General features: G+C 41.0%; 1 protein-coding gene across 4 annotated transcripts; it reads right to left on the bottom strand.

Annotated features, from left to right (window-relative positions):
- Positions 1-32,348: 32,348 nt before the first annotated feature.
- On the bottom strand, positions 32,349-109,401 carry ZNF608 (zinc finger protein 608). 4 transcript variants are annotated; one of them, XM_040415964.1, is made up of 12 exons: positions 109,308-109,357; positions 108,815-108,995; positions 107,011-107,270; positions 105,499-106,562; positions 80,018-80,273; positions 48,053-48,140; positions 40,202-42,635; positions 38,620-39,028; positions 37,648-37,823; positions 36,765-36,918; positions 35,897-35,978; positions 32,349-33,411 (listed from the first exon to the last, which is right to left on the bottom strand). In XM_040415964.1, exons 4-12 carry the CDS (start codon positions 106,351-106,353, stop codon positions 33,405-33,407), a joined length of 4,461 nt encoding a protein of 1,486 aa, XP_040271898.1. In that variant the 5' UTR covers positions 106,354-106,562; positions 107,011-107,270; positions 108,815-108,995; positions 109,308-109,357; the 3' UTR covers positions 32,349-33,404. The 4 variants fall into 4 exon arrangements, with proteins under 4 accessions (XP_040271898.1, XP_040271899.1, XP_040271901.1 ...); XM_040415965.1 differs by lacking the exon at positions 108,815-108,995 and having other exon boundaries at positions 109,308-109,401; XM_040415967.1 differs by lacking the exons at positions 35,897-35,978; positions 108,815-108,995; positions 109,308-109,357 and having other exon boundaries at positions 107,011-107,603.
- Between the last annotated feature and the right edge of the window lie 34,778 nt (positions 109,402-144,179).

The raw sequence follows: 144,179 nt of genomic DNA on the forward strand, positions 1-144,179 counted from the left end.
CTGGTGGACACAGACAGCTTCAAACAGCTGATGGCCATGGCTGTCCCGCAGTATGTGGTTCCCAGCCGCCACTACTTCTCCAAGACAGCCTTGCCTTCCCTGCACATGCAAGTGTCCGATAAAATCAAGTGTGCACTGCGCAACGCCATTTGTGGCAAGGTCCACCTAACCACAGATACGTGGACCAGTAAGCACGGCCAGGGACGCTATATCTCACTAACTGCACACTGGATGAATGTAGTGGCGGCTGGGCCCCCGGCGGACAGTTCCTTGGCGCACGTCCTTCCGCCCCCTAGGATCGCAGGGCATCATTCTCTGCCTCCTGTAGCCTCCTCCTCCTACTCGGCTTCCTCCTCCACTGCTTCCACCAGCTCATCCGGTCAGCCACACACCTTCACCACCAACTTCAGCACAGCCCGGGGTAAACGTCAGCAGGCCATTCTGAAACTCATATGTTTGGGGGACAGGCCCCACACCGCACAGGAGTTGTGGCGGGGTATTGAACAACAGACCGACGAGTGGTTTCTGCCGGTGGGCCTCAAGCCAGGCCTGGTGGTATGCGATAATGGGCGAAATCTCGTGGCAGCTCTGGGACTAGCCGGTTTGACGCACATCCCTTGCCTGGCGCATGTGCTGAACTTGGTGGTGCAGAGGTTCATTCACCACTACCCCAACATGTCAGAGCTGCTGCATAAAGTGCGGGCCGTCTGTGCGCGCTTCCGCCGTTCACATCCTGCCGCTGCTCGCCTGTCTGCGCTACAGCGGAACTTCGGCCTTCCCGCTCACCGCCTCATATGCGACGTGCCCACCCGGTGGAACTCCACCTTGCACATGCTGGAGAGACTGTGCGAGCAGCAGCAGGCCATAGTGGAGTTTCAGCTGCAGCACGCTCGCGTCAGTCGTACTGCCGAACAGCACCACTTCACCACCAATGATTGGGCCTCCATGCGAGACCTGTGTGCCCTGCTGCGCTGTTTCGAGTACTCCACCAACATGGCCAGTGGCGATGACACTGTTATCAGCGTTACAATACCACTTCTATGTCTCCTTGAGAAAACACTTAGGGCAATGATGTTAGAGGAGGTGGCCCAGGTGGAGGAGGAGGAGGAGGATGAGGGCTCGTTTCTAACACTTTCGGGCCAGTCTGTTCGAAGTGGCTCAGAGGGAGGTTTGTTTAAGCAGCAGAGGACAGGTTCACAAGTCGCCAGCCAAGGCACTGTACTGGAGGACGAGGAGGAGGAGGAGGTGGAGGGGGACGAGGATGACGCAAGTTCACAGCGGGGTGGCAGCCCAGGCCCATCACTGGTGCGTGGCTGGGGGGATACGGTGGACGATGACGATACGCCTCCCACAGAGGACAGCTTGTCCTTACCCATGGGTAGCCTGGCCCACATGAGCGAATATATGCTCCAATGCCTGCGCAACGACAGCAGAGTTGCCCACGTTTTAACGTGTGCAGACTACTGGGTGGCCACCCTGCTGGATCCCCGGTATAAAGACAATGTGCCCACTTTAATTCCTGAACTGGAGCGCGACCGTAAGATGCGCGAGTACAAGCGCACGCTGATAGAGGCGCTCTTGAGAGCATTCCCACATGTCACAGGGGAACAGGTGGAAGGTGAAGGCAGAGGAGTGGCAAGAGGTCGCCAACGCAGCTGTGTCACGGCCAGCTCATCTGAGGGCAGGGTTAGCATGGCAGAAATTTGGAAAAGTTTTGTCTCCACGCCACAGCTATCTGCACCGACACCTGATACGGAACGTGTTAGCAGGAGGCAGCATTTCACTAACATGGTTGAACAGTATGTCTGCACACCCCTCCACATCCTAACGGATGGTTCGGCCCCATTCAACTACTGGGTTTCGAAATTGTCCACGTGGCCAGAGTTAGCATGTTATGCCTTGGAGGTGCTTTCCTGCCCGGCGGCCAGCGTTTTATCTGAACGCGTATTCAGCACGGCAGGGGGCGTCATTACTGACAAGCGCAGCCGCCTGTCCACAGCCAACGTGGACAAGCTGACCTTCATAAAGATGAACCAGGCATGGATCCCACAGGATCTGTCCCTCCCTTGTGCAGAGTAGTCCTTATTAACTGCCTAAAACATGTCTTGTTGTGCTACGGGCCACTTCTTTATTTGATACAAATTTTATGAAACCCACAGTTGAATGAAACTCTTCTCTGTCTGGGCGCCGGGGCCTAACCAGATGAAAGTGGCCGGTTAAACTAACGGGTGACATGAAGCCATAACCTCTGCCATGCTACCTCTGTCTTCTGTCTGGGTGCTGAGGCCTAAGTCAAATAAAGCGGTCTTCTGCTGTGCTGGGGGATATGAAGCTAATCTCTGACCTCTCTCCTCTGTCTGGGTCCAAAGGCCTAAATCACTGAAAGAGGCCTTCTCCTGTGGTGTGTGATATGATGCCAGAATATGTGCTGTGGGGCCTCTCTCCTCTTCCTGGGTGCAGGGGTCAAATAAACTAAATTGTGGCCTACTCCTGTGGTGGTTGATATGATGCCTGATTCTCTGATGTGGAACCTCTCTCCTCTGTTTGGGTGAAGGGGTCAAAGTAACTAAATGGTGGCTTCTCCTGTGGTTGCTGATATGATGCCAGAATATGTGCTGTGGTGCCTCTCTCCTCTTCCTGGGTGCAGGGGTCAAAGTAACTAAATGGTGGCTTCTCCTGTGGTGGCTGATATGATGCCAGAATATGTGCTGTGGGGCCTCTCTCCTCTTCCTGGGTGCAGGGGTCAAAGTAACTCAATGGTGGCTTCTCCTGTGGTGGCTGATATGATGCCAGAATATGTGCTGTGGTGCCTCTCTCCTCTGTCTGGGTCCAAAGGCCTAAATCACTGAAAGAGGCCTTCTCCTGTGGTGTGTGATATGATGCCTGATTCTCTGCTGTGAAACCTCTCTCCTCCATCTGGGTGTAGGGGTCAAAGTCTTTCAAAGTCGCCTTCTCCTGTGCTGATTGATATAAAGCTGATGGTTGTGCCATCTGACATGGTTGCCAGGGTCTGATTCAATGGGGGCCTACTCCTGTGGTGGGTGATCTAAATGCCTGATTCTCTGCTGTGAAACCTCTCTCCTCCGTCTGGGTGTAGGGGTCAAAGTCTTTCAAAGTCGCCTTCTCCTGTGCTGATTGATATGAAGCTGATGGTTGTGCAATCTGACATGGTTGCCGGGGTCCCATTAAATTGGGGCCTACTCCTGTGGTGGGTGATCTAAATGCCTGATTCTCTGCTTTGAAACCTCTCTCCTCCGTCCGGGTGTAGGGGTCAAAGTCTGTCAAAGTCGCCTTCTCCTGTGCTGATTGATATAAAGCTTATGCTTGTGCCATCTGACATGGTTGCCGGGGTCTGATTCAATGGTGGCCTACTCCTGTGGTGGGTGATCTAAATGCCTGATTCTCTGCTGTGTAACCTCTCTCCTCCGTCTGGGTGTAGGGGTCAAAGTAACTAAATGGTGGCCTACTCCTGTGGTGGGTGATATGATGCCTGGTTCTCTGCCGTGGGACCTCTCTCCTTTGTCTGGGTGCTGTGGTCAAAATAATAGTAAGTGACCTTCTCCATTGGTGGGTGACTTGAAGCCTGATTCTGTGCTATGGGACCTCACTCCAATTAATATTGTTTAATTTTTATTTATTTTATGTTAACTCATCATTTCCCTATCTACATTTGTTTGCAGGGGATTTAACTACATTTTGCTGCCTTTTGCAGCCCTCTAGCCCTTTCCGGGTGTGTTTTACAGCCTTTTTAGTGCCCAAAAGTTCGGGTCCCCATTGACTTCTATGGGGTTCGGGTTCGGGATGAAGTTCGGGTCGAGTTCGGATCCCGAACCCGAACATTTTTCGAAAGTTCGGCCGAACTCGTCGAACCCGAACATCCAGGTGTTCGCTCAACTCTAATGATAATCCCTTGCCCCTCCTCTTAGAAAGTAGGGAAGGACGGATAGCGGCGCTAATGGGGAAAGTTTATTATGGTGCATAGAGAGTGCTGCTGTTCTCCTACATTAGGAGAGCATAGTGCGCGTAAGGTCACTAAGGTGGGGAGACTTGCCCTTATCTGGAGTAGCAACCCACAAGAGGTGAGCCTCGTTTTTACCTAAAAGTCCACGCTCTATGTCTACATACAATTTGTTATTAGAGAGATCAGCTAAGGCAGTCCATCTTTCTAATTATATGGCATGGTGGTATGCCTTAAGATCATTGAGGGAAAGGCCACCTCTTGCTTTTTTCCGAATAAGGAGAGGGTAGGAGAGGCGTGATTTTTTGTTAGACCACAGGAAATTGCTAAAGAGAGAGCGGAAATCCAAGAACAATTTGTCAGTAATATGTATGGGAAGGCTTCTCAACATATATAACATCTGGGGAAGGGCATATGTCGTGAGCAAATTCTTCCTTTCTAACCAGGATAGGTAAGGAATTTTAATGGATTTCAGAAAGTTTTTGATTTTGGTGAAGAGAGGGGGGTAGTTCAAATGATAAAACTGCGAGGGATCTGGGGGAACCTGAATCCCCAGGAACTTAATGGCGTTGTTCGGCCATCAAAAGGGGGAAAAGGGGACTAAGAGCTTTGTTCTACTTTTCGCTATCGAGACATTGAGTATCTCAGATTTTTCTAAATTTACTTTGAAATTGGAGACCTTACCATATTCCTCTAATAGCTGCATGACTTCAGGTAGTGCTTCTTCTGGATTTGTGATTAATAATAAGAAGTCATCAGCGAAGGCCGGTAAGGAATCAGTGGAATGTCCAACCGTCAATCCTCGTATACTGTCAGAGGCCCTGATCTTATTAAGGAATTTATCCAATGCCAAAACAAACAATGTTGGGGAGAGGGGGCATCCCTGCCGCGTCCCATTTGAAATGTTGAAAGGAGCAGAAAGGTAACCATTTGTCATGACCCTAGCAGAGGGGCTCCCATATAAAGAGAAGATTGCGGAGACGAACGCGGAAGGGAAGCCAAAGTGCAAAAGAAAATTTTTTATAAAAGCCCAGTTCACCCGTCAAAGGCCTTCTCCGCGTCCTTCCCCACAAGCATCAAGGGAATATTTCTCATGCTGGCATAGTGGATGGCATGAAACACTCTGCTAACATTATGTCTACTCTCTCTGCCCCTCACAAATCCTACATGTTCCTCTTGAATAAGTTGAGGGAGGTATTTAGCTATCTGCTGGCTAAGAATCTTTGCCCATAATTTCACGTCGGCGTTCAAGAGGGATATGGGTCGATAGCTGCTACATTTAATTGGATCCATTTCCTATTTTGGAAGGACTACTATAAGTGCCATCAGAGATTGTGGTCTGAGGGGGGCGCCTAACAACAGTGAGTTACATAGGCTGGTAAGCTGGGGGAGTATCGTCTTCTGAAATTTTTTTATAGTATGAAATGCGAAGTCCGTCAGGCCCTGGGCTCTTACCAGAAGGGGTGTTAGAAAGGCATTCCCGCACCTCCTCCTCTGATATGGGAGTTAATAAATCGGATTTCTTTGAGACCGAGAGTCAAGGGACAGATACCGTCGCCAGAAAGAAGTCAATTTTCTGTTGGAGATCTGAGGGGCTGTCCGTCTGTACATTATAAAGAGATGAGTAAAAGGAGGCTAATTCTTCGGCTATTGCTGGAGTTGTCGTGAGGGAGTCGCCCTTATCAGATTGGATACGTGCGATATGGGCTTTTATCCTCTGCCCCTTTATCAAGCGAGTGAGTACTTTTGAACCCCTATTACCATGAACATATGCCTGAAATTTTGCCATTTTAAACATTTTCGCTGTCCTAATGTTTAATGAGGTCTGTGAGTTGGGTGCGCAATTTAACTATGTCATCATATGCCGATTTAGTAGGCGCTCTTTTATGGAGGTTTTCTAAAGTGGAAAGTTGGGCTATTAAGGAATCTATCGCCTTCGTCCTTTGTTTGCGAACCCACGTACCTAAGGTAATAAGTTCACCTCTAATATAGGCCTTGTGAGCCTCCCACATGGGCATGCTTGTTTGTGAGTTGCTATTCAATTCAGTTTATTCTCGAGTTGACATCTATGTAGGTCGTTTTCCAGGAGGGTCTCATTTAGTCTCCAGGTCCAGGACCTGGGGGGGTTCCTTAAGAATGTAATCTCACTGAAATTGGTGCGTGATCTGAAATGGTGATTAGGCCAATGCTCGCAGGCTCCACTCTCTCCAGTAGGTAATTGGAGACAAACAGGTAGTCTAGCCATTGGTAGGTACCATTTACGGCAGAGTAAAAAGTGAAATCTTTCCCTTTTGGATTTAGTACCCTCCTTACATCAGAAACTTGATGCGTGGCCACAGCACTTCTCAACCTTCTGATCTGGGGGGCTGAATGTCTGGGAAGGGTAGAGGTGGAGTCTAACAGGTGGTCCAACACCAAATTAAAGTTGCCACCAAGAATTAGCATTCCTTCTCTAAAAGAGTGAAGGTTTTGTAAGGTCTCTACTAGCCAATTGATTTGGTTGACATTGGGTGCATAAATGTTGGCCAGGGTAACCTTGTTTTCATAGAGAGCCCCCTTTATGAACACAAAGCATCCACTAGGGTCAACGGATTGAGTGAATTTGGAAAGGTAGATTGGTTTTAATCCCAATGGAGAACCCCTTAGAAGCTGACGAGTGAGTGCTGTGAACCCAGGTCGTGAAATTTTAGTAAAAAGCACAGGGACCCTATTATGTCTAAAGTGGGACTCTTGCAAGAAGAGGATGTCCACTTTCTCTCTCCGCAGCATTTGAAGAACCCGACTCCTTTTTTGCGGCACATTCAGACCATTGACATTGATAGACAGTATACTTAAAGGATCCATACCCATTTAGATAGGGAGCTACATAGTAGTAACTGTCCCTGTAGGCAAAAGAAGGGGGAGTTACACACATTCCTCCAGGAGAAACTATTAACAAGATGAACATGTGCACCCAACTAAGGGAAGGGATATTTGATACATAGCAAATTGCCAACAGTGGGGGAGGGAGAGGCAAGTTGTTCCATTATGAGTGGTAAGATGGGAAATGGGGGGGGGGGGGTAGAAAATATGTGGGTTCCACCAAGCCACTATAAATCCCCCAAGCAGCACTCATGTGCGCATGGTATAACAGCCCTAAGGTCTCTAAGGCAAATCTAGGCTGACAAAGGGCTGATAAAGTGCTATGGTTACTTGAAGTTAGTGCAAGGAAAACACCATTAAACTATATCTTAACATCACATAGTAGTAATCCATAAGCATAACAGTAGATGAACATTTTAAGTCTTATACCATATCAAGGATAAGGAAAAGAAAAAAAAAGGGGGGAGATTTTTAATTCAGCTTAGGCTATTGAGGAGTGTGGGGGAGGGGGAAAGAGGTAGGAGGGGGGAAGAGGTAGAAGGGAGGGAGAGGGGGGGAAAAGAATGGGATTTGGTACAAGACACTAATAACGTGGGCAAAATGTATAACAAAGTAAAAACTAGGAGTTCAGCCAGAGACCGAACCTATCAACAACATAGTGAACGACAGGTCAATAATAGTAATCTAACATTTTGTAGACCTGAGCCAGAGAACAAAGAGCAGGTCCTCTGGAAGACATATAGCTACCAATTATTAGCGGAGCAAGTCTTTTCAAGCAGGTTTCTTTTCACCCTCTCGGCCTTTGGCTTCTGGAGACTTGAATCGCTTGACCAGGTGCCATTTGTCCTTTGCAGGTAGTGATGGCAACTTGTGGTCTTCTGGCAAAGGAAGCCAAGAGGGTAAGTCCAGCAGGGCGATATTCAAAAGGTACCATAAGGCTTTCAGGTCACCCGGATGGCGAATGGCGACTTGCTTGCCGTCAATGGACACATGTAATCCAAACGGGTATAGCCAGCGAAATGGGTGTCTTTTGGACCGCAGATATTCAGAGGGCCTTGCGCTTCACCAGGGTGCTTGCAGAGAGGTCTTGGAACAGTTGTATCTTGCTGTTCTCAAACATTATTTCTTCTTTACCCCTTGCCGAGGACAAAATGGCCGCCATATCGCAGTAGTCCAATAGGCCGCAAATGAATTTCGTGGCGGGGCGTTCGATTCCGGTGTGGGGCGCAGGGCCCTGTGCACCCTCTCCACAATAATTGCGCTAGCTCTCTCCGCACACACAATGGAGGCAAATATTTGCTGGACCGTGTGCAGGATCGCGTCCGGCAGGACGGACTCTGGAACCCCGCGGATGTGCACATTTTTCCTCCTACTCCGGTTCTCTTGATCTTCCAGGTGAAGTTACGTAGCGTTGATATGGTCCCGGAGTTCCTTTACATGCGGTTGTAAGGCATAGCTATGGTGTACTATCGCGACCTGCGAATCTTCAAGGGCCGCAACCCTGTGGCCAGTCTGTTTTATGTCCACTTTGATAGCGCTAAGTTCTTGCATCACCGGCTCAAGTGCAGCAGACAGCGAGTCTCTGATAAAGGACCTAGTAATGGGAGATGAGTCATGCTTGTTATGAGTTTCAGACGGAGCACAAGAGCTTTCCCCACCAGAGTCCTCTGAACCGGTTTGAGCTATAGCAGCGGTCGGCGCCATCTTGGATCTGGCGCCAAGCGGAGACATCTTATTTTTCAGGAATTTATCCAGCTCCGATTGTCTCCCAAGCTTACGAGGGGTATCTTGGTGGTCTCTGGGCTTATCTTTTGTAGTCTTGCCCATTTGGAGACAGGTAAGTAACCTCTCAGCCGCTGAATATAAGTGCTGCTTTCAGGAGCTCAGCAATCAGGCGTTCATCTCCCGCATGGCTAGCTCCGCCCCCTCAATTTTTCTGTTCTTATGACGGACCAGGTGAACGGAAAAATAAACAGTGATGGCAATATGGCCAAACAGGGAGACTAGTAGTGAGGTGAGGGTGGCAACAGCATAAAGAGTTACAATGGTGGCCCTGGAAAAGAGTGGGGAGGGTGGCAAAATCATGAAGAGTCACAATAGTGACCTCGTAACAGAGTAGTGAAGGTGGCAACAGCATGAAGAGTCACAATAGTGGCCCCGGAACAGACAGAGGGGGGGGGGGGGGGTTCAACACCAGTGGCAGATCACAATAGGGGCATATGGCAGTAGAGGAAGCAGACATGTGGCATCAGATGGGTGACAGCATCAGAACAGTGGCAGGAGCATGTGGGCATAAGTAACGGGCGATTTGTCACAATGTTCTTGTAACGAGCCCCTCCTCGCTCTATTCTGCTCTCACGGCACTCCCTGATGTGACCACAATATCTGCTGGCTCCGCCAATGATGATCCGGCCTCAAACGACCGCTCGTGTCGTTTTAATTCTCACAGAACTAACACCAGTCAGGCTGTATGTGAGTTCAAACTGACAAATTCTTTATTGAATGCATCACATATAATTATAATGTCAGTTGGAACACCTCTTTCAATTGGTAAATTGTAAAACCCCCTCTGACTAGCTATGCAAATGAGCTAAGCAGAGATTAGTTCAAGAGCTTGGCTGGGAGGCAGATGGGTGTGGCCATTGTCACAGAGAGAGTCAAACCATGACATTACCCCCCCCTCCTGGGAAACAATCCAACAGCCACAGTGGGACCCTCACGGGTCAACTCGAGGATGTTGGAAAAGTAGTCTTAATATTCCAGGTCCGTTTGCCGTGACAATCCATCCGCATTCCTGTTTTGAGGCCCTGGCCGATATTGTATGGTGCATATCCAACTTCACGGGGTAACAACTTGCGGCTGAGATATGCCACCGGGTGTCACTATAGTAACATAGAAACATAGAAACATAGAATGTGTCGGCAGATAAGAACCATTTGGCCCATCTAGTCTGCCCAATATACTGAATACTATGGATAGCCCCCGGCCCTATCTTATATGAAGGATGGCCTTATGCCTATCCCATGCATGCTTAAACCCCTTCACTGTATTTGCAGCTACCACTTCTGCAGGAAGGCTATTCCATGCATCCACTACTCTCTCAGTAAAGTAATACTTCCTTATATTACTTTTAAACCTTTGCCCCTCTAATTTAAAACTGTGTCCTCTTGTGGTAGTTTTTCTTCTTTTAAATATGCTCTCTTCCTTTACCGAGTTGATTCCCTTTATGTATTTAAAAGTTTCTATCATATCCCCTCTGTCTCTTCTTTCTTCCAAGCTATACATATTAAGGTCCTTTAACCTTTCCTGGTAAGTTTTATCCTGCAATCCATGTACTAGTTTAGTAGCTCTTCTCTGAACTCTCTCTAGAGTATCTATATCCTTCTGGAGATATGGCCTCCAGTACTACTCCAAGTGAGGTCTCACCAGTGTTCTGTACAGCGGCATAAGCACTTCACTCTTTCTACTGCTTATACCTCTCCCTATACATCCAAGCATTCTGCTGGCATTTCGTGCTGCTCTATTACATTGTCTTCCCACCTTTAAGTCTTCTGAAATAATTACTCCTAAATCCCTTTCCTCAGATACTGAGGTCAGGACTGTGTCAAATATTCTATATTCTGCCCTTGGGTTTTTACGCCCCAGGTGCATTATTTTGCACTTATCCACATTAAATTTCAGTTGCCAGAGTTCTGACCATTCTTCTAGTTTTCCTAAATCCTTTTCCATTTGGCGTTTCCCTCCAGGAACATCAACCCTGTTACCTATCTTTGTGTCATCAGCAAAAAGACAAACCTTACCAGCGAGGCCTTTTGCAATATCACTTATGAAGATATTAAACAAAATCGGTCCCAGTACAGATCCCTGTGGAACCCCACTGGTAACTTGACCTTGTTTTGAATGTTCTCCATTGACTACCACCCTCTGTTGTCTGTCACTTAGCCACTGCCTAATCCACTCAACAATATGGGAGTCCATGCTCAATGACTGCAGTTTATTGATAAGTCTTCTATGTGGGACAGTGTCAAAAGCCTTACTAAAATCTAGATATGCGATGTCTACTGCACCTCCACCGTCTATTATTTTATTCACCCAGTCAAAAAAATCTATAAGATTTGTTTGACATGATCTCCCTGAAGTAAACCCATGTTGTTTTTCATCTTGCAATCCATGGGATTTTAGATGTTCCACAATCCTATCCTTTAATAGGGTTTCCATTAATTTGCCTACTATTGATGTCAGACTCACTGGTCTATAGTTGCTCGATTCCTCCCTACTACCTTTCTTGTGAATGGGCACGACATTAGCCAATTTCCAATCTTCCGGGACGACTCCTGTTACTAATGATTGGTACAAACTTTCTGTAGTACCCGGCTGTCCCTAAAAATGCAAGTACCTGGGCCTTGGTTCTGGGAACCGGCCAGTTTAGGATGGCCTCGATTTTTGCAGGCTCCGGCCTCTGCTTCCCACATCCCACTCTATGTCCCAAATATTGTACCTCAGACATCCCGATATTACACTTGTCTGGCTTCAGGGTCAGGCCTGCAACTCTGATTCTGTCTAGCACTATGCTCAGGTGTCTGAGATGCTCCTCCCATGTCTGGCTATAGATTGCGATGTCATCAAGATATGCGCATGCAAAATCCTGCAGACCACCGAGGAGTTGATCTATCATTCGTTGGAAGGTAGCCGGAGCATTTTTCATCCCGAATGGCATTACCCAGAACTGGTAAAGGCCAAACGGGGTGATGAAGGCCGACTTTGGAATGACGGCCGCCTCCAGGGGAATCTGCCAGTAACCCTTACACAGGTCAATATTCGTCAGATAATGTCCCTGAGCTATTTTGTCCAACAATTCGTCCACTCGGGGCATGGGGTAGGCATCTGTCACAGTACAGTCATTCAGTCGCCTATAGTCCACACAAAATCGGGTCGTGCCATCCCGTTTTGGGACTAATACTACAGGGGAAGCCCGGGGGCTTGCTGATGGTTCGATCACCCCTAACTTAAGCATCTCCCTAATCTCTGCTCTCATCCCTTCTTGCACAGCTCCAGGAATCCTATAGGCTGATTGTCTCAGGGGCTTCTGCCCGAGGGTCTCCATCTTGTGCACTGCCAAGTGAGTGTATCCAGGGAGTGTTGAGAACATCTCTTTCCGGTCCTGGAGTATTTCCCTGACCTGTTCTTGTTCCTGGGGTCCTAACCCATCTCCTAACTGAACATCTTCCACCCCCCCAGAATGATTGCTGATTGCAGGAAGCTCCAGCATCGGCAGGTATTCAGAGTCCCCGGTGGCAGGAGCGCATATGGCGGCTACTGCCTCAGCCCTCTCGTGATAGGCCTTCATCATATTGATGTGGAATGTCCTCTTAATTCTTGTGTCTGCACAGCTGGCGACCACGTAGGTGTTAATACAGAATGCTAAGTAAATTAGGGATGGAGGGGTTAAAAAAATAAAAATTAAAAATTAAACTCACCTCATCCACTTGTTCACGCTGCCTGGCTCGTCTTCTTTCTTTTTCTTTGATGACATGGAAGGAAAAGGACCTTTGGTGACGTCACTGTGCTCATCACATGGTCCATCATTATGGTGATGGACCATGTGATGGACTATGTGACAGACCATTTGATGACGCAGGTGAGTTTAATTATTATTATTATTTTTAACCCCTCCATCCCTAATTTACTTGTTTCCCATGTTATAAGGGAAAATAATAAAATCTACACAACACCTAACCCAAACCCGAACTTCTGTGAAGAAGTCAGGGTTCGGGCCTAGGTACCAAACATGCCGATTTTTCTCACGCGCATGCAAAACGCATTAAAACACTTTACACTTGCGCGAAAAAATGGTGCATTTTCCCGCAACGCACCCGCATCCTATCCGGCCCTCACACGCGACGCCCTTGTGAAAGAGGCCAAAGGGTTGTGTCTGACGAACCCACTGACTCTTGGCTGGGGGTGTCTGATGTAAGTTGCGACGAAGTCTAAAATCGAGTCAACCATTCAAGAACCGCTTGGTTGCTGGCCTCGACACGACCGCTAGCTGACACTGGGAGCTCAGGTCTCGCGAAGTGACCCTTGCTGCTATGGCCCCTTACTCTGCTGCGACCTCTGCCTGCACAAGAAACATTTAGGCCTCTGCCACTCCCCTGTGCAGGGACTGGCACGTCTCTGCCTGACATACTGTTAGCTCAAATAACCAAATGTTAGATCAAATATTATTTATTTCGCTACTGATACACAGCAAACAGGGCTTTAGAATATATCACTACATTGCTAAAAGGCAAATAGGCCCAAATGTTTTCAGATTTTTACACAAAAGGCTTTTCAACAGATACGTGCAATGATGAAAGGCGAATATTTTTGTATTTCGTCAATAATATATTTGTGTAATTCCCCGGAGTGCCATTACTACTTCTTTTGGCACCTTGCTACCATTTCCATGTGCTAATTTATATCACCTAATGTATTTCCTATAATGTGCATATTTATTCCTGAAACTGTTATGTTCAAGTGTAATAACCTGGTCCACCATCAGATGGCAGCAACAACATTAGCAGTATTAGCTTTCCTGGAGAGGAATCTTCTGTTTCCTTCCAGCCCTCTGTAGCTAGGGGGAGGAGTTTAGTTAGTTAGTGAGTAGTTTTAGTCCACCCTCCTTAGGGAGAGGTTGTGTGCTGGCTAGAAGAGTAATGCCTGCTCTTTTAGGCCCAGAGGCCCTGCCTCTGAAGTCTACATGGTTGCTTGTCCCTTCCTGGGCTTGCATTGCCTCCTTCCAAGCTGAGCCGAAGCTTGAGGTACTCTAAAGCCAGGACAAGAAGTTCCTAGGATTATAAGTAAGAGACAGAATACAGACTAGCAGCTAACTTAAGTTCCAGCAGAAGAGGAAGAGTTTCCTATTTATCCAGCCAAGTATGCAGAGCTGAGATTATTGCAGAGAAGTATTTGCCTGCCAAAGTTAAGCCAATACCTGCTGATGACCAAGAAAGATATAATTTGGAAGCTGTTTGAATTACCAATTTATGCCAAGTAAAAGCAACTGTTCAACGTTACTACAAAGTCTGGACTCTGGACATTTATGCTGCTTGTTCATCATCCAAGTTCAACTACCCCTTTTGCACTGCTTCGGACCACATCACGTCTGGGATTCATGGATATCCAGGTAGAAACACCGAAACAGGTTTACAAAACATCTACAGAGACTGTAGGCCACCAGGCACGATTCTGGCAATCCTACCTCTGGGTACCAACATTACCATCTACAAAGGGAGCCTTGAGCTTCCACTGCTTAACCGTAGCTGGCGTCACGTTTACTTGCTCTATAAAGGGACATATTTTGTAGAAACCTCCTAAGGGGCAAGGGATACCCCAGACTGGCCCTTTAGTGGGACGTTACATCAATGTGGCATCACGAACAGGATTCTGACCAAACCATACTGTGTGTCGCATACTCTAAAGAACAGTATCAGAACTGTAACCAATTGTGTTCCAACTTTATTTACCTGTTGGATTTACAAATCTGCAGTTGAAAGTGAATTTAATGACTTTGTTAAGGAACGACTGGCGCAAAATGCTGTGTGTCGGCACCCAAAGAGTTAACAATATAACAAAACAATAACAAACACAGGTGCACTCTGCAGAATCACTAAATCCTCAAACTGATTTTAAAATTGAGAGATTAGTCAACATGTCCTACGGTGTAGAACATGTCTAAGCCCGGACACCACGACAAGGTTTCTCAAGTAGCCCGGGACCCTACACTCTCCTACCTGAGCCATATGGGCGATACCAGGAGCCAGTGGGCAAATTACAGGAGCATAAGGCCGACTCACAAACAACTCACCAGTTACCTCCAGCATGTGGCCATGCTTGCAATGGGAGGAGGGAGGGACATATCAGCAAGTCTTGAGTGGGACTCACAGACTCCTCCCTCCTCCCATTGCAAGCATGGCCACATGCTGGAGGTAACTGGTGAGTTGTTTGTGAGTCGGCCTTATGCTCCTGTAATTTGCCCACTGGCTCCTGGTATCGCCCATACGGCTCAGGTAGGAGAGTGTAGGGTCCCGGGCTACTTGAGAAACCTTGTCGTGGTGTCCGGGCTTAGACATGTTCTACACCGTAGGACATGTTGACTAATCTCTCAATTTTAAAATCAGTTTGAGGATTTAGTGATTCTGCAGAGTGCACCTGTGTTTGTTATTGTTTTGTTATATTGTTATATTAATTATTACATCCGCACTTGTTACCTTGTGTAGGATGTCTATTGTGGTACTTGTGGTTTCGCCGCGGGCATCCTCCATTGTATGCATTTTGCTGGGGATTGCCATTAGCAACGGGCCACAAGTGCAGGATTTGCTCCCCTGTATATATGCACAACTGCATGTGGGTTTGAAGCACCTCCTGCTAATGCCAACCTGTCTTCTTAGTTTGTATATATAGATTTCTGGAGGTGTATAAACTCCTATTTAAATGTGCCTGTTTTCCATCTACAGGCCACATTTAGGTGCACCTGTGAGGCCTGGGACATATCAGCAAGTCTTGAGTGGGACTCACAGACTCCTCCCTCCTCCCATTGCAAGCATGGCCACATGCTGGAGGTAACTGGTGAGTTGTTTGTGAGTCGGCCTTATGCTCCTGTAATTTGCCCACTGGCTCCTGGTATCGCCCATACGGCTCAGGTAGGAGAGTGTAGGGTCCCGGGCTACTTGAGAAACCTTGTCGTGGTGTCCGGGCTTAGACATGTTCTACACCGTAGGACATGTTGACTAATCTCTCAATTTTAAAATCAGTTTGAGGATTTAGTGATTCTGCAGAGTGCACCTGTGTTTGTAATTGTTTTGTTATATTGTTATATTAATTATTACATCCGCACTTGTTACCTTGTGTAGGATGTCTATTGTGGTACTTGTGGTTCGCCGCGGGCATCCTCCATTGTATGCATTTTGCTGGGGATTGCCATTAGCAACGGGCCACAAGTGCAGGATTTGCTCCCCTGTATATATGCACAACTGCATGTGGGTTTGAAGCACCTCCTGCTAATGCCAACCTGTCTTCTTAGTTTGTATATATAGATTTCTGGAGGTGTATAAACTCCTATTTAAATGTGCCTGTTTTCCATCTACAGGCCACATTTAGGTGCACCTGTGAGGCCTGGGACATATCAGCAAGTCTTGAGTGGGACTCACAGACTCCTCCCTCCTCCCATTGCAAGCATGGCCACATGCTGGAGGTAACTGGTGAGTTGTTTGTGAGTCGGCCTTATGCTCCTGTAATTTGCCCACTGGCTCCTGGTATCGCCCATACGGCTCAGGTAGGAGAGTGTAGGGTCCCGGGCTACTTGAGAAACCTTGTCGTGGTGTCCGGGCTTAGACATGTTCTACACCGTAGGACATGTTGACTAATCTCTCAATTTTAAAATCAGTTTGAGGATTTAGTGATTCTGCAGAGTGCACCTGTGTTTGTTATTGTTTTGTTATATTGTTATATTAATTATTACATCCGCACTTGTTACCTTGTGTAGGATGTCTATTGTGGTACTTGTGGTTCGCCGCGGGCATCCTCCATTGTATGCATTTTGCTGGGGATTGCCATTAGCAACGGGCCACAAGTGCAGGATTTGCTCCCCTGTATATACAGTGGGGGAAATAATTATTTGACCCCTCACTGATTTTGTAAGTTTGTCCAATGACAAAGAAATGAAAAGTCTCAGAACAGTATCATTTCAATGGTAGGTTTATTGTAACAGTGGCAGATAGCACATCAAAAGGAAAATCGAAAAAAAAACTTTAAATAAAAGATAGCAACTGATTTGCATTTCATTGAGTGAAATAAGTATTTGAACCCCTACCAACCATTAAGAGTTCTGGCTCCCACAGAGTGGTTAGACACTTCTACTCAATTAGTCACCCTCATTAAGGACACCTGTCTTAACTAGTCACCTGTATAAAAGACACCTGTCCACAGAATCAATCAATCAAGCAGACTCCAAACTCTCCAACATGGGAAAGACCAAAGAGCTGTCCAAGGATGTCAGAGACAAAATTGTAGACCTGCACAAGGCTGGAATGGGCTACAAAACCATTAGCAAGAAGCTGGGAGAGAAGGTGACAACTGTTGGTGCGATTGTTCGAAAATGGAAGGAGCACAAAATGACCATCAATCGACCTCGCTCTGGGGCTCCACGCAAGATCTCACCTCGTGGGGTGTCAATGGTTCTGAGAAAGGTGAAAAAGCATCCTAGAACTACACGGGAGGAGTTAGTTAATGACCTCAAATTAGCAGGGACCACAGTCACCAAGAAAACCATTGGAAACACATTACACCGCAATGGATTAAAATCCTGCAGGGCTCGCAAGGTCCCCCTGCTCAGGAAGGCACATGTGCAGGCCCGTCTGAAGTTTGCCAATGAACACCTGAATGATTCAGAGAGTGACTGGGAGAAGGTGCTGTGGTCTGATGAGACCAAAATAGAGCTCTTTGGCATTAACTCAACTCGCTGTGTTTGGAGGAAGAAAAATGCTGCCTATGACCCCCAAAACACCGTCCCCACCGTCAAGCATGGGGGTGGAAACATTTTGCTTTGGGGGTGTTTTTCTGCTAAGGGCACAGGACAACTTATTCGCATAAACGGGAAAATGGACGGAGCCATGTATCGTGAAATCCTGAGCGACAACCTCCTTCCCTCTGCCAGGAAACTGAAAATGGGTCGTGGATGGGTGTTCCAGCACGACAATGACCCAAAACATACAGCAAAGGCAACAAAGGAGTGGCTCAAGAAGAAGCACATTAAGGTCATGGAGTGGCCTAGTCAGTCTCCGGACCTTAATCCAATCGAAAACCTATGGAGGGAGCTCAAGCTCAGAGTTGCACAGAGACAGCCTCGAAACCTTAGGGATTTAGAGATGATCTGCAAAGAGGAGTGGACCAACATTCCTCCTAAAATGTGCGCAAACTTGGTCATCAATTACAAGAAACGTTTGACCTCTGTGCTTGCAAACAAGGGTTTTTCCACCAAGTATTAAGTCTTTTTTTGTTAGAAGGTTCAAATACTTATTTCACTCAATGAAATGCAAATCAGTTGCTATCTTTTATTTAAAGTTATTTTTTCGATTTTCCTTTTGATGTGCTATCTGCCACTGTTACAATAAACCTACCATTGAAATGATACTGTTCTGAGACTTTTCATTTCTTTGTCATTGGACAAACTTACAAAATCAGTGAGGGGTCAAATAATTATTTCCCCCACTGTATGCACAACTGCATGTGGGTTTGAAGCACCTCCTGCTAATGCCAACCTGTCTTCTTAGTTTGTATATATAGATTTCTGGAGGTGTATAAACTCCTATTTAAATGTGCCTGTTTTCCATCTACAGGCCACATTTAGGTGCACCTGTGAGGCCTGGGACATATCAGCAAGTCTTGAGTGGGACTCACAGACTCCTCCCTCCTCCCATTGCAAGCATGGCCACATGCTGGAGGTAACTGGTGAGTTGTTTGTGAGTCGGCCTTATGCTCCTGTAATTTGCCCACTGGCTCCTGGTATCGCCCATACGGCTCAGGTAGGAGAGTGTAGGGTCCCGGGCTACTTGAGAAACCTTGTCGTGGTGTCCGGGCTTAGACATGTTCTACACCGTAGGACATGTTGACTAATCTCTCAATTTTAAAATCAGTTTGAGGATTTAGTGATTCTGCAGAGTGCACCTGTGTTTGTTATTGTTTTGTTATATTGTTATATTAATTATTACATCCGCACTTGTTACCTTGTGTAGGATGTCTATTGTGGTACTTGTGGTTCGCCGCGGGCATCCTCCATTGTATGCATTTTGCTGGGGATTGCCATTAGCAACGGGCCACAAGTGCAGGATTTGCTCCCCTGTATATATGCACAACTGCATGTGGGTTTGAAGCACCTCCTGCTAATGCCAACCTGTCTTCTTAGTTTGTACCCAAAGAGTTAAATCACCATTTTTACAGTCTATGGCACAGTATCTTCTTCATGCCCAGAGGCGTGAAACTGAAGGAACGCCCCTTGCTGAAGCACGAAAACCTAGCCCAGCCTACAGCGAGCCAGACTGTTGTGTGATGAGGGGGAAGGGAGGCTTCACCCCTGAAGCCCCTCTTTCGCTTCGTGTCTGTACTCGCACCAGCAAAGACAAAATGTTGCGTCATCGCCAACCAGACTGGGGAGGCATGTTGTGGAGTGAAAGCTACCTTGATGCTGAACCTGAGCCCGAGGAAGTCTACCTGTCTCAGGTACAGCGACCCTCAAAGAGGTGCGGCGAGCATTCCCCGCGCCGCCTGGCGCGGCTGGAGTTACCACTCCGTCGTTCAGCAAGGGTGAGGACTGTGACAGGCTTAACCCGGTGGTGCCCCGAAGTGGTACGCCCTATGCAACCTCCACATGGGATTACCAGAAGGCTGTGGAGGACTGTGTCGTTGACCTGCTTGAACGCCCCAACCGAATGACCCCATTGTTCTCCATGGAACGCGGCTCTGGATTCGTCCGGGACGATGGGACTGGAATGGAGTACTTTGTAAATCGCCATTCAGTGAAGCGCCCACACCTGCCTCAGGCCTACCTATTGCGTACCTATTGTATGCATTCTTTTACAGGTGCCACAATATGTTTTATTATGCACTGTAGGAAGGCGCAAGGGTTCGTCATTGACGGAAGGTATGTGTCACCAAGATTCCTGGCCTCGGTGAGGTAAGAGACGGTAATTTCATGTGTCAGCTAGTGCTGGCTGACATGGTTTTTCTATTTAGTATGGCTGTAAAGCCGATCCGGGCCAGCTCTTACTAGGAGAAGCCAAAGTGCAGGGTGGGTGGCCTCTCCCCACGTTCCAGGCTGGGCTTGGTTTGGACTATAAAACACAGGCAGCACTGTAAGGTGGTAGGAATTTACTCCTCTCTAACAGTGAAGCTCTGTCAGTCTCTGTGTTGGGACCTGGGAGTTTTGGCCTGGGTAAAGGCCTGCTACCTTGTTGGCGTAATAGCAGGTGGTTTCTGCTACGTCCAAGGACTTCTGCATTGCTGCATGGTGTGAACAAACACCAGACTCAAGGTAACTGTTTTCCTTGAAACTGACTTTTTTTTTGCTTATCCTTATGTGTGAATAAACACCAAACTGTTTAAGTTAAAGACATTGTCTTTGCCTCTGTACTGCGTCCACAAGCCTGTCTACCAGAGCAAATCCCCACAGCACTTATTGTACAATTTATGCCTCTTACCATCTTTAGCCACATGGTTAGAACCTTACTTTGTTGCTCACAATGGACTGCCTTCTGAGTGCGTCTGGTATGTTCCATGCACGTCCTATATCTATTATTGTTCACTGATGTTCGCCTCTGAGTACAATTTGAACTAATGGTTCTAAACCAAGTGGCATTGTGCTAAGTTACGCTAGTACATGTAGAACTAATGGTTACAGACCAAGTGGTTATGTTCCAAGCAAAATTAACACCATGAAGTGTGATCAGCTGCTGTTATCTCTGGAGTTGTAGGAGAAAATGTTCCTCCTCCTAAAGTACAGAATTTTTGGAGTGTTTTAGGTTTAACCAATCCTCCATGTCCTAAGGCCTAGTGCACCAGGCTTAGTAAAAATAATATTTGCTACATGTGCTAATCATCAAGGTGACATAGCGTAAAGCATAATTAGACCGTGTTGCCAGAAGGGACCCTGGATAATGCCACCCTTCTATCTGCGGACTTTTTCATTGCATAGTGGTGGGTCGATGGAGTGAAGTCAGCCCTGTGCTTTCTTTGGTATTTGTGGCCAGAATGTTCCAAAGTTAGTCTGTAATGATCGCTTAGTGCACACCTATTTTGGTTCTCTGGTTATATCTGAGAGGGAAACTGTTGTAGAACACCCTACTTATTCGGGCAGAGAGACCTGTTGTAGCTGCTACTAAACTTTATGTCCTTTATGCAGCATGTTAGTATTGATATCCTTAGAGCATATCTATATTTACCTCTACCCGGAGCACAAGTCGAGGGCGACTTGCCTTTAAGTAAGGGGGAATGTAATGACCCAGGGTGCCATTACTACTTCCTTCGGCACCTTGCTACCATTTCCATGTGCTAATTTATATAACCTAATGTATTTCCTATAACGTGCATATTTATTCCCGAAACTGTTATGTTCAAGTGTAATAACCTGGTCCACCAGCAGTTGGTGGCAACAATATTGGCAGTATAAGCTTCCCTGGAGAGGAATGTTTTGTTTCCTTCCAGCCGTCTGTAGCTAGAGGGAGGAATTTAGTTAGTGAGTAGTTCTAGTCTACCCTCCTTAGGAAGATGTTGTGTGCTGGCTAGCAGAGAGATGCCTGCTCTTTTAGGCCCAGAGGCCCTGCCTCTGAGGTCTACATGGTTGCTTGTCCCCTCCTGGGCTTGCATTGCCTCCTTACAAGCTGAGCCGAAGCTTGAGGTACTCTAAAGCCAGGACAAGAAGTTCCTAGGATTATAAGTAAGAAGCATCCAAGTTCAACTACCCCTTTTGCACTGCTTTGGACCACATAACGTCTGGGATCCACGGATATCCAGGTAGGAACACCGCAACACATGTACAAAACATCTACAGAGACTGTAGGCCACCCTGCACCACTCTGGAAATCCCATCTCTGGGTACCATTGCCATCTACAAAGGGAGCCTTGAGCTTCCGCTGCTTAACCGCAGCTGGCATCACGTTTACTTGCTCTATAAGGGGCAAGGGATACCCCAGACGTGGTTCTAGACTGTGTGTGATCCCCCCTATACATACAGGGGTTTGAATTAGGCCTTTGAAATACAGCCATTTGAAATACAGCCAGTTTGTGCAAAGATATATTTACTTTAGGCCTACACTGATTCCGGGCGTGTGTTTTCCCCCCTATACATACAGCGGTTTGAATTAGGCATTTGAAATACAGCCATTTGAAATACAGCCTCTTTGTGCAAAGATATATTTACTGCAGGCCTACACTGATTCAGGGCGTGTGTGATCCCCCCTATACATACAGGGGTTTAAACTAGGCATTTGAAATACAGCCTTTTTGTGCAAAGATATATTTACTTCAGGCCTACACTGGTTCAGAGCGTGTGTGATCCCTCCTATACATACAGGGGTTTGAATTATGCATTTGAAATACAGCCATTTGAAATATAGCCTTTTTGTGCAAAGATATATTTACTGCAGGCCTAAAGAGGTTCAGGCCCTCTGAGATACTACCTCTACATACAGGGGTTTGAATTAGGCATTTGAAATACAGCCATATTGGGTAAAAAAATCTTTTATTGAGGCCTAGTCTGGTTCAGGCCGTGTGAGATACACCCTTTACATACTGTCGTTCTATTCTACTATTAATTAAACACCCATTTAGGGCAAGATCCTAAATTTAAAAAATATGAGGAGAGCGTCAAATAAGGGAAGTGGCCCAGGTCGTGGTGCTGCTGGTGGAGCTCCTGTTGCAGGGAGAGGATGTGGTCGATCTGTGCCAGCTACACGCACAAGTGAAACCCCTTCCTCAGGTGCGAGTAGGCGACAAAACCTGCATCGGTATTTGGTCGGGCCTAATGCTGCTCTACGAATGGTGAGGCCGGAACAAGTACAGGCGATAGTAGATTGGGTTGCTGACAGTGGATCCAGTTCCTTCACATTGTCTCCCACTCAGTCTCATGCTGAAAGACCACAGTTAGCACCTGCAGCCGATGTCCATCAGTCTTTCACCTCACCCCCTTGCAAATCAGCCAAGCAGTCTGAGCCCCAAGTCATGCAGCAGTCTCTTCTGCTTTTTGATGACTCTGTAAGCAGGGTTTCCCAGGGCCATCCACCTAGCCCTGCCCCAGAAGTGGAAGAGATTGAGTGCACCGATGCCCTACCACTTATTTTTCAAGATGAGTACATGGGAGGAACATCGCAGCATGTCTCGGATGATGACAAAACACAGGTGCCAACTGCTGGGGCTTTCAAAAGTGTGCAGACCGACAAGGAAGGCAGGGGTGAAGACTGGGTGGAAGATGATGTGGAGGACGATGAGGTCCTCGACCCCACAAGGAAACAAGGTCATGCGAGTGACCGATGGAGTTCGGAGGAAGAGGCGGTGGTCGCACAGAGCCACCAGCACAGCAGAAGAGGGAGCAGGGTGCAAATGCGGAGCGGCCATCCCCTAGACAGTACGCCTCCTACTGCCCACCGCAGCAAGGGACCAAGCACACCAAAGCCAGCTCCAAGGAGTTCCCTGGCATGGCAGTTAGTTAGACAATGTGCTGAGGACAAGACACGAGTGGTTTGCACGCTGTGCAATCAGAGTCTGAAGCGAGGCATAAACGTTCTCAACCTGAGCACAACCTGCATGACCAGGCATTTAAGTGCAAAGCACGAGCTGCAGTGGAGTAGACACCTCAAAAACTAAGAAAGGTCTGTGGCTCCTCCTGCTTCCTCTTCTGCTGCAGTCGCGGCCTCTTCATCCACCTCTGGAGTGACAGTGCCACCTGGCACCCCGCAAACAGAGGATCTGCCAGCAACACCAACACCTGGGTCACCAAGCATCTCCACAATGTCCCACAGAAGCGTTCAGCTCTCCATATCCCAAACTCTGGAGAGGAAGAGGAAGTCCTTTAAAACTATCCGTCTCCACCAGACGGAATGACAGCATTTCAAAGGCAAGTAATTTAGAAATGCTGGCATTCAGGGCTAGGGATCGCGCGATCCCTAGCCCTGAATGCCAGCATTTCTAAATTACTTGCCTTTGAAATGCTGTCATTCCGTCTGGTGGAGACGGATAGTTTTAAAGGCCTTGTGGCGGTGGGTGTCCCACAGTACGTCGTGCCCAGCTGCCACTACTTTTCAAGGCGAGCCATCCCTTCCCTTCACAACCAAGTAGGGGACAAAATCAGGTGTGCACTGCACAACGCCATCTGTGGCAAGGTGCACCTGACTACGGATACGTGGACCAGTAAGCACGGTCAGCGCCGTTATATCTCCATAACAGCACACTGGGTAAATGCAGTGGCGGCTGGATCTGAGGCGGATAGCAGTTTGGCGCATGTCCTTCCACCACCGAGGATTGCAGGGCGCTTCAGTTTGCTTCCTGTTGCTTCCTCCTCCTACTCTGCTTCCTCATCCTCTACCAGCTCCTCATCCGGTCAGCGTAACACCTTCACCACCAACTTTAGCACAGCCAGGGGTAAACGACAGCAGGCAGTTTTAAAACTTATCTGTTTGGGGGACAAACCACAGACCGCGCAGGAGCTGTGGACGGGCCTTGAACAACAGACCGATGAGTGTTTTGTGCCAGTCAGCCTCAAGCCCGGCCTGGTGGTGTGCGATAATGGGCGAAATCTCATAGCAGCTCTGGGACTAGCCGGTTTGACGCTCATCCCTTGCCTCTGTTCTATTGCTGGGTGACATGAACCCCCCTTTTGCCGTGAATGAACCACTGCTGTGCCTGACGACAGGGGCCAAAATCACTCAAAATCCTCTGTTCTATTGCTGGGTGACATGAACCCCCTTTTGCCGTGAATGAACCCCTGCTGTGTCTGTGTGACATGGGTCTCGTTCTCTCAAAATCCTCTGTTCTATTGCTGGGTGACAAGAACCCACTTTTGCCGTGAATGAACCCCTGCTGTGCGTGGGTGACAGGGGCCTAAATCTCTAAAAATCCTCTGTTCAATTGCTGGGTGACATGACCCACCTTTTGCCGTGAATGAAGCCCTGTTGTGTCTGGGTGACATGGGTCTCGTTCTCTCAAAATCCTCTGTTCTATTGCTGGGTGACAAGAACCCACTTTTGCCGTGAATGAACCCCTGCTGTGCCTGGGTGACAGGGGCCTAAATCTCTCAAAATCCTCTGTTCTATTGCTGGGTGACATGAACCCCCTTTTGCCGTGAATGAACCCCTGCTGTGCCTGGGTGACATGGGCCTAAATCTCTCAAAATCCTCTGTTCTATTGCTGGGTGACATCATGAACCCCCTTTTGCTGTGAATGAACCCCTGCTGTGCCTGGGTGACAGGGGCCTAAATCTCTCAAAATCCTCTGTTCTATTGCTGGGTGACATGAACCCCTTTTTGCAGTGAATGAACCCCTGCTGTGCCTGGGTGACATGGGCCTAAATATCTCAAAATCCTCTGTTCTATTGCTGGGTGACATGAACCCCCTTTTGCCATGCAAGATGAGCACTGGACTGCGTTGTCAATTGTGCAACACATACTAAATGGGGATTACAACAGTAAAAAAGTAAAACAGTAAATATGATTTAGAATTAGATCCTGTCTGCTGTAGTTGAAGGACTACCTAGAATTAAGCCAACAACACACAAGGAAATTATATCCAACCTTAGTTTCCAACTCCTCTTTTTAACTAAACTTATTAAGAAGCCCACTTAGTAGAGCAAGCCTCAGGAAGAGCTGATACATATTATTTTTCTAATCTATTTTATTATCCATGTTTATGTCTGTATATATATTTGGCTTAAGGAAAGGCTCATGTATGAGCCAAAACGTCGCTTTGTGCCACTTTATGGGTGGATAAAGTTTCTTCACTGACTATTTGGAAAGTCTACAGGAGTGCAGTCCAATTTTCCTTTTTATATTTTTTCTTGGATGGTGCTGCTGGTGTTTTTTTCTTATATATATATATATATATATATATATATATATATATATATATATATAGTAGAGATGTGCAAATTTCAAAAACAATTTGATTTGGACAATTCGCCAAATTTTCCAAAAAAATTCGCTCCGATCCAAAAATATGCATGACAAATCGTAAAAAAAACTGCTATTTCTGGGCTGCAGAGAGCCTTTGTAGGGGTGTAGAACACTATGCAGTAACACGCATAGTAAGTGTGCTGAGGTAGTGAAACAATACTGTCAGTCAGTTTGACATGCAGATGACAGGCGTCGCTATTAGAATCACTGCACACTTCACTTATTTGGGCAGTCACGGGACCTAAACTGACTAAATAATTCAAGTATTAACTCAAACTTACAGGTACATGTTAGCGTCAAGAAGAAGCGCACTCCTTTTACACCGTCGTCAGCTGATTCCACATAGATTTCTACAGAATCTGTTCTATTAAACGCTTATACAAGTAGAGCCCCCCCAACAGAGTGGAGAGGGTGTCAGCAGTAAGTTTGTGTTGAAGTCACTGATTATTTTGCCCTTCCTCTGATCCGTCAGAACAATAACCCACAAAATATTGATCCTGTCTGGGGAACATACACCTTCACTCGGTCAGCATTTGCTCAATAATCCATGAGTATTGCTAATGCCAAAAAACAGGAGTGGATCTAAAACAGAGATGACACGTGAAGGTAATATTTGCATATCTTCTGTGTTTTGTACCCACTCCTGCTTTTGGCTACCAAATCATAAGACAATTCTAATGCGACCATACAGGCCTCACAGCTGCTACACAGACAGGATCCATTGTGCATCTAATTTTTCCTTCCTACTGACCGATCAGAAGAAAGGTCAAATAAATGGTGATTTTAAGACGGCCAAACAAGGACAATAGCGACCCCGTCCGAGTGGGGAGGGTGGTAACAGCATGAGAAGTCCACAGAGTGGCCCTATGACATAGTGGTGAGGTGGAAGCAGCATGAGGAGACCACCAAGTGGCACAATGACAGGGTCTGGAGGTGGCGGCAGCATCAGGAGGCCACAGAGTGGCACGGTGACATAGTGTGGAGATGGCAGCATCAGGAGGCCACAGAGTGGCGAGGTGACATAGTGTGGAGATTGCAGCAATAGCAGCATGAAACCACAGAGTGGCAAGGTGACATAGTGTGGAGATGGCAGCAGCATGATACCATAAAGTGGCAAGGTGATATAGTGTGGACATAGCAGCATCAGGAGGCCACAAAGTGGCACGGTGACATAGTCTGGAGATGGCAGCAACAGTAGCAGCAGCAGCATGATACCACAGAGTGGCAAGGTGACATAGTGTGGACATGGCAGCAACAGCAGTAGCAGCAGCATGATACCACAGAGTGGCACAGTGACATAGTGTGGAGATGGATGATCTAATCTGATGCATCAGGCATTGGTGGGTGGAAATCCTGTCTGATCCACGCCCGATTCATTTTGACAAAAGTAAGTCTTTACACATTTTGGGTGGACAGGCAAGTTCTTCTTGGGGTAACTATGGCCCCTGCCGCACTAAATACCCGCTCTGATGCCACACTACTGGCCTGGCAGGACAGATTTTCCAGGGCAAACTCGGCCAGTTGCCGCCACAAATCCAGTTTGGCTGCCCAGTAGTCCAGCGGATCTTCTATGACGGCTGGCAGGGTGCTGTCAAAGTATGCCACCGCCTGCTGGTTCAGGTCCTGCTCCTGGTCTTCCTGCTGCTTCTGGTGAGTAGTTTCTTCACTATGCGGGTGAAGAAAGCTGCTCATTAGCAACTCTAGACCTAGGCTGCTGGTGCTCCTGTCACTTGCGACGAAGTCTAAGATCCAGTCAACCAATCAAGAACCTCTGGGTTGCTGGTCAAGACACGACCGCTAGCTGACATGTGTAGACATGAGGCCTCGGGAAAAAAAAACTGCTGCCACGTCCCCTTACTCTGCTGTGACCTGTTCCTGCGCCAAAATCCTCTGACACTCTCCTGTGCAGGGCCTGGCACTTCTCTGTCTGATATACTTTTAGCTGAACAAAATAAATTAAATTAAAACAACCCTAAAAGCGCCAAATATATTTTTCTTTTTATACATAGATAGGCAACTAAAGGATTTGAAATTGGCAACAAAACAATTTCAGAGTAAATAACAGCAAAAGTGAACTGCGTATATATTTCTAGTATTGGATTGAAATAGGCCACTAAACGATTTCTAAGTAAATAACAGAAAAAGTGAACTGCAATTTTTTTTCTCTTTTCCTCTAGAAATATGACAATAAACGCTTTTTGCGCAAATAACACCAAATGTGAACTGGGTCAATTTTTCTTGTATTGTAGTGAAATATGACAAGAAACGCTTTCAGCGCAAATAACACCAAATTTGAACTGCGTCTTCTTTTCTCGTATTGTTGTGAAATATGACAAGAAACGCTTTCAGCGCAAATAACACCAAATTTGAACTGCGTCTATTTTTCTCGTATTGTTGTGAAATATGACAATAAACGCTTTTAGGGCAAATAACAGCAAATATGAACTTACCGTATTTTTCGCCCCATAAGACACAAATCCTTCCCTGAGGCTGATGTCAGCACAGGGAAGGAACACTATGCCGGCACTGCTCATGCACGAGCTCGCGCATCGCGAGATTTCGGCGATCTGACTTCGTGAGCAAGGAGGAGATTCCTGGTTACAGGCGGTGCTGGGCTCCTTCACAGGGGGGCGTGGCTTGGCTAAAGAACGGTTAGTACAGCCCCTTTGGCTCCTTACCAGGCTGATTTACATATACAGCCAGGTCCATAAATATTGGGACATCAACACAATTCTAACATTTTTGGCTAGATGTCCTTTAACTGCAGACTGTCAGCTTTAATTTGAGGGTATTTACATCCAAATTAGGTGAATGGTGTAAGTATGACAACAGTTTGCATATGTGCCTCCCACTTGTTAAGGAACCAAAAGTAATGGGACAGAATAATAATCATAAATCAAACTTTCACTTTTTAATACTTGGTTACAAATCCTTTGCAGTCAATTACAACCTGAAGTCTGGGACACATAAACATCACCAGACGCTGGGTTTCATCCCTGGTGATGCTCTGCCAGGCCTCTACGGCAACTGTCTTCAGTTCCTGCTTGTTCTTGGGGCATTTTCCATTCAGTTTTGTCTTCAGCAAGTAAAATGCATGTTCAATCGGATTCAGGTCTGGTGATTGACTTAGCCATTGCATAACATTCCACTTCTTACCCTTCAAAAACTCTTTGGTTGCTTTTGCAGTATGCTTTGGGTCATTGTCCATCTGCACTGTGAAGCGCCATCCAATGAGTTCTGAAGCATTTGGCTGAATATAAGCAGATAATATTGCCCGAAACACTTCAGAATTCATCCTGCTGCTTTTGTCAGCAGTCACATCATCAATAAATACAATAGAACCAGTTCCATTGGCAGCCATACATGCCCATGCCATGACACTACCACCACCATGCTTCACTGATGAGGTGGTATGCTTAGGATCATGAGCAGTTGCTTTCCTTCTCCATACTTTTCTCTTCCCATCACTCTGGTACAAGTTGATCTTGGTCTCATCTGTCCATAGGATGTTGTTCCAGAATTGTGAAGGCTTTTTTAGATGTTTTTTGGCAAACTCTAATCTGGCCTTCCTGTTTTTGAGGCTCACCAATGGTTTACATCTTGTGGTGAACCCTCTGTATTCATTCTGGTTAAGTCTTCTCTTGATTGTTGACTTTGACACACATACACCTACCTCCTGGAGAGTGTTCTTGATCTGGCCAACTGTTGTGAAGGGTGTTTTCTTAACCAGGGAAAGACTTCTTCGATCATCCACCACACAGTTGTTTTCCATCGTCTTCCGGGTCTTTTGTTGTTGCTAAGCTCACCGGTGCATTTATTCTTTTTAAGAATGTTCCAAACAGTTGTTTTGGCCATGCCTAATGTTTTTGCTATCTCTCTGATGGGTATGTTGTGTTTTTTCAGCCTAACGATGGCTTGCTTCACTGGATTTGGATCTCATCTTAAGAGTTGACAGCAACAGATTCCAAATGCAAATAGCACATTTGAAATGAACTCTGGACCTTTTATCTGCTCATTGTAGTTGGGAAAATGAGGGAATAACACACACCTGGCCATGGAACTGCTGAGAAGCCAATTGTCCCATTACTTTTGCACATATGCAAACTGTTGTCATTCCTACACCGTTCACCTGATTTGGATGTAAATACCCTCAAATTAAAGCTGACAGTCTGCAGTTAAAGCACATCTTGTTCGTTTAATTTCAAATCCATTGTGGTAGTGTATACAGACAAAAAATTTACAATTGTGTTGATGTCCCAATATTTATGGACCTGACTATATAAAATCATTTTTTACACTCAATAAAACCACATAGAGCTATGGGACAGGTATATTGAGAACATGCTAGCGGCAATCTAGCCGTGCATGTCCGCATCTCTATAGGGTAAAAATATTTGACAGAATAGCTTTAAGGACAGCCAGGTGCTGCCAAAACCCGGACCGTTACTTAAAATCCAGTCCGGTATTTGACCTCACCTGGCTATAAATCACCCCAGCAGCACATGCTGGGATGAAAATATCTGTTTTCCCAGACCAAACCTCTCACTGTGTCACAGTGCTGATATGCGGGCTTATTCAGGAAATACAGTGGGATGCGAAAGTTTGGGCAACCTTGTTAATCGTCATGATTTTCCTGTATAAATCATTGGTTGTTACGATAAAAAATGTCAGTTAAATATATCATATAGGAGACACACACAGTGATATTTGAGAAGTGAAATGAAGTTTATTGGATTTACAGAAAGTGTGCTATAATTGTTTAAACAAAATTAGGCAGGTGCATAAATTTGGGCACTGTTGTCATTTTATTGATTCCAAAACCTTTAGAACTCATTTTTGGAACTCAAATTGGCTTGGTAAGCTCAGTGACCCCTGACCTACATACACAGGTGAATACAATTATGAGAAAGAGTATTTAAGTGGGTCAATTGTAAGTTTCCCTCCTCTTTTAATTTTCTGTGAAGTGGAGCAACATGGGGGTCTCAAAACAACTCTCAAATGACCTGAAGACAAATATTGTTCACCATCATGGTTTAGGGGAAGGATACAGAAAGCTGCCTCAGAGATTTCAGCTGTCTGTTTCCACAGTTAGGTACATATTGAGGAAATGGAAGACCACAGGCTCAGTTCAAGTTAAGGCTCGAAGTGGAAGACCAAGAAAAATATCGGATAGACAGAAGCGACGAATGGAGAGAACAGTCAGAGTCAATCCACAGACCAGCACCAAAGACCTACAACATCATCTTGCTGCAGATGGAGTCACTGTGCATCGTTCAACCATTCGGTGCACTTTACACAAGGAGATGCTGTATGCAAGAGTGATGCAGAGGAAGCCTTTTCTCCGCCCACAGCACAAAAAGTGCCACTTGAGGTGGGCTAAAGCACATTTGGACAAGCCAGCTTCATTTTGGAATAAGGTGCTGTGGACTGATGAAACTAAAATTGAGTTATTTGGCGATAACAAAGGGCGTTATGCATGGAGGAAAAAGAACACAGCATTCCAAGAAAAACACCTGCTACCTACAGTAAAATATGCTGATGGTTCCATCATGCTGTGGGGCTGTGTGGCCAGTGCAGGGACTGGGAATCTTGTCAAAGTTGAGGGACGCATGGATTCCACTCAGTATCAGGAGATTCTGGACACCAATGTCCAGGAATCAGTGACAAAGCTGAAGCTGCGCCGGGGCTGGATCTTTCAACAAGACAACGACCCTAAATACTGCTCAAAATCCACTAAGGCATTTATGCAGAGGAACAAGTACAAAGTTCTGGAATGGCCATCTCAGTCCCCATACCTGAATATAATTGAAAATCTGTGGTGTGACTTAAAGAGAGCTGTCCATGCTCGGAAGCCATCAAACCTGAATGAACTAAAGAGGTTTTGTAAAGAGGAATGGTCCAAAATACCTTCAACCAGAATCCAGACTCTCATTGGAACCTACAGGAAGCGTTTAGAGGCTGTAATTTCTGCAAAAGGAGGATCTAATAAATATTGATTTCATTTCATTTTTGTGGTGCCCAAATTTATGCACCTGCCTAATTTTGTTTAAACAATTATAGCACACTTTCTGTAAATCCAATAAACTTAATTTTACTTCTCAAATATCACTGTGTGTGTCTCCTATATGATATATTTAACTGACATTTTTTATCGTAGCAACCAACGATTTATACAGGAAAATCATGACGATTAACAAGGTTGCCCAAACTGTCACATATTATTCACTTGAGCCCAAATAAATGGGGAGTGGGAGAAAAATAAAAAAGAAGAGTAGGGTAATATCAGAAGGGAAAATGCTCTAAGAAGCTAATGAGAGTCGTGTATTTTAGATTTTTTTGTTGATGAAAGGCCAATTTATAAATTCACAATGGTTTTATGTGTTATATCATCTTTTTGTGAAATGAAAGGTCCTGACTGAAGTTAGGTATCATCAGAAAACTGAAGGTGGATATTTTTGGGCAGCTGATGAGCGTAGGTATTAGCATACCCCCAAGGTTGTTCACGATAAATGGAAGGTATGCACCCTGGGGCATGCTCAAATAACAGGAGAGCCTAAGACAGCTTCCCCATCTCATCAATAGGAGTCATGGATTGATTTCTGACAAGTCAATATGGTAACATAGTTTTGTTGCCTAAAATGACAACCTTTACAGACCAACCATATGTGACAAATGTTTTAAAATATGTCCATTAAATGGAGAATCCCATAGACAGATACTGTATGGCTACACCTATATACAGTTTTACTCCCCCCTCCATTTTCTTTGAGAATTTTGCAAAAAATGCACCCTTTACAAAAATCGCAATACCACCACAATAGACAAGACTATACAAAAACAACTTCTTTTATTTTGATTGCCAAATTATTTAAGGCAGGTATAAAAAGAAAGCATTCATTATACATTTTACATAAAATAAACTAGATTACAGCATAAAACAAGTAACCAGGCAATGGCATTATATTCTCTCTTCTAAAACTGGATAATTGTAAACATTAAAAAAGACTGCAGGACTATTCAAGTAATAGAACAATCACAGATGTCTTGTGGTATGCAGGTTTTCAGGTTATTTGTCATTCAAGATTAAAAGAGACATTTTATTATTCACAGATGTTCATTATTTACTTATTTTAAATTATACATTATGTACAACCCTTTTATTTACTTTACCTGTGGTACTGGCAACCCCATGCCTTCCATATGTATATTTTCACAATACACAATTACAATAAAACAATTATTACAGTAACATTTTACACAGATGCATCTTAAAGGGAGCCACCAAATAGACATCTACATTGTACCAAAGTATCATAATTACAGCCTGCTTCTTATAGCCAATGGCCAATATGATTAGTTTCTGCAAATTTCAGGCACATGGAAACATAACATTATTTACATTTTAGGGAAAAATAATCAACAGCCAGTAAACACTATCCAACATGACAAATACATTTTACTGGTTGGTGTGCAGTTTAGCAGCAGACCCTACACATGTGCGAGCCTGGTTACCGATACAAAAAAAAGTAAAGAATATATATTTATATATATATATATATTTATATATTTGTGTGCATGTTAATATACAAAACAAGGTTATGTCCATGGTATATTTTTATATATATATATATATATATATATATATATGTATATATATATAACACCTGGCCACAATCATCCTAATTACAGAAACATGTTACTCTGTTATAAAAAGAAAATCTGAAATTTACAAAAAAGGAGAAATAAACCCAAAAATGAAATGTTTTTTTTTTTTGTTTGTTTTTTGCCTGCCACTTAGGCATTCTTATATAAACACCATGGAACTGATGTCTGTAATAAATTGCTCTTCCATGTGATCCAGTCACATGATCTAATGTACATTTTCAATGTATTCATTCCCTAAAAGAGAAAGAGAAGATACATTTATTATACATGTCAGACATTGAATGCATAAAATAATCATTTTACTGTGCAGATATCGTAATAATCACATTGGCAGCACGTTATTTTGCCTTACATCTAATTGAACAGACAATATCTTAAAGGTTCAAACATGCATTCCCTGCTGTCTCTTGGGTGCCCTATAAAGTTTCATTGTTGAAATAGGGCTCATCTTAGGTACAAATCTGTATAATGGTAACTACTGGCCATTGTAAATCCATGTGACAAAAATCTAAGACTGTATAAGATTAAACTGCAAAGAGAAGTTGCAGCTTGACATTTAACTAAAATGGTATAAAGTGGAAACGCTCCTCAGTTAAAAAGGTAGAATACTGTAACTGATTCCTTTAAGACTTCAAGAGTATCCTCTTTCTGCACTGTATGTGATAATCTGTCATTTTTTTAAATTATACTACCGTATTTTTACAATCATATATAATAATTTATTATTTTATGAATAGTTAAAAGAGAACACAAACTCCTTAATTATTTTAGGATATATATCTCTAAGAAGAACTATGAAGGTTTATTGATAGATCCAGCAGCAAGAATCAACAGTTCTCATGGACTTCAAACAGGCCGTGACTTGAGAATAGCCCAAAGAGAGAACATCTGTGGTAATTCCAAACAGCACTTCTACCACTGGTGCAATACTAAGTAAATACTGAAAACATGACCTATTGGGTATAATGGAGAGGATCTTGTTTTGAACTACATCCAAATATCTAGATATCACACCAGCTAACCGTGGCTAAACAACCAGCTACATTACAAACATACTATTACAATTTTTTGCTGGCCATGTGTTCAGTGGGCATAGATTGGTAGATTAGTTAAAGATAACCTGTCAATATGTTAATCTAAGGATATCAAGTACCATCTACCTAACATCGATAGCTCTGATCCAAAGTATTTTTATAAAACATTGTGTAGTTCCAAACTTGTCATAAGGGTAGCCATATACTGTACACTAGATAAATGAGCCAACAGCTTTCTCTCCCAAGCTTGTCATACTTATGTTTGCTCAGCAGAGCATGCATGTGTTCTGAATGGGGAGAGTTGGGAAAGTCATTGGCAGACTATGGCAGTGACTTGTCTCACCAGGAACAGAAGGATGGATTATGCTGTTGAGAGTTGGGAGGACCCCAATCATCTGATGTGCAATAAGGGGCCTCCATTACAGACTAGATAGTTGTCAACCCTGTTGGTCTTGGTAGGTTCAGCCAATATTTTTCTAATGTATATGACCTGTTTAATGTAAACACTTCTCAGAGCCAAATGGAAAATGTAGATCTCGAGAAGATGTATCTAATGAATATCAACTCTCTGCTCAGTCTTACCCTATTGCCTATAATGAAAATATTCTTTTTCTCCATCTCCCTAAGCCTGCCTAGAGTTATCGGCCCTGTAAGTTATGGACCCCATACACAGTAGTGTATCGCCGGCCGAACCGGCCAAGATTGGCAGGCTCAGCTGATGCTCTAATGTGTGTGGGAAGCTCCTGAATCTCAATCAAGAGATGGGAGGGAGAGAATGATTATGCAAAGTGAATGTTTTTGCCCAATGCCTAAGCTATCTGGCAGCAGCCTTTCCCCCTCTACCTATAAAATGCAAGTACATGTTTGACCAAACCAAATGTATATGGGGGACCTTAGAGGGAGTTGGGAGAGACACCTGTCAGCTGAATGATTGTTCAACCGACAGCTATTAAATGTGTATGCCAAGCTTAACTTGTGTTGCTCAAAATAAAGCAGTTATTGATAGTTTCAACTATTTTATCTAAAGATACCTGTTGATACTAACTTTATTTTTCCTATTTTGAATTTTAACTTTTGCCAACTTTAGGGCAAAATATGAGACAAACACATGTATGACAGATATGGGTAATCACCTTTAGATTGTAATGAACAAATCAACAACATTATGTACATATGCGTTACATCAAATGATTACAAACCACATATAGGGAACTTTTAAGCATTTCTTTTAACAGCAAAATTATTTCAGTTTCCAAGGAAACTCAAATTTTGTTATGTTGTGCTTATTAGGCAAGCTATGAACTAGAATAAAAAGATGTCCTTGACAGAGATCACTGGCTATATTTTACTTTACAAAGCTCACTGTGACTATATAAAGTTTACATTGACATTCATAAAAATAATTTTTCATAAAAAAAATCTAAATGTGCCTATTAGTATTTTCTCAGTGTGTGAATGTCTAAAATTGGCATTTGAAACATATAAAACATATAGTGAATAAGCAGACACACAAAAAAATGTGTTTTTATTCATTTATCTGCCATATTCCCAATACTGAAAAGTTCCACAACTCATAAGTTTGTAAGTGCATAAGTATGAATAAGCGAGTGTGTACATATATTACATATATGTTATATATATATTATACACACACAATGTTGTTTTCTAGGATATACTCAATTTACCTTCTTTGTGTAGGAAACATACCGGATGCAGATGCCTGAGCAGCCACCTGCTGAGTGGCAACAAGGGTAGCAGAGGTCAACCCTAGAGGAAAAGCCCCATGTGAGAACATTCACTTGAATGCAGTGCACATGCACACAAACTCTGTCCCTTTTTTACATATAGATAACATGATCAACGGGAATGAAACAAAGTGTCATGTATATTGGGGCTGGTGAGCTGTGGAAAAATTCGCACAACAACCATTTAAATAGGTTTTGACTTGTGACTAAATTTGAAAAATGTGGGCATATGCTTTCGATATCATGTATGTAGCATGCTATTGAACTAAAAAGAAAAGAGAAGACTGCAACTGAAAACAGTTTAAGAAAGCTACTTGCGTAACTTCCTTTGAAGATGACTTAATGAACTTTTTGAAATGTTCATGCATCTGGTGGACATTTTAATACTTTTGCTTTAATGTATGCAGAGTACTTATGGCATTTTGTAACAAGGCCTTTGCATAATTTGTAATGTACTTTTTGAACAGGGAAAAAAATCTATTCTAAAATAATCCAAACCAACTATGGATAATGTAATACAGAAGCCTTTATATCTTAAACTAATCCAAACTAACAATGGATAATATAATACAGAAGACTTTCTAGGTCAAAGGCAATGTCACTCTGCATTGTTTGACATACACATGACTTTCTTTGTTGATTATAGATCAAGAAAGCAAAAATATGAATTTGTTGTAGTAAGATTTATTTGGTTACACAAAACCAGAGAAAATTGGAAACTAACACCATGACAAAATTAGTTAGCCAACCATTAACTAGTCAAACTGATTTGTAAAAGAACACATTTAAAAACTGAAAGGTAACAAACCTTGAAAAGGGTCATACTGCCCAGGTATCAGGGGGTATCCCATGCCAACATGTGTGTGATGATGTGTATGGAGATGCCGTTGGCTAAAAGGAGAATGTCGGTCCCTTTCTCTCTCGTTTTCTCGCTCCCGTTCAGTTGAAGCTTTTTCTGCCAGCTATATAACCAAAAGACCACAACCTTAATATAATTTTACTAGAAGAAATCAATCCTAGATACATACATTATTTAAAAAGTTATTTTTGCCTTTGGTGAACATATAAAATAATAGGTCCATAAGATCGAACCACTTATCTAAGGGGATGCAACATACATGGCCCCAATAATATATTATGAATAAGTGGAGTCAGTACAGTTTATTGTAATGCACCTATATCTATAGTACCTATGCATCAATAACTTATATTATGCCTTCTAAGGAGAAAGTTGAGTTCATTCATTTTAATGTCTACTGTGTTTCAGTAAACTAGACTGGAGTATAGAACATTACAGAGGTTGCATTTTCTAGTTAAGAGGACAATGTATAGAGGACAATTTTTGTATTGTTACCAATGACCATATAAAAAACATGTGATGATCATACAAAGTCTAAATGAGAGACCGTAGCCCTTCCATTCTTGCATTAGCCTATTTGGACATCTAAAATAACACTGACTGAATACTTTGAACCATTGATGGAATTATAACAATCTAAGTTTTTGTTCATTCCCCAAATACACTCTACCAACACATAGCAGAGATTTCCATTTATTTTACAGTATAAAGAATATACCATTAAACTTGATTAATGTATTTAGGATCATATTGATACAAGACTACATATCAGTGCTATGAAAACAACATGGACATTATCAACACTAGAATATGACATAAAAAAACAACTTACAGCAGGTGACTTGGTGCGATATTGATTTGCATGTTGTTGCAGTAAATCTAGTGCTTTAGATTCAGAAGTTGATTTGGTATTAATGTTGGGGCTGGTGCTGACTTTCTCAGATTCATCTCTTCCTGATACCTTCCCATAAACATTGTAGTGGGGGTAGCCAGGTGAAAGGTATGCTCCTGTATGGCAAAAACATTTTTATTATTATGAACAGAAAGAAATTTATAATTTATTTATAATTTCACTATTCTATTATTTGCGTGTTGTAAATTTACCACAATTGGAATGTAACATAGTTTATAAAGGCATCTGTCCATCCAATTCAGCCTGAACTTTTTTTTAATTTTATTTGTGAATTTGAATTACATATTGGTAAATCTGAAGTTTTACTTAACTCCTCAGTAAACAAAATACAAGTATCAAACAAATAATATTCTAAATTTCTGTCCATTTTCACCCATTGTCTCTAGACTTACAATAGCCAAGAATGATTGGCTGACCAATAGATTTTTTTTATATTTCAATATATATTTTTTTAAATACAACAGTACAGTACAACACATTGGTCAATTGTCTAGTAAGCACAATTATTACAAGTGATCATGTCTCGTCGAGTGATTGTTTTAAGATATTGAACTACTAAACAAAATGGAACTTCCCTGAATATGACTCATTAAATAAAACCGCGGGACCTGGTTGAATTTTTAGCTGCTGGATAACAAGAATCCTATTTTTAATGTAGTTAATGTTTGGATATATGACTGTTTTCTATGAAAATATCTATGTATATATATTTGGTCAGGCATCATACTGGATATATTGTGAAACATGAAGCCTGGGTAGAAAAGTAAGGCATGAGGAAGTATCTCACTTTTTTACTTTAATGGTGATATTAACATGTGCTGAAAGGGTATTGTTAATCACAAAACAGAAAAAAAATAACTTAGAGTTCATTGAAATCATAAAAAGACCAACCTGGATAACTGTGCATTAAAACTGGAGACACTGCACGATATGCTGGATGATTTGGATCATACATCTGTGTATATGGATAGGCATGCAAGTATTGAATATATGATTGATGCTGCTGACTCATAGGGGATGAAACAGCAACTCTTGCATTTCTGGAATCCTTCCAATTTACGGGAGTTTTCCGCTCATCATTTTTATTCTTGTTATCTTCCACTAACTGCGTTTCTGGGCGCTTGATCTCTTTGACCTCCTCTTTTGCAACTTGTAATGGAACTGGTAATACAGTTTCTTTATTAGGAGTTTTTGAGTTTTCCTCCTTTAGTTTTTTCTCTCGATCTATTTCATCTGCTTTTTGCTGCTCAAGATACTTTGACTGGTACATATAATGATGCCATGATCGTGAATCAGCCTCCTTGAAAAACAGAAAATACATTTACAGGATGCTGAAGCATACTTGTTGTATATATATATATGAGCAAGCAATCCATTATTAACCATCCCGCAAAAAGAATACATGACACTTCCTTCCAAAATAGTTTTGGCCATGTTTAAACATTACAAGTCAGGATATAGTCTTATTGTGACGTCTGCTTAGGGTGTACAATGGGAAAAGCTCTTGTAGTATAAGTAAAGCATATCAATAGAGCTCTATTAGTCTGGCAGAGGCCAAAAGGACACTCTTTTGTCCTGTGTCAGACTAAAGCTACTTTCACACTTGCGTTTGGTGCAGATCTGTCATGGATCTGCACAGACGGATTCGTTCAGATAATACAAACGTCTGCATCCGTTCAGAACGGATTCGTTTGTATTATCTTTAACATAACCATGACGGATCCGTCTTGAACACCATTGAAAGTCAATGGAGAACAGATCCATTTTCTATTGTGTCATAGAAAACTGATTGGTCCCCATTGACTTACATTGTGTGTCAGAACGAATCCGTCAGACGGACACCAAAACGCTGCAAGCACGGAGGCAAACTGATGCATTCTGAGTGGATCCTTTGTCATTCAGAATTCATTAGGGCAAAACTGATCCGTTTTGGACCCCTTGTGAGAGCCCTGAAAGGATCTCAGAAACGGAAAGCCCAAACGCCATTGTAAAAGTAGACTAACGGAGTTCTGTCAGGCTGATATATATGTTGGCATGCAGCAAAAAATGAATGTAATTATATAGTGTTAAACACTATTCCATACAATGTTATCTACTAAAAAAAAATAGGCATACTGTCTAATATACTTTTTCTTTTCAAATTTGGAGCTTATGGGTGACTAATGCTACTTTATGGCAGCTGTCACAGGCCTTTGTTGGATATAAACAGGAGCTTTTCCTGGCATGGACAACAAAGGATAGACAATTATGTGATGTGACCTTAACTTAGAAATGACTGGATACATATACTGAATGAGTTTTAGAGATATTGAAAGTTATGCTTTAGGTCACTTATTTTTCAATATGTAGATGTCCATGTGACATTAAAGTGTAAGCTTTTTTATTTAATTTTTAAGACAATGAATAGTATAAGCAACCATAAAATATAAAATATGCATAATTGCTAAACCTATTGACTTTACTTTGATTTTACCTGTTTATATCTTACAGTTGGATCCACTCCAGTTTGTTTCATAGAGTCCATAACAGATTTCATTTCCACTGCCTCTTTTATGAGCTGGTGGTTCTCCATTTGTTTAGCCTTGAAGCTATCACACTGAACTTGCTGATGATTTGGTAGGATCTGGGTTTTGACAGTCTCTTCTGTTTTATTGAGAATGGACATTTTTGTATTTACCTTAGCTTGTTCTGGAGTTGAAGGTGCTTTTGAAATTGTAGCTGATGGTATATTCTTTAACTTTATATCCTCTTTAACTAGCTCCTTAGGGGAATTCTCAGGTTTCCTCTCACATTCCCTTCCTGTTTGTGCCATTTTTTGCTCAGCCATTCTCTGGTCTTCATAATATTTCTCATACTGTTGTCTATAGGCAGGATTTGATGCAATTAGAGACTTTTGGTCCATGTAGAGACCATATGCATACTGTCCATAATAAAGTGACTGGGCTAGTGCAGGATGACGTTGTGTGATAACAGATTGATGCTGAGGTGGCAAGTTATTTGAGTTTGTTTCAGCCTTTTTAGTATCTATGCTTTCATTCTTTTCTTTCTTCTCTACTTCTTCCTCTGACTCCTTTTTACTTTTTCCACCCTGTGTAGTGATCCCATTTCCATTTACTGGAGTGTTGGCCTGACTCGAGTGCACATAAGGTGGTGAATAATAAGAATCATAACCATGGTAATAAGGAGAGTGAGATTCGTTTACTTGAGATGATTGTGAAATGGGTGTAGTGTGACCCTTAACAATATTGTCCTTATTACATAAAATCTCTGTTGGAGAGCTAGTCTTTGACCTTATGCCTTCTGATCTACTGTCAGAGCCCCCATCATCAGCAGCATCTGAAATATCAGAGTATGCTGGACTGTTTGTCTTCGTAGTAGAACTATCTCCACCATTTTGTGTCAAGACGTGCAATGGTGCAATAGTAGATTGTCCGTTAATCACAGTGCTACACTCAACCCTAGAGGCACTTCCTATAGACGGGCTTGGTGCATTGTCTGTAAATGTATACACTTTATCTGCTTCAGCTTTAATACTAGCCATTCGGCTTTCTTGAGTTTCTGGCAGTCCATTAGTAAGAGAATCACTCTTATTAATATGCTCTTTTAAATAATGTCCAGATAAATCCTTGGCAGATCCTTTTAAATCCTCTGCTTTGCAAACTTTAGATTCTTCTTGAGGACTTAGTGCATCTTTACTTTCCTTCTCCTTTAATTTTCTCTTTTCCTTTTTCTTTTTGTCCTTGAGTGATGTAAGAGAGGGATTTACACTGCTTGGCTCTCCCATAATTGTCGGCTTTGGTTGAATAGGTTTTAATGGGGGGCTCTTTGGTGTTGCCTGGCCAACAGCAGTAGTTAAAGAAGGTAATCCTGGTATTGTGCCTGTAGTAGTGTTTGTAAATGCTGCACTAGGAATTGCGATTAATTGAGGAGGTGTGGGAGCTGGTGCTGGAGCAATTGGCCGAGTGGTTTTGAGTTTTGAAAGGTTTTTATCAACCTTGCAGTTGTTTGATTTTTTTGTCTTTTCATTTTTCTTGTCAATTATTCCTTCAGCTTCCAGTTTTGGCATTTCTACAGTAAGACTGCCATCTAATGCACAATTGTCCAGTGTAACTGACATGTTAGAAATGATAGGAAGGTTATTAAGTTCCACATTTAATCCTTTCTTTTTTCCAGAGTTTTTGACAGTTTTTGAATTGCTAATTTGATTGGTGCAATTGTTTGCCAACTCTCTTTTGCCCTTTGGTGTACCAGGAGCACTTTGTAAACCAGGAGACACGGGCGCTTTTAATTGATCCAAACTTGTGCTTGATTCATTGGATTCAAGTGCCACATTGCTCAATGCTTCCTCACAATCTGAAACCTTATCCTCACTGTCTTGCTCAAAATCCAGTTTGTTGTCTGAATCCAAATGTGCATGTGCCTGGTGATACCGAAGTCCATTTATGTGCTTGTATTTTTTGTTGCAATTTGGATGGGGACAGTCTATTAAAACTGGGGAAGAGCAGCCTTGGTCCAAAAAAGAATCATTTTTTCCCTGCGGGGTAGTTGGCATGCTACGTGAGTTAGTTCGAACCCGTTTCCCTGATTTATTGTCCTCTGAACTGGAATTCAGGTCTAGCTCGATCGCAGGCCTATTTTTTCTTTTACCAGCCGGCGAAGGACTTGCTTTAATATCCTCAATGGCACAATTTGGAGGTGTCCGGCGTCCACTTGTATTAATACTTCCACGTCTCCCTTTCCCATTTGCTCCACCTCTGTTCTTATTTTGAAGTCCTCTTGCTTCTGCAATATTTGTCTCATTGCCTGGGGCAGATGCTGTTGCTGTTGCTGTTGCTGCAGACCTTGCTCTTTTCCCTCTGCCACGACCTCCACGCATTTCAAGGTCACTTGTTGGTGAATCACAGAACCTACACATAAAAATCCATGTTTAGATATAGTTCGAATTATTTTAAACAAGTCTTTAGACAGCTTAAACACATAGTGCATAATAAAACAAATATGTAATATATATATATATATATATATATAGAGAGAGGGGTTTCACTCTGGTAGATAGGGTAAGCAGGTGCAGTACAGAGGCAAAATGCAAGTTCTTAACTCAAATCGTCAGTGTTTACTCATACTTGAGGCAATTGCACAAAACAGCACGTAACTTTGTAGTCTTGGTGTTAATTCACACACAATGGAAATTTCATATAACACAAGTCACCTTGCTGACAGTTCTGCCTCCAGTAGTCCACAGCAGGCTTTAGGTAGCCTGTTTCCCCAGCGTGTGGCTCTCAGCCCTCCAGCACGGCACAAAGCCTCAGATCCCAAAATCAGAGAGACCTCTCTGCTGAGCCCTGCTGCTTATTTAAGGACAGCCAGGTGCTGCCAAAACCCGGACCGGCACTTAAACTCCGGTCCGTATTTGACCTCACCTGGCTGGAAACCAGCCAGCCGCACATGGTGAAAGGAAAATACCTGCCTTGCCAGACAAAACCCCTCACTGTGTCACATACCCCCCCTTTGTTCAACCCTGAGGGGGTGGACACACGCCAGACAATGCACCCAGGACAGGTCATCCGCGTTTCCCTGCAACCGGCCTACTCTGTGTTCTATCGAGAACTTAAAATTCTGCAGAGACAAAAACCATCTGGTGACCCAGGCTTTGGCCTGGCTCATCCACTTGAGAGGGGAGTGGTCGGTCACCAGGCGGAACTTTCTCTCCAACAAATAGTAGCCGAGATTCGAGTGCCCACTTGATAGCCAGGCACTCTCTCTCCACTATTCTGTACCTGGTTTCGGCTGGGGTGAGCTTGCGACTTAGGAAGACAACGGGATGCTCCTCCCTGTTGACTTCCTGAAACAGTACAGCACCGAGGCCTACTTCGGAGGCATCCGTTTGTACCACAAACGGATCTGACAGCAGATCAGAAGGCATAAGGCCGACTTCAAAGTGGCAAAAGCCTCTTCCGCCCGATCATCCCAGCGAACCATCACTGATTTTCGTCCCTTCAAAAGCCCTGTTAAGGGCGCGGCTAGAGTGGCAAGTGGGAAACAAACCTCATGTAATAACCCACCATTCCCAGGATTTACTTTATTTGCCTAGTGGTGACAGGTCGGGGCCAATTCCGTATCTCCTCTATTTTATTCACTTGGGGTTTGATGACTCTGCGCCCAATGACATACCCCAGGTACTTAGTCTCATAACCCTATATCACTTTTTTTGGGTTAGCAGTTAGACCATCTTTCCGAAGGGAGTCCACTACAGCCGGCACTTTGGGTAGGTGACTTTCCCAGTTGGTACTGTGGATGACAATATTGTACCCACAATGTGGACGAAACACAATATTCATTAGTCGCTGAAAAGTAGCGGGGGTGCCATGCAGACCAAAGGGTAAGACCTTATATTGATACAGCCCTTCAGGCGTGATGAAGGCAGTTTTCTTTTTGGCAGCCTCTGTTAAGGGCATCTGCCAGTACAGTACCCTTTTATGAGGTACAATACCGGGCTTGTCCTAACCTCTCGATGAGCTCATCCAACCAGGGCATGGGATATGCATTGAATTTGGAAACCTCGTTAAGTTTTTGAAAGTCGTTACAAAACCGCAACGTCCCGTCCGGCTTGGGTATCAATACTATAGGACTAGCCCACTCACTTTTTTACTCCTCAATGACATCTAGCTGCAACATTAACTGCACCTCCTCCGATATGGCTTGTCGCCGAGCCCCGGGTACCCGGTATAGCTTTAATCAGACTTTTGCCTGAGGCTCAGTGACAATGTCATGCTGGATTATGGAAGTGCGTCCAGGAAGGTCCGAGAACACATCAGTGTTCTGACTAACAAACTCCCTGGCCTCCCGAGTCTGTTTAGAGGAGAGGCTGTCAGCAATTTTTACTGTGGCAGCCGCCTCTCTTGCATCAGAAAACCCGGCCATGGGCTGTCTTCTGTACAGGTTTCCCTATCTTTCCACGGTTTGAGTAAATTCACATGGTAAACCTGCTCCAGCTTTTGCCGCCCTGGCTGGTGTATCTTGTAGTTTATATCTCCAATTTTCTTGAGTACCTTGTAGGGCCCCTGCCACCTAGCCAGGAACTTACTGTCCACGGTCGGCACCAGAACCAAAACCCGATCACCCGGGTTAAAGATCCAGACCCGAGCCTGCCGATTATAGACCCGACTCCGGGCTCCATGTGCTGCCTCCATATGCTCCCTAACCAGAGGCAACACTGTCTCTATCCGATCTTGCATCTGAGTAAAGTACTCAATGACACTTTTATGTGGAGTGGGTTGTTGTTCCCACACCTCTTTGGCCATGTCCAAGAGACCGCGAGAGTGTCTGCCATATAGCAGTTCGAAGGGCGAGAACCCAGTAGAGGCCTGGGGTATCTCTCGCACTGCGAACATGAGATAGGGCAGAAGGAGGTCCCAGTCCTTCCCATCTTTAGACTCTACCTTTTTCAACATATTTTTTAATGTTTGGTTAAACCGTTCTACCAAACAGTCCGTTTGCAGATGGTAAACAGACATCCGTAGTTGTTTTATGTACAGCAACTAACAGAGTTCCCTCATCACCTTGGACATAAAAGGGGTCCCTTGGTTGGTCAGAACCTCTTTAGGTAGTCCTACTCGGGTAAACATCTCCATTAATTCCATAACTATGAGATTGGCCCAAGTATGTTGGAGTGGCAATGCCTCTGAGTACCGAGTGGCGTAGTCTAGAATGACTAAGATCTGTTTATGCCCTCTGGCGGACTTCGGTACTGGGCCAATGAGATCCATAGATATTCGTTCAAATGGTACTTCGAGAGGTACTAAGGGACTATGGAAATGTGGCTGGGGGCTAGTTATCTGGCAGGTCAGGCACGACTCACAAAACTCTTCCAGTACTTTGAATATGCTGGGACAGTAAAACCGCTGTAGAATACGATACTGAGATTTCTGCAGTGCCAGGTGACCCCCAAGAACGTGTTGGTGCGCAAGATTTAACACAAGCTTGACATAAGCCTTGGGGACCAGCAATTGTTCAGTAGGCTCACCCGTAGTTGGTTTACCCGATATAACATATCCTGATGAACCACAAAATGGGGAAACACTGACTCTGCCCCAGGTTGTTATGGTTCACCATCGACTTTCTGGCCAGTATACTCCGCTGACTGTACCAGGGGAGCCCTTACTAGGGACACCAGACTTCTTGAGTCCAGAAGACCTTGCGCTGGAGTGTCTTCTACCTCCACCTGGCACAGGTGGTTAGAGTTTTTGGGGTACCTGCTGCACATAGCTTCCTGGCATATAGCGACTGATGGTAGCCATAGTTAGTATCCATGGGATCCACTTTATGGGGACAGTTAGCTCTTACATGGCCCGGCTCCTGCTACCGCCAGCAGACTATCGGAGTCAGGTCCGTAGAGGGTACAGCCCGGGTGGGTTTGGTTGGTACAAGTCACCGGGTCTGTGATGGAGATTTACGGGGTTTTAGTGCCCCCTCCCAAAAGAACCCCCTGTAACAGTCTTATTAGCCTCGTAGCGCTCCACCAGGTTCACCATTTCTAGGGCGTTGCCAGGAGACTCCTGGCTGATCCAGTGCTGATCCAGTGTCATAATACTGGGTCCTCGCAGGCTCAGCTGACTTAAACCCCCACTGATGTACCCATTGGGCCCGGAGCAACACATTTACCCCTAGTCTTGCCAAAATCTCACCCTTTACTTTTTGGTAGTCGGCCGATTGATCATCCGGCAAGTCAAAATACACCTTCTGGGAATCGGATGCCAGGAATGGAGCGATGACCACAGCCCACTGGTCACGGGGTAGCTTTTCCCTGATAGCCACTTTCTCGTACATCACCAGGTAGGTTTCGATGTCATCTGTGGGGGTCATCTTAGGAATCGCGGCACGGACTGCTTTCTGGCCATTGTAGACACGCAGGGTTGCTCCTGCTGTCTGCAAAGCCATCACGTGTTGTAGCAGCAACTGGTTAGTCTCCTGCTGCTGCTTATTAGCCTAGTGTTGCTGCAGGTTTGTCTCTCGCTGCTGCAGATTAGACTCCATGAGGGCCTTCACAACAGCAACCATTTTGTCGTGGGGCACTGGTTGTAATACAGCTGGTTTAATGTATGACATACAACCGTGCCTGAAAAATGCAGAAACCAAAAATATCGGCGTTCACGCCAGCCTCACTGCTCTTGCACCCATCCTCCACCAATTGTGGGGTTTCGCTGTGGTAGATAAGGTAAGCGGGCGCAGTACAGAGGCAAAATACAAGTTCTTAACTCAAAACGTCAGTGTTTATTCACACTTGAGGCAATTGCACAAAACAGCACGTAACTTTGCAGACTTGGTGTTAATTCAAACTTTATACACTAAAAATGGTGTTAATTTTATCGTGCTAGACTTTTAGCTACAGTCCTAAAAGCAGAAAGATAGGTCCATACTTCCTATAGTTCAAACATGCAAAAAAGGAAAATAAAGTAGTAGGTCCGCGCTATACACTTAAGTAGAAACGTGCATACAAACTCCTGGTTTTTCAGGTGGCTCGTTCACTTAATCTTCAGTTTAGTTTTTATTTTATCACCACCTTTTCAATCTCTGTACCGACCAGAAACGAGCATATTCATTTCCTCCACAGTATACAGATTAACTAGCGACAAGTAGAGACGCCCCAGATGAAGCAGGAGAGAAACCCAGGTCGGGCAGCATTTTTATTGTATATCCGATGTTGAAAGAGAAATCTTTGTGAGTATAAAAAAAGTATATGCTTTTACCTACTGGTCTGCTCTATGTTGGTTTCCTCTTTAAAGGAGTGCATGAAAACGCCTGTCGCTGGTTAATCTATATACTGTGGAGGAAATGAATATGCTCGTTGCTGGTCGGTACAGAGATTGAAAAGGTGATGATAAAATAAAAAATAAACTGAAGATCGAGTGAAGGGGCCACCTGAAAAACCAGTAGTTTCTGTGCAAGTTTCTACTTAAGTGTATAGCGCAGACCTAATACTTTATATTCCTGTTTCCCCAGCGTGCGGCTCTCAGCCCTCCAGCACGGCACAAAGCCTAAGATCCCAAAAACAGAGAGACCTCTCTGCTGAGCCCAGCTGACTATTTAAGGACAGCCAGGTGCTGCCAAAACCCGGACCGGCACTTAACCTCCGGTCCGGTATTTGACCTCACCTGACTGGAAACCAGCCCAGACGCACATGCTGGGAGGAAAATACCTGCTTTGCCAGACACAACCCCTCACTGTGTCACTATATATATATATATATATATATATATATTATGTTTAGCACAAGAAGTTGCTCAATTTAAAGAATATTAAGCGTTATTCATAGATGGCTGCTTACCTTGGTGGAGCCCAGTCATGCTTTGTGCAATCCAGTAATGTACCAACGTATGTCTTATTCCGCCATGTGACATTCACAACCAATACACCTGCAGGTGGAAAGAAAATTTATAAAGTTTGTGTATTTTGTCAGTTTTAGAGCACATTTAGAGATTCGGCTAAATATGTTTTAAACGCTGTGGTTGGCTTGCTTCCTTTTTTTTGGTTTTAGCAACCTCAGTTTAAAACCCACAGGAAACTGTATATTTGTATGCACAATCAAGATAGAATTGACAGCAGGAAATATTTCTGCCATGTCCTGCTGTAAAACACTATTTTTCAGTGTTACTATTATTACACATAATTGCTTTCATGTAACAATAAAAAAAGCACAATCTAAATCCTGTTTTAACATGAAAAATCACAGAAATAATCTCCTGCTTTTAGCCCACATAAAAATGAATTCTAGGTGCATTATAGAGAGAAAAAGTAACTATAATATATGTATAACAATTGTTTGGTAGATTATAGGGAACAAATGCTACTACAAACACTCATTCTCGATAATTTGCCCATGTAAATATATTGCTGATCACCCAATGAATGAGCAGAACATGCATTCATCAGGTGAAATGATCTTTCAGACAGCACATTAAATCATTGTTTATGGAGAGCAGATTATGCAGTGTAAACAGTGATCTGCTGCCCGGAAACAATGAATTTGTATGAGGATGAACAATGGCAGTAGCCATCATTCCTCTCCATACAGTGAAGGTGATCACTGCATGTAAATGTAGCTCTTTACCTCCAGGCAATTATCTGGAAGGAATGGTCTCCTTCTTGATAATTGCCGTATTCCTTGGTTCGCCTAAATGCACCATGAGGCTTTGTTCACATTAATTTTGGACTCTTTGTCCAATGTATATGTTTGGAACTTCGCCTGAGATATATATCTGTGTTCATAGTGATTTTTACTGGACAGACATATGTCAAAAAGAAAAACAGAGCATTAAAACTTTGCATACAATTGAAGTAATAAATAACAACTGTAATTGCTGATAGACATTTTTGTATTGGTCGTTTATGTCATATAGCATGTCTCATTTGGGCTCATTTTATTTCAGCTTTCAGTACAAAAGCCTACATTACCTAATTAAATGAACTACATAATAATACAAGGAAATAATGATATTTGTATTAAAACTATATAGAACCATACATTTCTTTCTAAGGCAAATACGCCATATAAATAGCCTGCAGTAGTTCTATGTTTTGTGTTAAAATCACGCAAAACAGCACAAATATGAAACACCTTTATCGTGTCCTCTAATCTGTAATGTAACACCTATTTATATTGTGAAAGTATCAGTACATAGCCACTGTCCTTCCATTCTTTAGAGTTTTTGTAACTGCTGTGTGAAAATTGCAGCAAACCTTTAGAGGTGACTGAGAATAAATAGAACATTTTCAGCTCAAAGTGTAAAGTGGTTGTTCACTGTCTAGAACAGCTGCTTTCCAGATAAAATGGTTCAGGACCTAGAGTGTCTTTAAACCACCACCAACCCCTTTATGTTTATAGCCCAGGAACACGCCTTATGAATTTTGAACTCCATAGAGTAAACCGGATAGCTGTGTTACAAAGTCTCTGATCTAGCACATATGTATAGTGAAAATCGCTTGAAAGAAAACATAAAAGACACAACAAGCACAGCATTTAAGGCCTAATATAAAACAGAAAGCTTGCACAAATACTTAAACTAAATCCTTAGTAAAAGGCTTTTATTAGTTCCTTTTCCCTGAGGGGTTCAACATTCTCAGCATAAGCCATCCAGAGATTGGTCAGTGTTTGCTGCAACCAATTTTGTGTGACTTCTTGGACTGAGATCTGCAACTAAAGCCTCAGCAACAAAACAGACAAATGTTAGGTACATTTTTTGGACCTAAATTTTGTCATGTACTTTAATTCTTATAATCTTTACGATGTAAAAAGTATTGCCTCGACTAAAGATTAAGACTCACTGAAAGAATGGTAAATGTACAAAATTTCAAAAAGTTAATGCCAGTTCTATCTTTCAAAGACTACGTAATACTGTAGTTCTAAGATATTGTATAGAAGCATTTGGAATAAAGATAAAACAGTTCAGTCATATGCTGTATACCACGGCAACAAAGGAATACCAAAGTCAGCCTTATTCATACAATAGATTGACTCCATATAAATATTCACACTCAGAGGAGCATGCATATTGGGTGTGAGATAAATGACTACTAGTATTCAGAGGATCAGAGGAGTTGAAATTGATGCTTGTTTCCTTTGATAAGAGATGTGGTTGACCATAAGGTGGTTCCCATTGACAAAAGATGATTGACGGGATCTACAAAAAAATATCTCATGTTTATGTCCAGCAGAAGACTTTTATTAAACACTCAAATAACAAACATATCAGGTCATGTTTAGGGAGGAAAAGTTGACATTTGCCACTGTTCAGAAACATTTGATATTCTCAACATAATAGAAACCTAGGCATCTCAGTAAGCAGATTTCTCAGTGGATGTGAGCTGAATTTTGTAAAGGCCACCTTGATGATGGATGGATAGATAGATAGATAGATAGATAGATACTGCTGATAGTGCTCAAAATGTAATGTTGCATTCTAAGCTTGATGAACCTTAAATGATTTTGTTGGACATGAATGATAAGTGATAATTGCTTAACAAGAGGAATCCAGGTGTGAAAAACAGTAAAAATATTATCTATGTCACAGTTGTCCAGTCCAAGCAATGATCATAGCTTGTCAAATATCTTGATAACATTCTTGTGCTTCTAATACCAGAGCTTTCCTCCTGTAGCTGATACAGTTCCTTCCAGCAAATCTTTAGAACAGAGAGTGTCTAATCCATACACTTTTCTATAGAAACTAAAAATGTACTGAAGGCATATTGTATGGCTTTGACTCCCAATTACATTAGAGTTTAAGGCTAGTTTCACACTAGCGGCAGCCTTCTCCAGCAGCCTGACAGAAAAGGCTTCTGCTAGTGTGAAACTAGCCTTAAATGAGTTTAATTCATACACAGGAAAAAAAATCTCTAAAATAAATATCACTATTAGAAATTAGTGAATTAAAATTTGGAAAGTTCTGATTCTACCAAACCTGAAGTTTGTGTGATTGAGTTCAAGAGCATCAAGGAGAGTGAGAAATTTTTCAAGACAATCAGAGCACTTTCGATTTAGGTTAAAATGATTCTGATCGAAATCTAATTGTGCTTTCAATTTGGCCGAATCAGGCCAAAATCAGAGTTTAAGAAATTTGTTCCACTAATCTCAGTATCGGAAAAAGAATACAAGGCAATTAAAAGAACCATAAAGAACCATAACGTTATGAAAAAAAAATTATAGATTTCATTCAACTACCTATGATTTCATTTAATTTGTAATTTACTTTACCTCTTTACCAAAAAAATAAAAAAATCTGTGTTCCTTACACTATAGAAAACAGAGTAAAGGAAGGGTGATGTTTTGATCAATAGTAAATCTTGCAAGCAAATGCATCAAATTAACCTTTTCATCCCTCAAAGGCACTTTGTAAAACAATAAATCAAAACGGCAGCACTCACGCATAGCAAGGCAAATTTAGAAAATGTTGTAGACCTGAATGTTTTAAAGATAGGTCCAAAACCTAATACAATGCAAAATACAAAGGTAATATAAGAAGGCTGTACAAAATAAAACAAAAAAACAAAACATTAATATACAGGGAAAAAAATTAAAGCCATTTTCCAAGGTGTAAATGTATTGTTGAGAATGTCTACTATGTTTTGGAAGCGAAAGTTCTTTAATTTTACATCTTAAGGCTGGACCCCTGCTATCAATTAAAAAAGCAAAAGTCGAAATAAAAAAATATATATATACATATGTGTCAGGTGACTAGAAACAGTTTCAATGAGATTTTTAAGAGCCCAACTGCTGAGCCAAATGTTTGAAGAGTCATTTTAACCACATCCTGTAATCAAACCATCTGGAACACAGTGCTACGATTAGTCACCCTGAACATTGGGCTTTATCTGAACAAATAATGTACTGCAATGGAGCTCAGGAGATAGGGCAGAGCTGACAAAGAGAAACATAATGAAACACTTTATGCCCTAGTGAGCTGCTGCTACTATAGTCATAAACCTTTGAGACACATTGCTCTCGTGTTAATGTACTAAGCACAGATTAAAATCACTGAAAGGACTAGAAATTACTAGTTTAGATAGGCTTGCACTGTAGGAGGCTCAAGACAAAGGACTGTATTCGACATTTATTAATTACATCTCCTTAAGCAGTGAAGGGGCTAAACAGTATAATTCCCCATATTATTTGTAAATAGCCATTTATAACATGTACAATAAGGCAGTCAATGGGGTGTTTATGAATATCTATTGCCTAGATGATTGCGGTTTATTATATTAGTCTTTGCACAAGGAGATGGCTGAGCTTGTATGTAGCCAATGAAGTATGCTGCATTGCAAGGTTTTATACAAAGGAAGGGAGAGGGGGGTCTTCCTTGCCTTTATACATTCTTTGCACACACAAAAAACAAGATCTTTGAAGACCTCCTCTGAAAGAAACACACAGAGAAGGCAATGAAAAGCATAACACAGACTTAGCTTTCCCCTGTGTCTGCCTGCTCTTAAACACAAAAGAACCTATCACCACCTCAATCACTGTCGCATCCCCCGCAGCCTTTGTTCTGAAGCCTGATGAGCTGTATTGATTTGGGAAAATCGTTCAGCTTCTTGGAAAACTAGACTCAAGCTTATTCACTACCATCTATTTCTTCCTCATGAAAAGACAGTTGGTCAATATCCAGTTGACTGGTCAGCTAAAAGCATCTCTCGCTGCTTTCCTTTTCCTTGCTTCCATAGTAACGGTATCCCCTTCCATACATGTAATGAATTACATTGTGTCAATAGGCAATGTGACTTGGTGGTTAAAGAACAGGACTCTTTACATGTAGCTCAATATTAAGGGAAGTAGATGAAGCAAGAATTCAGTTTTTTTTTTACACTGAGAGATAATATTGTCAGTGGAAACATTGAACATAATTTACTTCTGGTTTTCATGCTGTCAGAATATATCGTAGCAGAGAAGCTGGTATATGGCAACAGATCAAATGTACATTGGAAGGGGTTGTGGAGCAAATCTTGTACTCCAATGGTTAAACTGCATTAGTGCATTTATTCATGAAATTGATATAATTAATGTCATATATTGTTATGCACACATGTCATCAGATGCTGAATACTTACACCTTGACATAAGTAACAAAACATAGCAAAAGAAAAGAAATATCATTTCTAGCAAACCAGATCTCTTGTATCTCTGCTGCAGTGCAGAGGAAGAACACATGGCTTTATGTTCCTTGTTGTAGAAGAAGTAAAAAAAAAAAAAAGCTCACATTGTTTCCTCTTGAGTCCAAGTCCCTTAAGTCCGTTAAGACAAGCAATATATTTCGGAGCCCTCAGCTTATCACTCAGACTAGCTGCTTGTAATTACTTGATTTTTCCATGTTTCAATATTTCTGTATCACCTAAGACTCTTTATACAAACATGGAATCTGACTTTCCATTTAATAACTCACATGCTAAGTGGAAAAATGTCCTACGTGTGATTCAGTAAATAAATCATCCAGCAAACATACTGAACCCAAAAAGAAACATGACGGGCATCCTTATAAGTCAATGGGATCCATTTGAAAAAAAAGGTCCATAGCAGTAATGTCCTTATTGTGAATGAAAGTCATGATGGTGTCTTCTACAATGGAATGATAATGAAGAGGACAGTGACAATATTTTTACCTTGACCATATGTTATAGAAAAACACTTGGCATCTTCTATTGGCATCACTACTAAAGTACATAGTTGTGGAATATTTTCTCAATTTTATTAGGTGTAAGATTTAAGGGTTGTCAGGTAAGTGCACCTATACTTTGACATGAAGATGAAGTTAGAAGTAAATCCTCTGCTAAGAACCTGTATATATTTTTACTTTTATATTGTTATATATTTTGTTTACTAAGAAAACATGGCCACAATATAGTCATTTTAAAGCAATTAAATATATAAGCATTGCCTTGTGCTCAAGTCAACCATGTAGTTTCTAGTAGAAGAACTAATAGCTTTCTGTAGAAATATACTTTTATAAATACTTTATGAGCTAGGACAAGGTTCCTTTTTCTCTCCAAGTTTTGTCTCTGGAAGAAAATAACTTCTATACTTATGAAGTGAATCATGTGTATACCATGATATTATGTAGTGCCTTTTTTTTTTTTATTCATCTGTAATGGACTTTTGAAAATTTGAAATATCTGGAAGTCAAAGTTACTGCCAAGAAACTGCTTTCACAATCTGATCCACTTGAAACATGAGCAAAGTGGTTTACACATCTGATGTGTATTCATAGCTGAGAGCCACTCCTGTGCACTTCTAATTCTTCAACAAAAGGACTGATCAAATACACATCACATTGTTATTCTCTCCTAAAAGCCTGAAAGCCATGGTGAAATACTCCAAGCTCTTTCACATAATATGCTGCAGGGACCTGCTTAATGGCAATGTTTTATTTGATTGTTTTCCAGCGTTGACAACACATTTCGAAGCAGTTTTATTAAGCTAACCCAATTTTTAGACAGTATAAATGTCACGGCCACGGTTTTGGCCGTGACTCCTTGGGAGCCGCATACTGTTGCCCGCGGTTTTGGGTTGTAGTGTCAAGCGCAGCTTGAGGCATAATGTAGTTGGCCTCAGGTGCGGTTGCCGCGGACAACAGCTATGTGTGCGGTTTCCTAGGAGTTGTGTGCGAGTATGTATGCACTTTTGTATGTCTGTGTGCACTCTGTTTTGTGTGTGGTGTGCACTGACAACTTCCCTTCACTGTGGTTGCCCGTGGCAACGTTTGGTTGTATGTGTACATGTGGTGGCAGTGTCCCGGCCTTCGGGCTGACTCCCAGGACACGCTTGCCACCCATGTCTTTGCCTGCGGCAACAGCCACAGTGTGTTTGTAGTTTTGACACTTCCCCTTTAAGTTATGTTTTCCCTTCTGTGGTATTGGAAGGGTTAACTCCCTTTCTGTGTGTCTGAGTCACGGGGTGTGTCTGATTGTTGGGTGTGGCCTCTTGGCCCTATAAAGCCTCAGTTGTAGGCAGTAGCCAGAGAGGGTGTTTCAGCCATGCTGGCTGTAGACATCCTCCTGGTTACTTACCAACTGCCAGTGGGGGCCAACCTTCTGGTCATAAGCTTATATATGTCCTTTGGTGTCTGAAGATGTGTTTGCTTTATGTTGTTTTATTGCACCTGTGGTCCTGGGTTCCCGTGTGTTGTATGTTTGTGTGCTAAGTCCTGCTGTCTGTGGGCAGTACACCCACATGGGTTCCAGGCTTGGTTGTCTGTGGCAGGTCAGTGTGATGTTTGTGGCAAGTACCTGCCACTGCCACAGGTTGCACTTGTTCTCCCTTCCTTGCAGCTTGGCCAGTTAGACTCCTGTTCCTCCGTAGCCAGAAGGAACAGGATGTCTTACTCTGACTCCTAGCCTAGGGACCGGCGGAGGGCGAGTAGGGATCCGAGGTTCCTGCGCATGGGTCCTCCTACCTTCAAGGTCGGCCCATGCAGGTAGGAGTTAGGGTCAGGTTAGGGACGCTGTTAGGAGGTGACCTGCTCCCTAATCCTGTTCGTCCTGGTCAAGCAGCGACCATCATCCTCCGGCACACGGCTGAGGGTTCCCCCCATCCTCAGCCGTGACAATAAATACGAGGGCCCACAAACATATAAGTATCAAGTAAACCCATTATTTTCAGCTGGGCCAAACAAAAATCTAACGTGTATTCAGAGCTTACAACTCTCTCTCAACAGCTGATGTTGTGGTAGAGAAGGATTGGACAAAGATAACCTGCCATCAAAGGAGTGTGGCAAAAGCTTCCCTGTCTCTTCCCATTGAGAAAACATGTAAACTTGGGCAAACTGACCATGTGTGTATGGCCTCATGCACACGACAGTATTTTTTCACGGTCCGCAAAACGGGGTTTCGTTGTTCCGTGATCCGTTTCCGTTTTTTTTTTCCGTGTGTCTTCCTTGATTTTTGGAGGATCAAGGTAATGCCTTGAAAATGATAGGAAAAAAACGTACACGGATCACGGATGCGGATAACAATCTTGTGTGCCTCCGTGTTTTTTTACGGACCCATTGACTTGAATGGGTCCGCGAACCGTTGTCCGTGAAAAAAATAGGACAGGTCATATTTTTTTCACGGACTGGAAACACGGATCACAGACGCGGATGACAAACGGTGCATTTTCCGAGTTTTCAACAGACCCATTGAAAGTCAATGGGTCAGCAGAAAATCACGGAAAACGGAACAACGGACACGGAACCCAACAACGGTCGTGTGAATGAGGCCTATGAGAAAGTCGGGAGACATAGCTGTCAGCCAAAAGGCTGACACATATTGAACGTGTATGGGCACCTTTAGGCTTGATAGTCTAAAAATGGGCTCCAAACCTTTCTTGTATAGGTTTATACTACATATTAGTTGGCTTACTTTATGACAGAATATTACGCCAAAGATTTTGGCCCTTTTTTGGTGCATATTGATGCATAATAGGCCATGTCACATTTCCACTAAGAAATAGCCTTTCCCTCTAGGCGACTCCCCCTTGCCATTAAAGTAAAACAAAATCTAAAGCACATAATAAATGTGGTTCAAAACATGTACAAAGGATAATATTGGTATAAACTACATCAGAATTCTTGTGCTTTTTTAGTAAATCTCCCCTACTGTACTGAAAGTTACACCAGCGCTAAACAACATGTTGAAAAGTAGTCGGAAGGCAACAGCTATTTGTATGTGGTCAGTAATGAGTGACTTTCCTAAGACAGTCATGTTACAGGACCTCATTTCACCATTTCTCTGTTTCCAGTAAACATGCATACAATAGAAAAGGTGTTCTTTAATGAAAGCATAGAGATGTATCTATATAGCTTAGCTCACCTCTACTCCATATACTAAGGCTGGCTATTATTTGTATAGATCTGCCTGATCTATAAGAAAGAAGAAATAGTCTTCTATATATTACCGACTAAATTATCTCCCCTCACCGGGTTGGCTGCTTTGCTGTGAAAAAGATCAGAGCTACAATCAGAATACTTATATTATTGCAACAATGAGACATTAAATGTTCATGTTTGAAAAGAAAGACATTTGGAGCTCAGCATAAAAGGGACACGTTGAAAAGCAGCAAATATTCTGTGCTAAAGCAAAAGCTGTTATCTATTCATGCTGTGCTGGAGAGTGTTAAAGCAGTCTCATAAATTATGATGTTTTAGTTAAAGTCAAAGCATTTTTTATTTGCTTTTTTGCCAGCTCTGGGTCCTTTTCATCTTTTGCTACCAGGCCCTAGAGAACACATTCCTAAACCTCTGTTGGCAGCCAGATGAGACCTTGCTAAATCATAAAGGCTTCTAATAAGTAATTCTGTAAAGAGCTTCAATTGCATTTACTAAAAATGATCATTCCCAGTTAGGTATTTAAGTGGAATTCAGTGCAACAGAACATGGGGGTGGCAACAAAAGCTTGCCTTGCGCCTTACAAAGGTTTAAAAGCATTGTGAAATATGAACAGAAAATGGAAACCTTAGAATTCAAAATATGTAGCTATTGGATGTCTTATAGATTTTAAAGAATTGCATTTTCTTTTATTTGGTCTCTTGGAGGGGAAATTTCAGATAAATGTAATTTGCAGCTAACATAAAATAACCACACTTGCATCACATGGAGAAGGTACATAAATATTTCCAACAGATTAAATATAGTTAATACGTTTTTAAAGTAAATGCATCAATAACATCATTTACCAACACTATTTCAACATACAATATTCACCCCCCGACCTATACTTTTACATAAATGTCATACTTTAGCAGCCACTCAAAGGTATCCTCTCTCAGAGATAGCCTAATGGAGGAAGTGAATGAGTATTCCAGATTGTAATCCCTGTAGGACAGAAAGTAAACCTTTTGTACATGAATTTCTTACTAGTCATGGGAGGAGGTTATCATTTCTTGTGAATCCTCAAAGGGATACAGCATATGGCCTCTCAAGGGAATTCTAAGCATTAGAAAGCCATTAAAAATTTCAAATTGTCTGGTTTTAGTAGCTCCACTAAAAGTGGTATAACATAATATGAAAATACAATTACTTTCCAAAAAATGTTTGCAATGAAGCCTTGTTACTAGATAATACGAGTGTAATTAAAAGGTAAAATTGATTACAATACAATGCAATTCAGCTGCTTAGATGGCTTTTTCTTTTCTTTTCATTGGGTGAGAAAAAAGTAAAATGAAATGTTCTTCATTTTTCTGGAGGTAAAGAAAAAGACAAGCTGGTTGAGCCAATTGATTCTTTTGTTCAAAGGGATTTACTGCTTCTGTCTAACAAACCCTGTGATTCATGGCTTGATCATTACTGCCTCACCTAGTTCCTAAAGGCAGCACTGCTAGCAAAATTTCCATCCATTATTTCTTTACTGTTTTGATTTGTCGTAATTCATAGGCCCTTAAGCAAGGCATTCATTGCCTATTTTGTTCTACGCTTTTAGCCTACTATTAACACATTAAGCAATGTTACTTCAATTTCATACTTAAGGTAATTCTGTATGTAACACGTTACTGAGAAATCGTAACCACTTAGGAATTGCGTGAGAATGTCCTTTACAGGCCTGTGTACTCAAATTCCTCCCAGCAAGCAGCTGGGCTCCTCTGTAGAAACAGATTTGTGGCAGGTTTAAATGCTAACAAAGCAGTATAAGACAAAATACAAGCGGAATAAAGCAAATAACACTGCACATTAAAAACGTGGGCTTGTCTCTCTATAGTTGTGCCTTCTTATCACATACAATCAATTTAGAAAAACTACAATAAAATCTTTGCAGTATATCTCCAATGTTTTCTTTCTTTCCACTTTGCTTTTGTTTTCTCACAATAGAATCCTGTAAAAGCTGCTATGTCAAGAAGCCCCTTTCCTACATTCCAGACCTCCTTATCTGGAAAGAAAAAAGCAGCAGCAAATATTTTACTGCCATGCTTAGGTACTAGTTCTATTCTGTAAACAATACTAATGGAGTGTGACTAACTGAGGTCTCCTGAAGCAAAGAAAATAAAAATTATATTATGAAGTAGTAACATGAGTTCGAGTTAATATCACTTAAAGTATATTCCCATCCCTTGTATATTGTAAGCCCTCATGGGCAGGGTCCTTTCTCCCTCTTTATCAATCTGTCGCTGTAAATTCACATTTATTGTACTAACTTATTTGTGTTTTGTACTTTTTCATTACTATAGCATCCTGTTATTTATGTAGCTTTAATAATAATAATAATAATAATAATAATAAATAAGCTAGCCAGCTATGGTAAAATTCAAAATCCACTTAATATACCTTAAAGGGGCATTTCCATCAGGAAGTTGTTGTTTTTTCAACTTAATATGCATATTAAGCTGCTAAGAGGAGAGTCCTCACTATGGAGTACCTCCTATTTATTAATTAAATCAATAGCAGAGAACAGAGATCAGTGCAGTTCTTGTCTTTGGAAGACTTTACCTTTGCCAATCTCCAAAGATATCACATGCATATCAAAAAGGCCTATGTATTATTCTGTAATTCTCCGCTGTAGGTTTCCACATTAATATTAGAAGGGTAATGGGTTAGTCTACATTTTTTTGTACTATAGTTTGAAAAGACATGATGTGTAGAGTGGTTTATGCCTTATTATAGTTCATGATAATCATATCTTCATTTGCTGCATACAGTGTGCCTATAAGCTTCTACCCTATTTCTACTGCTAACAGATATCCCTTGTCTTAGCCAGGTTCCTTGCACTGGTAAGGATGCTAGCCCAGCAGATTGAGTTGGTGAAAGATTATTATAGTCCCTGGTTGCAGATGAAACAGCACAGATATCTGACTGGATTATTAATAAGTCATGCACAACATACATCATGATAATTAACTTGGCATTTCATTAATCAGCACAATTTTATGAAGGAGTTTCAGCTGTATATATCTTATTTCTACACATTACCAACATGAAGCTTCCATTTTTGCCAGCATACCAGTTCACTCAAAAGCTGTCTCTATGCATTGATATGCATAGTGCAGTTATAAAACAGGCAAAAAAGTAATAATAATATATCTTTGTGGGTTTGACATAAGCAGTATCTACAAAAGCCTAAAATTATAGTATGTCTTCTTTAGAAATGGAAAAAAATACTGTGTACTTCATTACGAGAGGAGTTAGAGGGGAGAAATGAAATGTGCTTGACCCAAAGAGATGTTAGATCTTATTATCTGAAGAACAGATTTTTCTGACACCAAAGTGCAAAAGTAATTTTTGTGGTCTTTTGAGTAGGAATGCAAGTAATGCTAACTCATCTGACAGATGCACTCCAAGCACTTATTTCAGTCTAAATTACTACCCATAATGCAATGTTATCTACAATATCGGCTTTTCCAGGAGATAATCTGTAACCCTGAGTGGCACATGAAATCCTCTCAGAAAGAAAACAAGAGCATTATTGCTTGGCTCTAGGGACTGATGTGTAGACGCCAATCAATCAAGCCATTTGACAGTTTTTAAAGCCTTGACCCATTAGGCCTAACTAAAACTATAGGATTCTATTCAGAAGTTATTCCCCTTTTCTTGGATGAAGTTAAGACAGCTCCAAAGATTTCTTGTGGAGAATAAATGTTATTAGACTTTTCCTACTCTGCTTTGAATGGAACAATAAGTTACCCTAAACTCATAAAAGTTACTATGTTCTAGATTTGTCAACATTGAAATATCCACTTAAAAAAAATGTAAACATGTATAATATACCTAGACCATTTCTTTAAGAACTAGTGTTTCTTTTAGGTGATAGAAGACAAGTCTAACAGATAGTGAAGAGTATGTGCAATATGCAAGCATATGGAAGAGTAAAACCTGACACAGGTTAGTAAAATCGGGTCTTACAAAGACAACCACAGTAACATTTCTATAGTAAAACTCATCATGCATACTACACATAGGTATGTTAAATGTAGCATCTACATCTACAATTTTGGAAGAAAGTGCAGCATTTACCAAGTGCATAGCCATTAAGTGCATAACATAAACCAAAAATAGAGATGGGATACATCCAAAAGCTATAACATAAATTGCGAAAATATACTCATGCTTCATGAATTAAGTATATTAAGCCTCATTTTAATACATATGTAATTACAGATATCTTCACATTTCTCCTTCTCTACCCTACAGATATGACATTTACTGAATACTTTCCAGTATAAAAATTGGCAGAATCTCAAAGGGTTTTCATATTGGAAAGTGCCAAGAGAGATAAAGTCTTCTTTAATGTTCCTGGAAATCAAAACGATTTCTTTCAGGCACTATTCATCATGTAATTCCTATAAATCTGAATCCAAAGGAGCCTTAGAGCAGTAAATATACACCAAAAATTAAAATATCATTTGAAAGCAACTCAAAGTTATACACCTACAAGCAGTGCCTATACGAGTGATATTATCCTACAGCATCAAAGCTTCTAAATATTCTTCCCACGGTAAATATTTTTCCATTACTTTGCTTTCTTTTCAAAATGGATAAAATAAGATGTGACTATAAGAACAATATCCTGCCTTATTCAATCAACTGCAGATTAGTGCAGCTGCATGCATGCCAGCATTCTTCTCATATAAATGGTTTTCTTTGTAAAACAAATGGCAAAAGAGCTTAAGACATAAGAAAGCTGCTGCTTTCCAAGCTAAATACATATTAACTAGATGCGCTGACAACATGTTGTTAAGATGTTTATGTTTCTTCATTGAAGCATTCTCAATAAGTTGTGAGGGTAACGTCACTGATATTTTTTAGTTAAGCTTATTTTTTAGTTTTAAGTAGCTCTTTAACAAAGGCACATCATTAATGTTGAGCGAAATGAAGCATCCGAAGTGGAATTCGGACCAAATTTTAGGAAACAATTGGTTCTAAACGAAGTCGAATTTCCTAGTGCTTTGTGGTAACAACTAATTTTCCCTAAAATAGCGGCTGAAGTTGTCTTATAAAGAACAGAAAAAAAACCCTCATCCAGTTGCTTGCAGATAGGCAGTCAGCTCTTTTCTTGATTGAAAAAGACCTGGTGAAGGACCTGCGCTGAGCGTCACCATGCACTCCCCATGTGATCACATGGTGATGATGACAAGAGGAGCGGACTGCCTCTGATCGAGCAAGTGAAGGTGAGTGATTTTTTTTTTTTTAAACCCAAAAGGCCATATTGCACTAGCGTATTGCAGTTTTACCGGCTGCTAGATGCGTGTAATCCTGTCTTAAGTGGCCGTTAAAAATGGTCCCATTGATTGATAGGCTGATTGAGGCATTAACATTGCAATTCATGACAAATGATGTCGTAATGAATTTCTTGTCAAACTTCCTACGAAGCTGCCAAATCACATTTTTCAACACTTCGCTCATCTCTATACATCACATTAAAGGTGCCAATAAATGTAATCATAAAGTTGGCTGAAACCTCAATTTTTTATTGGGATCAGCCCACTATCTCATATAGTATGACTACTTTTAGAAGAAGAATTGGCATATCATTTTATTCTCATGGGAGATATGCATCCAACAAATGCATGTAGAACTATTAGACTGGCCACAATTTTAACGTCCATATTGTGGCTGCAACAAGTCGTGGTTGGAGGTCGTTCAGTCACACATTAAAATCCCTTTTCTACCCCTCAGTGTCATTTTTAATCAACTCATAGATTGCCTGCAACCAGCTTTGGATTAGAGGGTCACCGCAAGAAACACACTTCCAAACAGATGTTTTAATCTGTTGGATGTCATCAGTGTCAAAGTATCTCTTGGGGCATCTACATTGCGAACATTTGCGAAAACATGTATATGAGGAAATGTATTACTAGACCAAAACACTTTATAATTCTATGGTTATGAAATCTGATGGGAAATAAAGTACAGCATGTTTGCATGTACTTAGAGAAATATTCTCAATGTAGACAGGCATCCATGCAATGCAAGTAAAGAAGCCAATATACTTATAAAAATATTAATACTATCTTTCTTGGCTGGCTTAGAAAAAATAAGCATCACTTCCACTCCATTACACACCAAAAAAAGCTTGAAAGAGAACAGGTTCTCAGAATTTGTTCTATCTCTTCCCCACAGTGTCATCTTATGTGTTTTCAATGCTTTCTACAAGCCTGGCATAATACACACGCATATCTGAAATATATATCTCATAGCAAACTATAATTTTGTCAGTTTGTAGATTTTAATCTCTATGCTTCACATGAGGAAGTGAAGTGGCAGTTTGCTAGGAAAAGCAGTTTGCTACTCACTTCATCAGGGATGCCTGACAGCACTAAAATACAACCACAAAGCTGTAACGGAAAAATATCAACATCATTTCTTACATACAATAAACATACTGACACAAAACCTTGCTAACTGACAAAAGCAATGAGACAAACTGATAAGGCAAAGGTTGGCCTTTTCAAGCCTTTTAAAACAACATTTTACCTTTGAGATAAAATTATTGTAATGCAGACAAATTGTGTACAATCAGCAGAAATGCCCAACAAATTGCAAAAAGGCAAAAACTATAGTGAATCAAAGAAAACAAAGAGCTGCTGCTCCTATCATTTACATAGATGTGTTATTGGATTCTCAGCACTGAAAGTATGGGAGCTAAAGTAGTGATCATGAGGGCAGGGATTTTTCTCAACTTGACTTAGTAACACTACAGTCTCCCCCCAGAAGAATAGGAGCCTTGATGGTAAAGGGATAATAAATCTGCCATATCATTGCAAGAAGACATAGCATCATTTAATAGGGCGTCTCTTGTTTCTCTAAAGTATTGAAAAATATAAAGATAAAATATGAAATTAATACATTTTACTGGTGATGTATAAATATTAGGATTCACAGACGGTGGTACCTTTAACAATGCTGCCAACTAAAGTTTGACTACCTTTGTAAATAATACTCATGTAGAATAGCTTATACACCACATGTTATTGTCCAAACATAGCATGGGCCAAATACTAATCAGTCCTTTAATATTGTCATACAGAAACCATCAGGATTTTCCTGTAGCTCTGATTATGTTCCTTGTAACACAAGAGCATCAGAGCACATCCCTGCCCCCAACACATTCTTCTATTTCCTTTCAAGGCAGGGGACACCTGTCCTTTTTATCCCAACATGTTTTTATGAAACTTATCAACATCTGTCAACATGCCATGCCAAAGGTAATTGCACTCAACAACATATCTTATGAGAAATAAGCCATTGTGTCATTTGCTAGTTTAAATGAATATTAATGTTATGTCTTATGAGTAAATGTAGTCATACTGGATAAATATGGTAGACATACAAGATAAGCATTGATGTGCAGGAACATTCTCTGGTGGATGGGCATATTTCAGACTGTTCTCTTCTATTGACACAGAGAAAAATGTCTTGGTCAATATTATGAAGAGCATTAATTCAACCTCATTAAAGGGTGTACTGTCTGTTAATGTTTGGATATCTTCGAAGTATAACCTATGCTTGGTTATATATCTTCCTGTTTTTAGAACCCTTCCGAGAAAAAGAAAGGATCAAATCCCTACAAAGATATTTCCTGACACATTGGAAAATCTATTTGTGCTTCCTCAGAAGCACTCAGTATATCTAACTGATCAGCTCAAATATTGCATTGGGCCAAAGACTTTGAACTTGCATGGCTATTTTAGTAATATTATGTGATGCCGGTGTCTAAGAGATGTTCAAAAATAGGCATTTCCAAAGAGATAAAACATTTTTATTGGTCTTTTTATTTCTATAGGATTTCTATTATAATGGATAGGTAACTATTGCACACTTAGCACTTGCAATTAGACCTGAGCTAGTTATAAATGAGAAATATTAAGAGGGGAGAAGAGGGCCATATTACACCCCTACTCTATAAACCATCTTTATAGCATTTACTTATAAAAAGTGTCATACAGGTTCAGTAGCAATGGTGCAGGAAACCTACATTTCAGCAATTTTCAGATACTATGAAAAGACCATTAACAATTGCTTTCTGCTCCCACAAGTCTAGTATTATAATAGGGCTAGCTACATTACAAGCATAGATATACTTAGATATACTTACACTCACCTAAAGAATTATTAGGAACACCTGTTCTATTTCTCATTAATGCAATTATCTAGTCAACCAATCACATGGCAGTTGCTTCAATGCATTTAGGGGTGTGGTCCTGGTCAAGACAATCTCCTGAACTCCAAACTGAATGTCAGAATGGGAAAGAAAGGTGATTTAAGCAATTTTGAGCGTGGCATGGTTGTTGGTGCCAGACGGGCCGGTCTGAGTATTTCACAATCTGCTCAGTTACTGGGTTTCTCACGCACAACCATTTCTAGGGTTTACAAAGAATGGTGTGAAAAGGGAAAAACATCCAGTATGCGGCAGTCCTGTGGGCGAAAATGCCTTGTGGATGCTAGAGGTCAGAGGAGAATGGGCCAACTGATTCAAGCTGATAGAAGAGCAACGTTAACTGAAATAACCACTCGTTACAAGCAAGGTATGCAGCAAAGTATTTGTGAAGCCACAACACGCACAACCTTGAGGCGGATCGGCTACAACAGCAGAAGACCGCACCGGGTACCACTCATCTCCACTACAAATAGGAAAAAGAGGCTACAATTTGCACGAGTTCACCAAAATTGGACTGTTGAAGACTGGAAAATGTTGCCTGGTCTGATGAGTCTCGATTTCTGTTGAGACATTCAAATGGTAGAGTCTGAATTTGGCGTAAACAGAATGAGAACATGTATCCATCCTCTGATGGCTACTTCCAGCAGGATAATGCACCATGTCACAAAGCTCGAATCATTTCAAATTGCTTTCTTGAACATGACAATGAGTTCACTGTACTAAAATGGCCCCCACAGTCACCAGATCTCAACCCAATAGAGCATCTTTGGGATGTGGTGGAACGGGAGCTTCGTGCCCTGGATGTGCATCCCTCAAATCTCCATCAACTGCAAGATGCTATCCTATCAATATGGGCCAACATTTCTAAAGAATGCTATCAGCACCTTGTTGAATCAATGCCACGTAGAATTAAGGCAGTTCTCAAGGCAAAATGGGGTCCAACACAGTATTAGCATGGTGTTCCTAATAATTCTTTAGGTGAGTGTATATTTGTTCTATACAGAAGCTGATGCCAATTTTACAGTAAGAAATCATACTTAGGGACATGGAAAATGTTTTTGAGTGTCAAAGACTAATGTCTAATAGATTTAAGTAATAGTTCAGATGCATAGTGGAGGCTTTTTAGAACAATTCTATTAATCCATCAAACCCTTATCAACTGTTAAGTCATTTGGACTCTATTTACAATTTTGCTTCAGCTACTTTTCTACTTAAACCTTCCTTCTCCTTTATCTGCCTGCAAAATGTGGTTACCATAGTTTCTGTGTCATGCTGAGACTTGATCTGTAGAGCTGTTATTAAGCTGCTGATAACAGTGTTTCTGTTGCAATTTATGAGAAATGTCAGTTGAAGGCACAGAGAATTGTACACACTATATTTTCCCAGCTGGAGGGTTCTGTGAATGGAAAAGGAAAACATGAAAACACAAACTCTGTAGGCTAGAAAAGGCAGCATCCTACCATTGTTCGCTCTTTGTACAACTAGTGTTGAATAGTCGAGAAAATAAAATTTGGTAGCAAATTAACACAATATAAAGTGATTCCCTGTGGTTCAGCTGAGTGAGACATTATTTCTTTTCCCTTTTGTATCAACAACATAAGAAATCCTCCCCCACAAGAAACCCTCTAATGAAAATAAATAAAATAACCATAAAACTTTGAAATTATAGTTAAGTACAACTAATATAGATTGCCTTAGGCTTTAGGTTCTAGCAATACTGGCCTTTGATGCCACCAAGAAAAACCACTCTTAGCAAACAACAAAAAGGTGCCCTTACACTTTCAATAGTTGTCAACCAAACATTTGTATGGCCAATAATTATTCTGCCTTACACATACATGCTTTAGAATTGGGAGAGAAGAGTAACCCACTGGCAGGCTCCTTTGGTGGCAGAAAAGAAAATAATTGGGTGTTGAAATATTGCATGCTGTGCCCTTCTTTCACCCAAAAATATATGTTAGGGAATAGTTGGCAAATCCACAAATACATGACAGCTGTCCATCTCCCCCCCAAAAATCAGCTGGTTATGGTCACTATACTCTGTATAGGTATCCCATGTTCATATTTGCCTGCATTGCTGAGAAAAATTATGTTTTAATATATGAAAATGAGCCTCTGAGAGCAATGGGGCTTGGCCTTTATGTATAGAGGCTCTGCTGTCACTGCAAATGCCATGCCCCCTCCACTTTGTCAGGGCCCGGCAGTGTAAACTTGGTTATGCCTGGCCATGTCAATCAAAGTGCAGAGGGCATGGCAGTTGCAGGGAGAGCAGGGTGTCTAGATGTAACATCAACCTCCCTGTTGCTCCTAGAGGCTTTTTTTAATATACTAAAACATAATTTTTCTCACCTTCCTTTCTCAGCAAGACAAACGTATAAATATGAGACCAACACAGGTGCCTTCAGCTGCCAAGTGCATATGCAACAGCAACCAGTTTCATAGATACAAATCTGCTGATAGATGCCCTTTAATACTAAAGGTGTGGATCAACAACATTATTGATTTAATTGTTCTGGCACCAGAGATATTGGTTCATTTTCAGGGAGCATTATGCCATGGCAGTCATCTTTCAGCCAACATAGACCCACAGTACATCTTTGTAGCTTAACCCCTTTAAGATACTAAACAGTGGGGGGGGGGAGTGGGATGGTAAATAGGGTTCATGAAGGTCTTTACTTTACCCAATTATTATCTTCCTCCTCCCATTGACTTATAAGAAACGTTGGTTACAAATCATATTTGCTTTAGATTTTCTGTTGTTATTCATACAATTATGTTCATTATCTTGCATATAGCAATCACTTATACCAGTAATCATATACATAATTGTCATAATTGTCACTTTCATAAATTCATATATTATGGAATTATATAGATGGAAAGTTTTTGTAAGAAAACAAATAACCTTTTCTAACATAAGGAAGACTTGTTTTCTGTGTGGGAGTTTGCTCTATGTAATTCTAGTAAATGTCAATCTGTACAAGCCAATAGAGCTTGCTTGATGTCATAAACTTCGACAATTCAGGGTCAGCTTGCATATTGCAGCAACATCTATTTAACAAGCACACACTTTACAGGAAACCAAGGATTAGCTTTCCTGCAAACCTTACAGGAAAACTCTTGCAAACAGGGAAAAGGAGAATGGTTACTTATCCGCACAAATCAAAACACACTAAACGGTGGCAGGCAGCCAACAAAACTATTTCTGATCTGTTATCCCATCTGGCTGGCTTGTAAGTCATTGAAATATACATGCTAATATCTACTTTAGAAACAAATGCTCAATGGGACTCATAAAAGTCTTGGTGTGCTGTTTATTATGACTGCATAGCTTGTGATCCATAGAGAACAGTCTTCCGGCACTTGCAGGGATCCTAAGAGTAAGCCAAAGCTCCACAGCAACAGAGTAAGAAAGAGATGCTTGACTATTTCACATGGCGACAAGCCAAAAAGCTCTCATACATCATAGCAACAAGTATTATATTTTCCACATTCTGTTAGCAAAAGCAAACCTCACTCTCAAATCCTGTGGCCTTGGTATATTGTAATTGAGTGCAGACTGCTCATTCAAATCACGTGAAAATAAGTAAATGCAAGTCAAACATAATTCTGGCAATCTTTCTATGCTACAATGTAAACTCAACAGCTGCTTAAAAGCCTATTATGTTGGCTTGAAGTCTGGATCTTAGGTTAGCGTCATTTAGTAGTCAAATTCGAGCTGAGAAAAGTCATTGAATAACAGCTAAAGGGTTACAGGCTCCAACTGAGTTAAGTATCGGGTATTTTTTATCTACATTATGTACAGTATAGTTAGTATTCAGCGAATCAAAGCCAAATTTTCAATCCGGATTTTAGAAAACATTTGATTTTCCGAAAAGCTGAATTTCCTAGAGCTTCGTGGTAACTAATCTATTTTTACTGAAATGGCGATTAAAAATAAAAACATACCTCACCCATTTCCTCGTGGAGTGGCCATTGCGGCCATCTTGGTTGTAGATACTGCGCAAAATATCAGGCAGGGTGACGTCTGATGACACCACACCAGGGTGATGATGAGATTTTGCATGGTGTCTTCAATCAAGATGGATGCAATGGCCACTCCACAAGGTATTGGATAAGTTATTCATCACAAGTTTTTCAGAAATTTCTTTGAGCAGCTGAATCAAATTTTTCATAACTTTACTTGACTAACTTTACTTGACTACCTAGATATAATCATGCAGCCTTAGTTTCTTTCGTTTTTTTCTTCATTTGTTAGACAAAAGTGAAGATAGATATGGTAATTGACCGATGCCAAGGTATTTGGCTAGAGTAAGAAAACTTTTTCAAGATATAAAAAAATGGGATACATAAAAGCAGGATAGCATCTCCAAAAATACCACACAAAGATGAGGAAAACCTGGGAACCTGACCAAGAACCTCCAAATATAAAATTAAAAAAACTGCAGCACTCTCAAAAAGTATATGAAGAAAGGAGATAGGAATTTACAGGTGAAACTCGAAAAATTTGAATTATCGTGCAAAAGTCCATTTATTTCAGTAATGCAAACTAAAAGGAATTACATTAATGCAGCTTAAATTGGAATTTTGTGAAAAGGTTTAATATTCTAGGCTCAAAGTGTCGCACTCTAGTCAGCTAATTAATCCATTCCCCCTGAAGCAAAGGGTACCTCAAAATTGTGACTTTGGGGCTTCATAAGCTGTAAGCCATAATCATCCAAATTATAACAAATAAAGGCTTGAAATATCTCGCGTTGCATGTAATGAGTCTATCTCATATGTTAGTTTCACCTTTTAAGTTGCATTACTGAAATAAATGAACTTTGCACGTATATTCTAATTTTTCGGAGTTTCACCTGTACACTAAAGTGTATTCTCATTTTGTAAAGTAATGTAATATCACTTGGATCTGTTGAACTCTGAGCTTTGGGGCCCCCCACTGATCCCAAGAACAAAGGGGCTGCAGCGCTGGTGTAGCTCTGTGTTTTTACTTACAGTTTTTCCCTGCAAGCAGCACTTATGGCACTCACTGTATAAGGAACTGCAGTATAGATCCATTCAAGTGAATAGGGTTGGCTGTAGTTCAGAGCTTGGACCGGTGGTCAGGAACGCTGCTGTACAGGGAAAACTTAGAAGGCAATGCAGCACTAAACCAGTGCTGCATCCCTTTCATTTCTCAGGATCGCTGAAGGTCCCAGAGACGGACCCTTCCCCCCAGTCATGAAAGCAAAAGCATATCTTTGACATTTGCCATCAGTTTATTCTGTGGGAAAGCCCATTTAATGATGTTTAATCAGTTCAGAATTTCCAGTGGTTTCAATAAGGATATACAATATACATCCAAAATATAATGTGTAGCAAAGACTAAAAAGTCTTTGTATATGTGTATAAATGTAAATGTCATATTCATACAATGTGAAACTGTGTTTATTCCTAAATAAAGAGAAATTTCCCAGTATACCTTGTTATTTTCACATGTCTAGTGCAGTTGCTTTGTAAATGGAAGCATCTTATGGAAACAAATTACACTCATCTAAAGCAGTCAAGTGTTGTGCAACGGCTCTGTGCTGCTGCTAAAATTGTCTTGTCTACAATATGGATACAATGAGGTAAAGTGATCTGGGCACTGAGGAACCTATGATGAAAACTAGATGACACGTTTATGGCATAGACCAGTGTGTGTAAAATAATGACTTTCTGCTCCAACAGTTTTGCAAGAGGGAGCAGTAAAAGCAGTCATCTCGCAAGTGTGATTTCGCCAACTGTTAGAAAATAGTTTATGTAATGCATTTGACAAACAGGAAAACCACACAAAATAATATTCTTCACTTTGCAAATAAACTCAAGTCGTATGTAGGAACAATTTAAATTATTGAGAAATTTAAAAGTGAATGCCAGACACTAATTTGCCCATTTGATTCTCATATAAACAGGGCCCATGTATACACATTGATGAAAAACATAATGCATCCAGATAGAAATGTCACGGCATAGCTTCAAACTAGCATTTTTTAGTAGGATAATATACACACACAGCAAGGATTTCTCACTTCCTTGGCCTGCTCACGCTCCAGATTTAGGGCCAATCAAACATTTATGGGACCAACTGGGATGCCAGCTTCAGCAACCTATAAGTATTCAGGATTTACAGGCCCAGCTGCAACATCTGTGGGCAAGTTTTTTCAAGTTTTTCCAGGGACAGACTGGGAATTTTAAGTGGACCTGAAAAAAATTAATTTTGAGCAGCCCCATGTTTTAGGTGGGTCCAAACTGATCAAAGGTTGAGCCAACAAAATTAGGTGGGGCCAACACACATAGATGGGACCAGCAATACCATTGAGGGGAAGTATATTGTTCTACACATTGGTATTTAGTTCTGTAGTAGAACCAAATACCACAGTGCAGCACAATATAATGCCCCAGCAGAACCTAACACCACATTGCAGCACAAAATACTGTCCCAAAAGAGTCCAACACCAAAGTTCAGCCAGTAAATGTATCCTTTTGCTCTAAAATTGTAATAACTTACATATATCATAATTACATTCACACATAGAAAGTTTCATTCCGTTTCAACAACTTTTTCTTAGTGAATTACTTGGGCATTATGGGGGCCATTTATTAAACAGAAATACTCCTATATTAGGCGTATTGCTGGCATAATTTGTGACTCAAAGGTCCTTTGCGCCCCAATCTCCACCTTTTTCAGGCTCACACCAGGTATAAAAAGTGGGCATGGAAGGGGATGGGCCAGCAGGCCCGTCTCATTTACCATTTTCTACCTCTGGCTTAGGTGTAGAAAATGGTCTAAATGTATGATAGCAAGGGAGTTGTCTTACATTTAGAAGCAGCGGTGGATCCAACGAAGTTATGTAGAAGCCGGCGCCTGTACATACCTGTGGCAGATCCACCGCCAGAGCAGGGCCTTATTAAATAAATGTGTCCCTATGTTTTTGTCAGTAAGTGTATGTGTCCCTAAGATATTTGTAGGAAGAGGCAACTGATCTCCAGAATAAAGAACACAATGTATTACCACTGTAAAATTATCTACAAGGAAATACATTTGAGTACATTATATCTGAACTAGTTATGGACATGGACTCCAGGCAGGTTCAACAGTTTCTGTACACATCTAATTGTATGCACAAACACCCCTTTATGTGTGGGTCTTTGTTCCCATATTCCATCTAAAGTTTAATATTTCAGAATATATTTTACATCATGACTGATCATAAGAATGTTCCTAAAACTGGAAACATTGAATTACATTGTAAATGTAATTTCTTCAAAACAGGGCGGTGGGTTTGAACAACAGAAGGTTTATTTCACTCAGCAGGATCAACCATACCAGGCAGTTTGCCTTTTTTAAAATGAAATAATGAGCAAATGTCTTGGAAGAAATGCATCACTATTCTAACAAATATTATGATAAACTTCTGTTGATCATAATGGTGGAGGGATATTTAATTGTAAGCATTCCCATTTGTTTTTCTTTGTCCTCAAGGTGCAATAATAGCTAATTTTCTATGTTTGCACCATTATGCCATACCAGCTCTTCAACTTATATGTAAAAACATTAGGAACCAGTGGTGCAAGTTCTGTTATTTTGCCCCTTTGACCTCAGATAATATAACATTGTCTTAGCTGGTTGCAAAATTGATGTGAAAACACAGTTGACACTTCACTTTTCTTTGCTCTTTTTCCTGCAACTCCAATAACAGAAACAGGGTGTGTTGAGAGAAGAGTATTGTCAATCTGTGGATGTGAGAAGTGTGTGGCATGCTGACAGCTTGTTCTGAACTCAAAGGCTGCAAAGTGAAAAATGGCTGCCTGCTGAACAGTTTTCAAATGCACAAATTATCAGACATGCTATAATTCAATCTGAGCCAGAGAACAGCTCTGACAATTGGCGGGGTAAGTAGTGGCAGTCGTTCTATGTTCTATTATTTGGCATTTAACAAAAAAGCATGGTTCAATCTTTTATGAGAGTTCTCAAAAAATCATTAAATAAACTGAAACATCTATCTTTTCTACTGCAAGATTTTAGAGAACATATTTTAGAATTTAAGAGTAGTTTTTGACATTTTCGGTAGTAAATGCAATTATGGAAATCTTAGTTAATCAAGGGCAGAAACTCATTTCAGAGTGTCACTTTCATTAGTGGAACTTGCATATCTAGGTATTACATGGACAGCTGAATGATTTCAATGGGCAGCTTGTAATACTTGGTCTCTTCTGTAGGGGAGCTGCAGGGAAACAGAAAAACAGGCCTGTTATAGGTGGGGCTTGCAGTCCTATCCTTTCTCCCACTGCATGAGTGATTTCACTATGGAGGTATGTGGGAGCTTGGCTGTGAGTTAGATCTTAGCACCATTCTGACCGTGTTCACACACCATAGGTAGTCTAGTGGTAGGACCCATGCCACACTGAGATACCTTGATGGTGGTGCAAAAGGGCTCCGTTTTGTTCCTGACTGAAATACATTGGCTAAAGTTTCAGTTTTTAACATCAGCCTGAGGGATTAGCCAATATTGTCAGTTGCATATCGTTGTGGTGCACCTTTTGCAGCGATTCATGTATTTGCATATTTTCATCCACACACTACTCCATCTTGTGTAGGATGCCTTTGTGGTGCATGTGGTCCGCTGCCGACATCCTCCATTGTATGCATTTTTTTGCTGGGGATTGCCGCTAGCAACGGATCACATGCGGAGGAATTGCTCCCCCGGTTATAAACACACTACAGTGTTTGGGGTTTTTGAGCATTTTCTCCCATTTAGGTTACTTAGTGATTTTTCTCTCTCTATATTCTCACAAAATATGACATTAAAGCTCCTAGAGATATAACCTATAAACAACATCTCAAAAGCAATTTCCGCAACGAGGATAGAGGGAACAAAGTTTAAGTTGGTTCACTTATATTGATTTTACAATATGCTGTATGATATTTCAAAGTAATATACTCATGTTCTAAGTACTCAAGCCTCTCTTAATGGTTTTCATATGTAATTTCATAAGCATTAAATCTAAACCACCAGTTGTAACAAAGCTCTGACTGCAGCAGTGAAAAATTATTTCCCAGCAACATATGGCCATATGATGGATCATTGTGGCAGAAAGGGAAAGTGGAAATGCTGCAAATAGCATGGCTTAAGCCACATAAAAATATAGTAGAATGCACAAATTATTTAAGTATATCTTGGTCAAAATGGCTTTATGGTGCAAACTACGACACAGTATTTTTATTAAATATGTAATAATAAAGATACATCACGGAAGGATGATAAATAGAGATGGGTGAGTTTGTTGATATTTGTTTCTGGTACAAATTGGTTGTTTAGATTTGATATGTATTTGACCAGAATCGACAGTGCCCCAATTGCCCTGAAAAATAATTTATGATACTCTGTGGTCTCCTAGGATTGTACCACGTTCACACTCTTTAATGCCCAGACATCATTAGTAATGTCAAACTGACAGCAAGATATATGGCTATGGGTAAACACCTATTTAAAAACACTTAATTTTTTAAATGAAAAAAATATCCAAAAATGAACCTTCTTCTCTGTTTTCTGACCTATAAAATGGCACCTGCCATTTTTCGAATGATTCATCCTAAACAAATCACACGAGATTCTGAAATTGTTTTAGAAATCTGTAACAAATTTTGTTTAGTTGAATTGATTTGCCCATCTCTAGTGATGAATTTGGACTGTGTTCTCTTTCTACTGAGATTTGTCCTCAATTGTGTTTAAGAACTCATCTAAAATATACACATTTAACTCTGCCATATGTGCATTTTGTTCCTGGAGAGGTTGGGGGGGGGGGGGAGAGGGTTGAACACCTGCCAGACACCTCTGGTGTTAGACACCTTGGGGGACACAATAGAATGAGTAGAAAAAAACAATTAAAAAAGGGTTCTATTTATTTTGCTCATGAGAGAAAATGCCTGAGGGTGTCTAATACAGTCCATCGACACTGGATTGTTGGCACATTTATATAGTCGAAAACAGCAAGGTCTCCCAAATTCAGTCTGTCTAGAGCATGCTTTTACAAACTTGTTTATTGAAATCTTTTGTCATAGTGGTCACTGACACCATGAAGTAGTGAAGATATCATGTCAATTTTTAAAGATAACTCTAAACACATGCTTAAAAAAAACTCACACATAATAGATCTCTATTTATAACATTGTCTATTGTGAAGAAATTCCTCTTAAAAATATATACTGATTTAGCTCTAAGCATATGCTTCTTTATCTCCCTGAAGGGAAATGAGAAACTACAGCAGTGTGTGACAAGTTGAGTAACAGGTCTCATTTAATAGGAAGTTCCTCCAGAGTATTAGATTCCCAGGCTCACGTTTCTGACAGAAGCAAGCTCTGGATTTAGTAGAGGTCAACAATACCTCAAAATGTGGTGTTTTATTTTAGTACATTGTTTTTGAAGCTGAACCATTTTGTGTTCCCAGTAACTGTAAACAGGCAATTGAAGCACAGCTCAGAGCAATCATATGGTTTAGGATCCCCTTGGCCCAAATACAGACGCATTTTAATTAGCAGTAAACAACTCATTTACATAACTTCAAACAGTGCAATTGGTTTTGCACAGATGAAGTGGAATAGGCACAACAGCAGTTAACATCTATGGTGATCAGAGCTCATATAACCAATTCAGTGCTCAAAGGATTACAGAACGAAGAAATAAAACAGAAGGGTTTGTTAATAACAGGGCTATTGCTGAATTGCATTGTGTTTGATTTTAGATTGGATAGCAATCCAATGAGCTAAAGCTATCAACAAAAACCAGGATAAGAATGTATTAGAGAATAATGAGCATAGCATGAAATGCCAGGTGGGAGTAAGCCAATCCCAGGAAATCTGACTACATGCATTTCTACCATGCCATGTGTGCCCCAAATGTTACAGCAAAAATGTTATGGAAATTCTTCTCGGCATCTGTGAGCAATTTTACACAATATTTTCTTGTAGCAGTGAACTTTTTAAACAGCGTAGATCAAAAAGCATGGAAACCAAAAACATCCTCTGACAATTCTTGTATGCGAAATAGAGAATATGTACTTCTTCCATTGTATTATTTTGCCTTCTAAGAATAAATGGGGTGTTACATTTCAAAAAGCCTTTACATGAAATAGCATGCCATCTGAATTGCAGAGACTTCAACAACTAGTTACATTTTGAGGCTGAAACAACTTATTTGCCATTTAACAACCACTTTTACGTCAATCCTATAATCATTCTTTGCAGTACAAAGCTATGAGCACTTAAAATAGATTGTGGTGGGATGGAGAGTAATTGAAGCTCTCCACTATATGGTAATGTGCAGCCCAGATGGAGCTCAAGATTGGCATAATTGATCTTTGAGCCAAATAGTCCTTTCTCCAGATGTTACAGAAAGTACATGAAAAAGCACCCACACAATGATATCTAACTTGGTATTTGCACCATACAAGTAATATCATTGTTTGGATGTATTTATTTAAAATTGCATTTGGACACTTAAATATTGCTAGGATCAGGCAGGATCTGACTTCTAGGATGACTGTGATTCTGAGAGTTAAAGGAGCACAACAGATTAGTGTGATAATATGGAAATACCCCTTTAATGAATCCAGAAATTATCCAAGACCCAAGCACCTTGGTATTGATATTGTTACATTTTCCATCTTTAGAATAACCCTGTTGTATCTGTGGAGCCACTGCATAAAAATGTTATCTTCCCCTTTAAAGAAGAATAGCATAAGCATTGCCTTTTTGAGTCAAGCATTTCTGGTGAGGTGGGGCTGAATATTTCTGCAAACTTCATACTATTCTTTCCCAAGTTATTGCATGTTATAACCAGTCCAAGTTGTCAAAGTTGTGCCTTTATTTATCCAGATAGCATAGTACATACATACTCTTTAACCCATTGGTAGACAAAAGAGACTGTATGTCCATAACCTATATGGCCTGGCATCTAAATGCTTACCCGTAGGTTAAGTGCTCCTGTTCTACCCTATTAAAATTATTATGTCCTCACCCCACTGGTAAGTGAAATGCTATAATAACAGAACATAGGAAATTCTGCTGATGCTTCAGATGTTTCACTATTATTAAATTGCAGATTAGAAAGCACAGTCAGTATTTGCCTCTGGCACATCTCTAAATAGAAATGGTCAAGCAAACAACAAGCACTTTTTAATTCAGTAAAAGTCCTAAGTCTAGTTTATTCAAAAGGAAAGATTCCTCCACAAAGGGAACCTGCTTCTTCATGCTGGAAAACACCTTATCACAGTCCTGCCTAGCCAGCATGAGACAACAGAAGAAGCAGAAAGGTCAGATCCCTATATTATTAGTTGGTATGCCGTGAAGATACATCAAAGTGATGAACAGAATGCGGCTGCAGTTGTCGCTTTTAAAATTAATTTGGGAAATTAAGAAGAATGGATAAATGCAAAACCATCCTACAAAGCCGTAAATTCTGGCCTAACATGAAAACATGCATCTGTGATGCCAAATACATTGGATATGAGTTAGACAGTGGTGAATGCATTACAATGCTAAAGGAGAATTTCTATTAAATTTGTTACCACCTCTCCCCCATTTAGCCCACTTTTATGTTAACTGTTTGTGAATTACCTTCATAATTTAACTTTTACACTGTTCTATTGAAATTTCATCAAATAAATTGTTGACTAAGTTGCAGTTTTAACAAGCGAGCATGGGGAATACCTACTCTATATTTGATTCTCCAAAAAGTTTCTGCAAATCTTGAACCTCCAAACTGGTTATACCATCTCTAAAGATTACCCATACATGGAGGAGTAAAGTCAGTCAAACTCTCAGATTTTGGCAGAAATAGCCAACTCTCCCATATAATGCTGAGGGAAAGAAGAATCGGGCATGTTGAATTTTAACATCTGATGCGATCCTTTTGTTCTTAAAGGATACACTACCAGAGGTGTGTGACAGTGACTTAGTCCCATCTCTGCCAAGCATGCATGTCTATAGGGGAATAGGAAATAATGGCTGTTGGCCGAAGAAGCATTCTTTGGACAGCTATTGATATTGCATGGGTACTTTAACAATGAAACATAATTTGCCTTCCACCGATCTACCAGTATGATGAAAAGCAATCTATACCAATGAAAATAACATCCAATAATGACCATAATAAATCAATGGCTTGGCTGTATTAGACAACCCAAGTCTGTCGGTAAGGGAGCATTCCTTCTCAGCAATCGCCTGCTCGCTAGTGGAGGAGACAGCTACTATTACATGCAGTGATCTCCTAATGAGTATAGGGAGGAGCAATCGTTATACCATCGCTCTTCCCTGTACTGAATGATTGTTTGTCGACAGCAGATCATGATTAGACACCATGATCTGCCACCGGAAGATGATAATTTTGAAACCTGACAAAATATTTGGATTGCCTGATGAATGAGCGTTTGCTCGTTCATCGGGTATTTGGCGGCAGCATCACTACGAGCACTTGTTACCAATCATCTTGCAGAAAATCTGCCTGTCTAACGCCTGTTTCACATTTGGTGTAAACAGATCCGGCAGGCTGTTTTGGCCGTGAATAGCTTGCTGAATCTGTGAATACCGGGCGTTACCCGGCAAATATTCAGAGAAGTGGCCAGACAAATACTGATGCATGCAGCAGTTTTGGTCCGGCCCTTCTGGCATATTTGCCGGGTAGCACCAGAAACTCTGCTGGTCCCCCTTATAGTTAATAGGGCCAGGCGGTATCTTGGCAGCGCACGGTAATGCCTTGTATTCACAGATTCGGCAGGCTTTTCCCAGCAGGAAGATCCTGCCGGATCTGTTTACTGCTAATGTGAAACAGGCCTAATACAGGCTTAAGACAACCCAAGGTCTTGACACTGTATATACCCATTGTTCAAAGCCATTCTAACCACTGCTTAGTGGGATCAACCAACAATGCTAACAAAGCTACCTAATTATCTAACTCAGAACCAAATCTGAAGCCATCAAGAGCAATATTTATTATCCATTAGTTTTCAACCATATAAAGCATGTTTCTGCTATATATAGGTGACAGGTGCATTTTAATAACATCCATCTGTCACCTGTAAAAAAAAAAACTACTTGGAATATTAATTTTACACTTAGACATCAAGTCTTAACAAAGCTGCAAGCAGAAATCCAGTGTATGTATGTGCATAAAATGAAAGATTCAATATTAAGTGCTCTACGGGCATTATATTTTCTTATCTACATTACATTTTGGAAGCAAATTGCAGATTGTAAGCTCTCTTTTCACAAGATACTAAAAAATGCATATTGACATCATGGTATTGCTGACAAAACACACAGTTGGGCATTTTTTGAAGACTCGGTGAATTAAACACTAGAAAGATATTAAATCAGAGCCCAAAATCAATATTCCAAAGATTGCTTCATTCCATAAAATTTAAATTACATCTGAAAAGGTAGAGTCAGCAAACTCTCTGGGCATAAATTATTTTAACAGGGCCCCCAGTAGGAGAGGCTAAAACAAGGTAGCATGTTAACATTTTAATACAAATGCAATAGTAATTGCCATCTGTGCACGCTTGTCCTATAAAATACATAAATCCTGTTACATCTAAATAAATGCTTCTTTCATGATCCAACCACAACTCAAGCAGTACATTAAAGCAAGTTCCAGTAGTTCAGACCTACCTTCTTCAGTTTCATGCCAGACAATCCCTTCCAAATTCACACTGGTGCCAGGTTCACAAGGTCCAAGGCATTCTGGTTCTGTTACTATTCCAACTTCACATGTGTTTACACCAACTGACCGAGTCCTTACTAAAAGTTGCTCCACAGGTGCAGCAATAGTTGAAGATGGTGAAAAATACGATGGTAGAATTGGAGATGAAATATTGTTAGAAACTGGCGGTGGTGGAGGGGCAGGCACTGTAAACAGGGGATCAACCTGGGAAAAAAAAGATAATTCAATTTTATTGATTGAACATAATAACCTGTAAGGATTTAATACTATTTTCAATGTATTACAGCCTTTTTACTTCAGTCCAAATGGTGTTGTATTGTAAGTTGCTTTTGCCCAATATGACTGCCTTGGTAAAGCCATTGACTTGCGCTGCTGTGCTGACTATCCTCAGATTTGCCACATTTGGTTGGAAACTGTGGATGCTATCCATTTTGACCTTGATATAGCTTTGATAGTAAGGTAACAAAAGGGGCAGAGAAGTAGTATTCCCTGCAGAGAATAATTTAATGAGCAGTTACTGAAAAGTAGGGCAGAAAAACCTGCTGTTGAAAGTGTCAGACTGACAGGGAGGGCTGTAATCCCTCTTACCAGATAACTTTCCAGACAACAGCTCCATTATAGCAAACAGAATAACTAATATGTGAATGAAGAAAATGGATGCTCTTGAGTCATTATCAATTTTTTCCCCATATTTCTAATCGGATAAATGTCATCCCCTTTAAAGGGATTGTCTCACCCTCATTTTTTCAGCCAGTTAAAACTATAGAGTGACACAGATCCCTTTTTTCAAATCTGTTTTTATTTTTTTGTAGATTGTTTTTTAAATTCTATTTTCTGAACATGAATATGGGGGCAGCCATCTTTCCTGAGATGTTGTTAATGCCAATTAAAGATATTCTTCACAGCAGCCGCCATGGGCTATAGACACAATAGACTGGAGGAGACTCAACATCTATGTGAAAGTTTTCTAGGGCTGGGTCCACATCTGCGCTCTGAACTCCATCAGTCTGTTCCGGTGGAAGAACAGAGTGCCGGAGTTCACCGTATCCGGCATAGCCAGATACCACTGTGCACCGCCTGATCCCCATTCACTGTAATGGGATCCATCTGTAATCCAGCCGCTTTCTGGCATATATCTGCTGATTTTTGGCTGGACAAAAAATGTTACGTGTAGCATTTTTTGTCTGTTTGAAAGCCGACATTACGCTGGATACAGTAACCGGATTACAGTGTCGGAGTTCCCAACTCAGATGTGAACCCAGGCTAGGCAAGCTCTGTGATCTATGCAGAGGTCAGGAGGGAGTAGACAAGTTTAGACAATCACTTATTATGAATGGTGGATCCCGTGTTGCCTATATATGATTGATATCTATAATCATGCCTATGATGATAATGAGATGACTACTGAAAAGTAATCTGTATGGACCAAGAAGTGGTGCCTATTATTATGCTTAATGTCCAGTGCGAAAACTGCAGGATTTTTGAATTTTTAAGGATTTTTTTTGCAGGCTTTTATAATATAAATAGTGAAATGGAAAATTAAAAATAATTTTAAACAATAGATAATTTTCTGATAACAGACATAGAGGCTAGTAAATTGGCCAATATAGCAGATGACTAGCTCTCACACCATCAAAGTATAATAAATGGACCGGCACACCACAAAACTTTGTGGAGTGCCGGTCCATTTATTATACTTTGATGGGGATCCGACCTGCTGACCGTGCACCCTGACTTCTATACAAGCACAGTGCCGTCCAATTTCTCTGAATTAGCTCTCACACCAGTGATCTGTTTATTCATGGTGAAAATTATTATTCCTGCATTTCTGACAGACAGAAAATATGATGTCCGTGCATTAAAATTCTCATTTGTGTTATCTAAACAGTTAATGGAAAATTCTTTACCACAATAAATATTCCTATACAAATGTACTGATACATATCATATATACACAATATGAATCTATGTGTTCTAACATAACTGCAAGTAATAAAGAGGAATATAAGTTCATTATGTGTCTTGGTAGAGTCATAATATATAGACTTTTTTGTTAAATCTATCCAGCTGCAACAATGCTGGGAGGATAGGCAAAGGAAGGCAATTATCTACACTGGGAAATATACACTGGTCTAACAGCTGCTAGTGGCAATGTGACAAATCAAGCAAAGTAAGAAAAAGACTCTTTACAGTCTTGCAGTGTTATTTTTACTTGATGTCTGCCAGGTGTTCCTGCTTGCTGTAAAGTAGCAGCCTAGCAGGAGATATTAATCAGACGATTGTCTACATGTATATACATCTAAATGTTTATTGAATAGTTACTAGAGAATGGACTTGCAAATAGCTTGCTTTCAAAAGGAAGGAGAACAACTCTAAAATGCAAATTGAGGATACAATTCTGTTCCAACTTGTCAAACATAAAAGTACACCAAAACAGCTGAGAAAAGCAAATGTTCAGTAACAGTAAATTATCTTTAGGGTGGTTTCACACATAGCATTTTTTGTAAAAATTACCGTACATTTTTTATTTATTTTTTTGCCAGATCCAGAAGTGTATCCAGCATCAAGTAAAAGTGTAAATTCTATATTTCCAATTCTATGTTTTTCAGTTTCAACATTTGGCAAATGAACTGCATTGAAAAACTGCCACAAAAACATTTCCAAAAGCATTGTGAGTAAAAGAGTTCTGAATGTTTCATCTTTATATGCTGTACTATTTAATGATAAAATCTATCATTTCCTCATTTTCATTTCAACATCTAGGCATCCAATCATATTTATATGGGTTTTGGAGCATTTGATGCCTTGGAGATACACATACAGGTGAAACTCGAAAAATTAGAACATCGTGCAAAGTTCATTTATTTCAGTAATGCAACTTAAAAGGTGAAACTAACATATGAGATAGACTCATTACATGCAAAGCGAGATATTTCAAGCCTTTATTTGGTATAATTTGGATGATTATGGCTTCCAGCTTATGAAACCCCAAGTTCACAGTTTTGAGTTACCCTTTGCTCAGGGGATATGGATTAATTATCAGACTAGAGTGGGACGCTTTGAGCCTAGAATATTGAACCTTTTCACAAAATTCTAATTTTAAGCTGCATTAATGCAATTCCTTTTAAGTTGCATTACTGAAATAAATGGACTTTTGCAGTTTTTCAAAAATTGGTGGTTTTTGACCAAGTTTGATCTAATATTTGAGCCTTTACTAGTTCCACAGAATGTACAAACATACAGTTTGATGTCTCCTTCACTATCTTGCATCACTGTGTACATATTCTCAAACTTTCACAATATATTTTTGTTTTGGAGCAGGGTCAGCATTAGCACTAGCAAACCTAAGTGCTAGAGTCAACTTGCCTTTGGTGGCTTATTATGATCTGGATAAAAAAGCACACTCTTCACCTGTCAAGTATAATGTAATGTCAGGTTGATAGATAGGTTATCGGGGAAGAACATTCCTGTGAACGCTCGTTCCAGACAATCTGTCTGTCTAAATTTGTAGCCAATCACTTGTCGAATGAGCAAAATGTTGTCATTCAGGCAGGCGAGTAAATGATCATTTCTAAACAGCACTCTGCTGCACAGAAACAATGCAGATGTATGAGGATGAGCAATCACAATAGTGATCGTTCGTTCTCATACTGTGGAGGCGATCACTGCATGTAAATGCAGCGCTTCACTCCCACTGAACGAGCAGCCAGTTGTCAGGAATAAACACATCCTCCCTGATAATAGGCTGTTCCTCGGCACATGTAAATCCACTATAAGCCTATTGCCCAAGGATCTTGATTTAAAGGGTGTGTGTCTCAAATTTCACTCATCCATGCATCCATTGTTCTATGCATATTGTAATGTTATATACTTAGAGTCTGTCTAAGCATCAATTTGGTGACATCACCATTTACGTTGGCTTGCATTCGCAACATATTTTCATGCTACTAAATGATCTTGAGCTTGTAACGTTGAAGTGTTAATATATGTGAATATACAGATTTAGCAATCCTCCTCTTGATTCTTAATGAGCCAAGTGAACAATGCCCAAAAAAAATTTAACTGACTTTTTCAATGGTTTCAATGGCTTTTGTGATGTCACACTCAAGTTTAGAACTGCTCCGTCTGCATATTGGTTTCCATCTAGCACTACCATTGTAACAAATATCTAATGATGTGTTTTATGCATTCTGTAATTTAGTGGACTGTCATAGAATTTAACAAAAGTGAAGTAGTACTAGAATTTCAAGATATGTAGACATTAGATTGTCCTCTTCTTCCAAATGTGTCAGTGTATCATATAAAGAAGGTGCTGGATAAGGGGATGAAAGATTGGTAGGAATCACAATCATGTACCTGTTAATATTTTTGTTCAAGGAATACAACGTAAATTTCTTATTGAACTATACTAAATGAAACACATCCTGAAGGAGACATGTGAATACACTGCATTGCAGAGGGCAGATGGCATACATGGCTTTTAGATAGTAAAACACAAAAACAATGAAGGTTTTATTGTAGAACCAATATATATGACACTTGAAAGACCAAGTAATTAAAAGGCAGAAACATTACAAGCCATTGAAGAAGGTATTATGGTTTCAAAAGGCATGTGGAACAAACTGTTCCTAAGCCACATATTTGTCAGGGGATATGCTAATTATTTTATCACACAAGCTGCAAGGAGAGAAGGTATAACAAATCATATTGGTCTCCAGAAGATGATAAAATGTGGCTGATTCACAGTGACAGAATCATGAAATGCCTCTGGCTTTATTTTTTTTTCTTAAGATACACATTTTTTAAGGAACGAAAAAATAAGAACACGCACAGAAAAGTTGAGAAGTGATAACCCCCGAATGCACAACGCTACAGTTTATCAAGGATGATTTTATAAGCAGCCAGATTTAGCTGCAGGATAACATTGCTGTCTAATTATGAGTAGTCAGACAACAACTACATGAACACACATCAATTATGGACCACAGCCAAAAGCCCTTGAGATGTTGGAAATTCGCTTCCAATATTCTGTTTTATGAGATTACATCATAGAGAATATTTAGTAGAAGAGAGCTGGAGATGTGCCATGGCATTCCAATCATTGAAATAAGGCACCCACCCCCATGTAGCTGCAAGAAGCAACTACCAGTATTTGGCATTGAAGAGTCCAAAGGAAACATAAGAGATTTTTAGAAATGTGTAAAAACAAAAAGTAAAAAAACAGAACCCATTTTAATTCAGATAACATGAACAATAATGTAAAAAAATAATCAGTTATACCTGCCTACCCCACAAACACATGATCACTCCACCTAGCAATCATGTGTTCTCAATATTAATAGGCTAATCTCCACTGTGATCAAAAGGATCAGAAAAGTTGAAATCCAATTGCCAAATCCTTCTTTCCCATGATTTTCTCAAGGAGGTAGTTTCAGGACAATCCCCTACACATTAAATGGTTGGACAACCATAATGGCTGTTTTTTCCAAAATTCATCTAATGTGTCTGGCCATCCTTATAACCATAATCTGACATTCTGAGTGTGTTAAACCGGCCATTCACATAAGTTCTTTGTTGCTGAACCTTCTGATTTAAGAGGCTTTGGCCAACTAATATGTATGGGGCCTCCCGACTCTCACCAGACGGCTAATAGTGGGGGAGATAAGGATTTGGCATGCTGAATTTCAACTCTCCAAACTTTTTGTTCTCAGGAGATAAGCTACTGTGATAGGAGTCTGGCAGCAGCTTTCTTTCCTCTCCCCATCCACTATTCATGAATGCTCGGCTGAGCTGATCCAGCATACGTATAGGAGGATTGGGAGAGATATCTGTCAGCCAAATATCATTCAGCTGACAGTCATCTTATGTGCATTCCTAGCTTTACCCCAGTAAAAAATAAAAAAAACAAATGTCATTAACATGCATTGTCAACCTGTAGGTCAATAGAGGGTGGCTGTCATTTGTTTGTAGATGGGGACCTTACAATGGACATAAGTTATCTCACCTAGCATGTCTGTTTTGGTAGCTGCTTGCATTTCACATATAAGCAGGAAGCATGCATTCTTATGACTGTATGTTGTGCTATTCCTCTACTATTCCTGCTGGCATTAATGAATGAATTTCCAACAGTTTGCAATAAAGATACAAATGGGTCTTACCAGTTAGGGTGTGGGTGTGACACTGGTAATACTGATTAAATAATTTCAGACTATGCAGAGACAAACCCAAACTGGTAAAACCCATCTCGACTTTCTTTGCAAACTGCTATTAATTCATCCATACCTTCTAGCAGGAATAGTAAAAAAAGGCACATCATACAGTCATATCAATGGGTGATCCATATTTGTTATTATAAGGGGGGCTGTGCACTTGTAGGTGTATGTGTATGCTTGACGAATGCTTTGATTAGCCAAACAAATTGCATCTGGATAAAAGGTAAGTTCTCAACCTGTATTTAGGAGTGCTGTCTCCATTGTTCTTTTTCTGGTTTCTTTTATTATAGGGGGGGGGGGAGGTGTAAGAAGTTGCTAAAACAGACATGTCATAAGAGATTACTGCTCCCATTTAAATAAGCAGACATTACATATGTTACTTTAAGGAGATTTGGTCAAAATATATATTTTTTCTTTTTCAAAATCCAGCCAAAGCTGAAATATGACCATTTTGCTCAGCCATTTTTGCCCACACCTTTGGGAACAGACCAGACTACAATAGTCAGAGAGACCATTGTATTTGTTCAAACATTCCCTTTTCTCACTTCTTTTTTGTTTTAATTCAATTCAGACCATAAAACAAAAGAGGAAAGCCACCCTGCCAAAAACTAAAGTGCCATTGCTGGGAGCAACCAGGCTTATCTGGTTGCAGTCAGACAGCATAAACAAACCAACACATTTCCCTGTCTTCCACCCCTTTGTTATTTGAAGAGACACAGGCGGCTTAGAAGTAGTGTCCTCACAATTCATCCCTCTTACCTCCCTTGTGCTAAGGAGATTCAGTACCATAACAGTGACACAGTCTATAGCCAGACATTCATTTCCTCTACCTCAGCACTTATTCTTCACCTCTTTGTCCATAGCAGTTGGCTACCAACTAGGTCTTAATCTGTAAACAAATGATTTGCTCAACAATTAAACTACTCATTTCTTTTTTTTTTCTCTCTCTCTTTTTGGAGGTGGTTGGCGGCTCTCCAATCTGAAGGCTCATAGGTTTTTGTATTATTTAGTACTCATGATGGTTAAAAGGCAATAAGCTCATTTTGAGTTTATAAAACTGTAAGCCGTCAACAAAAGCGTTTAATGCTTCTCAGAAGCACCGTGGTTTTTGCCTACAGAATTAATAATAGAAAAAGAAAAGAAAAAAAAGAAATGCACTTTGCACCATTGAAGTGCTGAGAGTTGTTCTGTCAATTATTATAAATGGTAAACTAGATAATCTACTTGAACGGGAAAACATCTTTTTACTATTGTTCCCTGGCAGAAAGCTATGACACCTTGGAAGTAGGGAAATGGCAGCGAGGAAACCGAGTCATGTTGAATGACATTCATTTTACTATGCAAACCAAAGGCACAATACACAAATGTGTAATATATCACTGCACTTGCACATGTCCTGAACATGCAAAGAAGAAATAATGTTAGTTGCTAGTTGTATTTATAATCACGTATGAAGGTCTATTTACACTGAGCAGTTGTCACAATATTAACGAGTCACACGACTGACCTGGTCATGTCACTTACAAAGGTTGAATCACTTCATGAACTCGTCATTGTTTCTATTGGACTTGCTTTGTATTAATGAACTATTCTATATAAATATTTGTTTCCCCCAGAAACAACACCACTGTTGTCCATGGGCTTTGAATAGGGCTTTGCTACCATACCAGACACAGTCAATGGACAAGGGTGGTGCTGTCTCTGTAAAACTTTTTCCAATCTCAGATAACCTCTTTAATGACTGAAATCCCTCTACTCTTATAGGATGTGGCAAAAGTTAAAGGGTTTGTCTGCTATATGTGTATTGCTACACATGTGCTGGGAAAAGGCAGCTAGTGATAGATTGTTATTACACTATCGGTGCCAATGTGTGATGGTTTATTATGCCTAATTCTGGTGTACTGCATTGACTAATTAGCTGAAGGACAGCTCTTCGGTCCCAAAAATGCTCATTGGTGGAAGATCTTGTGACCAGTCCCATCCATCAGCAACTTCCATTGACTAACATTGCAGATGGACTCACATGAACCAATTCTCCTGTCTGACAGCAGTGTTAGCCAGTGGCGGCCGCTGATAGAAGGGATTGGCCGCATCACCCTCCATCAGAGACGATTTTTGAACGGCAGGACTGTGCTGTAATTATGTACTCAATGCAGTACACTAGGATTAGTGCTGTCCCTACTCATATACAGCAATACTCATATAGTACATATAGTAGCTAACCCTTTTAGGATCTACCCTACTACAAACTCAATGATGATATGATCTTAAATGTTATGTCTTATGACATATAACATCAACAAGATGAACTTATGCCATACTTAAAGGCTTTTGCTTTGCCTTTATATTTTTATGTTTTTGTTGTTGCATATTAGGGTGGAACTAGTGCTTTTTACATAATAGGCATCTTTACTGTTTTCTTAGATGTTTCTACTACTGGTACCCAGCTTGATATCATACTATGTCCTTAAACAAGAGCATACCACTTGCACATTAACATTGATAACCTCTGTTATCATTTAACTTTATTTGCTTAGGAGGACAACAGGTCTTATTTGGGCAACTCAGGGACAACTCCAGTAAACACAACACAGGGTGATTTACAGTTCTTGTCACAGTTAGTCAGCACAGTCACTAGATAGTAAAAGTAAACATTCAGGGTTTATCAGACAACAAAACATACCATAAGTAGCTAGAGACAAACAGGTATCAAAGCGGTTGACTAGTCCTTAATCTCTCAGAACAATAAAGGCCTCTTTATACATGCCGACATAGAAGGCAATTATTGGAAATGAACAGTTTGCTCACGATAATTGCCTGCTCAACAGAGAAGTTGTGAGCTCCATTTATATGCAGCAATCAACTCCTCTGTATGGGGACTAGCAATTACTAGAGCAATTGTTTGTCCCCATATAAAATCATGGTTTCTAATTTAATGCCCAGAAACAATGATTTAGGTGACCCAATCAGCAATGCTTTCATCAGGTGATTGGCGGCACCTTTACACATTGCAGTTATCAGGTTGGAGCATTCCTAGGAGCACTTGTTCCCCATATTTGTCCCAAATAAATATGAGCAACCCTGGACATGTTGCAGGTCATGTACAGTCACTGCCCTAGAAATGGAAGCAGCGCATCTGTGCTCGCACACACTACTTGGAACAGCGCCATAGGCACAATATTGTTAAGGTGGGGTGAGATTTCATCCCCTGTCAATTAGGCAGTGGGGTGTGGGGCTTTTTCAGCCCCAACCAGGTGAAGAATTATTGTTGATTAGATGAATCAATTAATACGAGGACTGAATCAATTCATATGAGGACTGTATAAAGGTTCTAGTAAAAACCTCTAGAAATGTGGAGGAATCTCCAACATTGCAAAATTAATTGCACACTACTGGCAAGGAAATAGAAAATTGCTGTCCTAGCCTTTGTTGCAAGAAACTAATTATATTTGCTACTAGCATACTAATGGCTGATAGCTTACATTTTTATATTGTTATGGTATAATAGAAAGAACAGTGTTACCATTTAGAGGACATCACCAACATGTCATTTATCATTAATTTTCTCTAGGTGTTCATTCTCTACATAAATCATTTAAGACTAGGCATATTATTCTTCAGCATAAAATTAAAACCCTTGAAATTTAGTTTACATCCACATGATATACTAAACACCATTGCCCTTGACTAACGTACGCATAACATTTGGTTGGCCAACGGAAACTAGTCCAATGTGGAATGGTTTAGGGAATTTGGTTAGAGGAATGATAAATCATAACAATACAAGTGTGTGTAACCATTTTATAAGTATTAACAGATATATTTTTGAATGGTTCATAAAATATCTCACAAGAGAATGTAACATATGTCATTTATTTCGAGGCTTCGCTTTAATGCCTCGAAAAAAATAAAATAAATTCCATAACATCCCATTAAATACATTGATATCAACAACTACTATTCATTGGAGAACTTTGAAAAGGTCAGCTAGCTGAAGGATAGACTTAGTAGATAATGTGACTTGCGAAGATCTACTCATTTCAGGACAATAACATAATCCTTGCTTCTGTTGGAATACTTTAGACTAAGTAATGCCATACCATGATATGTATTTGAATTATGCATGAATGATATGGTTTAATTATGCTACGGATTGGAAGGCTGGATCAGTACAAAATTATATTCTTGTCGGTGTGAGAGAGCTGATGCAACATCAGGGCTGAGGCCTTAGAAATAACATGAAAACTATTGTTTTCACTTTTCTATGGAAATCTGATTAAAAAAAAAAAATCTGAAAATCCATATCAATATTATTTCTTGCTAGATGTGTGCACACTACAGTCAGAATGTGGAGATTTCAGTCACATTTTGCAACTAATTGGAAGCAGATTAGGATTCAGCCTAGGGGGAATGTTGTCAAACTAGGAGCTGGAGCATATGAAGAAAGAGGTGAAAGTATTGTGAAGAGCTGACAGATTTACAGTGCTCAAGGCAATAAACGGGTACTAGATGAAAATGAATATGCTTTACTGTAATGCATGCAGTTCTGTCAGTCACATCTGAACAGTAACAGCATACAACTAGGAAACAATGACTTTTAATGTATTTTAAAAAAGGCTCTGACCCACATGTTAAGTAAAATAAATAGTAATTTAATAGTGTGTAAGCTTTAGACAAACCAGAGAACCAAAATATTACGTAGTGCAATGTGTGAGTTTAATGGGCAAAATTTCTAGTGTGAGGTGCAACGGAACTATGTGGGCATGATGGAAATTTACAGGAGTCATTAAAAAATGGAAATGTAGGAGGTGTTTGAAATGTACAGTATTCAGACTCTAAAAGACGACCTATCACCACAACATGTTTGATGTATGTGCTAAGTATATAGTGGCAGATATATCATAGCACTTGTGCCTAGAATCTGTTGGGTTTTTCTATACATTTTTTTCTAATGCACATTCCTTGTAGGGCATGTAGTAAAATTATGTGCCTAAAAGTGTTACATAGTGTGCCATACTACCATACTAGACATGTTTTTTTGGGGGTAATTTTTTTTTTATACTTTTTTTCCAAAACATTTGTGCCTTGCCTTGTCCTAGTCTAAATCATGTTATGTTGCATCTGCTTGTCTGAAAGTATATCAGCTCCAACTTGGTATTGAAAATGGTGCCAAATTCTGCTAGTAGGAACATTGTATTGTGTCACAAATAGGCATCCACGTTTCTGCCTTATATCACACAATCGTCATTTACACTATAAATAGTGCAGTTTGTCAAATCTTCCCCACAGACTTTCTGAGAAAGAAATATGACACCATCACATCCTTGGGCACATTTAACACCATAAACCCCTTCTATGCATCATTGACAATTTACGACACATTTAACAAACAGCGAAAATACTATTCATAATGGCACAAAATAAAAAAAGACTGAGGAAAAATATTCTGGGGCAATCTATAACACTATTAATAAATCTCCCTCCATGTCTGTGTACAGGGAATTATATAATAAGATCAACAACAAAAGCAATCACAAGAACAACGTCATTGTAAAAAAGTGCAAGAGCACTGATCCCCAAATAATGATCTTCAAGCTTGACTCCTCTGTCCCTTATTTGAGAGCAACCTTCCTTCCCTTTTTCTGAATGTGATTGTTCCAGCTGTGTTCAGAGACACTGAATAATACAGACTTGATGTATGCACTAAATGCTATTACCTAATTATCATTCAGGTTTCTGCCTGCTCTCAATATGATTGCTTCCAAGCAGGAAGTATCACAGCTCATTGGGTGGTCCATTACTACAACAAATTAGTCTAACTAACCCACACTTTTGTATGTTTGACTATGGCCAATAAGGTTAAGTTATAAAGTGGAGACGGAAGAATAAACTGTCAGCTTAGAACACAAGTCTAAAAGATCACAGGACGTTGCAATTAATGAGTACAAACATACAAAAGTTTTGAAATCCTTGGAATTGCCTCCACTAAACAAGAAACAGCCTTTTCTATGAAAACAGATGTTGGGAAATACACAGAAATGTATGTTTTAGAAGATCCAAATAATCATTCATAAACTATATTTGTAAGTGAAATCAAGTAAATCGATTTCTATTGATAGGATATGGAGGATGCAATAAAGAGTGAGTATGTAGATGAAAAGAAAGGGATTTGGGTAAACTTTTGAAATTTGTTTCCCCCTACTGATATAGAGGAAGGTACAAAAAAACTCATATGGCATGAACCAATCAGCACAAAAAAGGAAAAATGTTCCCTTCCCTACTGATCCCTGGTAGCAATCAGACTGAATCAACCTTCATAACTATAATTAATTAATGTTATTATGCTCTAAGAAATAATCTAAGCCTTTGTGAAGTCATCAACAGTTCCACAAGGTCATAGCTCTTATAGTAAAGAAGGCTTTTTCCTTTAGAGATTTTACCAGTTTTTTTTCTTGAAGAAAGGTCTGTCCTCTTTGTTTTTTAGGGGATTTTATATGCAGTATCTCTTCACCATATGTTTTGCATGGACCATTAATATACTAGTACACCTTAATCATGTTCTTTTAATCTTGCCTTATAACTTATATCCTTCATGCCATTTATCAGTTTTGTTGCTCTTCTTTGAACTTTTTCCAACTCCATGGCATCATTACTATGAACTGGGACCCAGAATTAAACATTTTGCTCTACTGTTATGGAAAGCTATTAGTGCCATACTACAAATGCCAAATAAGATATTGGTATCTTTCATAGCTTTTGTCAAAAAATTGCAGAAAAATAATGTCTTAACGTGTTTAGTTTGTAGCAGAGATGCAGCTTGTTATTCTAGTAAAGAATATGCTGTTTGGAGTAGAGCTTGAGGAGTCTGATTGTCCTGTCTGGGTCTTTGCATTTTTAATGAAGTTGATAGAGAATGGGACTGGAGTTACTTTTTCAGATATTAAGAAATCTACTAAGGCTGCCCAGATGTAGCTAAAACCAGGTATGGATTAAAAAAACTGATAGAATCTGCCCTTTATACTGTCTCTCCCTTTACAATCCACACCTGGTGTTAGCTTCGAATCTGCATTTGGAAATATGATCCAAACCTGACCTTGCATGGACAGCCTTAATAAACTATTGATCTTTGAAGGAACCACATTAGGTTCACTAATAAAAAATGAAGCACAATAGGCACGAACATTAAGCTGGGATGTGCCTCCCATTAAAACAAGGTTGAACAGTGGGCCATTGGATTTGTTTCTTTGTCTTTATGTAAATGTAGATAACTATCCAGTAATGTTATTGCTATTCTAGTTACAACATATATCTATACCTATATCTATCTATCTATCTTAGTGCTACTAACTGTGCAATTAAATGTTTGTTGAAAGAGTTAAAAATGTGGTCCTATCCCTTAAAAATACAAAAAGTGTTCATTTAGATTCCATTAGAGATACTGTTGGCATGAAAATGAATCCCAGGCTGAACACACAGCAAGAAAAGTGCAGTTATAAGGTTATAATAAAGCCCAGATTTGATAGCATTATCCATGTAGTGTGGTGAACCACACACAAACAAACAGCTCTGAATGAAGAATGAGAACCGTATGGTCAACCCTTCCAATTCAAACATCATTATTGCTTTTTAACATGAGCCATCCAAATTACTCAGCCAAAAAAATAGGTAAAAGGAAATCCAAAAATAATTTGGGCTGTATGTGTATTTTGTAAATTGAAACTACAGGTTGTTAAACACAACTTACTGCTTAGTTAACCCTTTTATAATGTCCCCTAAAAAAGTCATATAAAGCGATAAAAGTTCACGGTTCCTTTTACTAATGTTTTTCTGTGACTGAAGCATTATCAACCTATCGAAATGCCATAATGTTTACAGAAACCTAGCTTTGGAGACCAAAGAGTGAAATTTTCTTGCGCGCCTCACCCTTTTTGATAGTATAAATATTACATCTGTATTCTAAGTTTAGGCTTGAAGAGAAAGTGGTTTCAAAAGGTTTTGAAATTATTTTCTTTGATGGAAAGCTATTTGATGGTTGAAAGGACATTTTTCAGTAAGAAACCTGGAGAGCATTATGAAAGGTTAGTGTGATGAAATCATACACTGTATGATATTCATTAAAACATTTTTCAGTCTGTTCAATAAAAGGTTCAGCCGCAGTAATATACATTATGTCTGAGTTACTTTTCAGTCTTTTTATTGTTTGCCTAATTAGTTACCTCCTCTATATTTTATCAAAATTTGTACTTTGCTTAATAAGTAAATGAAAAAATTGTTGTCACAACATTGCAGGGGTTTTACACATCTGTCAACACCCGTCACCTGCTCTGTTAGAACGTTCTTAGCTAGCAGATTGGGTCCCAACTACAGACTACCATTCATTAATAGAGATGTGACAGCAACATAGTTCCTTACCCCTGGAGACTAAGACATGGGATTAAGTAATTAGTAGCCTTTGCATTTTAATGGTAGTTGTATTATGCTTTATTTAACCTAGATTGGTGCTGCAGAGAACGCTTCCCCCTGTAGTTAAGAGCTGATAGGGAATGTGTTACCTATCATTTTTCTGCCAGTTAATACCAGATAGTGACCCATATTCTTTTTTCGAATGTTTATATATTCTGATTGTAAATTTTTTATGCTATTTCCTGAACATGATTATAGAAAGTGCCATCTTGACTGAATTTTATTTAATAACATTTAGATAGCAGCCATCGTGGACCATAGACATAATAAACAGTACGAACTCATTGACTTCTATGGTTTTTTTTTCAAGGCATGCTCCTTATGACCTGTGGAGAGATACAAGGACAGAGTGGATAAGCTTTGACAATCAACTATTGTGGATGGTGGATCCTGTGTTATTTGAATATAGGTGACATTGGTCATTGTAAATTCTGCTTTTACTGATAATGAGATGCCTGCTGAATAGTGATCTTTACAGACTAAGAAGTGGCATCTATTATTTGTTCTATCCAGCTGTAGTATTTTTTTTTTCTTACAACTAATATAATTGCTAATCTTATAAGCTTTACTACCGCATCATGTGTTCAAGTATTTAAGACACTATTAGGCCTCCTGCACACGACCGTATGGCTTTTTTAATGTTTTGCGGTCCGTTTTTCTCTGATCCGTTGTTCCGTTTTTTGTTTCCGTTGTGTTTCCGTTTCTGTTCCGTTTTTCCGTATGGCATATGCAGTATACAGTAATTACATAGATAAAATTGGGCTGGGCATAACATTTTCAATAGATACGGACCGTATACGGAACGCAAAAAACGGCCAGTAAACGGGGGGAAAAAACGGTCGAGTGCAGGAGTCCTTAATCAGTATACTATTTACTATATTCCAATAAAAGTGATATTTATAGATGTAATGCATTTATAATTCAGAGATTCTATGCTTTTGATAGACTGACAATGGGCAAACATGTCCAGATTTTAACTCAACCCCTGGCCTTTGACAACTGAGGATCAATCAGCAGCCCAGATCTTCAATGGGTCATACACTTACATGGAACAATTATCTATAAACTAACCCTTAAAAGGGTTGTCTCACTTCAGCAAATTGTATTTATCATGTAGACAAAGTGAATACAAGGCACTTAATAATGCATTGTGATTGTGCATATTGTTTCCTTTGCTGGCTTGATTCATTTTTCAATTACATTATACACTCCCATTTTCAGGGATTACAATCACAACTGCAGCACAGATACAAGGTGGCAAGGATGGGAGCTGCACATGCATGTCTATGAGTGCTCCCATGGTCCCTGCCACTAGAACTAAAATAGTTCCCATCAATTAAAGTGTGTCCCATTTAGAGATGAGTGAATTGAACCTGACAAAGTGGAATTCGATCCAAATTTGAGGAATTATTTGATTTGCACCAAATCCGAATTTCCCCACGCTTCTTGGTAACAAATCAAATTTTTTCCTAAAAAGGCTGCTGTACATGTTAGGACATGGAGCAAGGAACTCTGGATACGAGGGATCACCAACAATGCCATGCATGGAGCCAATCAGCAGCCAGACAGCCCTGTGATGTCACAGCCCTATAAATAGCCTCAGCCATCTTGGATTCTGCCGTTTTCCAGATGCTGGTAAATATGGCTGGTCAGGGGATTGGAGACGTGTCACCTAGATCTCATGGCCACATGACCCCTGTGGGGGCTAAATTGGAGGAGGAGAAGGAGGACATTGTAGCACAAGCAATGTTTAATGGTTTTTCTACATTGGTAACAGGAGAGGAGGAACAGGAGCAGCCGGAGGAGCAAGATGGGAATGAGGAAGACAAGGCAGATGACCAAGACACACCGCGGCAGTATATAGTGGAGATGGAGGCAGGTAGTCCCTCCGAGTCACTTGGGCAAATGGCCCACTGCATGCTCACTTGCTTGGGTTGTGACAGCCAAATTGTCACTATTCGGCAGAGGGATGACTGCTGGAACTCCACCGTGTTAGACCCAAAATGGGGACCTTTTTTACACCCGCTGAGAGGGAGGAAAAATGAGACACACAACAGATCCTGTCTGTGTAGCATAGCAGCTGTAAGGCTCGTATTGTCCCATCAGAAATGGCTTATTATTTGGTAGCCAAAAGCAGTAGTGGGTACAAAACACAGAAGACATGCAAATATTCCAGAATATCTCTGTTCTGGATCCACTTCATTTATTTTTTTTTGGGCATTAGCGATACTAATGGATTACTAACCAAATGCTGACTGACTGAAGGCGGATACTCAACAGACAGGATCCGTTTTTTGGGGGGTTATTGTTCTTATGGATCAGAGGAAGGGCAAAATAATCAGTGATGTCAACACAAACTTACTGCTGACACCCTGTCCACTCTGTCGGGGGGCGGGGGGGGGCTCTGCTTGTATAAGCGTTTAATAGAACAGGTTCTGTAGACATCTATGTGGAATCAGCTGATGACAGTGTAAAATAAGTGCGTTCTTTCACGTTATAGTAGGATCTTGGCCCTCTGCACGGTTCTTTATATCTGATGCTAACCTCAACCTGTAAGGCTGAAATCTATTGTAGTAGATAATATAGGTGACGAAGGCTTAAAGTTTAGGATTAATGAAACGACTTTTGTGTTTGTCTATATTATCTACTACAATTACACTTGAGTTATTTGGTCATCTTTGGCCCTGTAACTGCCTAAAGAAGTGAAGAGTGCAGTGATTCTAAGAGTGACGCCTGTCATCTGTGTGTCATACTGACTCACAGTATTGTTTCACTACCACAGCCTCACTATGCATGTTGCTGCAAGGCACATTGTTGTACACTTCTATATAATCTCTCTGCAGGCAGGAAATAGGAGTTTTTTTTAACACAATTCGCCACAAATGAATTCAGATCGAATAAAATCTTTTCGGAAAATTCGGCGAACCAACCGAATTGAATTTTTGAAAAATTCTCTCATCTCTAGTTGCATCATTTTGTCATTTTGATTGTGTCATTTTGTGATTTTTTAAGTTGACCTTTCATGGTAAGCACTTGCATAATAGCATCCATTTTTCAGAGAAGTGTACATGTAGAGCACTGACACAATAATTCCAATTCCCATAGGCCAAGGACTGAATAGGCCAAGAAATTTGATTTGAGTACAAATCTATTCTACCTGAACTGAAATTGTTTTACATACCTGTAAAATCTACCCAACTGATTCTGAAGAAATTCTGATTTTACCTATTCAGAATTTCTAAAACAATTCAGATCGAATTTCAATTCTAATTAATTGATTTGTTCATCTCTAGTTTGTATATATGAAGATTCTATGGTAAATTATAAGAAAAGGTATATTCCAATGTTTTCAAAATGGATTGTAACCTAACCTAACTCAACTGAATGCATCCAGGTTGGAAAATTGTAGTTTAGGCTTAATGAAACGACTTTTGTGTTTGTCTATATTATCTACTACAATAATAAGCTAAAACAGCTGTATGTGTGTATGTATGTTTATATGTGTTATTCTCAATAAGATCATGCTATACTGTCATTTCTAACATCTGCCACCTCTTATAGCTCACAAGAAAGAAAAAAAGAAGGTCTGAGGAGAAAAGCAACTATATAAAATAATCTATTGACATCATTCATTCAACATCTCAAATCTAGTTTCAGTGAGAAATAAGACTCTCACGATTTCGCTATGCTGTTGTCTTCTCAGTGTAACATGAGTGTTTATGCCTGAATGGAAGTACAACGTGTATTCAAATGCAAAGCATACCATTCCAGTTTCAGTGAGAACCAAGGTGTAATCAGCCTCTTTATGCTCTAAGTCATTCACAAGAAGAATGTACATAACATTGCTGAAGGTAAAGGTTCCTTCATGTCAAGAGAAATATTCAACTCAAGAGTGGAATGTAAAGCTTTTCTATATGACCATAAGCCATGTGATTGAACAATAAATCATCACATCTACACCCACACTCATATCTCTATCTTGAGTATTGAAGAAAGCTATTTTTTCTAATAAAATGTAATGAATATATTTATTGAACTATTAATAAATGTGCACAATTTGAAGTCTTATTACTCAACAAATTGTACATTTAATTCTACGTATAGAATATAGTGATTACTCAATATTTGTCATATGGAGAAATTGGTATTCTGTGTCATTTTCAATAAACAGAAGCATATACTAACCTAATTTATGTACATTGAGTTTATAGGTGCCCATATACCTACTTTATATCTACAGACTAGACGTACATGCTTGGTTCCGTCAGGCGTTATGGCCCCTATACACTGCTCGATGGAGAAGACGATTGTGGGGATGGAAGTGTTCCTTCTCGACAATTGCCTACTGGTCAGTGGAGACAATCATTTACATGCAACAATCCCCTCCACAGTATGTGTAATAGCGATCACTAATGCCTTCGCTCATCTCAATACAGAATCATTGCTTGTGGGTAGCAGAGTGCTGTTTATCTTGTTACCGATAATATGCCCAAATATCAGGCAATATAAAAGGGCCTTGTGTATTTTCAATGGGGAAAGAGGGGAAAGTTGCTACCAAACTCTTCTGGCTGCAGTTTACCCTTGGGAGAACAAAAGTATTGGACGTTAAAATACACTAGAATGTCTAATGTACACAGGGCCTTCAGTTCTGCAAATCTGTTGCTGAAGATGTTTATATGCTCCATAGCCTACATAGGTGGTGATTTGCTAATCACCAACAGATCTCAAAAGAGACCTACAAAGCAAATGCTATAATTATATTCAAATAACCTTTACCAAATGATTAACAGACTGAGATTGCAACTACTATATGTTCAGAATGTGAAAAACAATAAGGTATCTTATTTTATCAATATTCAGAAAGTTTTATCATTTAGCCAAACATAAGTGTGATAAATAAAGTCCCGGGTACCCCAATTGGAACAGTTTTTATTACTGCAACATATTTTCCCCATTGAAGACAATGGCTGCTAAAATAATGATCCGTTTTAGCCTCCAGTGTTTTATACAGAGGAAATAGGATTCTTTCATGAGGATATTACCCGCTAGCAAATAGCAAGCTTGCAACTTACTTATATTTAGTCTCCATACATGAAGTATATAGGAACATTTAAACATATTAGTTCATTTATGGAATACTCAAAATAATTGGCCGAGGCAATGAAGACTGTCTCTAAACTAGGCTATAATTATTGCCTATAGAGGAGGGCAAGTAAGTGCGTTAAAATTGACAAATGCAGTAGCAATAACTTCACAACTCAAAAGGAAATAATGAGCAGCAAAAAAGCAGTGAACAAAAAATGCAATGTACAGGCTTGATCTGCTGCCCTAAGAAGAGGTTTCTTGATGTCTCCATGTATACAATTTTAGCATAAGCATATCTACACCTTGTATCAGCCCTATACACACTGTTTTACATTTTTAAAGACACTGCTTTCCTTTTATAACCATGTCAAAAGATCTGTTTTCTCTTTTGTTACAGCTATGACAAACCCTCCCTGCAGCTTCACCATTAACATGTCTGTTGCCTGTCAGACCACTCAAAGATAATGTCATTTATCTGAGGGTGGCACAAGACCAGTCATTAGCCTCAATAAAAGACCTCAAACAAAGGCCAGATGATGTTTTCCTTTTCAGTGCTTGTATGCTAGCAGGTCACAGTTGTAATGGACGAATGGCTAAAATCTAAGTCTAAATCTCCTCAACAAGGAAAAAGTGTGGAGACATAACATTTTAATTATGTGATTTGCCACTTACCAGACCACAAAGCTAAAAAAAAACATTAATTAGCCCACAGAAAAATTGACCTGATAAATATACCACATATATATGTTTTTTGGGATGGGAATAGAATTACAAACAGATGATACTATTACAAAATCAATGAAATGGATGTTGTCCAATTCCATGAAATTCACTTATTGATGTGGTACAGACTTTGTAATAGTAAAACTGAATGCAGCATCACAAAAGAACCTCTTATATAATAAAACCCTTGTGTGGTTCAATGCAGGGAGGTGGGAATTAAGAGCAGATGTGACTTTTTCTTCTATTGCATTCTGTGGAATAGTACCATTAGCTTTAAAGAAAGCTTGATACATTGTTCTACAAATGCATCCACACCATACTATATACCGAGTGTCAAACCATTGAACTCATCTTTACATTACAATGTGACCTCATACGAAATGTCACATATAGATTGGCAGATGCTATAAAATATTAAAGATTATAAATACTACATAAATATCATCCTCACATTTAGGTTACAGTTAAGGTGCATTTATTATCTGTCTAGACTCAAATCTAAAGGTGGCCATGCACATTAGTCTAATTCTGGTTAAAACTGACCATTTTAACCAAAATGATTATTTGTCTGCTGGAGTTAAACAGTGAACATTTCAGCGGATGGATGACAGCCTTCTATGGTCTGGAAAGAATATGTCAATCCATACTTAGAAAAAAAAAAACTATTTGGCACTGCCCTATGAGCAAACAAGATTTATACTTCTGGAGTAGCACCCCAGACTTGCTATTCTAGTTGATGCTCAGCCCATACAGTTCATTGAAACATCTGTGTCGATAGAAAAAATAAGCAGTACTCACTAATCTTAAAATACCCGGCACTTTACTGTTTCTTCCATTACAAACTGGTTTGGATGTGGGTGTGCATCAGGCCTGATATACACTTCTAAACCCATTTGTATTGGAAGAAGCAATAAAGTGGCAAGTATTTGATGATTGGTGAGTGACACTGATTTTCTCTATGGACACACAGGTTCTGAGAGGTCAACCATTTTTAAAATGTAGTGGCTATTCCATGAACTATCTTTCCATGAAAGAATGTTCCATGAACCTTCCCAGAAAGATATTTTCTTTCTTTCTCAGGTCACCATTGACCAATCCATACATGGGCAGTTTGAACAACAGTAATGTCTGAAAAGAACTAAGATGTATATGTCTGTGTCACCAGACCATCATTTGTTTAACGGTTGTTTAACCATCAACCTACTTGTGTCTAATGTGTATAGCCATCGTTAGCTGTGAAAACACATCAAGCTCTCCTATGCCCTTTTTCTTTGCTGACTAATCCTAGTATTAGCTTTTTAAAAGAACAAAACCACTCTGAGCGGATGTGGAACCCAGACCAAATGGAGTGTCAAGTTATTCCAATAGTCATAACCTAAGTAAAGTACCGCACAGTGCAATTTGTAGTTGTAGAGTAGATGACAAGTGGTACAATATGTTTAACATATCTTCATTAAGTTCAGTAGGACAAAGAACCCAATTTTTTTTTACTAATTAGGAAGACATACCAAAGATTTTGTTTAATATATTCACTATATTAATGGTTCCAATAAATGAAATACTTATTTTTCAACAGAGCTGGTCATTTTCTGATTTGCCAGAAGTCAGATGCTGCATTTTTAAATAGTATGATTAAGTAAAAAACCACTAAGATCTTGAACCAGGCTTATTTTCAGGCACCCATATTTAGCAGTGTATTTAATTGCTAAATCACTTATGTAGATTTAAGAAGTGGCTGCTGTGAAGCCTCAATAGACTTTGTATTTCAATTAGGGTCTGTGACCTTTTTGACCCAATGTTTTAGTCTGCCCATTATGTTCAAGACATTGAAGAGACACACCATAATCAGGGCCATCAATGCATTAATCAGATTGGACTCTATGTAAGCATAAAGTGATTTGGGGGTTGGGACAATCTAATACAAAGCCTGACAACATTTCTAAATATTGTCAAAATCTTACTACTAAAAGTACTTTGAAAAGGTAAAACAGCTTTAAAAGAAAGATAATATAGGACATATTGAACTAAGCACAACAGATTTATCTGAAGCTAGAATAGGGTACATTTAATATGACTGTATAATATACTCCATTCTATTGAACTTTGTAAACCTTCTTCTTAACAAACATTGCTTTGGTCAACTGGAAATATAGAAAAACAGGAAACCCTAATAAGCCCCATTGTTAATCCCTAAGATGAAGATCCGTGTTCACCTGATACAAGTATCAATTTTACAAAAGATTTTCTAAGCCTATGGTTTTAGTTACCTTTGAGCCATGGGAAATTACATTTTTGAAATTGGTTCAAAGCCCTAGTACATGCATCATTTGGTTTCTTTCCTTTACAGAGTCACGTACAAGCACATGAACCATTTATGTTGACATATTACCTTCTGACCCAATGAAAGAGTATATTAACTGTATTCTATAATGGGAAACATGTTAAATGGTAATGTGGAGAGTTCAGATATTCAGATATTTCTTACTCTACTTATCAGAATCATTCGATTGAAGAGCAGCTAGGAAACACCCATGAAGACAATATAACATAGTTTCATGTGATGCAAGTCCTAGACTACCAACCAATCAATTATCCTAGCCTTAATGAGAATCTTCATTTGTCACTTGGTTTGGAGCTGCATGTGTAGCTTGTCTTTTTATTGCCCAACCATTTGAACATAATTCATTGTGCTTGGTAAGCTTCCTTTCTTGCAAATATCCAGCCATTTTCAAGGTAGATCATCCATTTTAATGTTTCTACTGTCCTCCTTATAGAGATTGAGTGTATTGGCTTACATACAGTCATTGCAAGCAATACATTTTGATCATAAAGATCAGATTTTTTCATTCATAGTGAAAATAAAAATACAATAAAATCATTGTAAATTAAAAAAAAAAAAATCTCTCCCTCCTCCCTCATTTTAATAGCAGTTGGTTGAACATTTCCGAATATTTCTGTAGAGTCAAGGCAACAGCAATAAGATATCACAAGAATCTGACTGGTTTAAAAGGGAAATATTTGCTTGAGGCAGGCCAGGAGGGGAAGGTGACAAAGAATACAACATTGTGATGTAAAACATGACTTTACTCTTTCAATGCCAAAGAAAGCTTCAGAGATTGCCTGGTAATTGAATTCACTGCAGAGTTAATAACCGAAGCCATAAAAAACACAACAATGGCTAAAATATAATTCTCACACACATTTTATCTCTGAAGGAGCACTGTGAAAGGAATTATTAAGAGAAGCAGGGAAACCACAGCATGCTAATCTTTGTTGCCATGACAGCAGCCTTTGAGATTCTGAAATGTACAGATTGCCAGCTAAACAAAATTGTTGATTGTGAACATTTGGCTGGAAGATTAAAAGGCTAAAGGGGATATAAAAGGGCGGTACCTCCCACATTCCAGGAAGCCACTAAATCCAATCGAAAAGACCTGACTCCTTAACCAGTGCTATTATAATCACTGGATTAGGGCAATTTATCTGGACTGTTAAGGCTGATTAAGAAACTGCACATTACAGATTATTGACAGGCAAAATACCTACAGTATAAGAGCTAAAGCATAAACAAAGGCCTACAAATGTATGCCGAGCATAGCTCACTGCTGTAAAATGTGATTAGCTTTCTAGCCTCTTCACACCAACACTTATTGCGGCGTGCATACTGCGCGCTTGTAAAAAAAAAAAACTGCCACAAGAGTCAATTACATTTCTAACGTTGTATAGATAACAGACGCCATAAAATTCTAAAATCTGACTAATGGTTTTATAAAACGCGAGCACCCAGATGATTCACTTTATTTGATGCCATTTCTTAAATTCGCCTTTTTATTGTATCTTTACGCTTTAATTGTATCTATTAGGTTGATTTACTCCTATTTAAATGATGGCTGTTACGCTTTTTTAAAAACATTTTTTTAAAAATTAGATGCAAGGGTTAAACAAGACGGTCCTGACCATGACTATGGAATGCATAATATTCACAGTACTTAATTCATGAAGGGAAAAAAAAAAGCACACACCACACACACAAGGGTTCACAGCCTGTAGAATGCATTTGACCCTTAATTATCAATCAACAAAAGCACTAGTTCCCCAGAGAAACCTTACGCCCTCTGGATAACTGCTAGTAAATAACCTGCCTCAATGAGCAGCAAGAATAGCCATTCTCTATAACCAGTCCTAACATTTGATTTGCTCATGTGCTTTCAAGCTACTTAGCATTCACACAGTTCAAGACAGACTGTTCGAAATCAAAGGAGTGCCTGAAACAGTGCTGTCTTGCATTTCTCGAAATAGCTCTCTTGTTTCATCCTTAGAAAAAAAAAAAAAAACTTGATTTTTTTTCCTCTCTGTGCAATTCTATCTACTCCAGCTCTGCCAATGCAAGAGGATACATGAGACACCTCCCCCACCCCATGGGCAAACAGAGCAGATTATTGTAACCATGTCATCTCTCACTGGTTGTTTATACTCAAGCCTGTTGTGCAAATAGAGCTGGCTGCTACAGGCAATAAGAATTATGGGGGAGGGGTGGAATAGTAGCTGCATTAACACCAGATAAACACAGGAAACAAAACAAAGCCGAAAAAAAAACCCGTCCTGCTAAATAAAAGCCAATGAATATAAATAAGTTAGAGATAATTTGTAGGCAGAAGGAAAAGGTGGGAACCTGTTTGCGTAACATTCACATCGGCTCAGTGCTTTAAAGAAACCTACAAGATCGCAAATCTTTAAAACTAAAAAAAATTGCAAACATAGATTGTTTTTTTTTTGTCTTGAGCACTTGTTTTTAAGAGTGGGAAGGTAAAGAGGTCAAAGCTGGATTCTTTTAAGCACAAGTATATCAAACAATGAACATGAAAAAAAAGAGAGAATGCTGATATATTACATTCTAATGCAGTGAATGGCAAATAGTAGGGAAAATATGAATGGTTTTACTTTACCTTTTCTGTTTTTAACTTTTTATTTCGCCTGTGGCTTTCTTCTTCTTCCTCTTCTTTTTTGCCTAGTACAGAGCTACCCATTATCCCTGAATCAACTGTACTCTTAGCCAACTCCCCTGCAAGGCTATTGCCACAATGAAAAGGGCTGCCATTCCCAGGGGCCTTTCCACCTCCAAAACCATACAAATGCACAACTGCTTGGTTATTCACTCCAGTGTTGGAATGCCCAAGGTCATACAATTTATTAGTGTTGTCCTTTCTAGACTTTCCAGAATCCTTATCCCTTTTTGAGCCCCTGGTGCTTTGGCTTTTACTTCCAGTTCTCTCCTCTTTGACATTTTTCCCACAAGTAGTATTTGCAGTGAGGCCAACTCCATTAGTGCTATGGCCCAGTGCTGCATTCATACCAGCTGGAGATGCCACCTCCCCAAGGCGTCCTGCCTCCTGCTGTCTTTTGCCAGTGCCACTGCTAATCTCAGGAATCCCATACAAAGATGCAGAAGGCAATGACTTATTAACATCCTTCGAAGTTTTACTCCTTTTCACTTTTGATCTGCTAGTCTCTTTGTGGCTGTTCCCTTGAGAGCTGGATGGTTGCTGAACAGAAGCAAATTTGAGGCTCTCAGCTAATGTAGAGGAGGTAGAGTTAACTGGTCCACTTGATGCCAAGCAATGTCCACTGTCCTTGGTATTCGTTGAATTGCTCATTTCAAATTTCTGTCTGTCCTTCTCCAAATCTGCATCCAAATCAATAATCAAATTTCCCACACCAATTTCCCAGTCATCACCACTGTCATAGGCATCAACTGCAGTTGGATCCACACCTTTCCCTATAGTAGAAGTGCTCAATGACATCCTGAAGTTGAGACAAGTGGTATTACATTCCCATGAACTTGTTTTTGGAGAAAGGTGGACATTCGTCTGTTTTTGTGTGGTGTTGTCCAAATGTATTACTTGTTAAAAAAAAATGGAAACAAATCCAAGTTATTCCAAGAAAAAGTTAAGTATTTTGTCCAATATATTCCATTAACTGTCCAAATGTGAATTCGGTTGATTTACAGCTCCTGTGGGGTGGTAAAGACAGTCAGGGTTATACAACTGAACCTAAACATCTATTGCATTTTACAACATGAGTCATATCATAATGTTTTTATATGTAATGATTCCTAGTGTAACAATGTAATAAAACATATATCATGTCTATAATAATGATCTGGCCACATATGTATCATATGTGTGTTTTGTAAACTATACAGTGAGGGATATGGGGGGGGGGGGGGAAGCAAACAGCAATGTAATCAGCCAGCAGAGAATGGTAAGGTGCGTTAAATATAGTATTACTGACTGCACAGGAAACTGATTAAGACATACACTTTAAGTGTTCTGCACCATGGTGGCCTCTGTGACCGCCACTGAGGTTATGTTTGACAAAGACGAGCAAAAGGCAGTTTTTAAAAAGATTAACATTATGCACAATACTGATGTGATTATGAGAAGAGACAGGTAACTTACCTTTTGTCATTTTATTTGATTAATAAGGCCACCAAGATAGAATCCTATAACCCATAGAAATCGAACCAGGTAGATTCCACATCTTACTTAAAGCACTGCGAGTTATGAAGGAGAAAACAAGTCATGTATCCCGAGCAGAGGGTCACCATGTAATTCACAATATTCCTTGTTAGCCAAAACATCAGAATTTTCCACTTTATTTCCCTCTCTCTTTCTCTCTGCAGTCTTCCTTCCTTTCAGTTTTACATCTGGGATTCACACTGAAGAGAAAAGCACAAGGAGGAATTCTTTCACAATTTCATCCATGGAAAGGAAAAAAAAAAAAAATCCCCCAAAAAATGGATAGAGGGGGGGAAAAGTTGTAGGGTTTTATTCACTGACACCACTTGAATCACGTCTTTCCTTTAAACATAGATTTCACAGCCATCCTGATCAGTTAAGTAATGATCCCTATGAACAAACCTACAGGCGTCCGGTTGTAACAAGACAGAATGTGCTAACATCCAGATAAATTAGTGAAAGGGAGAGAGAGAGAGAGAGAGGGAGGGAGGGGGGGGTGAAGAAAGAGAGAGAGGGAGAGAAAATAGAGGGACTGAAACTCTGGTCTGGATTCAGCTCTGTGCTTTCTCAGGAAGTGGCATTTCCCACACCCTCCCCCAACCACTAGTTTTTCTGACAAATCTGCTTTCTTGAAAACACATGAAGAGAAGGGGAGGGGGGCTGCTGCTTGGAACAGTGATGGATCTGTGATCTGATAAACCTATTATCAAAACATTTTTAAGTGTGATGCTCAATCTTCAGAGAGATGTGAGCCTTCTCCTCTGCACACTGTAATTTGTTTGTGCTGCTTCAGCAAGTCATTGCAGCGTTTAACTGTTTAGGGTCAATATGTAAAGGCCAATGGCCGTGCTCTCGCATTTACAACCTTACAGCTGGCTGAAGAGATGCATACATCTTGATCCGATATTAGTCCACAGCATTTCATCGCTTTTATGTTAATATGGCTCTTTTTTTTTTTTTTTCGCTGTGCCACTGAAGTGATCCCTGTGCATGCTTAGTATTTTTAATTAGCTGACATTCCCAGTTAAAACGCTGTAATGAATTGTTGATAGATTGAAAGTCTAGAGTGGTTTATTAGAAGAGGAGAGAGAGAGAGAGAGAGAGAGGGTGGGGGAAGGGCAGTTAGCAACAAGCAGCCATCTGAAAGCAGCTATTTTGTTGCAGCTCAAGCTTTTACATCACGTGAGGATCAAGAGCTCAATTGCTTGTCGTGACGTGAAAACACAAAATGGGTGACAGACAATATCAGCAAAATGCTCATCTGGGTTTTTACACAAGCAACCCTCTTTAGGTTCTCCTGCTCTCCCTTCCTTCCCCTGCCACAACTAGTAATCATGAATGCGAAACAGTTCTTTCTGCAGCTGTACATCTGCGTCTCAGGGGGGGAAAAACAGACAACGTGCTAGGCATGCATGGGAAGGGCTCTTTTCCCCCTACTGATAGGGGTTACATGTGTCTGGGAGAAATAGAGACATATTACTGTATCCATTATCTTTTGTTTATAAATACAACCAATCTATTCTACAACACAGAATTCACTGACATCACTGCTGTCCTATGGGGCTCCATATCATGAGCTAAACATATACTATTAGGCAAATAAAAGATCGAAATGCTGAATTTAAGCTTGGTAAAAGGCATTAGTCTCTGAAAGGTTACTGAAACATAATCACACTCTAGGGATTACATGACAGCACAGCCAAAGCGCAAATTATATATATATATATATAAAAGTATCACACACCTTTTAGTTAGCGGATGATCTTGTGACTGGAGATATTGGCGATAAAGTAGTGATCATGGGGGCTAGAAGACTTTATTTTTTTTTTCCTGAATGAGCTGACCTCATGGCTGATTACACGGAAAATAAATTGCACTGATTGGTCGAGTTAAGGGTTAATGTCCTTAGAATGCGACTCAGCTTCCTAGGTTTCAATAGAAGAGAGGTGGAAGGAAAAGTTTTAATCTTGCTGTCAGTGCACTGAGCAGAAAGATACTGTCAAAAATCCACTCAAGGCTTTCTGTCTTGTGGATAGAATAATATTCTGTTTAGGTCTATATTAGTGGCGTTGGAGTTGGCTTCCAGGGAAATGTGTAGGAAATATCCTGAGTGGAGATGTATGAGGAGCTGCACACTCGCCCCTTCATTCCTCTGATCTAAGACAAACAGCTTCCCAGTTATTTTACTGGACAAGTTAGCAGTTCAGTATGACACAGCGTTTCACACATGTACTTACGATCTGAATAGGATCAAGATGACCTTTGCTTCTAATTGCATCAATGTTTTATGCTGCTGCCACCGAGAGCTTATTATACACCTATACTGTGCTCATGATCCCTCCTGTTTGTACATTACAGAAAGCTATTTCTTCTTAATGATCACTAGGCGAGCAGCAGGACTCAGGGAAAAAAAATAAAAAATCACAACTGGGAAAGAGAGAAGAAGAGAATTGAGCAGTGTCTCTACCTGAAAGGACTTTTCTTTGTTCCTAATGCCCTTTCTCCTACGGCCAATCAGAGTCGAGCATTTGTGGAACTCGGCCTGCCGATTGGCTGCTTTTTTCTTTAGCCTCAGTGGGGGAGGCGAACGAGAGCATAGTGCTGTGTATACACTTCTAACAAACACTCATGTAAGAGGAGAAGCCAGTTACACGACAGGCTGCAGAAAAAATTACCCTAGCAATAAACACATGTTCCTAACTGAATTATGAGCAGTGTGAAATGCAAACCTGCTCAGCACAAAGGGACTGTCTGTCACAATACAGCTCTGAGCACAGCCCCGGCTAGGGAAAGGGAATACGCCAAAAACACATGTAATTGCTAGGTGCTGTCGCCAGTCAAACAAAGCATGTAGCTCATGTCTATTTCAAAAATGAATTGACTGTACATAGAGACTGGAATATCTATGGAACCTCAAAATTATTATGGAAATCTCTGAATATAGGGAATTATATATTTATCTGTCAAATCTCTGTTTATTGACAGATGAAAATACATGCAAAGACTCTTGGGGCCCTTTTACCCTCCTGATGTTTGGGCAGTGCAAGCGACGATGGGTGATAACACATCCATCAGCGCTTGCTTACACTGGCCGATGGAAGCTAAATGTAGGATGAACGACTGCTACTGTGGTCCTTCCTCCCTCATTCTCTTCTAATGCATTATCAGTAGCATGTCCCTGATTATGCAGGATATCGGACATCTTTCATACTAATGACAGATTCAGCCAACAAACCTTCTGCCAATTTTAGCCAATTATCGGAAACCACCATTCCTGGGAAGGTTTTTTCCCACATAATTGGCCCAAAAATCATGCAGTCTAATAGGGAACTTAGTACATACTAAACAAAACAAAATAATGGCCACTAACCAACAAATAGTTAGAGAAGGTGCCTTAATCAAGAAGGCTTCGTAAACTGGACATACACATATAAAAGCTGTCAGACGAATGATCAGTTATGTCTCCTGACTCCATCCCTACTTCCCCATACAGATGCATGCTGTATGTGTATTCCATGCGAAAAGAGGAGAAATCCGCTACCAGACACTTCTGGTGGTGGCTTATCTCCTGGTAGAACAAAAGAATGAGTCAAAACAATTCATTTCCACCCGATACTTCTCTCATCTGACATCATCTGTTGGGAGAAAGTCAGAAGCACCCCATACTCAGAGGGTTCGGCCGACAATACACTAATGTGTATACACTATGAGGATACTTAAACCATTATGAGGTTAATGAGGTTAATGTCAAAGAACTTTAAATGTATAATATAACGAATAAGAGTATACATTTAAAAAGAGAACCAGCCAAGGTGGAAATTTGAAGGGGAGAACAGATTAAAATGTGATATCAGTGGTTCTTCAGCTGCCCAGCAATAACAAATCACATGTTCTGTGCTAAATTACAGTATATTCAAGGTTAAAATAAGAACTAGAGACTGCAATAATCCCTTTTTAACTAGTCTCTAATTTCCCTATTATATACACACTAGGGTAAATTTAGACATTTCCAATTTTGAAGAGTGAGGAGAAGTAATGAGATACTGACAGGAAACACGTGTAACACAGGGGAACATACTAGATCCATGGAGCTGTCGTTCCAGGTTGCTTTGAATCCAGAGCCCAAGTGCTAACCACTGAGGTATCATGCAAACCTGTGATATTTATTTCATACACTATCCATAGACATAGGGTATGGCCTTACATCGAAAATCTTCATCTGAAAATTCAGAGAGACCAGTTGTAGCTTGGGAGTTGCAGGGTGTTTCTGAAGTGGTGCAAATAACATGCAGATATACTGCTCAGCCAAGCAGTACTAATAGTAAATATGTCCTAATGTGCTTAGCTATAGGTCACCATATGTCAAGAGTGGAACCCCACTGAGAAGATGAAGCAGCTTAAAATTATATTCACACTACGTTTGACACTTAGGTTTCGGTCACACATAATTTTTTACTAACATTTTTGTGATTTTTGTTTTTGCTGCTTTTATTTTAGTTTGTGTGTACTTTAAACAACCATTTTTTCAGACATTTTCAAGGAGATTCCTGTCTGAAAAAACACCATTCTAAGCCTAGCTCCACATATGCAGCAGAGGACTCCTGCAAGCTGTTTCAGTATAGAACAGCCTATGGGAGTTGCAAGATACCACTGCCTTTCCACTGGACCCGATTGACTATGATAGGTCCACCCACTGCCCTGCAAATATAGAGAGAATCAGACGGACAAAATCCACTGCGCACAGCAGTTTTTGTCCCACTGATTCTGTCTGGAGGACGTCTTGGCCGGAAAAAAAAACATCTGCAGGTGTAAAAGTAGCCTTATAGTTCTATGTAGAGATGAGCGAATTGAAGCTGATGTAGTCGAATTCGTTACGAATTTCTGTAAAAATTTGATTCTGAACGAATTCAAATTTCCTCGCGCTTCGTGGTAACGAATCACAATTTTTCCTAAAATGGCGACTAGCCGGCTACAATGGCGGCTAAAATGGCGGCTACACATGTGAGGACATGGGGTAAGGAACTCTGGTAAGGCGGGATGACCCATAATGCCATGCATGCAGCCAATCAGCAGCCAGCCTGGTGATGTCACAGCCCTATAAATACGGCAGCCATCTTAGAGTTTGCCATTCACTATCGTACTTTGTTCAGTGACAGACGTGTATGCAGGCACTAGGGAGAGTGAAAGAAAAACTAATTGCTAATAAAAAAAGGAAAGAAGCGAATTACTAGTGCAGGGAAAGGATAGTGAGAGGAATCATCTCACAGGCAGGGAGAGACATGTGCAGATGCTAGGGGGAGTCATAGGAAAATCCTCATTGTGAAAAAAAGCGATTTACAAGTGCAGGGAAACATTGCTTAGGGATCCAGATAGTCTCATAATACAGCTCTGTCATTCCAGCAATTAGTTATTGGGGTGCAAGTGCTATGTTGAAAAGCCTTTAGTGGCTTTTATCTGTGGAAAATGATAAATATATACGCAGTTCACTTTTGCTATTAACTGCGCTGATATCATTTAGTGACCAATTTCAATACAATGCGAGAAATAATTACGCAGGTTACTTTTGTTGCTATTTGCTCTAAAAGCGTTTATTGGCATATTTCTATAGAAAAAGAGAAAAATAGACTAAGTTCCTATTTGTTGTCATTTGAGCTAAAAGCGTTTCTTGTAATATTTCACTACAATACGAGAAAAATAGACGCAGTTTACATTTGGTGTTATTTGCTCTAAAAGCATTTCTTGTCATATTTCACTACAATACGTGAAAAATAGACGCAGTTCACATTTGGTGTTATTTGCGCTAAAAGCGTTTCTTGTCATATTTCACTACAATACGTGAAAAATAGACGCAGCATCTGGTGTTATTTGCACTAAAAGTGTTTATTGCCATATTGCTAGAGAAAAAGAGAAAAATAGACAAAGTTCATATTTGGTGTTATTTATGCTGAAAGCGTTTCTTGTCATATTTCACTACAAAACGTGAAAAATAGACGTAGTTCACATTTGGTGTTATTTGTGCTAAAAGAGTTTATTGTGATATTTCACTACAATACAAGAAAAATAGACGCAGTTCACATTTGGTGTTATTTGCGCTAAGCATTTATTGCCATATATCTAGAGAAAAAGAGAAAAATATTCTCAGTTCACTTTTTCTGTTATTTACTTAGAAATGTGGCCTATTTTAGTCCAATACAAGAAATATATACTTAGTTCACTGTTGCTGGTATTTACTCTGAAATCGTTTCATTGCTAATTTCAAATCCTTTAGTTGCCTATCTCAGTAAAAATGAAAAATATGTTTGGTGCTTTTAGGGGTGTTTTAATTTGATTTTAATTTATTTAGTTCAGCTAAAAGTATGTCAGACAGAGAAGTGCCAGGCCCTGCACAGAAGAGTGTCAGAGGCGTAAATGATTCTGGCGCATGCACAGGTCGCAGCAGAGTAAGGGGGCGCGGCAGCAGGGGTTTCTTACCGAGGCATCAGGTCCACATGTCAGATAGCGGTCTTGTCTTGACCAGCAACCCAGCGGTTCTTGATTGGATCTTTGACTTTGTCGCAAGTGACAGCAGCACCAGAAGCCTGAGTCTAGAGTCGCTGATGAGCAGCTTTCTTCACCCACATAGTGAAGAAACTACTCACCAGCAGCAGGGAGACCAGGAGCAGGACCTAAACCAGCAGGTGGTGGCATACTTTGACAGCACCCTGCCAGCTGTCATAGAAGATCCGCTGGACTACTCGGCAGCCAAACTGGATTTGTGTCCGCAACTGGGCAAGTTTGCCCTGGAAAGGCTGTCGTGCCCGGCCAGTAGTGTGGCATCAGAGCGGGTGTTTAGTGCGGCGGGGGGCATAGTTACCCCAAGAAGAACTCGTCTGTCCATCCAAAATGTGTACAGACTTACTTTTGTCAAGATGAATCAGGCATGGATCAGCCAGGATTTCCACCCACCAATGCCAGATTAGATCATCCATCTCCACACTATGTCACCGTGCCACTCTGTGGTATCATGCTGCTGCTGCTGCTGCTGTTGCTGCCATGTCCACACTATGTCACCATGCCACACTGTGGCCTCCTGATGCTGCCATCTCCACACTATGTCACCATGCCACTTTGTGGCCTCCTGATGCTGCCATGTTCACACTATGTCATTGTTTGGCCTTCTTGAAATCACCATTTATTTGACCTTTCTTCTAATCGGTCAGAAAGAAGGAAAAATGAGACGAACAACAGATCCTGTCTGTGTAGCAGCTGTAAGGCCTGTATGGTCGCATCAAAATGTGTACAGAGTTACCTTTGTCAAGATCAATCAGGCTGTTCCTGCCATGTCCACACTATGTCACTATGCCACTCTGTGGCCTCCTGATTCTGCCATCTCCACACTATGTCACCATGCCACTTTGTAGCCTCCTGATGCTGCCATGTCCACACTATGTTACCTTGCCACGCTGTGGTATCATGCTGCGGCTGTTGCTGCCATCTCCACACTATGTCACCGTGCCACTCTGTGGCCTTCTGATACTGCCGCCACCTCCAGACCCTGTTATTGTGCCACTTGGTGGTCTCCTCATGCTGCTTCCACCTCACCACTATGTCATAGAGCCACTCTGTGGACTTCTCATGCTGTTACCACCCTCCCTAGTCTATGACGGGGTCACTATTGTCCTTGTTTGGCCTTCTTGAAATCACCATTTATTTGACCTTTCTTCTAATCGGTCAGAAAGAAGGAAAAATGAGACGAACAGCAGATCCTGTCTGTGTAGCAGCTGTAAGGCCTGTATGGTCGAATCAGAATTGGCTTATGATTTTGTAGCCAAAAGCAGGAGTGGGTACAAAACAAACAAGACATGCAAATATTACCTTCACTCCTTTTTTTGGCATTACTAATAGTGTTGGTCGAGCACCAAAGTGCTCGGGTGCTTTAGTACCCGAGCACAATGGAAGTCAATGGGAGAACCCGAGCATTAAACCAGGAACCCCCTGCTCTGAAGAGGGGAGGGTGTCTGGTTCACATGAAAAGTTCAGAAATTGATGGAAACACCACTGAAATGATTCGGGAACAGCATGGGGAGGATGTCTGGATGCAACTTGGACTCCCAGGTCGCTGCTGGGAATGATGTTGTCCGAGTAGTATGACACTTTTACAGACTGACAGTAATACGCACCAAACCGAAGATAAAATAAACTTTAGAGGAGAAATTGTTAGGAAACATTCTTTCCTGTATATGTACTTGTATATATAGTGCAACTGCTGCCAAAAATTACAAGGAAGAGGCACTCCGATGCAACCTGTATATCATATAAAGGAGGTCCTCATTCACATTGTGGTACAACTGTTCCTAAAAGCCTATGCACTATGCAAGGGAAAGGGCTGCCAAAAATTACAAGGAACCGGCACTCCAATACACCCTTTATTACACATAAAGGAGGGCATCATACACACCATTGAAAAATTATGATTGATATCCTGCTGGTGACCCTCAAAAACATTAGGAGAAAGGGACTGCTGCTGAGCTGACCATCTAAAAAATCTTTTGGGTGAGGGCCTGCTGCCGAGCTGACCATCTAAAAGATTTTGTGAGCAAGGGCCTGCTGCCGAGCTGACCATCTAAAACTTTTTTTGGGGGAGGGCCTGCTGCCGAGCTGACCATATAAAAAATTTGAGGGCCTGCTGGTGACCCTCGAAAACATTATGGGCAAGGGCCTGCTGGTGACCCTCTAAAACAATATGAGTTAGGGCCCGCTGCTGAGCTGACCCTCTAAAACCGGAGCGAGGGCAGCCTAATAAGCATGTTGATATGACGGAGGAGGACGAGGACGAGAAAAGGGAGATTGAACCATATACCCTTTTTAGTGGTGGAAGGGGTGCATGGGAATACAGTGTATTCAATACACCATAAAAGCCACATTTAGAGCAGCTTTCCTCTGGTGGAGTAGAGAAGTCAGGGGCAATTCAGGCCTTGTTAATTTTTATAAGAGTCAACCGGTCAGCATTCTAAGTTGACAGGCGGTTGCGCTTATCAGTAATTATGTCCCCAGCAGCACTAAATACATGTTCTGACAAAATGCTGGCGGCAAGGCAGAGCAGCACCTTCAAGGCATAGAGCCCCAGTTCGCGCCACGTGTCCAACTTGGACATCAAATAGTTGTAAGGAACACAGGGATCACTAAGGACGCTGACACGGTCTGCTAAGTACTCCTTCACCATCTTCCAAAATGTTGCCCTCCTTGTGACACTAGTCGTGCATCAGATTGAGGGTGCTGGCAGGGTGTCATAAAACTGTCTCAGGCCTTGGAGAGTGTTGCCCTGCCTCTGCTGGAACTGCTGTGTGTTCCCCTTGTCTCCCCTCCTCGGTTGTCCAAGGAACTACATACTCTGCAGCCAGTGTTGTCAGTTGTAAATTTTTGGAGCAATTTTTCCACAAGGACATTCTGGTACTGCACGATTTTGCTCGTCCTCTCCACCACAGGAATGAGAGATGAGAGGTTCACTTTGTAACGGGGGTCGAGAAGGGTGAACAACCAGCAATCGGTGTTGGCTAAAATGCATACAACGTGAGTGCCATGGGAAAGGCAGCCTAACATAAAGTCAGCCATGTGTTCCAGAGTCCCAACAGAGAAGACTTTGCTGTCCTCACCAGGAGGATGACTCTCAATCTCCTCATCCTCCTCTTATATCCATCCACGCTAAACAGATGTAATAAAACTTCCATGGGTACTACCCTCTGTAGCAGAGGCAACCATCTCCTGCTCCTCCTCCTCCCCATCATCCAATTTGCGCTGAGAAGACGAACTGAGGGTGGTCTGGCTATCATCCTGTGTACTTTCTACCCCAATTTCCACCTCTTCCACATACAAAGCTTTCGCCTTAATTGTGAGCAGCAAGCGTTTGAGTAGACACAGAAGTGGGACGGTTACGCTGATAATAGTGTTATCGCCGCTCACCATCTGTGTTGATTCCTCAAAGTTTCGTAAAACCTCACACATCAATGCCCACTTGTCACTTGTGAAGAGCGGAAGCTGACTGGAAAGGCGACGACCATGTTGCAGGTGGTATTCCACTACTGCCCTCTGCTAATCACAAAGCCTGGCCGACATGTGAAACGTCGAGTTCCAGTGTGTGCTCATGTCGCACAACAGTCAGTGAGCTATCAATTGCAAACCCTGATAAAGCATTGCCAGACCAGCAGAAGCTGTTGATAACTTTCGGAAATGGGCACACACTTGACGTACCTTCACCTGTAGCTCAGGCAAATTGGGGTAGGTTTTGAGAAACCACTGAACCACTAGGTTGATCACTTGGGCTAGGCATGGTATGTGTGTGAGCTTGCCGAGCTCCAAAGCCGCCACCATGTTATGGCCATTATCAGACACAGCCATGCCTGGTTGTAGTTTGAGTGGCGAGAGCCACAGCTCAGTCTGGTCCCTTATCCCCTGCCACAACTCCGCGGCGGTGTGCTATTCGTCACCTAAGCAGATCAGTTTAAGCACACCCTGTTGCCGCTTCCCCACTGCAGTGCTACACTGCTTCCAGCTACTGACTGATGGCTGACTGGTGCTGCAAGATGATAATTCAGAGGTGGAAGTGGAGGAGGAGGCAGAGGAGAACAGAGGGGGTTGCAGCCACCAACGTAGGTGGTGGCGGAAACCCTGATGTAAGTAGGGCTGCAACCCTTGGCGTCGGTAGCACCTGTGCCATCCCAGGGTACAAATCACTCCCAGCCTCCACAACGTTCACCCAGTGTGCCATCAGGGAAATGTAGCGTCCCTGGCCAAAAGCACTTGTCCATGTGTCAGTCATTAAGTGGACTTTGCTAATAACTGCATTGGTCAGGGCACGGGTGATGATACAGGACACATGCTGGTGTAAGGCTGGGACTGCACACCATGAAAAATATTGGCGGCTGGGGAAAGCCTCAGTATCCACAAGCCTAAATGGCAAAGGTGTGCATTTAGTGCTATGGTCTGTGGGTGGGTGGCTGGGTATTTGTGCTTTCGTTCAAAGGCCTGGGGTATAGACATCTGTACACTGCGCTCGGACACAGAAGTGGACGTGCTAGCTGATGGTGCTTGCAAAGGTTCAAGTGCATGGCGGGAGGAATCCGGGCGGGCATCTTGGACAGGGGATTGGCCAGCACGTAACACAAGGAAAGAGCAGGCAGCAGTGTTACCAGCAGACACTGGTTATGGACCCAGGCATTCGGCCCACCTATTAGGGTGCTTGAATGCCATGTGCCGGATCATGCTGGTGGTGGTGAGGCTTCTAGTGTTCACGCCCCTGCTCATTTTGGTACGGCACAGGTTGGAAATGACAATTCTTTTATCATCTACACTTTCCTCAAATAAGCGCCAGACTGGGAACAGTTGCGGCCTGTTTGGTTTGGCCAGCCTTCTCCCTTTTGCCACCCCACTGCCTCTTCTAGCCTGTTGCGGTGCTGCGGATCCCTCGCCCTCTGTACTGCTGTCCTCGCTCGGCTTGCCATCTTCCCAAGTTGGGTCAGTGACTTCATCGTCCAGCACCTCCTCTTCCACTTCCTCACTCTGGTCATCCTCCTGACTTGTTAATCTAACAACAACCTCAGTTATTGACAATTGTGTCTCATCCTCATCATGAACAACTTGAGACACTAATTGCGGTTGAAGTATTGGCAACTGTGTCTCATCATCACCCACCTCATGAAACACTATTTGCCGTTCCCCACCATTATCTTCTTCTGACTGTGGATGCTCCAGAGTTTGGGAATCAGGTCACAAGATCTCCTCATGTCCCTCATAAAGCAGGCTTGACTAGAGGCCCAAATTAAGGAATGGCGATAAAAACAGCTCCTCGGAATATATGAGTGTGGGATCACTTGTTTGCCAAGACTCTCCATGGTGGGTGGAAGGAGTATCATGGTGAGGATTCTGTTGAAAAGACTCTTGGCTACTGAGATTGGACTTTGTGGAAGACTTGGTGGTGCTTAACCGACTGGAAGCATTATCTGCTGCAATCCAACCGACCACCTGGTCGCACTGATCTGACTTCGAGAGTGGTGTCCTGCGACGCCCTGCAAACGGGACATGAAGCAAGGTGTGTGTGTTTCTTGTGCTGTGGCAGCAAGCACAATTTCGCCGCGCCCAGGACCACAGCCTCTGCACGCAGCATCAACAGCACGGCCACTTCCCCGTCCCTTACTGCTTGCCTTGCACATATTAAATGATATATATGCTTGCAAATTTGTCACATGTACAGTAGCACAGGTTTTGTAAGTGTATGTGCAAGTAAAGTACACAGAATGTTACAGATATTTTTAGGATGCGCACACGTTAAATGGGAAGTATAGTGCAAGTAATATCACTGTCATCACCGCCTAATAAAAAATTACACTGAATGAATGTCACTGATATTTAGGATGCGCACATGTTAAACAGCAGGTATAGCGCAAGTAATGTCGATGTCACCACCGCCTAATAAAAAATTACGCTAAATGAATGTCACTGATATTTAGGATGGACAAACGTTATACAGGAGGCATAGCGCAAGTAATGTCGCTGTCACCACCGCCTAATACAAAATTACACTGAATGAATGTCACTGATATTTAGGATGCACAAACGTTATACAGGAGGCATAGCGCAAGTAATGTCGCTGTCACCACTGCCTAATAAAAAATTACACTGAATTAATGTCACTGATATTTAGGATGCACAAACGTTATACAGGAGGTACAGCACAATTAATGTCGCTGTCACCAGCGGCTAATAAAAAATTACACTGAATTAATGTCACTGATATTTAGGGTGGGCAAACGTTATTCAGGAGATGTAGCGCAGGTAATGTCGTTGCCACTAGCAGTAAAAAATTTTGACTGAATGTCACTGATATTTTGGATACACAAACATTATACAGGGGATGTAGCGCAGGTAATGTAACTGTCCGCAGCGGACACCGTCTACAGAAAAAGTACCCTGGATGTCACAGATATTTTTAGGCTGCACACACGTTCCACAGGAGATGTAGCGCAGATAATGTCGCTGTCACCAGCGCAATTTTTTTTTACACAGAATGTCACTGATATTTAGGATGCGCTAACGTTATACTGGAGATGTAGCGCAGGTAATGTCGCTGCCACCAGCAGCAAAAAAATTTGACTGAATGTCACTGATATTTCGGATACGCAAATGTTATACAGGAGATGTAGCGCAAGTAGTGTAACTGTCCGCAGCGGACATCGTCTACGGAAAAAGTACACTGGATGTCACAGATATTTTTAGGCTGCACACATGTTACACAAGAGATGTAGCGCAGATATTGTCACTGTCACCAGCGGCGAAAAAAAATTCACTGAATGTCACTGATATTTCGGATATGCTAATGTTATACTGGAGATGTAGCACAGGTAATGTCACTGCCACCAGCAGAAAAAAAATATTTGACTGAATGTCATTGATATTTCGGATATGCAAGCATTATACACGAGATGTAGCGCAGGTAATGTAACTGTCCGCAGCGAACACCGTCTGCGGAAAAAGTACACTGGATGTCACAGATATTTTTGGGCTGCGCATACGTTAGGCTACTTTCACACTGGCATTTTGGCTTTCCATTTGTGAGATCCATTTCGGGGCTCTCACAATCGGTCCAAAACGGATCAGTTTTGCCCTAATGCATTCTGAATGGACACTGCTCAAAAAAATAAAGGGAACACTTAAACATCACAATGTAACTCCAAGTCAATCACACTTCTGTGAAATCAAACTGTCCACTTAGGAAGCAACACTGAGTGATAATCAATTTCACATGCTGTTGTGCAAATGGGATAGACAACAGGTGGAAATTATAGGCAATTAGCAAGACACCCCCAATAAAGGAGTGGTTCTGCAGGTGGTGACCACAGATCACTTCTCAGTTCCTATGCTTCCTGGCTGATGTTTTGGTCACTTTTGAATGCTGGCGGTGCTTTCACTCTAGTGGTAGCATGAGACGGAGTCTACAACCCACACAAGTGGCTCAGGTAGTGCAGCTTATCCAGAATGGCACATCAATGCGAGCTGTGGCAAGAAGGTTTGCTGTGTCTGTCAGGCCAGTACATCAGGAGATGTGGAGGAGGCCGTAGGATGGCAACAACCCAGCAGCAGGACCGCTACCTCCGCCTTTGTGCAAGGAGGAACAGGAGGAGCACTGCCAGAGCCCTGCAAAATGACCTCCAGCAGGCCACAAATGTGCATGTGTCTGCTCAAACGGTCAGAAACAGACTCCATGAGGGTGATATGAGGGCCCGACGTCCACAGGTGGGGGTTGTGCTTACAGCCCAACACCATGCAGGACGTTTGGCATTTTCCAGAGAACACCAATATTGGCAAATTTGCCACTGGTGCCCTGTGTTCTTCACAGATGAAACAGGTTCACACTGAGCACATGTGACAGACGTGACAGAGTCTTGAGACGCCGTGAACGTTCTGCTGCCTGCAACATCCTCCAGCATGACCGGTTTGGCATTGGGTCAGTAATGGTGTGGGGTGGCATTTCTTTGGAGGGTCGCACAGCCCTCCATGTGCTCGCCAGAGGTAGCCTGACTGCCATTAGGTACCGAGATGAGATCCTCAGACCCCTTGTGAGACCATATGCTGGTGCGGTTGGCCCTGGGTTCCTCCTAATGCAAGCCAATGCTAGATATCATGTGGCTGGAGTGTGTCAGCAGTTCCTGCAAGACGAAGGCATTGATGCTATGGACTGGCCCGCCCGTTCCCCAGACCTGAATCCAATTGAGCACATCTGGGACATCATGTCTCGCTCTATCTACCAACGTCACGTTGCACCACAGACTGTCCAGGAGTTGGCAGATGCTTTAGTCCAGGTCTGGGAAGAGATCCCTCAGGAGACCGTCCGCCACCCTATCAGGAGCATGCACAGGCGTTGTAGGGAGGTCATACAGGCACGTGGAGGCCACACACACTACTGAGCCTCATTTTGACTTGTTTTAAGGACATTACATCAAAGTTGGATCAGCCTGTAGTGTGTTTTTCCACTTTAATTTTGAGGGTGACTCCAAATCCAGACCTCCATGGGTTGAAAAATTTGATTTCCATTTTTTAATTTTTGTGTGATTTTGTTGTCAGCACATTCAACTATGTAAAGAACAAAGTATTTCAGAAGAATATTAAATTAATTCAGATCTAGGATGTGTTATTTTTGTATTCCCTTTATTTTTTCGAGCAGTGGATAAGGATCTGTTCAGAATACATCAGTTTGCTCCGTTCCACCTCCTTTCTACTCTGGAGGCGGACACCAAAACGCTGCTTGGGGACGGATCTGTTTTCACTGACACAATATGGCACAATAGAAAACGGATCCGTCCCCCATTGACTTTCAATGGTGTTCAAGACGGTTCAGTTTTGGCAATGTTAATGATAATACAAACAGAATGCGTTCTGAACGGTTGCATGCGGTTGTATTTTCAGACGGATCCGCACCAAACGCGAGTGTGAAAGCAGCCTTAGACAGAAGATGTAGCGCAGATAATGTCGCTGTCTGCAGCAGCCAAACAATTGCAACCTATTTAGCGCAGGTTGCGCTAGAAATATATATTGCTGCCAGATACAACTATAGTTCTTAAAAGGACTTTTGGGTCTCTAACAAGTTTTAGCAATTTAGTGCAGGTTGCACTAAAATATATTGCTGCCACACACAATAATCCTTAAATTGACTTTTGGGTCTCTAACAAGTTTTAGCAATTTAGCGCAGGTTCCGGCAAGCCAATACCTGTAATGCCAGCAGCCAACATGGCTATGGCATTACAGTGAGTGGCAGTACTTACCTGCACGTTTATTGGCTGCGTATCAGCCAACAAATGTGCGGGGAGGAGACTCGGGCATCCCGCTCGAGCACACGCGGTATTCGGCCGAACACTGCGATGTGCCAAGCATCGCGATGCTCGAGCCGAACTAGTGTTTGGCCGAGCATGCTCACCCAACACTAATTACCAATACTGATGGATTACTGAGCAAATGCTGACCGAGTGAAGGTGTATGCTCCCCAGACAGGATCTTTTTTTTGTGGGTTATTGTCCTGACGGATCAGAGGAAGGGTAAAATAATTAGTGACTTCAACACAAACTTACTGCTGACACCCTCTCCACTCTGTCGGGGGACTCTACTTGTATAAGCGTTTAATAGAACAGGTTCTGTAGACAACTATGTGGAATCAGCTGACGACGGTGTAAAAGGAGTGCGCTTCTTCTTGACGTTAACATCGACCTGTAAGGCTGAGTTCATACTTGAGTTATTTGGTCAGTTTTGGCACAGTAACTGCCCAAATAAGTGAAGTGTGCAGTGATTCTAATAGCGACACCTGTCATCTGCATGTCATACTGACTCACAGTATTATTTCACTACCGCAGCCGACTCCCTATGCGTGTTACTGCAAGGCACAGTGTTCTAAATCCATATAAAGGCTCTATGCAGCCCGGAAATAGCCATTTTTTATTGCGACTCGTCGCAAATATATTCAGATCAAAGCAAATTTTCTCGGAAATTTCGGCGAATCGGCTGAATCGAAATTTTTATAGTTACATGTTCACAAAAATTGCTAAGCTATTAAAATGCGCATAATGCATAATGCCATGTAAAAAACACTTAGGGGGACATTTATCAACCCTTGTTCACCAGCAAACTGACATCAAAGTTTGGTGCATGCCATGGATACGCAAAATTTGTGACTTTTGGGGTTTTAGTGTGCCACTTATTGCTTTTACAAAAGGTAGGCAGAGTGATAACTATAGCTGACCCAGCACATCTTTTATAATCTAAGGACTCGTTCACACGAACGTTTTTTGCGTTCCGTATACGGTCCGTATACGGAACTATTCATTTCAATGGTTCCACAAAAGAATGGAATGTACTCCTTATGCATTCCGTTTCCGCATTTCCGTTTTTCCATTCCGTTGAAAGATAGAACATGTCCTATTATTGCCTGCAGATCATGTTCCGTGGCTCCATTCAAGTCAATGGGTCTGCAAAAAATGGAACACATACGGAATGTACTCCGTATGTCTTCCGTATCCGTTCCATTTTTGTGGAACCATCTATTGAAAATGTTATGCTTAGCCCAATTTTTTCTATGTAATTACTGTATACTGTATATAGTAACAGATCACAGCAGATTCTATGTACTCAGCAATAAAAGTACCCTGAATTGATGATAATCTGCTGTGATCTGTTATTATCTACAATTAGGGTGGGAACCCTATACACAGCAAACCTCAAACGGCGTGCGACAAAGCTATAAGAATTGTATACTGTATATACCATACGGAAAAACAGAATGGAAAAAACGGAACGGAATCGGAAACACTACTGAAAAAAAAAATGGAAAAACGGATCCGGGGAAAACGGCCCACAAAACACTGAAAAAGACATGCGGTCGTGTGAACGAGCCCTAAGGGTACTTTCACACTAGCTTTTTTGTTTTCCGGTATTGAGTTCTGTCACAGGAGCTCAATACCGGAAAAAAACTGATCAGTTTTATCCTAGTGCATTCCATTCAGGATGCATCAGTTCAGTCCCTCTTAAGTTTTTTGGACTGAGAAAATACCGCAGCATGCTGCAGTTTTCTCTCCAGCCAAAAATACTGAAAACGGATCTCGCAAGCGCAGACCTTTAAAAAGGCAAAAAATTAATTAATTCCGGATCCGATTTTGCAGAAGACACCGGAGAGACGGATCCGGTATTTCAATGCATTTGTCAGACGGATCCGGATCCGTCTGACAAATGCCATCAGTTTGCATCCAGTTTGCGTTCAGGCGACGGAACTGCCTGCCGGAATCCTCTGCTGCAAATGTGAAAGTACCCTAAGCCAGTGTAGATTCCTGCTTTGGCACCTTAATCTATACAACAGATGAGCCACAATTATTAAGAGGTGTGCTATGCACCTTTTAACAATTGTGGTGCATTTGATGCCAGTGGAGTATAGATTAAGTGTTTATTACTGCAGTCTTAATAAATGTCCCCCTATATCTGTAGTGAATTTTATAATTCATAATAGACTTTAAAGTAATATCTGGCTGCATGGAAAAAAATATGGAAAAACTGCTGTGACCAGTGGGAGTTGCAAATAAATATGTAAAAAGGCAAACAAGCAAAAAACCTATGTGTGAAACCAACATTAGGGTTGTGTTTATTCAAACTATATGGCCACTTGTCATCTACACACACACACACACATATATATATATATATATATATATATATATATATACAGTTGCAAGAAAAAGTATGTGAACCCTTTGGAATTATATGGATTTCTGCACAAATTGGTCATAAAATGTGATCTGATCTTCATCTAAGTCACAACAATAGACAATCACAGTCTGCTTAAACTAATAACACACAAAGAATTAAATGTTACCATGTTTTTCATTCCAAAGGGTTCACATACTTTTTCTTGCAACTGTATATAGGAACAGAAAGGCTGTTTGTAAATAACATAGTCATCCAGGACAGAAGACCTTCATTATAACATAAGAAGGTTTGAGCAAACCCGAACCGGAATGTTAAGGGTTTGTACTAAAGATTGCGAGGTCCTGGCACCTGAACCCGAAGAAGGACTTTGTCGCGGAAGTCCGTGTTTGGTGTTCGGATGATAAATAAAGCTTGTTTATAGGCTGCAGTGCAGCCAATCAACAAGCTTTCAAGCTCTGGGCACTTGGAAGCCATCACAGTCATGCAAAGTATTGGCATGTCTGTGATTGGCCGGCGCATCACGTGACCCGGCCTGTATAAATGCTGAATCACATGTTGCGCTGCCATTCTGCTCTAACTAGTATAGGGACAGGGCACAGCTGCAGTGAGGGACAGTGTTAGGCTTTTTTTCTGGCTGTTAACTTTGTGGGTGACCTATAGCCATTTTTTGTGGGAGCAATACACCTCCTTAGCACCAGTGACACAGAAATGCAATACTTAATCTTGCTGTTAATTCTGCCGGTGACCTATAGCCATTTTTTTGGAGGTTAAAAACATCTCCTTTGCATCCGTGACACTGAAATAGAATAGTTAATCAGTTTGTTAATTCTGTGGGTGACATTAACCTATTTTTTTGGGTGCAAAACCCCTCTTTTCCATCCATGACAGTGAAATAGAATAATCAGTCTGTTAATTCTGTGGGTGACATAAATCCATTTTCTGAGTTGCAAAACACCTCCTTTGCATTTGTGACACTGAAATAGAATACATAATCTGACTGTCAAAGTAGAACTCCCGCAAAATTGTTTATTCTCTGACCTGTTAGAAAGGTGCATGATGTAATCTGCAATGAATGATTTCTTCTCATCAGTGACTGTATTTGTGACCTATCCCCTCTCTTTTAATTGTAGCTGTGTCATGTGACCATCTCTCTGATCTCCAACTGACACAGGACAGGAAGCCAGTTACTTCCTATTCATCCCTATGAGACTGACATTGAGGCTTCCATAAGAATACATGAAGAAACAGACTTCCTGTCCACACATAAGATGCTGCTAGGTCAGTTGGTGAGTCTGATTGCTAGTCACATGACACAGATGAGAAACATAAGGGAGGCATAACTCACAAATACAACCACTGGTAAGAAAATTATATTCACTACAGATTACATCATGTACCTTTCTAGCAGGTCAGAGAATACATTTTTTATGGGAGTTCTTTAATTCTGTCAATGACATAAATCCTATTTTTGGAATGCAAAATACCTAATTTGCATCCAAGGTCCTACCTCCACCAAGGATTGCTGGACGTTTCTCAGTGTCTCCTGTTGCCTCCTCCTCCTACTCCGCTTCCTCTTCTACCGCCTGCTCATCCTCATCCGGCCAGTGCAACACCTGCACCACCAACCTCAGCACAGCCAGGGGGAAACGAAAGCAGGCTGTTCTGAAACTTCTATTTGGGGGGAAAACCACACACTGTGCAGGAGCTGTGGACGGGCATAGAAGAATAGACCAATGAGTGGTTGGTGCCGCTAAGCGTCAAGCCCGGCCTGGTGGTGTGTTATAATGGGCAAAATTTCATAGCAGCTCTGGGTGTAGCCAGTTTGACACACATTCCTTGCCTGGCACATGTGCTGAATTTGGTGGTGCACAGGTTCCTGAAAAATTACCCTGAGATGTCAGAGCTGCTGCAAAAAGTGTGGGCCAACTGTGTGCGCTTTTGCATTCTCACCTAGCTGCTACTCACCTGTCGGCACTGCAGCGTAACTTCTGCCTTCCTGTTCACTGCCTCATATGTGACGTACCCACAAGGTGGAACTTCACCTTGTACATGCTGGGGAGACTGTGCGAGCAGCAGCAGGCGATAGAGGAGTTTCAGCTACATCACGCACAGGTGAGTCGCTCCGCAGAACAGAACCACTTCACCACCAATGAGTGGGCCTCTATGTGGGATGTGTGCCATGTTGCGCTGTTTCGAGTACTCCACCAACATGGCCAGCGCTGATGATACCAACATCAGCATTATTATCCCACTACCCCACTTCTATGCCTCCTGGAAAAAACACTTCAAGCAATGATGGATAAGAGAGTGGCACAGGATTAAGAGGAGGCAGAAAAGAGATCATTCCCATGGTTATCATGCCAGTCATCCACACATGGCTCACAGGGTAATTTCCTGCATCAACAGCGGCCTGGTATGCAATTGCCAGGGCACAGTTTTGGAGGATGATCATGATGATGAGGAGGAACCGTGTACACAGCAGAGTGGCACCCAAAGCAGCTCATGGGCATCACTGGAGCGTGGCTGAGGGGATACAGAGGACACAGACAATACACCTCCCACTGAGGACAGCTTGTCATTGCCTCTGGGCTTCCTGGCACACATGAGAGAGTATATGCTGCAGTACCTGCGCAACGACCGCTGATTTGCCCACCTTCTTACCATGATTACTGGGTGGTCACCCTGCTGGATCACCGCTACAAGGACAACATACCTTCCTTACATCCATCACTAGAGTATGATCGGAAGATACGTGAATACAAGAACACGCTGGTGGACACACTATTGGCAGCGGGGGCTCAGTGGAAGAATGAGATGGAGGAGGAGGAAGTCGCCAACGTTGCTGGGGCATTGGCCCCACCTCAGAAGAGAAGTTTTGCATTGCGGAAATGTGGAAAGGCTTCGTCAGCTTGCTACAACATCCCGCACCACTATCTGATATGGACCGTCTTAGAAGGAGGCAGCATTTCAGTATGTGTGCAGTATGTGGAACAGTATGTGTGCACACGTCTGCACGTACTGACTCATGGGTCTGCCCCATTTAACTTCTGGGTCTCCAAACTGGACAAATGGCCTGAGCTTGCCCTTTACGCCTTGGAGGTGCAGGCCTGCCCTGTGGCAAGTGTATTGTCCGAACTTGTGTTTAGCACGGCAGGGTGTGTGATCATGGATCATAGACAGGCGCATCCGCCTGTAGACAGCCAACGTTGACAAGTTTACGTTCATTAAAATGAACCAGGTGTGGATTTGTCCGTACCTTGGGTAGAGTAGAGAAGTATACCAGCTGCACTCAGCTATTGTTATACTCCAGTGAAAAAACTGTGTTTTCTACCTCCTCTGCCTCTTCCACCTACACCGCCATGTCCACCTCCTCCTCCACTTGGACCTCCACCTCCTGGCTCAAGATTATTATTTGTTACATTTGCAGAGTAGAGAAGTATATCGGCCACACGCCAAAAAAAGGCTATAGGTCACACACAGAATTAATTGACAAATAAAGACCCCCCACAAAAACAGTGTTGGCTCAGTGTTGGCTACCTCCTCCTCCTCTTCTTCCACCTACAAAGCCACGTCCACCGCCTCCTCAACCTCCTACTCCACTTGAACCTCCGCCTCCTGGTTCAAGATGATTATTTTTTATTTTTGTTCTCTTCTATGTTATTTTAAGTCATTTCCCTATCCACATTTGATTGTACTGCTCTTACCCCCATTTTGCTTCCTTTTGCAGCTCTCTGGTTCTTACTATGACTATTTTACAGCCATTTTACTGCACCAAAGTTTGTGTCCCCATTGACTTCTATGGGGTTGGGGGTCAAGTTTAAGTCAAGCTTGTGTACCTGAACCGAACTTTGAAACAAAGTTCGGGCGAATCCGTTGAACCCGAACATCCACTGTCTCGCTCATCCCTAAACATAAGATATCTGTATTAATGCTTCAGAGGGGACATTATCCTATCCATCGATTGAGATCAATAGTTGGCCAATATTTCTTCAACTTTGGTAAAGCCAATCACATTGTTTTATGATTGTCCATAACAAGGATAATTCTACATTAGTTCATCTATATGATGCAATGCCATCTATCATAAACATGCCCTTGAATAGAATGAAGATATGGTTAACATGTTGTGAGCTATTAGAATTATACAGTGACAGATGAGGACTATCGTAAATTACAGCAATATTTGATAAGGAAAGCCATATATTTGATGCACTTTAGATACATAACACTCAATTAAAATAAATGTATGTATACTCTTTCAGAATGTTATGAGAGCTAACATTGGTTCAGCTAGTAAATTCTGAGCCAAACTCTGGTGGGAAACAATCTAGTCTATGACACCTTAATATCTCACAAGAAGGGCAAAAGTTTAGTAAAGTTCTCAGAGTGGTTTAAAATTGAATAAAACAATCAAAACTTCCTCAACTGACTTCCCATTGCTGTTGTTTCAGATGCTTACAGGCCATGTTGGCTCCTTTTCCGGGTCTAGGCTACACACACACAAAATTGCAGGAATTGATTGCACAGCCAATCACTGCCTGCATCGGTGAACCTCCTCATTCAGAAATTGGCATGCATTCCCTGCATGTCAAGACAAAACCAGGAAAAAGAGACCAGTTTGGATCCCTTATGTGCCATAACATGAATGGCAGGTGATCAGTGACGGTATTAATTTTTTAAAGAACTATAAGTAATTTACTAAAAATTTGGCCTGGGTGAGAACCCCCTTAAGTGAAACATGAGTATCCCTGGGTGTGAGTTATTCCATCTTATACTATGTTATAATCATGATGTGATTTTACAAAAATAAATATATTACTATATTATTATTATTATTATTATTATTATTATTATTATTAGTTATAGTAGTAGCAATATCAGTAGTAGTAGTAGTGACAGTAGTAGTATTGCTATTACAGCAAATTATGTGATTCCAATGAATTCTAATAATAAACATACTTATATGGATTTTCATGATTGTGGCAGATTGTCAGCAGTTTTCCATCATGCTGAATCAATAGTTTTATTTGCATAAAACATATTTTGAACATTTCCTGCAACACATAATAAATGCGTTAAATATCTTGCAATCCATGTTGTCACTGGGCATAAGTAGTCATCTTCCTCTCTTGGCCATCTTTTCCAGCACAGTGAGTTACACCATCTGGTCTCCATATGAGCATGGAAATATAACAAAGAGCCATAAAAAGATGCCACCATAAACCCACAGAAAAATACGGAAAAATTCAAAAGATAGCAGGAAAAAGCACTCACTTTATATACATATAGTTTATACAGTTAATCTGTTGATTAATTGATAGTATCATAAAATGCATGTTATGGTTGACTATTACTTGAAAAAAAAAAAATCTGTTTAAAATGTTAACTATGTGGGGGGCGGAGCTAGCCGCGTCAGGAAATGGCTGCTTGACCTGTGAGCTCCTCACAGCAGCACTTGTATACAGCTAATTTACGGGTTCCCACCCAGCTTTATCATGGGAAAACCGACCAAAGAGAAGTCCAAGGAGTCCCAGATGACCCCCAAACATGCCAAAGGACAATCGGACCTGGACAAGTACTTGAAAAAGAAATTGTCCTCGCCGGCTGCAAGATCCAAGATGGCGCAGGAAGCAGCCACCGCAATGAACTATACAGAGTACTCTGATGACGAGGGTTCCTACACCCTGTCGGAGACGCACAGCGAACTAGGTTCGATATCTATCACTAGAGCCTTCCTCAAGGAGTCCCTAGCTTTGGCTTTTGAACCCGTTCTGAAGGAACTCACAGCTATTAAAACAGAGTTCAAACAAACGGGGTACAGAGTGGCAGCCTTAGAAGAATCTCAGGCTGCTCTGACAAAGCACAGCCGGACGCTGCAAACTAAAGTTACGGAGATCCGTGAACAAATGAATTCAGCCTTCCTGCACCTGGAAGACCAGGAGAACAGGAGCCGAAGAAAGAACGTTCGCATTAGAGGCGTCCCGGAAAGTGTGCAAAGAGATGACATCCCTAATACGGTCAGTCAGATCTTTTCCGCATTACTTGGCCAAGAAAGGGCAGAGAGAATAATCGTAGAGAGAGCCCATAGGCCCCGCCGTGCGATATTATGTGCAGCTTACTTAGCTTTGTAGATAGAGCCCCCATCTTAACCGCCGCCAGACATAAAGGGGACACAATACTTGAAGGGTGTAAAATCCAGCTCTTCCAAGATCTCGTTGCGAGTACCCTAGCCAAGCGGAGGCAATTAAAGCCAATTACGGACCTCCTAAGGGAGAGAAGGCACCCCCTGCGCTGGCTCTTTCCGTTTGGTCTGTGTGCCACTATTAATGGGAAACAGATTATTATTCGGCATCCAGACGAACTCACCAAAATGTGGGACGCTCTGCAGAAAGAACCTCTAGATATCCCCTCATGGATGCCTCTGGCTGGTGATCTGAAAATGCCTCGCCTGCCTGCTACGGAAAAATGGCAAGTCGCCAAGAAGTTCAAATCCCCTCAGGCAAAGAAGTGCCAAGCAAAACTTCAGGACACTTGAAGACAGCTTACTATTTCACTCTGCTTTACTCCCCTCTTTATGGGGTAAAATGCCAGTAACGCTGTATTAGATTTGTCTCCTAGATTAATATGTTTGAGTTCATCTTACAGTTGCAAGAAAAAATATGTGAACCCTTTGGAATCATATGGATTTCTGCACAAATTGGTCATAAATTGTGATCTGATCTTCATCTAAGTCACAACCAACAGTAGACAATCACAGTCTGCTTAAACTAATAACACACAAATAATTAAATGTTACCATGTTTTTATTGAACACACCATGTAAACATTCACAGTGCAGGTGGAAAAAGTATGTGAACCCTTGGATTTAATAACTGGTTGAACCTCCTTTGGCAGCAATAACTTCAACCAAACGTTTCCTGTAGTTTCAGATCAGACGTGCACAACGGTCAGGCGTAATTCTTGACCATTCCTCTTTACAGAACTGTTTCAGTTCAGCAATATTCTTGGGATGTCTGGTGTGAATCGCTTTCTTGAGGTCATGCCACAGTATCTCAATCGGGTTGAGGTCAGGACTCTGACTGGGCCACTCCAGAAGGCGTATTTTCTTCTGTTTAAGCCATTCTGTTGTTGATTTACTTCTATGCTTTGGGTTGTTGTCCTGTTGCAACACCCATCTTCTGTTGAGCTTCAGCTGGTGGACAGATGGCCTTAAGTTCTCCTGAAAAATGTCTTGATAAACTTGGGAATTCATTTTTCCTTCGATTATAGCAATCCGTCCAGGCCCTGACGCAGCAAAGCAGCCCTAAACCATGATGCCCCCACCACCATACTTCACAGTTGGGATGAGGTTTTGATGTTGGTGTGCTGTGCCTCTTTTTCTCCACACATAGTGTAGTGTGTTTCTTCCAAACAACTCAACTTTGGTTTCATCTGTCCACAGAATATTTTGCCAGTACTGCTGTGGAACATGCAGGTGCTCTTGTGCAAACTGTAAACGTGCAGCATGTTTTTTTTTTTGGACAGCAGTGACTTCCTCTGTGGTATCTTGTGTAAAGCAAACCCAGAACTGGTGTGTGTTTTTTATAAGGCAGGGCAGCTGTAACCAACACCTCCAATCTCATCTCATTGATTGGACTCCAGTTGGCTGACACCTCACTCCAATTAGCTCTTGGAGATGTCATTAGTCCAGGGGTTCACATACTTTTCCTCCTGCACTGTGAATGTTTACATGGTGTGTTCAATAAAAACATGGTAACATTTAATTATTTGTGTGTTAATAGTTTAAGCAGACTGTGATTGTCTATTGTTGTAACTTAGATGAAGATCAGATCACATTTTATGACAAATTTGTTCAGAAATCCATATCATTTCAAAGGGTTCACATACTTTTTCTTGCAACTGTATATGAGTTGTGTTTTTGCTGCCATAATCTATGCTGTCATATGTGACTCTCACTGCTACCATCGCCTCCTTAACCCTTTCGCATTCTCCCCTTACCATGGGCCATTTAAAACGAGATGTGTTAAGGGAATGAGTTGTCACCTCCCTTGGTGTATAACAATTTAATGCTAAGTGATATCAGTCCCTATAAGATCTTATCTATCTTTTATTCTAAAGATCTGACTTGCTATATACAAGGGGCGATGGTAGAGATCTGAGTCCTTTTATTTTCTCCCTTAGTTAGAGGAATGTATATGTTATTAAGTATCTAGTTTTTCTTATTGCATTTTAATTTAATTTAACTTAATGGCTGTTCCCCTGGTCTTCTCCTCATCACACAGTATTGATTGGCATGCCCATGAAATCAATGGAATATCTCAACTCTCAAGTGTGTGGGAACCCACAGCTTTGACGCTGGCAGGAGGGAGGGGAACAACCCTCAGTATGCAAGCTCATGCTTTTGCTTTTTTCCCCCCTCTTCTTCCAGATTGTCCTTAAAGCTAGTGCTAAGGGGCTCACACAGGCTTTGTGTATCTCACAGTACTCCTCCCTCACTCTAACCCTTATACTTTCTCTTCTCCTTACCTTAGGAGGTTCCTTTCCTTTTACCTCTCTGTATTTTCCCCCTTACAGGAGGTTACTACTCTGCTATGTTTTATCTGACAGAAGAAAAGGGGAGAAAGACCCCGGATGTACCAGACACAAGTGAGGGACAGTGCCTACTCAGTATAGATGTACTGGGACATCCGAAAAGGAGATAACTCGGTACAAGCTCCGAGTGCAATGGTAGAAAACGAGAGAAAGGAAGCTCAGAGTACCAAGAATAATAATAGCAAAATTGATATTTTATTGAATCAAGAACATGATAAAAAAACACACATTTACAATTGATGCCAAAGACAGGGAAGGGGGAGCAGGGAAGGAGAGAACAAGCGCCACCCTGGATGACCACACAGGTCACAAAATACATAAATACATAAATAATAATAGTAGGATCATGAAAATGCATAGGGTACAGTGACCGGCTCATGAACCGTATACAGAAAATATATAAATGATGATATGAGGTAAGGTAAAGATCAATGAGGAAGCCAACCACGGCAATAGTGCATGTTGTGCTGACCAGAGTAAAGTATAAGAATATAAAATGAGTATTAACATGCTCGATTTTGTCCTTATTTGTCTTGTAAATAGTTCTCCAGATGGGGTCGGTGTCCAGAAACATTTATCTCACTGGGATGTTCCCTCCTTCAATGCTCTGCAACCACCCATTTCCTATGGATCCTCTGAAGGTACTATCACTTAATGTAAATGGGCTTAATATTCCCCAAAAGAGAAGTCAGGTCTTCCAGATGCTCAGGAGAGAGGGGGCAGACCTGCTGTTCTTGCAGGAGACGCATTTTAGACACAACCACATACCGATTCTCACTTCCAGACATTATACAAAATGGTTTCACAGCACTCACTCTTCGGCCTCTAGAGGAATATTCATTGGAATAAGAGCCAACGTCCCTTTTCAAACCCAGGTGCAGTACATAGACCCTGAGAGCATATACTTGTTTCTAAAAGGTACGCTTTTTGGTCATAAATTGACCTTGGTCAATGTTTACGCCCCTAATACCAATCAAATACCTTGGCTAATCAAGATGTTAGGTTCCCTACAAGATTTTAGAGAGGGAGTTTTGATACTGGGAGGAGATTTAAATTTAGTACTCGACCACCCTATGGATTCCACTTCCAGTGTCCCCAAATTTTCCGCTGCACAACTCCGCAGACTACGGAAAGCATTATCCACTCATCAAATATCGGATGCCTGGAGGCTGGCTCACCCTAGAGACAGGGACTACATTTTTCTCTGCTGTCCACAGATCCTATCAGCGTCTAGACTACTTGTTCATCTCCAACCATGTATTGGAGAGACTTAAATCCTCCACTATTGGACAGATCACAGTCTCTGACCATGCCCCTGTCTCTCTGGTGATTCAGCTAAAAGGTCTTCCCCCTAGGGAGTGGTCGTGGAGACTCAATGAAACCCTTTTGGAAAATGAAAAAGATAGAGGTAAATTAGAAAAGAAACTTAAAGGGCTTCTGTCACCCCACTAAAGTGATTTTTTTTTTTTGGGCTAGTTAAATTAGTTATATTGCGATCTATGAAAATATAATGGTGTTACTTACTTTGATCCAGCAGTTTCTTCCAAAAATGAAGTTTTATAATATGTAAATTCGGTCTCTACCAGCAAGTAGGGCGGCTACTTGCTGGTAGCTGCTGCAGAAAACCGCCCCCTCGTCGTGTTGATTGACAGGGCCAGCCGCGATCTCCTCCTCCGACTGGCCCTGTCGGCATTTCAAAAATCGCGCGCCTGTGTTCATTGGGCGCAGGCGCTCTGAGATGAGGAGGCTCATCTCCTCAGAAGTCCCTCAGTGCGCCTGCGCCGATGACGTCTTCTATTTCGGTGATGTCATCGGCGCAGGCGCACTGAGGGAGTTCTAAGGAGACGAGCCTCCTCATCTCAGAGCGCCTGCGCTGAATGAACACAGGCGCGCGATTTTGGAATGCCGACAGGGCTGGCCGGAGGAGGAGATCCCGGTTGGCCCTGTCAATCAACACGACGAGGGGGCGGTTTTCTGCAGCAGCTACCAGCAAGTAGCCGCCCTACTTGCTGGTAGAGACCGAATTTACATATTATAAAACTTCGTTTTTTGGAAGAAACTGCTGGATCAAAGTAAGTAACACCATTATATTCTCATAGATCGCAATATAACTAATTTAACTAGCCCAAAAAAAAAAAAAACACTTTAGTGGGGTGACAGAAGCCCCTTAAAACCTTTTTTGAACTAAATATTACCCCCTCTATAGATAAGACCATGATATGGGAGGCCCATAAGGCGTTTAGAGGGGAGCTTATATCTCTTGGATCCTGGGTGCGCAAGCAAAGATCAGCTATGATAGATTCTATCTTAGCCCAAATCTCTGCCTTGGAAAACATCAATAAATGCAATCCTTCAGATACTAACTACAATGATATTCTAAAGCTAAGAAGTCAGTGGAAGGACCTACTAAATATTAAATCGGCTAAAGGCCTTAGATCAGCTAAATACAAGTTTTATATCCATGGAGATAGGGGCTCTAAGCTCCTCTCCCAGATGATTAAAGGTCAGAGAGAGAAAGCTTTTATTTCCAATATCAAATCAGATAAGGGTCATCAACTCACCAATACTCCTGCAATAGCAGAAGAATTCGCCAGTTTTTACTCTTCTCTCTATAATTTGACACCTAAAGACCCACGCCAAACCATTGCCAAAATTAACACCTTGGGAAAAGAGGACAAAGACACACTACTCTCCCCAGTTACAGAAAAGGAAGTGCTTGATGTGTTGACAAGTATCCCCTCAGGAAAATGCCCAGGCCCAGATGGCCCATAGTGCACTATAAAAAATTTAAAAGCATTCTGGTCCCACAACTAGCAGACTTATGTAATTTCCTTTTAAAGGGGAACCCCCTCCCACCACAATGACTAACCGCCCACATAACTGTTATCCCTAAAGAGGGGAAAGACCCCACTAAATGTAGCAGCTATAGACCAATCTCCCTGCTTAACGTTGATGTCAAATTATGGGCCAAGCTCCTAAGCCATAGAATAGCAAAGTTGCTCCCCAAGTTGATTGGTGATGAACAAGCTGGCTTTGTTAAAGGCCGAAAAGGCAAAAACAACATTAGCAGGGTCTTACACGCTATATACTACGCAAAAAAACATAAAATCCCCCTAACACTCTTAGGTACTGATGCTGAAAAAGCATTCGATAGGGTTAATTGGGCTTTTATAGACAATGCGCTACGCCACTTCGGCTTTCCGCCCTCATTTAGCTCAGCCATATTCTCACTCTACACATGTCCCTCTGCTAGAGTTCTTATTAATGGCTCTCTGTCCCCTCCTTTCTCCATCTCTAATGGAACAAGGCAGGGCTGCCCTCTCTCTCCAGCATTGTTCATTCTATCTCTAGAGATGTTACTTTGCAAATTAAGAAATTCTGAGGATATTAAAGGCCTTAAAGTTAATGGCAAGACTCACTCATTGGCAGCCTTTGCGGATGACCTGCTTCTCTTTATAACAAACCCTAAAGTCGCCATTCCAGAGGTGATCAAAATATTCTCAGACTTTGGTGAAATTTCTAATTTCAAGGTCAATTACGACAAATCTGAAATACTTAATATAACAGCCTCGGAGAAACATATCTCAGAAATCAAAGTATGCACTTCCTTTCAATGGCCTAAGGAGGCTATTAAACATTTGGGAATTATGATACCAGCAAACCCCTTACACCTATTCAGACTTAATTACGCCCCTTTATTAAGCAAAATTAAAACCTTTCTAGCTTCGATTAAACTTCCTTTCCTTTCGTGGTTAGGTAAGAAAAACCTTTTGGCTACTTATGTCCTACCCCAGATCCTATATACTTTAAGGTGCCTACCCATCCCTCTATCAAACAGATATCTATCAGATATACATACCTTATTTAGTAACTTTCTCTGGTCCAACAAAAAACCGCGCTTAGCTTATTCTTTGCTAATTAGGAAAATGAATAATGGTGGATTATCTCTTCCCGACCTACAGTCTTATCTCCACGCTATTCAGCTGGAAAGGTGGATTTAATTGGCTAGGCCCCACAACAAGTCCCTACATATTGATCTGGAAAAAGCCCTACTAGGCGACAACGCCTGTCACCGTTTCTGGGTTCACACACACACCCAAAGTGGAAACCCCCCCCCCCTCAGTGCCCTAACACGCTGTATGTTTCAGTACTGTAAAAAAACCGAGGCCCTGTCGATGTCCACTTCCAAATTATCACCTATTGCCCCTCTAGCTGTTCTCCCCTACTTCCTAAATTCAGATAAAAGTGACTTCCATAGAGCATGGTTTTACCTGACCGAACTTAGAATTTCTGACCTGATCAACACCTCAGATCTCATGGAATTCCTAAAACTGGTCCAAAGTCATATACCCAGTCACCTAAGATCCGTGCTAGTAGAGTTAGATCTTGAGCTTTGTTGCAAAAAATACAAGAATCTATATGCAAAGACCCAGAAAGATCCCACCTGGCTTGAAAATTATACTCTATTTCCAAATCCTCCCCCTAAAATTCTCTCAAAACTATATTCCCAGCTGATATTGGATTCCTCATGTGAGAAACCAACTTACCTACGAGCATGGGAGGGAGAACTGCAGATTTCCTTGTCAAAAGAAGAAGTTAGAGTAATACTAAAACACTCTTGTGGATTCTCGAGGTGCATTCGCATTTAGGAAAACTCTTTCAAAATACTGTCGAGATGGTATAAAACTCCTGACTTCCTATACAGAGCCCACCTCTGCCCAACAGATAAGTGCTGGAGATGTCAGGATGAGCGTGGATCCATTTCCCATATCTGGTGGTCCTGTAGAAACATTTCAAAATTCTGGACAGAGGTAGAGCATACTATCAACAAAGTCTGCAGCTCTCATATCTCATTGTCCCCTGCACTAGTTCTCCTATGGTTGCCACAGAGCGATTTCAGACCTTCAGGTAGAAATCTGGCCACACATGATTTCTGCAGCTAAATACATCATTCCAACTAAATGGAAAAGTCCAGAATCCCCTTCCATTAAAGAATGGCTAGATAAAATTCATCAAATTTATCTGAATGGAAGAAATGGCGGGTTGGGAAAGAGGTAACAGGAGGGCCTTTCTAAAAATATGGCAACCATGGTTGAACTTTTATAGGGCCTAAGGGTGGCTTTGGGCTCTCCCTCTACCCTTCGAGTGTCTGTTCATTTGCTCTTGTGTATTCAGCTGGCGGATCTGTCCCCCCCCCCTACTCCCCTTTCAGGTCAATCAATAATGAAATGGCTAGACTTATCCCAACACCGTCTCAGTTGAAGCCCATGCACAAAATAAAGGATTCCTGGCTAATCTCACTCAAAGATATAGTGGTTTGCTTAACCTTTAATACAGCTATGATTATTTAATACATTTATACATCCAAGATATAAGGAGCTAGTTCGGACCCTGCCGTCTGTTATGTTTTGTGACAGTTTTCTTCTCATGTTATCTGACAGTTCAGCCGTATCTGGAGGTACAAGAATGACAGTCTCACTAACCCTCATTAGACTCAGTTTTACTGCTCCATATACTTAATATATCTTCATAACATACTATGTGTGATAATTGCACAGTTAATTGGAATTCCTTTTACTATATATTGCCATAATTTGAAACACTTCTTGTCTACTCGAATGGGGATTGTCCATTCGAACTCCTACAAATATACTGTTTACCTTGCTTGTACTTTAGGAACTGTACATGTTTGTTACTGCTTATGTCTTTATTGAAAAATCTCAAAAATAAAGAATATACAAAAAAAAAATGTTAACTATGTGTATCACTAAAAGTGAAAATATAGCTGACAGACTTTCAAGGGCTTCTGTCACCAGATGTATAGCAGTAAAACAGGCTGACCAGAGACATGTGTGCTGGTCAGCAGAAGCTATCTGTGTTTGTCCCATCCTAATCTGTGCCTGAATTTTGGAGAAAAATGAAGTTTTAGTATATGTAGATGAGCCTCTAGGAGCCATTTCACCTAGAGCCTCTGCTCTCTGAAACTCAAACAAAACTTGGGGAGACCAGCTACATAAAATACTGCAGATTTTCATTTAAGAGTCTCAACACAGCAATCCAAAGCACAAAGCTCCCTGGGAAACAATAATATGCAAAAAAAGAAAAAATATAGAGCCCCAGTTATGGGTGTTCAACACACTGAAAGTGAGATATCCCTCTAGGGAAGGAAAACCAAGCAAAGAGGTGTCCCAGTTTTACAGATCACCAGATCCACCATATTAAGTAGCCCCTATGTCAAGATCGAGCTTTATTACAAGCCTTAAGGATGTAATAAGGGAAATAAACCTGAAACAATAATTCATCCACAGACAGCTGTTTCGGGGTGTTGCCCCTCATCAGTGTGTAGTAGGATTCTGGCTAACCAGGAGCAATGCCTAAAAGACTATTCAAAAAGAACAATGGCTGATCTTAGGAAGACCAGCTACAAAAAATACTGTGGAGCCTCATTTAAGAGTCTCAACACAGCAATCCAAAGTGCAAAGCTCCCTCAGAAACAGTAATATGCAAAATAACCATGGAGCCCCAGTTTTGGGTCTTCAACACATTGAAAACCAGATATTCCTCCAGGTAAGGAAAAACAAGGAAAATCAAGCAAAGGGGTGGGGTGGCTGATTCAGTTGAATTGGACCACAAATTAATTTTGGGAACTTCATTCCTTTCTAAACATAACCAAGAATTATAAAAAAAATATGTTTAAAGCGTTTGTTCCATAAACTACTTTTTAGTACTGAGCGAGCATGCTCAGCTGAATACCAGTTCGTCTCGAGCATCGCTATGCTTGGCACATGGCGGTACTCGGCCGAGTACCGCATGTGCTCGAGCGCAATGCTCGAGTCTCCTCCTCGCACGTTTTGTGGCTGCTTAGCAGCCAATAAACATGCAGGTAAGTACTGCCCTCACTGTAATGGCAGTAGCCATGTTGGATACTGGCATTACAGTGATTGGCTGGCCGGAACATGTCATCGGGTGCTATATAGCACCCAATGACGCGTGTTTGGCTCATTGTAAGTCAGGGAGAGCTGAGGATAGGAAGAGACAGAGAGTTTAGGGAGTGTAATCGAATATTATAAGTGTCCAAAAACGTTTCAGAGACCCAAAAGTCCTTGGAATGACTATTGTGTGTGACAGCAGCAATACATTTTTGTAGCGCAACCAGCGCTAAATTGCTCAGTGTTAGGGAGAGCTGTGCATAGGAAGGGACAGACATTGTAGGGAGTGTAATAGGAAGATCTTCATACAAAAAACTTTTTAGAGACCCAAAAGTCCTTTTAACTCCTTACGGACCGGGTTCATTTTCACCTTACGGACCATGCCATTTTTTGCAAATCTGAACAGTGTCACTTTATGTGGTAATAACTTTAAAATGCTTTGACTTATCCAGGCCATTCTGAGATTTTTTTCGTCAGATATTGTACTTCATGACACTGGTAAAATGGAGTAAAAAATAAATCATTTTGATTTATAAAAAAATACAAAATTTGCCAAAAATTTGAAAACATTTGCAAATTTCCAAGTTTCAATTTCTTTACTTCTATAATACATAGTAATACCTACAAAAATAGTTATTACTTTACATTCCCCATATGTCTACTTCATGTTTGGATCATTTTGGGAATTACATTTTATTTTTGGGGGATGTTACAAGGCTTAGAAGTTTAGAAGCAAATCTTGAAATTTTTCTGAAATTTTCAAAAACCCACTTTTCAAGGACCAGTTCAAGTCTGAAGTCACTTTGTGAGGCTTACATAATAGAAACCACCCAAAAATGACCCCATTCTGTAAATTACACCCCTCAAGGTATTCAAAAATAATTTTACAAACTTTATTAACCCTTTAGCTGTTCCACAAGAATTAATGGAAAATAGAGATACAATTTCAAAATTTCACTTTTTTGGCAGATTTTTCCTTTTAATAATTTTTTTCCAGTTACAAAGAAAGGGTTAACAGCCAAAGAAAACTCAATATTTATGGCTCTGATTCTGTAGTTTACAGAAACACCCCATATGTGGTCGTAAACCGCTGTACGGGCACACGGCAGGGCACAGAAGGAAAGGAATGCCATACGGTTTTTGGAAGGCATATTTTGCTGGACTGGTTTTTTGACACCATGTCCCATTTGAAGCCCCCCTTATGCACCCCTAGACTAGAAACTCCAAAAAATTTACCCCATTTTAGAAACAATTGGATAGGGTGGCAGTTTTGTTGGTACTATTTTAGGGTACATAAGATTTTTGGTTGCTCTATATTACACTTTTTGTGAGGCAAGGTAACAAGAAATAACTGTTTTAGCACCGTTTTTATTTTTTGTTATTTACAACATTCATCTGACAGGTTAGATCATGAGGTAATTTTATAGACCAGGTTGTCACGGACGCGGCGATACCTAATATGTATACTTTTTTATGTAAGTTTTACACAATGATTTCATTTTTTAAACCCAAAAAATCATGTTTCCATAGTCTGAGAGCCATAGTCTTTTTAGTTTTTGGGCTATTATCTTGGGTAGGGTATAATTTTTGCGGGATGAGATGACGGTTTGATTGGCACTATTTTGGGGTGCGTGTGACTTTTTGATCGCTTGCTATTACACGTTTTGTGATGTAAGGGTACAAAATTATTATTTTTTTACGGTATTCACCTGAGGGGTTACGTCATGTGATATTTTTATAGAGCAGGTTATTATGGACACGGCAATACCTAATATGTATCCTTTTTTTATTTATGTAAGCTTCACACAATAACAGCTTTTTTAAAACAAAAAAAATGATGTTTTAGTGCAGGGGTGCCCCCAGAGCCAAGATTTGCAGCCCCCGTCCTCCTGGACAGAAACACAGCTGATCGTAAATCAGCTGTGTTTCTGCCCGCAGCGCCGCACGATGGATCATTACTGCTCCTGCCCCTGCACTGTAGCAGGAGCAGGACGGGTCGTCGGCTGTATCAGCGCTTCTGCCTTCTCCTCACACAGGTGAGCACTATGTAGGGTAGACCTGGCTTGGGGGCAGAGGAGCGCAGAGCTGCAGGGTTAGGAGACCTGATCAGCTCTGCCCCCACTGCAGGCAGGTTTCCCCTGTAACTGGGGCTCCTTTGGATGCTCCAATTACAGGGAGTGCAGAATTATTAGGCAAGTTGTATTTTTGAGGATTAATTTTATTATTGAACAACAACCATGTTCTCAATGAACCCAAAAAACTCATTAATATCAAAGCTGAATATTTTTGGAAGTAGTTTTTAGTTTGTTTTTAGTTTTAGCTATTTTAGGGGGATATCTGTGTGTGCAGGTGACTATTACTGTGCATAATTATTAGGCAACTTAACAAAAAACAAATATATACCCATTTCAATTATTTATTTTTACCAGTGAAACCAATATAACATCTCAACATTCACAAATATACATTTCTGACATTCAAAAACAAAACAAATCAGTGACCAATATAGCCACCTTTCTTTGCAAGGACACTCAAAAGCCTGCCATCCATGGATTCTGTCAGTGTTTTGATCTGTTCACCATCAACATTGCGTGCAGCAGCAACCACATCCTCCCAGACACTGTTCAGAGAGGTGTACTGTTTTCCCTCCTTGTAAATCTCACATTTGATGATGGACCACAGGTTCTCAATGGGGTTCAGATCAGGTGAACAAGGAGGCCATGTCATTAGATTTTCTTCTTTTATACCCTTTCTTGCCAGCCACGCTGTGGAGTACTTGGACACGTGTGATGGAGCATTGTCCTGCATGAAAATCATGTTTTTCTTGAAGGATGCAGACTTCTTCCTGTACCACTGCTTGAAGAAGGTGTCTTCCAGAAACTGGCAGTAGGACTGGGAGTTGAGCTTGACTCCATCCTCAACCCGAAAAGGCCCCACAAGCTCATCTTTGATGATACCAGCCCAAACCAGTACCTCCACCTTGCTGGCGTCTGAGTCGGACTGGAGCTCTCTGCCCTTTACCAATCCAGCCACGGGCCCATCCATCTGGCCCATCAAGACTCACTCTCATTTCATCAGTCCATAAAACCTTAGAAAAATCAGTCTTGAGATATTTCTTGGCCCAGTCTTGACGTTTCAGCTTGTGTGTCTTGTTCAGTGGTGGTCGTCTTTCAGCCTTTCTTACCTTGGCCATGTCTCTGAGTATTGCACACCTTGTGCTTTTGGGCACTCCAGTGATGTTGCAGCTCTGAAATATGGCCAAACTGGTGGCAAGTGGCATCTTGGCAGCTGCACGCTTGACTTTTCTCAGTTCATGGGCAGTTATTTTGCGCCTTGGTTTTTCCACACGCTTCTTGCGACCCTGTTGACTATTTT

The sequence above is a fragment of the Bufo bufo genome, chromosome 2 (genome assembly GCF_905171765.1).
Source record: "Bufo bufo chromosome 2, aBufBuf1.1, whole genome shotgun sequence".
Taxonomy (NCBI): Eukaryota; Metazoa; Chordata; class Amphibia; order Anura; family Bufonidae; genus Bufo; species Bufo bufo.

What these genes read in the sequence shown, in the direction of transcription:
- ZNF608 (XM_040415965.1), bottom strand. Translation starts at nt 106,353, where the DNA reads ATGTCATTGAGCACTTCTACTATAGGGAAAGGTGTGGATCCAACTGCA. An exon ending in CTGGCATGAAACTGAAGAAG is followed by an intron (nt 48,141 to 80,017) that starts GTAGGTCTGAAC and finishes TTCCACCTGCAG; the next exon opens with GTGTATTGGTTGTGAATGTC. An exon ending in ATCGCACCAAGTCACCTGCT is followed by an intron (nt 36,919 to 37,647) that starts GTAAGTTGTTTT and finishes TTGGTTATATAG; the next exon opens with CTGGCAGAAAAAGCTTCAAC.